At 38.4% G+C, this 144,179-nt stretch overlaps 1 non-coding gene across 1 annotated transcript; it reads left to right on the forward strand.

Annotated features, from left to right (window-relative positions):
* Window positions 1–19,395: 19,395 nt before the first annotated feature.
* On the forward strand, window positions 19,396–19,502 carry LOC145019012 (small nucleolar RNA R71). Its single transcript, XR_013667332.1, has one exon. It is a non-coding gene; the product is annotated as a small nucleolar RNA R71 (small nucleolar RNA).
* Window positions 19,503–144,179: the final 124,677 nt, after the last annotated feature.

Below are 144,179 nucleotides of genomic sequence, written 5' to 3' on the forward strand. Positions count from 1 at the left end.
CAAAGAAGAAAGAACATACTTTCCAATAACTAAATGCTTACAAACTCACCAACTTTAATGTTGACATTTTTTCAAACCACTTGTATTTTCAAGAAAATTAGTAAACAGCTACCCTCTCAGGCATTACGATGACGGAACATAGTAGCTTTACGTCTTATCTTTTATTTATAGTTTTGATGATAATCATACAATGTTTTGATTTCAATGTAAAATTGTATACTATTAATAAAATGGTTGTTGTTGCTTTGATTTTTATTATTCAATTGTTGTGATACTATACGTGACATCCTCCGCCCCAGAACGTTTCCGTCGTTCCGGTTTGGGGGATGTGACAAATTGGTATCAGAGAATTGTTTATAGTGAACTCAGTATATCAACCCATAAAAGATATACAACAATAAATACAATGGGGACAAAGTGCTCTGACTAAAAGTGTACTTTTAAAATATAAGTATTTTATGAGAAGTATACAAACAAGCATACATACTAGAAAAAGTATCACAAGAAGAACAAAACAGAAGTATTTAGATGTTGGACACTACAGTCAAGCCTAGACAGTTAGGTAATCATATATGGGATAAATATAGTCTGATTAACTATATTTATTTGAGATATGACCAACATGTGTTTGGGAGTGATAGTGGTGTCGCAACGAGTCTAAAACTTACGAACCCTATATACAAAGGATCTCTAGCACAAAACATAAAGTTAAAATACTATTGGAGTATTTTAGGGTACTATAAGACAAAAAGTCTGAAAATTTACCAAGTCCATATACCAAGAAATTTTAGAATCAATTATACAATGAAAATACTATAGGGGTATATTAGGCACAATAACCAATTTATGTGAAAACTAAAAGACCCTTACCAACAAGTCTATAATTGTGAAGTGTATGCTTCCAGGGTTATATATAATTGGGATCATGTAGACTTAGAATTTGTGATCTTCGCTCTAATACATGTTCCTTGTTTCGTTGTGGTTTTAGAGTAGGATCACTTATTCAAAAGTCTATTTAATCACGGTTATATACAACTTACATACATTGCATGACTATAGGAGGACCCGATAAGGATCACCATAAAAATTTCTTTAGAAATATTTTACTTAATCTCATAGATCCTTTAGACATTCCCACTCTCGCACGAATAACCTAGATAGATATAGCCACTCCATTACAACAGCCAATAGAGGAGTCAAGGAAAAACAAAAGATGATTCATAAGGATGATTCCAATAAGGGATCAGACAAGGAATAAAGAACTAGAGTAATCATTGAGGACCCTTACCCTATCAGAAGCATACATGCTAGGTCCATTAGGATATTTGGATTCAGACTGTCCATCATGAAGTGATGGAGATCAGTGATAAAACCCAAAGCGTGACATATCAAGGATTCCACACACCTACGAAGAACAAGAACACCATAGGAAGGTCCAAAGACAACAAATTCCCACAGCTGAAACTAAGGCAATCATAGCAAGGACAGAGAACAGAGGAAACCACTCACGAGGCATGCTAGGTGGTAGAGCACCTTATACATCGCACTAATAAATAAGTGAATATCATAACCCAGTGAGTTAGCGATTATGCTACTCATATTATCCGTTAGGCTTATCGCCACTTGTGACAACCCGAAACTATCCCGTCACCGTAACTCGTTTTCCGTTAATAGAACTCGTTCTTATTTAATTATTCCATTAACATTAGGATCAAACAAATAAAAATTTGTACTTTTACTATGACTTCATAAGGATAGGAGTAAATTAAGAATGCGGGAAACACCCTAAATATCCTTTTAAGAAGTTTTAGTTACAAAAACATTAAATTACGACAATTTAGTTGGGTACGACCATAAGCCCCGTTTAACGTCGGTATCGGGTAAAATTCGACTTGGCCACAAACTCAAACCCTATATAAGGGTTCAGTAGTCACCAAGTTAGAACTTTTGACCACTCTAGTCTCTCTCTCTCTCTCTCTCTACTTTCTCTCTTCAAGGCCCGATTCTCCCGAAATCCGCTAGTTTCCGCTCCAAACTATAAGTACACTTACCCTAGATTGTTCTACCACCCATTGCATGTCTTTATAGCTTAAAAATTGTCCAAGAAGGCCAAGAGTAAGGAGTTTACGGCCCAAGAACAATCTAGGGCCGTAAAGCCCTAAAAATGTGCCAAAATGGTCCCAAATCCCTTCCTTAGGCTTAGGGGCTAATTTAGAACATACCCTATAAGTGTTTTAGCCATTTAATCTTGTGTTTAGAGGCTTAAAAGAGGTTTTACAGCCGAAGAACAACCTTAGGCCGTAAACTCCCTTAAACCATGCAATATGAGCCTTTAACCCCCTAATTAGCCTTATACCTTCACCTAGAAACACATAGGCGTGGACAAATGACCTCAAAATCGAAGTATATGGGGTGTCCAAGAGTTCATGGCCGTAAACCATGGGGTTTACGACCGTAAACTCCCAATGAGTGGTCCTAGAATCGCAAACTCCAAGGGAGCGCTCCTTTGGAACCTTAAACACCCCTCAAGCCTTGTATATTACCTTGGAATTCCTTCTAGGACGACAAGAGAATTGAAAACACACCAATACACTCCTCCCATGAGTTTACGGCCGTAAAATCATGGGGGAGGTTGTCCCTCAGCCGTAAACTCACCTAAGGTGAGTTTGTGAGGAGTAAACTCCATGGTGAGGCCTAAAACTCCTTCCTTGCAACCCAATAGCCTTCTAGCACTTAACCATAGAACTTTTATTCACATTAGGATGTCTATATGTGTTTAATTAGTGTCTAAATCACTAATTACTTGTGAACATATGTCTTCATATGTTACTAGGATCATAAAGGGTGTGCAAGTCTTTACTTGGTACCAAACGCTCAACCGACACTTCCACCCGATTTACTCGCTTCGGGTGAGTTCATATCCCTTAATTAACCTTTTTAAATGTTTTTAAATGTTTTAGGGGGGGATACAAGTAAATTCAATAAGTTCTAGTTCCTGTCATATGTGATTTATAACTTACAGCCAAAAAGGATTTTTCTATACTTTTATCTATTTGTCAATAAAACTGTTGTAAATATTCTTCAAACGCATTTTCTAAACTAAATTGTTGTTAAACTATTTTCAAATTATATTTAAACTACTTTTCTTTTAAAATATATCTACATCAATATATTTATATAAATAAGACTTGAAGGACTTAGGACCGATAGCTCACCTTATTTCGTGTTCTTGTATGATTGTGGTCTTAGGGTATATTGTTATCCGTCCAACTATCGTTGATTTCTTACTTATATATCATATATATTGTGTTAGATATAAAAGTCTTCATATTATATAATACCTTTGTAAATCAAAGGCATGCGACTCTACACTCTAAATAACTATAATAGGTATAGTTATTCTACTGCTTGTTACCTCTATCACTATGATACCCGCTATAATTACTACTATCACGAGTTCAGACACATTTCAGAGAATACTCTCTATACTATACTAAAATTTACTATACTATAATACAAGAGAATACGCTAATCCAGAATATAACACATTAGCCCTCTATACTATTGGGTTTTAGCCATAAGAACTTTCCTATGTGCGCATGCAAAACCCTAATGCTCGGATCTAGGCTTTCTAATTAAACATGCTTTCAATCTAAGACTTCTAATGGCTAATTAGGTTAAATAACAACATTGAAATAGATCTAGAATCATACCTTTGGATTCCTTGTTGATCTTGTTGTCTTGGAGCTTATAGAGTCACAAATGTCACTCCTCTATTGGCTTACAAACAACAATAGCAAGTAAGATGATTTAGGAGAGAGGTGAGGGGAGGAATTCAGCCAGAGTATCTCTACTTTAGATGGTCTATCTAATTCCCTCACCCCTAGGGTCTATTTATACTTGTAGACTCCTTAAGGATTACAGCTTTAACCCTAATTGGATAACTTAGACTTTAAGTTGATCCATATCCTTTCCTTGATAACCCTATGGACGATTTTGGCTTATCCAAGCCCTAGAAATCGTCCATCCTATCATGGATAAGGATTTATAGTCTAAAGTGTAACTATCAAACAATTGACAGTTTATACCCTCTTATTTAATTAATCTCTTTAAGTCACCAAATTAATTCCAATTAATCTATGACTTATATTAATCAAATAACCATATATTATTCCTTATAATATTCACTCTCTCTTAACAAATCATCCATCAAATTGCTATGGGGAAGGAAACCCAAAAGGACCATGCACAACCGGATCAAATACTTGCCTAATATAGTTGCAGCCTTAGACACTATTCCAACAGTCTCCCACTTGGATAATTCTAGTAACTATACAAGTACAATTCGGTTTGCAATCGTAGCTCTCAAAGACGCTATCAAAATCTGATCTAATCAATCTTGTCCTTTAGATAAGGGATCGTACAGTCCTCTGTTAGATATCATGCTGACAATCCTATGGAATGGTTAGTCTAGCATTTGATTTCTCGATCTCCGATTTATTCGACATAGAACTTAATCAAACACATCAATTCAGTTCTGACCGGGCCCGGCACATAAGTCAAATCAAATCATCGAGTGGCCAAGATATCTCTTCTACCCTCTTAGGATAAAATTTACAGATAAACTTCGACTTATATGCATTTACTTATTCATTAGCCAACTATACACAACAATGCATTTTATAACACCAAGTTACTGATGCGTTTTCGCATTATCAATGTACAATCAATTAAAAAATAATAAACCATATATCTAGGTTTTAAGACTATATGATATTATCGTCTTGCGATCACCTTTTATATCGTATTCCATAAAGTGATTCCAGCAAGCGCGGGTTTGTTCCAATGCTCAAAACCAGTTCATAAGCACTCATGAACGTTGCAGCAACCCTTGCTATGTCTAACACCATTTAGACAATCTACACACCAATTCATGACAATCTTCATTCATATCTACTTCCAACATATGAACGATTGTGGACAATTTGAATAATTCGATTATTCCTAATAAACTCAATTATTCTGGAAGTCAAAACATGCAAAGTGAAACAATAGTTAAACAATTAACATATGATAGTAACTTTACTTATAAATAAAACTCCTTTATTTAATCATCAAATGTTAATTACATTTATCTATTATATGTTTCTAATACTATCTAATCTATACTAATATCATCCTTCAGCCCAATACTCCTAGCATGCTGCAAGTGCTTAACCCTACTCAGTCCCTTCGTAAGCGGATCTGCTGGGTTATCTTCTGATGATATCCTCTTAACTATGAGTTGTCCTTCTTCTACACGATGTCTAATGAAGTGATATTTTATGTCGATATGTCGAGATCTACCATGATCCCTCGGTTCCTTGGTCAAGGAAACCGCACCTTCATTATCACAGAAAATCTCCATGGGCTCCTTTATGGCAGGCACAACTCCAAGATCACCAATGAAGTTCTTTAGCCATATTGCCTCATTCGACGCTTCGCTCGCTGCGATGTACTCTGATTCGCACGTTGAATCAGCTACGGTTTCTTGCTTGGAACTCTTCCAAGTTACTGAAAACTGGCATCACTATACCCTCGCACCTTCAAGTCATCACTCCCTCCAAGGACTAAGACCCATTCTTTCGTCCTCCGAAGGTACTTAAGGATGTTGTTCACCGCAATCCAATGTGCTTTGCCAGGGTTCCCTTGATATCTGCTAACCATGCTCAAAGCGAAGGCTACATCAGGACGAGTACAAGTCATAGCGTACATCATTGAGCCAACTGCGGAAGCGTACGGTATTCGGCTCATTTCTGCTATTTCAGCTTCAGTACTCGGACTTTGAGTCTTACTCAACTTGGCATTTCCTTGTATCGGTAGTTCTCCCTTCTTTGAGTTTTCCATACTAAAACGTTTTAGTACCTTCTCTAAGTAAGTATTCTGACTAAGTCCAATTAGTCTCTTACTTCTTTCTCTTACTATCCTTATTCCCAAAATGTAAGAAGCCTCTCCGAGGTCCTTCATAGCGAAACACTTCCCGAGCCAGGACTTGACTTCCTGCAGAGTCGGGACGTCGTTTCCTATGAGTAATATGTCATCGACATATAAAACGAGGAAGCTTACTATACTCCCACTGGCTTTGACATATACACAAGACTCGTCTTCGCTTCGTACAAAACCAAACTCTTTGACTTTCTCACCGAAGCAAAGATTCCATCTGCGAGACGCTTGCTTAAGTCCATAAATGGACTTCTCAAGCTTACACACTCTATTTGGATGCTTCGGATTCACAAACCCCTCTGGCTGAGCCATGTAAACATCCTCAGCCAACTTTCCGTTAAGGAAGGCGGTCTTGACATCCATTTGCCAAATCTCATAATCATGAAATGCGGCAATTGCTAGCATCACTCTAATAGATTTAATCTTCACAACTGGTGAGAAGGTCTCATCATAGTCAACTCCTGGAGTTTGAGTAAAGCCCTTCGCAACCAATCGCACTTTATACGTGTGTACATTCCCATCCACGTCGGTCTTCTTCTTGAAGATCCACTTGCACCCAATGGTCTTACGTCTGGGCACATAATCAACCAAATTCCAAACTTGGTTATCGTACATGGATTGGATCTCACTATCCATTGCCTCTTTCCATTTCGCAGACTCCGGGCCTGCCATGGCTTCCTTATAGCTATTAGGTTCATCAAGATTTATTAGTGTACCATCACTAATACACGTGTCCCCTTCGGTAGTAATATGAAAACCATAAAACTGGGGATGAACTCTAACTCTATCAGAACGTCTAAGAGGTAAGGATTCGTCAATCGGTTCAACCGGAGTTTCCTCCTCGGGTTGAATGCCAGCGGTAGAGGTTCCTTCATCTATCGACTCTTGAATCTCTTCAAGTTCGATTTGCCTCCCACTGTCTCCTTGGCTTATGAGTTCTCGCTCTCGGAAAACTCCTCTCCTCGCGACAACATTGTCTTTCGGTCTATAGAAGAGATATCCAAAGGATGTCTGCGGGTAGCCGATGAAAATACATCGCTCACTTCGAGGTTCAAGCTTGTCGTGAGTATCTCGTCTTACGAAAGCCTCGCAACCCCAAACCTTGATATGTTCCAACGAGGGAGCTTTCCCCGTCCACATCTCATGAGGTGTTTTGGTAACCTTCTTAGTAGGGACTCGGTTAAGGATATGGGCGGCAGTCTCTAAGGCATACCCCCAAAAGAAGATAGGTAGTGAAGCACGACTCATCATAGAGAGAACCATATCCAATAAGGTTCGATTACGCCTTTCTGCCACACCATTCAACTGCGGTGTCCTAGGCGGCGTCAATTGCGAAACTATTCCACACTCCTTGAGATAATCGTGGAATTCAAGACTTAGGTACTCTCCTCCTCGATCGGATCGAATCATCTTGATTTTCCTGCCCAATTGATTCTCCATTTCATTCTTGAACTCTTTGAACTTTTCAAAGGTTTCTGACTTTTTCTTGATTAAATAGATATACCCATATCTACTATAATCATCGGTAAAAGTCACATAGAAGCGGTTCCCATCCTTCGTGGTTGATCTAAAGGGTCCACATACATCGGTATGTATTAGGTCCAATAGCCCCTCACCCCTTTCACAAGTATTTGTGAAGGGTGACTTAGTCATCTTTCCAAGTAAACAAGGCTCGCATGTGTCATCTTCCCTAAGGTCGAATGACTCCAACACTCCATCCTTTGGGAGTTGGGCTATGCGTTTCTTGTTGACATGTCCAAGACGGCAATGCCACAAGGATGCTTTTTCCAAACTAGTGGAAGAATCAATATTCAAAACATCATTTCCTAAGTTATCAACAATCATAACAGTTTCATATATTCCATTACATGGTATAGCTTCAAAGTAAAAGACACTATTTAGATAAGCCAAAATAGAACCATTCTCATTATTAAAAGAAAATCTAAATCCTTATCTATATAAACCATGAAATGAAATGATGTTTCTAGCCATTTCTGGCGAATAGCAACAATTGTTCAAATCTAAACATAAATTATTCCTAAGCACTAAAGAATACACTCCAATCTTGGTAACAGGCGACAATCTTCTGTTCCCCATGATTAGATTGATCCTTCCTTGCTCCACATCCCTACTTCTTCTTAGTCCCTGCACATTTGAACAAATGTGATAACCACAACCGGTGTCAAGAACCCAAGAAATAGCATGATTAGAATCGTTAGATTTAATTGTGTATATACCTGCGAAAGATGGCTTGATCTTTCCTTCTTTGATTGCTTGCAGGTATTCTGGGCAGCTTCTCTTCCAATGTCCTATCTTGTGGCAGTGGTGGCACTCTGCCTCCTTCGGGTTAGGATAGGGCTTAGAGGGATCAACTTTGGTCCCACTAGAAGAGGCACCGTCTCGGGCTTTAACCTTGCGATAGTTCTTTGATGAAGCCTTCCTCTTCTTTCCCTTTCCTTGACCAATTGCCAAGATAGGAGCAGCAGACGGATTGGGAGTAGGTGCAACAGACTAGTCTTTGAAGTTGCTATCAGCGACTCTCAAAAGACCTTGGAGTTTGCTTAGGGTGACCTCCTCTTTGTTCATGTGGTAGGTCATCCTAAATTGGTTGTACATCGGAGGCAAAGAGTGAAGCACCATGTCGATCGCCAAGTCTTCCCCAAAGTCAACATTTAACTTGCGAAGGCGATCGACATACCTTTGCATCTTTTGCAGGTGCACGGTAAGAGATTCTCCATGACCCATCTTAGCGGAGATCATGTTAGTGAAAATCTCATAACGCTCTTGTCTCGCATTTTGGTGGTATCTCTCCAACAAGTCTTGATGCATCTCGTATGGATACATGTCCTCGTAGGACTTTTGGAATTCGGAGTTCATGGTGGCAATCATGATGCAATGTACCTTCGTTGCATCTCGCTCATGAGTCTTAAAAGCGGTGATTTCAGCCGGAGTAGCGATTTCGGGGTTGATTTTCTCAAGCTTTTCATCGAGGATATACTCCTTATCCTCATAGCGAGCAATGGTGCGAATGTATCTTATCCATTCGCTAAAGTTCGTTCCATTGAAGGTGACCTTTTGGCAAAGGCTCATCAACGTGAAAGAACTCGCAGCAGCGTTGTTTGTGTTCAACATCTATAGAAAGGACAAAGATAGATTAGAATAAGAATCCCTAATTATCACCCAATAAGAAAAGTTAGGGTTAGGATCCAACAATAACATTTACATATTAGAAAAGGGATGCCGTAATCTAACATGAAAATAAATTGAAGGTAAGTGAATGACGATTCACTAATTGTCCATTACAAAACCTAGACTATTAGTCCTAAGTGTATTGAGAATTCCTAGGTTCAGATGAGATTCATTGAACTATTCAATGGCATGTTTAAATCTCGATATGCCCCTCTTGTTTGTGACTGGGATGCCAAGGATCACAAAGCGGGTGTGAATTACCATGCAAATTCACATGGTTCCTTCATTGTAACGATCACCTATTCGATGTGTCGGTAAACCACACACGCTCCATCGAACTATGATAAACAATGAATCACCCTTTGCCACTGATGTGTGTAAATTCAACTAGTTTTATCCCTACTTTTTATTAATAATTTGAGCACACAAAGGCAGTGAACCTGTCTTTAAGTGGTATAGATTGATAAGTGAGGTATCGAACTCAGGGAACGGGCAATTGAACTAATAGCTAATTTTAACTAAAACAAATAATAAAAGTAAAGGGTTTTTCTCTAGTTTTGCAAGACTAGAAACTTAGACAAACTAAATTAACTAATTAACTAAAGCAACAACTATTCACCAAATTTGATAAAGATGTTTCTATTTAGGTTCAACCAATTCACTCCTATGGTTATTTCAGTTAAGGTAGATTAATTGCTATTGGTTACCAATTATAATAGTTAGGTTCATATTCATTACTCCTAACCCTTAGACAATTAACTAATTTAAGCGTTGATCAAGTGTTTAAACTAATTAATTCCCTAGATTAATTATTTGGATTAAATAAGATTTGTAATGGTTAATTAAGTTATTAATTCAATTAACCTCTTGTTGATGGTTTCTCAAACAAGCTCACACATTAATCTTCCTATTTTCTTATTAATCTTAGTTTCATAATCATTACTTCTAAGCATACGTTTTAGCATTCACATAGACATATGAGGTTAACAATTAAGTCATGTTCATGCAACCTAATTGCCTTCCAATTAACAGAAAATAGTAGTGATTAATACATAAGGTTCTTTAACAAACTTAATTTAATAAATCACCAATAGACAATTAAGCAAAAATTAATAATTAAACCATAGGAGTTCTTTGGTATTCCCCAAACAGAAACAAAAATGAATTTAGCTCATAGTTGCAGTAGAAACAAACACAAAAACAAAGTTTATTAAAGCAAACATGTTTAATTCCTAAGTCTAAGTAGTAGAATTAACCTAATTGATTGAATTCTTCCAACTCTTGAAGCTTAGGGTTCCTTAGCGCCTTCTGAACATTTTAGACGCAGCTAATCCTTCAAAAATCGCCAGGAATCCCTTCCCATGGGATAAGGATTCATCTTTTATAGATATCCCAAAACAGGGGGTACTCGGCGAGTAGCAGAATCAACTCGCCGAGTAGGTCCATACTTATCCGTCTTGAATTAGCAGTTGTATTTATCTTCTGGCATATCGTCGTGTACTCACCGAGTAGGGTCGATCTACTCGCCGAGTAGAACTCCTTCTTTCACTCTTTAATCTTCACTTGCTTTCCTTTTCTCGTTTTTGCCTCCAAGCATATCTTTTGGACTGAAAACACAATTCACAACATTTTAAGTACCTTTTGTCCACATTATTCTCATAATTAATCAAAAATAACTAAGAATATATGTTAAATAACTAACTAATTATGCACATATCAAAATACCCCACACTTGACTTTTGCTTGCCCCCAAGCAAAACTAAATTTTAAACACATTAAAATCACATTAATAACTCCAATCCAACCCAGCCATTATGCCAAGACCGCAACGCATGCATTTGTGTCTAAAATTCCTAAAAACCCCCCATACTTCAAATACTCACAATCCTCATAAACATTCGCCCACTCACCCCGAACTATGCTCATTTTATGCAACCCTCCGAATCCATCCTCAAAAAATCTCTTTACCCTCAAGGTATTTTTAATTGAGCAACCCAAGCATACATATTCTAGAATTACAACTTTTCGATACCACTATGGAATTCTTCGAATTCTTCACTTTCTTGATAATTTGATCTTGGATATCTTTGAATTCACCAACTTGTATTGACTTTTGGTATCTTCAACTTTTTGGATTTCTTGGAATTTTGATCTTCAGATCTTCACTTCATTTGCTCCAAAATTCCTATAACTTTTCTAGCAATTCTTCTTCTTTTTTTTTTCCATGTATTTCTCAATATATTTTTTCACTCAAATCCCTACATGCTTAAGCAGGGGCGCTCAATCGCAACCTTTATTGGCTAATGATAAAAACTTTCCTGGATACATTTCAGGTTTAGGCTGCTAAACATATTGCATCCCTTAGGCTGAGCAAGGTCGTGTTTTTGTCTCATGATTTCACTGAAATAAGGAAGCCACAAATGCACTAGAACGTGTATAGGCTCAACTAAACATTTGGGTTCTCATGATATTATTAACACAATTCTAATATGGAATCCTAATTTTTACCAAAATTTTCTAATTTAAGACCTAAGCATTTTTTGATATGCAACAAATTTTTTTAAAAATTAGTCTAAATTAAGATTCTAAGTGTTCTAAGATATGACTAACCCCCTACCCCACACTTATTTTATGCAATGCCCTCATTGCATATTATAACAACTAAAAAAAATGCAAATAGAGAGAAAGTTGGAACAAACTCCCCTGGGGTAGCAGTCGCTAGGTTGACACTCTCTTCTTCAACTCCTTCTTCTAGTGACTTTAACCATGGGAACAGCTCATCCATGGCACGGGTGTCATACGTCTCGTGTGGTTGATAGCTCAAAAACTCCAAGGAAAAAAAGGGTTGTTGCACAATCCTCAGTAGTAATTCATAAAGAGTGTATGAATGGCGCAGGAAAACTAGCCAGAACAAATCAGAAACTCCTCCTGCAGCTGGCTACTCGGCGAGTAGGTGAGCAAACTTGGCGAGTAGAACTCGATTGGCAAAGTAGTTCGTGCAAAAGCAGATGTACTCGCCGAGTAGTATTAGTGCACTCGGTGAGTAGAGCTTATATTTCCAGAGTTTTATGAACTGCTATCTCTCTTTACGCTAGTGTTGACATAGAAATATAAATGTACTCTCCTGTGAACTTCCTAAGCTGCAACACTTCAATAAACTCTCGATTCGTACAGACTCAATCCTAGGAACAAGACTCCATAATCACTCATAAAGACTCTCATTCCTCTCTTGACCCTTCCTAAATAGCATGCTTCCTAGCTTCAATACCTGAAAAGAAAACTAAGAGTAACACTAATATTCCAACCACATAGCCAAATTCAACATGTCCACAATTGTATTAAAACAAACATCATAACCAAACAAAACAAAATCAAATAAAATCTTCATTCTTCCTCTTCCATCCCGGCTCCTCCAGCTACACTACCTCCTTCTCCACCCCTTCTTCGCATCCTTTCGTCCCAATCCATAATGTAAGGGTAGCCGGGTCCCGGTCGCGGGGCAATATGCATTTTTTGGAAAAGATACTCGAAGGATTGATTGGTGTAATTAACCCCTCGACCTATATCATCCAAGTAGTGTCAATACTCCACTTGGTTCCATCCCTTGTTATCCTCCACCGGAATAACCGGTGGGTCTTCTCGTACCTGCTCGCTCCTTGGCCTAACCTGCCTTCCTGGCTCCTCGGGGACCGCCGGCTCATCCTCATTCGGGATAGTAAAAGAATCACCAAAATTTTCAACTATCCGAGCCCTCCTATAAAGTGCAGTGTTGAACGGAGGAGGGTGGATAATCGTTAGCGTTTAAGCTTGCGGCAATTCCAAGATCCCAAATGATCTCGCAAGCCGAGTAATGAACATACCCCCATTGATCTTCGAGTTGATCTTCTCCTTAACCGCTCCCTCCGCAAGAAATTTAGCAATGCAGTACGGGAGGTTGCAGAAGACATCGGGAGTGATGATACTCCACAAGTAAAAGATATCAAGGGTGGGAACTTTATCCCCATCCTTCCGCATGTTGATCGTGCTTGCAACGAACCGGTGAATGAGTCGATGGATTGGAGAACGGATATGACCTTTATGTAGACCCGGTTAGCAATTGTACTCCACCATGTTGACGCCACCACCCCCTCGGGAAGTTCTTTGTAGGTATTCTCCAAGAAGGCTTCAAAGTATTCCGTCATTGACATGTCTTGATCGTAGATGCCTAACCGCCAAGAGAACTCAACCATGCTGCATTGTCGCAACTCTCCTCCCAAAGAAAACGAGATCGTGTTTGGATTGTAATACTCACTACCACCTCGGAATGAAATGGTAGCAAAGAATTCCTAGCACAACTCCACGTATACTGGCTCTTGGATTTTAAACAATTGCAACCAACCATCACAAGTGATGTTGGCATAACCCAAGTTACAATCTTTCACCAAATATGGAGTAAGTTCCTCTTCCAAGCCGACATTGCCCATCCATCCCCAATCCACTGCATTGGGCAAGTGGATTTCTTTCTGTCGCAGCGCTTCCAACCTGTTTAGGGCTCGAGTTTTGGAGGATTTGGAGGTGATTTGTTGAAAGGCTAACCATGGCATATCACCATGGCCTCCTCCACGTGATGACTGTCCTCTCCTTGCCATGCTATCTGCATAAACATACCAAAAACAGAGCAACAACCAACACCCCATAATTAAAACAGGAAATTTTTTTATCTTATTGGGACCTACTCGCCGAGTACACGAACATACTCGCCGAGTAGTATGAAATTTTTGACAGATCGAGATCGGATCTGTGTAATCTGTGTAATAGTCCAATTTGTTCATAGGGTTTTGTTGTAATTACTTATCTAACCATAGATCTTGAAGAAATTACTCCAAACAACCTCTAATTCATGAGTAAATCAAAGCCCTAAAAATTGGAAAAACTCCCCAAATCCGAAATCATAACAAATATGGGAAGATATGTGATAAAGATTGGACCTTTCTTAAAATTAAAGGGTAAAGATGTTACCTTGGTGCTTGAATGAAGAGAAAGAAGAAGAAAATTGGAGAGATCTTGAAGAACACTTTGAGATGCGGCTGAGAGGATATGCTCGGCGAGTGTGGAGATGAATTGGTGAGTAATAATAATTTTTACAGGTTTTAATTTACTGGGTTTGAACCGGCTACTCGCCGAGTAGAATGGATCTACTCGCCGAGTAGACACGCGTGTTATCGACTTTTGGCTGTAAGTGAACATTTACTCACCGAGTATAGTCGATATACTCGCCGAGTAGATGTCTCAGGTTGAAAATTTTTTAAATTTGCCAATTTTACTGTATGAATTCCTTTGTTTAGCCCTTCCACCCCACACTCACAGTATAGCTTGTCCTCAAGCACTTAGAGAAGTAGAATAAATGAAGAAGAATGAGAAAAACAATATGAAAAATAAAGAAAAGGAAAGAAAATGCAAACGTGAAACTCGGGTTGCCTCCCGAGAAGCGCTTCTTTTGATGGAGTCATTAGCTGGATTCCGCCCCGTCTATGTGTTTGCGATTCCGCACAGTAGCAGCTCCTTCAATCCTTCATTTCGAGGGACTCCTTCTTCATATTTCTTCACTCTATGACCATTGACTTTAAATGGTGTGCCGTCTCTTGAGATCAATTCTATAGCCCCGTGAGGAAACACCGTCTTGACCAAAAAGGGACCATCCCACCTTGATTTGAGTTTGCCCGAGAAAAGTTTTAATCGGGAATTGAAAAGTAGTACTTTTTGGCCTTCATGGATGTCTTTGCTTTTGATTCTTTTGTCATGCCATCTCTTGGTCTTTTCTTTATAGAGCCACGAACTAGAATAAGCCTCATTTCGGAGTTCTTCAAGGGCATTCATTTGCATTAGACGGTTGGTCTTCAATTCTTCCATGTCAAAGTTGCACCTCTTTAGCGCCCAATATGCCTTATGCTCGATTTCAACCGGTAAATGGCATTGCTTTCCATAAACTAACCTATATGGTGTAGTACCAATAGGTGTTTTGAAAGCGGTACGAAATGCCCATAGCGCGTCATCCAATTTATCCGACCATTCCTTGCGGTTGCTTCCCACCGACTTCTCTAAAATACACTTCAAGGCTCGATTGGTCACTTCAGTTTGTCCACTCGTTTGCGGGTGGTATGACGTGGAGAACTTATGGGTCACCCCATATTTCTTGAGCACCTTTTCCAATTGATCATTGGCAAAGTGTGTGCCACGGCCACTAATTAGGGCCTTCGGAACACCAAACCGGGAGAATAGTTTTTTTAAGAATCGTACCACTACTCGTCCGTCATTTGTAGGTAAAGCATGCGCCTCCGCCCATTTCGAAACATAATCTACCGCCACTAGGATGTACTTGTTTCCTTTGGATGTGGGAAATGGTCCCATGAAGTCAATGCCCCACACGTCGAACACCTCACAGACTTGAATGCTATGTTGTGGCATTTCATTTCGAGATGAAATGTTTCCCACCCTTTGACAAGCATCGCATTCTTTGACATATTGGGCTGCATCTTTGAAGATTGTAGGCCAATAGAACCCAATGTCAAAGATCTTCTTTGCGGTATAGTGTGCTCCATGATGTCCTCCCGTGGGCCCGCTATGGCAGTGTTCTAGTATTCTTCGACTTTCCTTCCCGAACACACATCTTCTTATAATTCCATCCGCACAGCTTCGAAAGAGGTATGGATCGTCCCAAAAGTAATATTTGATCTCCGCAAAGAATTTCTTCTTTTGCTGACTACTATAATCCTTCGGAACGTAATTTGTAGCTAAATAGTTAGCTATGTCTGCGAACCATGGCTCCTCTCCCACGGACACCATAATGTATTCATCCGGAAAGTCGTCTCCATCCTTATCTTCTTGCAATTTCGGGTTCTCGAGCCTAGATAAATGATCGGCCGCTACGTTCTCCATTCCTTTCTTGTCTCGTATCTCTATATTGAATTCTTGAAGAAGCAGCACCCATCGTATTAGTCTTGGCTTGGCATCCTGTTTGGAAAACAAAAATACTTGATAGCCGAGTGGTCAGTAAAAACAGTGGTTTTAGATAAAACCAAGTAAGGGCGAAACTTGTCAAAAGCGTAAACCACGGCTAACAGTTCTTTTTCAGTAGTAGTATAATTCTCTTGGGCAGGATTTAAGGTCTTGCTTGCATAATAGATGGGTTGAAAGTGCTTATCAACCCTTTGTCCAAGGACCGCTCCTAGTGCATAGTCACTAGCATCACACATGATCTCGAAGGGTAAGTTCCAATTTGGTGCTATAATGATCGGGACATTAGTTAATTTTTCCTTTAGAAAGTCAAATGCCTCTGAACACTCTTTAGTAAAATTAAAGGGTGCATCTTTTAGTAATAATTGTGTTAGAGGTTTCGTGAGTTTGGAAAAATCTTTTATAAAACACCGGTAAAAACCTGCGTGTCCCAAAAAACTTCTAATGCCCTTCACATTAGTTGGTGGGGGTAATTTAGCAATGGTGTCTATCTTTGCCCGATCCACCTCAATTCCCTTTTTAGAGACTTTACGTCCCAAAACTATACCCTCCTTGACCATGAAGTGACACTTTTCCCAATTTAGGACCAAGTCGGTTTTCTCACATCTAGCAAGCATTGAGTCAAGATTTGTGAGGCAGTCATTGAAAGAAGATCCGAATACAGAAAAGTCATCCATAAAGACCTACATGAACTTTTCCACCATATCATGGAATATGGCGGTCATGCACCTTTGAAATGTCGCAGGTGCATTGCATAGTCCAAATGGCATGCGTCTATAGGCGAAAGTCCCACTGGGGCATGTAAAGGTGGTCTTTTCTTGGTCCATTGGGTCTATGGGTATTTGAAAATACCCTGAAAACCCATCTAAAAAGCAATAGTAGCTATGGCCCGATAGTCTCTCTAACATTTGATCTATGAAAGGAAGGGGAAAATGGTCTTTGCGAGTGGCATCGTTTAGCTTTCGATAATCGATGCACACTCACCAACCAGTTACCGTTCGCGTTGGAATTAACTTGTTCTTTTCATTGGTAATGACCGTCATTCCTCCTTTCTTGGGCACCACTTGGACCGGACTCACCCATGGACTATCGGAGATGGAGTAGATGATTCCTGCATCCAAAAGCTTGACCACCTCCTTCTTGACGACTTCTTGCATGTTCGGGTTTAATCGTCTTTGATGTTGCACCACCGGCCTTGCTCCTTCTTCTAAATTGATTTTGTGAGAGCAGTAGGATGGGCTTATTCCCTTGATGTCGGAGATGCTCCATGCGATGGCTCTTTTCCTTTTCTTCAACACGCATACAAGCTCCTCCTTTTCCGTCTTGGATAGGTCCGAGGCTATGATCACCGGCTTCTGATTTCCTTCTTCCAGAAAGGCATACTCCAGATGGTCAGGTAGTGTTTTGAGCTCCAATTTGTTGTGCATAGTGACGGACTCGCCGAGTGCAGGTTTGGTACTCGGCGAGTTGGTGGCTGCATTCACGACTTTTGGCTTTTCTTCAGATGTACTCGGCGAGTAGATCGGGTCTACTCGGCGAGTAGGGATTTCAGCTTGCTTCTTTATTTCTTCATACTCCGCTTCTTCCAACAGTCTTTCAATCTCTAGTAAGTCCTTTTCTGGATCACTACTCCTTGAGTACTTCATGGCTTGGTCTACCCCGAATGTCACTGAATCGTCCCCAACTCGTAATGTGAGCTTAGAATCTCTCATGTCTACGATAGCGCTAGCGGTGTTGAGGAAGGGCCTTCCAAGGATGATTGGCACTTGCAGATCCGCCTCCATGTCGAGAATGATGAAATCAGCCGGGAAGACAAATTTGTCTACTTTCACTAGCAAATATTCACAAATGCCTCTTGGGAAAGTAACAGTCTTGTTTGCCAAATGAATTGCCATTCGAATTGGCCTTGGCTCCGAGAGGTCCAGCTTCTTAAAGAACGAGTATGGCATAAGGTTCACACTTGCTCCAGAATCAGCTAAGGCATGAATTGCAGCCAAGTTGCCAAATTGGCAAGGTAAAGTTAAGCTCCCCGGATCACCCTTCTTCTTTGGTAATTTGTTTAGCATTGCGGCGGAGCAATTCTCATTAAGCACTACCTTCTGCACTTCCTCCATCTTTCTTCTGTTAGTGAGGAGTTCCTTAAGGAACTTTGCATACTTGGGCATTTGCATGATGGCTTCAATGAAAGGAATGTTGATTTGAAGAGTTTTAATATGATCTAGAAACTTCTGATATTCCTCTTCCTGCTTCTCTTTCTTGGCTCGGGCTGGGTATGGCATTGGAGGCTGGTAAGGTTTCAAGGGCGGTTGTTCATTTGTTTTAGCAGGGGTACTCGCCGAGTCCATCGGTCCTACTCGGCGAGTAGGACTCTCAGATTGTGAGTGTTGGTTTTCGACTTGTTCTTCCGTTCCTTCCTTCTGTGAGTCCTTGGTTGCTTCAGTTCGAATGGGGGCCAGGGGAATAATGATCTTCCCACTTCTTGTGGTAACAATATTTACTTGTGCGCCTCGTGGGTTGTTCTCGGTTTTGCTAGGAAGCTCACCCGGTGACCTTTGGTTTAGTTGTTGAGCAAGTTGCCCAATCTGCGCTTCTATGTTGTGGATGGATGCTTGCTGGTTCCTGAGCATTGTTCTTGTTTCTTGGATAGCAGCATCATGGTCACTATGTCTTTTCTCGGAAGCGGCTACAAATTTAGTTAGCATATCTTCCAAGCTTGGCTTCTTCTCTTGCACCGGCTCCTCCTTTTGGTAAAAGCCTCTCCCTTTTTGTCTGTACTTCTCCTCCTTGGCCTTCTTATACTCTTCGTAAGGCAGCCACTCCTTCTTTTGTTTGCACCAATCCTCATCATACCGGTCACCACTCGAATAACATACTTGTGCCTTTTTGTTTCCGTTCTCATCCAAATCGCAATCTCTAGTGAGGTGAGGTCCATTGCAGTTTTCACAACCCACCCGTATGGCATGGATAGTTTGATCCATTTTGTCCATTCTCCTATCCATGGTTTTTAACATGGCCATGACCGCGGATAAATCTTCAGTAGCAGCGTACGCGGCTCCCCTCGTGACATCATTCCTAGGGTTGTGGTATTCTCTAGAGTGTTTAGAGAATTCTTCAATCAATTCTTTAATCACCGGGGGTGGCTTCTTTGTAAGTGGGCCTTGTGAGTCTAGCAACTGCCTGGTCGTGACATTGACTCTATCATAAAAGATGGAAACTTCTTGCTGGCTGTTTAGATCATGGTGTGGGCAATTTCGTAGCAGACTTTTGTACCTCTCCCATGCTTCATATAAAGACTCTCCAGCTTGTTGTTCAAAGTTTGCAATGGCCTTCTTGAGTTTGGCTATCTTGGATGGTGGGCAAAAGTGATCAATAAATTCTGCCTTCATTCTGGCCCAAGTAGTGACTGACCCGGGGGGAAGTGATTTGAGCCAGTCTTTAGCAGCATCCTTGAAGGTTACCGAAAGCATCCGAAGTAGTTGAGTTTCGCGGGTTACATTTGGAATGTTGAAGTAATCAGCAACATCATTTACTTCATCCAAATGTTTGTAGGCATCTTCATGATCTTTCCCATAGAAAGGTATTTCCTTGACTGAAGCTAGGATATGACCTTTTAGCTCGAAGGTAGTAGTTGCGGGAATTGCGGGTTGCACAAGTCCCGGACCATGGTCGTCGCGCATCCATTCTTCCATTCTCCCATGGGAATTTCATCAATGTTAGCCATAGTGAATGCTAACTCTTCCTCCGATTCGATTTCTTGTTCGTACGTTGCCTCCTCTTCTTCCTCGGTCTCGTATCCAATATCTTCTTGAATTGGCTCCTCAATTATCAAAGACGCGCTAGAAGCTCCTGATTTATTGCTCTTCTTTTTCCCAAAAACATTCTTCAAGTTGGACAATGGTGATTTCTTTGGTATGCTTGAACTCTCCACGTCCTTCCCTTTGTTTCTTTTCAATGTGGATTCGGGGTCTTCAAACGGGGGTACCAGTGGTGTGTTTTCTCCTCTTGTCATGAAAGTCCTGAAATTGATCAAATAAAAAAAAAACATAAAAAGAACAAAAAGATTGTAAACAAATAAAAAAAAATTGCTGACTAAACTGTTACTCGCCGAGTAGGTGCGAGTGCACTCGGCGAGTATCAGTGATATTTCAAAAAAAATTCTAAGTTTTAACCTAACTAAAACAGATACTAAAACCTAATTACCAGTTACTAAATTGCAATAAATGAACTTTATGCAAGTAAACTCACACAAAGGATCAAAAAAATTAGGAATTAGCTTAATTATTTAGAACCGTTCCCCGGCAACGGCGCCAAAAACTTGATGTGTGTAAATTCAACTAGTTTTATCCCTACTTTTTATTAATAATTTGAGCACACAAAGGCAGTGAACCTGTCTTTAAGTGGTATAGATTGATAAGTGAGGTATCGAACTCAGGGAACAGGCAATTAAACTAATAGCTAATTTTAACTAAAACAAATAATAAAAGTAAAGGGTTTTTCTCTAGTTTTGCAAGACTAGAAACTTAGACAAACTAAATTAACTAATTAACTAAAGCAACAACTATTCACCAAATTTGATAAAGATGTTTCTATTTAGGTTCAACCAATTCACTCCTATGGTTATTTAAGTTAAGGTGGATTAATTGCTATTGGTTACCAATTATAATAGTTAGGTTCATATTCATTACTCCTAACCCTTAGACAATAAACTAATTTAAGCGTTGATCAAGTGTTTAAACTAATTAATTCCCTAGATTAATTATTTGGATTAAATAAGATTTGTAATGGTTAATTAAGTTATTAATTCAATTAACCTCTTGTTGATGGTTTCTCAAACAAGCTCACCCATTAATCTTCCTATTTTCTTATTAATCTTAGTTTCATAATCATTACTTCTAAGCATACGTTTTAGCATTCACATAGACATATGAGGTTAACAATTAAGTGATGTTCATGCAACCTAATTGCCTTCCAATTAACAGAAAATAGTAGTGATTAATACATAAGGTTCTTTAACAAACTTAATTTAATAAATCACCAATAGACAATTAAGCAAAAATTAATAATTAAACCATAGGAGTTCTTTGGTATTCCCCAAACAGAAACAAAAATGAATTTAGCTCATCGTTGCAGTAGAAACAAACACAAAAACAAAGTTTATTAAAGCAAACATGTTTAATTCCTAAGTCTAAGTGGTAGAATTAACCTAATTGCTTGAATTCTTCCAACTCTTGAAGCTTAGGGTTCCTTAGCGCCTTCTGAACCTTTTAGTCGCAGCTAATCCTTCAAAAATCGCCAGGAATCCCTTCCCATGGGATAAGGATTCATCTTTTATAGATATCCCAAAACAGGGGGTACTCGGCGAGTAGCAGAATCAACTCGCCGAGTAGGTCCATACTTATCCGTCTTGAATTAGCAGTCGTATTTATCTTCTGGCATATCGTCGTGTACTCGCCGAGTAGGGTCGATCTACTCGCCAAGTAGAACTCCTTCTTTCACTCTTTAATCTTCACTTGCTTTCCTTTTCTCCTTTTTGCCTCCAAGCATATCTTTTGGACTGAAAACACAATTCACAACATTTTAAGTACCTTTTGTCCACATTATTCTCATAATTAATCAAAAATAACTAAGAATATATGTTAAATAACTAACTAATTATGCACATATCAAAATACCCCACACTTGACTTTTGCTTGCCCCCAAGCAAAACTAAATTTTAAACACATTAAAATCACATTAATAACTCCAATCCAACCCAGCCATTATGCCAAGACCGCAACGCATGCATTTGTGTCTAAAATTCCTAAAAACCCCCCCATACTTCAAATACTCACAATCCTCATAAACATTCGCCCACTCACCCCGAACTATGCTCATTTTATGCAACCCTCCGAATCCATCCTCAGAAAATCTCTTTACCCTCAAGGTATTTTTAATTGAGCAACCCAAGCATACATATTCTAGAATTACAACTTTTCGATACCACTATGGAATTCTTCGAATTCTTCACTTTCTTGATAATTTGATCTTGGATATCTTTGAATTCACCAACTTGTATTGACTTTTGGTATCTTCAACTTTTTGGATTTCTTGAAATTTGATCTTCAGATCTTCACTTCATTTGCTCCAAAATTCCTATAACTTTTCTAGCAATTCTTCTTCTTTTATTTTTCCATGTATTTCTCAATATATTTTTTCACTCAAATCCCTACATGCTTAATCAGGGGCGCTCAATCTCAACCTTTATTGGCTAATGATAAAAACTTTCCTGGATACATTTCAGGTTTAGGCTACTAAACATATTGCATCCCTCAGGCTGAGCAAGGTCGTGTTTTTGTCTCATGATTTCACTGAAATAAGGAAGCCACAAATGCACTAGAACGTGTATAGGCTCAACTAAACATTTGGGTTCTCATGATATTATTAACACAATTCTAATATGGAATCCTAATTTTTACCAAAATTTTCTAATTTAAGACCTAAGCATTTTTTGATATGCAACAAATTTTTTTAAAAATTAGCCTAAATTAAGATTCTAAGTGTTCTAAGATATGACTAACCCCCTACCCCACACTTATTTTATGCAATGCCCTCATTGCATATTATAACAACTAAAAAAATGAAAATAGAGAGAAAGTTGGAACAAACTCCCCTGGGGTAGCAGTCGCTAGGTTGACACTCTCTTCTTCAACTCCTTCTTCAAGTGACTTTAACCATGGGAACAGCTCATCCATGACACGGGCGTCATACGTCTCGTGTGGTTGATAGCTCGAAAACTCCAAGGAAAAAAAGGGTTGTTGCACAATCCTCAGTAGTAATTCATAAAGAGTGTATGAATGGCGCAGGAAAACTAGCCAGAAAAAATCAGAAACTCCTCCTGCAGCTGGCTACTCTGCGAGTAGAACTCGATTGGCAAAGTAGTTCGTGCAAAAGCAGATGTACTCGCCGAGTAGTATTAGTGCACTCGGCGAGTAGAGCTTATATTTCCAGAGTTTTATGAACTACTGTCTCTCTTTACGCTAGTGTTGACATAGAAATATAAATGTACTCTCCTGTGAACTTCCTAAGCAGCAACACTTCAATAAACTGTCGATTCGTACGGACTCAATCCTAGGAACAAGACTCCATAATCACTCATAAAGACTCTCATTCCTCTCTTGACCCTTGCTAAATAGCATGCTTCCTAGCTTCAATACCTGAAAAGAAAACTAAAAGTAACACTAATATTCCAACCACATAGCCAAATTCAACATGTCCACAATTGTCTTAAAACAAACATCATAACCAAACAAAACAAAATCAAATAAAATCTTCATTCTTCCTCTTCCATCCCGGCTCCTCCAGCTCCACTACCTCCTTCTCCACCCCTTCTTCGCATCCTTTCGTCCCAATCCATAATGTAAGGGTAGTCGGGTCCCGGTCGCGGGGCAATATGCATTTGTTGGAAAAGATACTCGAAGGATTGATTGGTGTAATTAACCCCTCGACCTATATCATCCAAGTAGTGTCGATACTCCACTTGGTTCCATCCCTTGTTATCCTCCACCGGAATAACCGGTGGGTCTTCTCGTACCTGCTCGCTCCTTGGCCTAACCTGCCTTCCTGGCTCCTCGGGGACCGCCGGCTCATCCTCATTCGGGATAGTAAAAGAATCACCAAAATTTTCAACTATCCGAGCCCTCCTATAAAGTGCAGTGTTGAACGGAGGAGGGTGGATAATCGTTAGCGTTTGAGCTTGCGGAAATTCCAAGATCCCAAATGATCTCGCAAGCCGAGTAATGAACATACCCCCATTGATCTTATCCATCTTGAATTAGCAGTCGTATTTATCTTCTGGCATATCGTCGTGTACTCGCCGAGTAGGGTCGATCTACTCGCCGAGTAGAACTCCTTCTTTCACTCTTTAATCTTCACTTGCTTTCCTTTTCTCCTTTTCGCCTCCAAGCATATCTTTTGGACTGAAAACACAATTCACAACATTTTAAGTACCTTTTGTCCACATTATTCTCATAATTAATCAAAAATAACTAAGAATATATGTTAAATAACTAACTAATTATGCACATATCAACCACCTTCGCTTAGAACCAATTAGTGTGCCGGTAAACCACACACGCTCCACTAACTTCTTAGCAAGGGTGCAAAGTGTAATTTCATGGGATTGCATCAATTCACTCTTCCTAAAGTAACTAAGATTGGGAAATTTTTTTAAGACGTGTAGTTACTTTGTATTTCTTATTATACTTTTAATGAGAGGATGAGGTTGCCCTATCCTACCCGTTCAGCTAACGACCCTCCACCAATCAAGCAAGCGGTGGGTGTGAGTGTACACCCATTAAGCGCCATTTTATAGGCCGCAACCTTATACCCACATTATAGATCGGCTTCGTGAATGAGGCCTACTAACGGTAAGACTAGCATTTAGTTATATATATATATATATATATATATATATATATATATATATATATATATATATATATATATATATTATTCTAGTAATATCATATTAGTATAAGGTTGTGTTTTAAACCTTTTAAAACGTAGGGTTTGAAATTTAAGTTGTCTAAATTAAAACCTTTTAATCACAAATATAAATTTCAAAACTTGAGGGCAAGTTTTAAACATTTAAAACATGGAGGATCAAATAACAAATAATTCCAATTAACAATTAATATCCTAATTATCCATATTTGATTTATGCAAGATTTCTTTTAAGATAATTATCAAAATAATTAATCAATTATCATATAGGGAAATTAAATATTTTATTAGGTGATAAATATCTTTAATTAGATCAAGATTATAGTCATATATATCAAAAAAATGGATTAGGGTTGATCTAGTATGATTAAGGTAAGTTTCCATAAGATAAACATGAAAAAATCCCGGTTTTCCAAATCCTGACGCCCGGACTCGCCGAGTACACAAAGGGACTCGCCGAGTCAGGCCTACTCGCCGAGTCCACTTTGGAACTCGCCGAGTCCAAGACTCAGAAACCCAAAAATCGAATTTTGCAGGTTTGTTTCAGTTAATCAAGCAACAATTTAAAGAAAACCAAGCTAGGCTCTGATACCACTGTTGGGTTTTAGCCATAAGAACTTTCCTATGTGCGCATGCAAAACCCTAATGCTCGGATCTAGGCTTTCTAATTAAAAACATGCTTTCAATCCAAGACTTCTAATGGCTAATTAGGTTAAATAACAACATTGAAATAGATCTAGAATCATACCTTTGGATTCCTTGTTGATCTTGTTGTCTTGGAGCTTATAGAGTCACAAATGTCACTCCTCTAATGGCTTACAAACACCAATAGCAAGTAAGATGATTTAGGAGAGAGGAGAGGGGAGGAATTCGGCCAGAGTATCTCTACTTTAGATGGTCTATCTAATTCCCTCACCCCTAGGGTCTATTTATACTTGTAGACTCCTTAAGGATTACAGCTTTAACCCTAATTGGATAACTTAGACTTTAAGTTGATCCATATCCTTTCCTTGATAACCCTATGGACGATTTTGGCTTATCCAAGCCCTAGAAATCGTCCATCCTATCATGGATAAGGATTTATAGTCTAAAGTGTAACTATCAAACAATTGACAGTTTATACCCTCTTATTTAATTAATCTCTTTAAGTCACCAAATTAATTCCAATTAATCTACGACTTATATTAATCAAATAACCATATATTATTCCTTATAATATTTACTCTCTCTTAACAAATCATCCATCAAATTGCTATGGTGAAGGCAACCCAAAAGGACCATGCACAACCGGATCAAATACTTGCCTAATATAGTTGCAGCCTTAGACACTATTCCAACATATACGACACTCTACTACGTAAATACCATGTAACCAAGGATTCCCGAAAGAAAAGCAACACTACATGTATAGATCTGTACAGGACGGTTGCTATTATATCCTGATTGTTAATTTCAGTCCGAGCCGACTAGGCCCAGGGATGGCACTACATCACTACACTTTGGATGACCAGGATGGTCATCGGATCCTCTATAATCACTCAATTTGTTTACATGAGAAATCATATCCATATTTAAAATAACACACTAAGAATTAAAGCCTAACCTAATTCCTGAAGTAAATAAACATATATAGAGGTTGCAACGCTACTACAGTAAATCAGCAGTACTTTTACTCATCTACGTTTCTTGCATGAAATTTATTACCTTATTGTTAACACTGAAAGCCTCAATGAAAATACTTTTACACACTCAAAGGATTTAACTTACAAATATACCATCCTGGAAAATATAGGATTTTCTAGGGATTTCTACTACTCTCCACATTTATTTCAATTTTTATATTACTCGATTGTAAACACTTTTTACAAGAAATGAAACTAAAAATCTTATGAACTCACCAGCTTTATGCTGATACTCGTTTTCAAAATCACTTGTATCATCAGGTCAAAGATAGACAGGTACTGGTGCAGCTTTTGAGAAGATGGATCATATACAAGACCCATCTTTATTTTGTTATACTTTTGGTGTCTATTAAGTGTACAGAACACATTTGTATCTAAAATCACTATATTAATGCAATGGTTGTTGTCGCTTGTTTTTACTATTATGCAATTGTTATGATACTGTACATGATGTCCTCCACCCCAGAACATATTCCTCCGTTCTCGGTTTTGGGGTGTGACACCACTTCAATAACAACTAGTAACAGTAAACTAGGTCACAAGAAATGATTTAAGAGGTGATTACTAATAAAAATTCATAAGTGTATTATGCATACACCTTTGTTATGAATTTTTCTCAAAACCCTTTAAAAGTCAAAACAAGATGCAAACAAAACAAAGATAACCTAGTTTAAGTAACACTCGACTTATAGCCACTACTAAAGGATTACCACCGTTTCACCTTTTAAACCGTATAACGGAAAGATACCTCCCCGTAGACCCATCGGGTGCGATCATACCAACATTCATGCCATGGATCCCATAAGAACTCCATGATTAAGTGTACTTGGGCAAAAGTAGTACCATGATAAGTGAACTTAACACTCGTCCAATACCTGCTTCTACTAACTATCAAAAATACATCATAGGAATGCAGGTTGAAACATTAAGGCTTGTATAACAGTGCGTGAAATTTATGTGTATATATAAATAGATAAAGTACAACTAGCAATGAACTGGCGAGACAGAACTGTAGTTACTTACAAGCTCGTTTCTTGCCGTGTAACAGAATCATTCCTACAAAAGGAAGTAACCAACCAACCGGCGAGGCACCAATCCTGCAGATAGACTCTGCTAATTTTCAACCTGTGGTCACAACCGTCGTGACAGCCGTCATGGCACACCTTAATGCAAACAACACAAACAAATATGGAAATAGTATCGTCGATCTCAACCGAAATAATAACCAAGGAAACCAATGAGTGCCTACCTACAAGGATGCCCCAACCCAAAAACCTAAGAACATGAAACGAAAGTTCAGGAAAGAGAAAGGGGATAGTTCACTCAGGGGCCAACCTAAAGGCAACAAGCAGTAACACTCCTTACCCCTACTGGCTCTACTACCTCAACACCGAAAAAACCATACTATGGAAATATTCTACACCGCAACAAGTGTTGCTACCATCACCATGGAGTCTTCAAAGAGTTGCATTGTAATAGGTGCAATAATAAGGGGCACATTGTCCGTGTCTGTAGAACTTCAACCCAATACCAATGCTTGATTGAGCCAAATATGACATTCATGTGGTGAAACTGGGCATTTCAAGAGAGATTCCCGAACAGAAAGGAATGATGGAGGAGCAGGAGGAGTTTAACATTAACACATTTCGAAACAACGAGGAACACTCCTAGGAATTTTGGTACGTCTCTAATCAATAATATTTACACCTTAAATTTCTACTAAGACTAGTATCAATTAAAAAGTAATCAAATTGCTTCCTCGTTCGAACAAAGCACATCACTTATACGAAAATTAAGTACCCTACAGGTAATTTGTGATGGCTTAGTGTAAACCTTAGGGTCATATATAATTAAGATTACAGGCTTAGAGTGTGTGATTCCGCTGTATTTCCAGTTCCTTGTCTGGTTGTCGATTTAGGGCAGAATCATCAGTCGACTATCTTTTCAGGCTTAATTATATATGACTTGTAGACACCAAGCGATCATAGACAGACTGAGTGGGGATCATAGCATGAAGTATCATCACTATCTATCAGAGCACTCTTACTGCTAGTATTTACTTAACACAATACAAAATGTTCACAGTAATAATAACAAGGATAAAACTGAAAGCACTAGGACAAACATTCTCTAGAATTTCTCTTATATTCAACCCCATAGCTGATAATAGGATACACATAGAATGCACTGTCACTCTAACAAACACTCCTTCTAAATCGACTTAACACGTCTGTCAATAATACGTTTTTACATCGTCAATCAACATGGATTGGCTCATTCCTCACCATACCAATTGCATGTGTTACCGAAGAGACCCTTCACCTTAACTGACCGAATAACAAAACTCTCATTGCTCATAACGACAAACCAGATACGGACCTCGGAATCTTCTCTCGCTTCAAACCTCCAATATACTCATATGTGGAGTACCATACCTTTTATAACCTTCCCGAAGTATCCCTAGCAGACTTTTAGGGAATATCATGCGTGCAGCGAGTAAAATTAAAGCATAGAGGCTAGCGAAAAATACAGTTAACCTATCACTATTAAGTATATACGTGAGGGCGGTATATAATTAAGATTTTATAGGCTTAGGACGTATGTTTCTGCCCTATCTCCTGTTCCTTGTCTGGTTGTTGAATTGGGGCAGAGTCACAACATCCGACCGTCTAATCAATCTTAATTACATACAAATTGTGTACACGTGGTGATGATAGACGACCATGTATGAGTCCTGCCATGAACTTCAGGACAAAAGTTGCCCAGGACTATGAGTGGACATCCTACCAGTTGGACGAACATAGATAAGTAAGACAAACCCACACACTCTCCATTGATCAGAACAACATACCCAATAGTGAAGATCTGCTGGAACGTCAAGCGAGGATTTGAATTCACTAAAGAACGAGAGGATCAGATAGAACCAAAGTACCTACCTGTTTCCTAATTCCTAGTAGCCACTTAGAATTCAAATTTCAAGACGAAATTTCCTCTAACGGGGGGGATGGGTTTGGGGAGTTAAGGAGCTTAAATAGGAATCAAACCACAAAAATAGGTTTTGGGCACTAACTGCATATGCACAACATATTCAATTTACGGCAAACATACTAGGGATGCCCCAATACGCCTAGCGTACACGAATCAACCCAAAACCGTCCTAATTTCAAACAGTCATAACTTCATTTTAACTTCGATTTTCATGATCTTTATATCCAAGGAAATTTGTTGAGAAGCTATACAACCCTATCAACTCTCACTTGCCTTAAAACATATCTAACTTAAATCCAAAATTCATAAAAGGCTCAAACTATCACTTTACGGTTATACCCTTAGCCTCCAAAGCACCGACTGAACTCTCAGGTTAGCTAATCTACATTACCCACATCCAAAGGGGTCTAAATATCTCTTTACCTCATGGACCGAAGCCTTATGATAATTGATATTCGGGTCACGAACCCAAATTACAAAACGATTCAAAGCAGGGTGTTACAGTTTTACCCCTCACTCGTATGATGAGGAAGGGCATGGATTTCCATTAGGGGCCTGAGCAGGCTCCATTCGAGATTTTAATGACGAAGTTAAGTGATGCCACTGTATTGACCTTCCCTGAGGGTGTTGGGGATATCTTAGTATTTTATGATACATCCATCACCAACCTGTGTGCACTTCTTAGGCTGTGATGGAGGGTTATTGCTTATGCTTCTCGACAGTTGAAGTCGCATGAGGTTTGTTATTTGAATCATTATTTAGAGTTGGGAGAAGGGGTGTTTTCTTTTAAGATTTGGTGGCATTATCTGTATGGGGTCCATTGTACCATCTACACGGATCACAAGAGTTTGAGATATCTCATGAATTAGTTGAATGTGGTCGCTAAATATTTGAGCTGCAAGACAAATAATTTGTTGTTGGGAGCCTTTGTATGAGGATTTTGATTGATTTTCCATTATTGGGTATGCTTAGAGATGCTTAAGTTTAGGGAATTACACAAGAGAACTGGAAGCATGAGCAAATCTTAAGTGAGATTAAAAGGTTTTCCACCGATAACCGAGGATTATTTACTTTTATGGTCGAGTAAGGGTACCAGATTTTTTGTGGGGCCAGACAGGCTATGCTAGAAGAGGCTCACAAGCATTGGTAGTGGGTTAAAGTTCTACAGGCATGGACATATCGCCATAGGCCACATGGCAAGCTTCATCCTTTGGAAGTTCCCATATGGAAATGGGAATAGGTCACCATGGATTTCATCACCAATCTTTCACGGATAACTAAGGGGTTTGATGCGATTTGGGTGATAGTGGATCGGTTGACCTAGAGTGCCCACTTCTTAGCCATCTATGAGAGCTCATCAGCCGAAAATTTTCTGATGTTTATGTGCATGTGATTGTTGCTCGGAGTAGTATTCCAGTTTGTATTGTGTCAGAACAGGATGTTCCGTTTATTTCACGATTTTGGAAAGGTTCAACCAGAAACTGGGTCCGAGGCTGCATTTTAGCACCGCTTATCATCCATAGACGAATGGTCATAGCAAGAGGACCATCCAGACACTTGAGGATACGTTGCGATCCTATGTGATTAATTTTGGTGGGAGTTAGGACTCCTACCTTCCCCTAGCTGAGTTTTCTTTCAAAAATGACAACTATCACTCCAGTATTGGTGCATCACCATTCGAGCTTCTCTATGGGAGGAATTATTGTACCTTGGTATGTTAGGGAGAGGTAGGTCATAGAGTCATGGGAAGGACTAAGGTAATTCTTGGAAAGGCTGAGGTAGTTCATCATATGACAGAGCTTATTCAGAAGATTAGACAGAGGCTACAAACAACTTAGATTCGGTAGAATAGGTATACGTACAAGCATCGATCTTAGCTGGAGTTCCAGGTCAGCGACATGGTTTTGCTGAAGGTATCACCCTAGAAGGGTGTAATACGCTTCATGAAGAGTGAAAAGTTGGAGTCCCGTTATATTGCACCATTTTGAGTGACTTCCAGGGTTAGCAAGGTAGCCTACATAATGGATTTTCCAGACAACCTCAGTCAGATCCACCACACCTTCCATGTTTCGTAGCTTCAGAAGTGTGTGGCTGATGATTTAGTAGTTGTTCCTTTAGATGAGGTCTGGTTTGATGACCGCCTGAATTACATTAAGAGACCAGTGGCGTTCTTGGATGGTATTACAAAGTCTTTACACAACAAGGTGGTGTCCTTGGTCAAGGATCAGTGGCAACATCTGAGGGATTCTGTCACAACTACAAATTTTTGTGCCTTGTAACTACAACACTTAAGTCAAATTGTGAATCAAAGACATAAGATCATGTATGATGCATACTCTATGACAACAAAATTACAAACAAACACCCCATGCAAACATTTCAAGTAGTCAACAAGCAATTGGAAACCCTAGGAGTTCTTGTTTAAGTCCATTTTGGACTAGGACTTCCTTATTGGGCCCAATGGACCAATAATCTTCCAATTTGACTATCTTGGGTTTAGAACTCTTAAATGGGCTCTAATTCGACCCACTTCCATGTATTTCAATATTTTGGGCCTTATTGGGCCTAAAATGAAATGAATTAATTACATGAACCATTTTGGGGCATAATTTACCTAATTTAGCCCTAATAGGTCATAAAAACTACACTTTGATTTATTTGAATCAAGCATCATCTAGCTTAACTATAATATGGGCTTAAGGGCAAAAAGCCCAAAAATCTCCTCTTTCCCTCCCATTCTCGGCCCAAGCCCAAGGGAAGTAAGAGTTGACTTTGTGTGTGCAACCTCACAATTATTCAAGGGACTTCCATGCAAGAGGACTCATACTTCCATGCACCATCCTTTCACACTTCTCTCTTCTCTCCTTTCTTCTTGATTCTCGATCGAACCCAAAACACACACACATACACTTCACTCAACTCTCTCAAAAGAAACTGTCTCCACTCCTCTCCAAGTGTTCGAAAATGAGGAAGCTTCAAGGAGATTTTTCCCACAAACACATCATCTAAGGTAAGTTGATGTTAGATCCATAAGCTAGTTATTTCATTCCATTCAAGAATCACCTTTTAATCCATTCAAACTTATGATTTAGCACCCTAGAAGCATCCAAGTTCGAAATCTTCCAAGGAAGGTAGCTAAGGCCGAATTTCTTCTCATTTTTCCTTCCAAACCTGAAACCACACCCAAGGTGAGCTTCATACCCCCTATTTTTCTTTTTTTATAAGTTTTTTTGGGAGAGAATACAAGCAAATGTATAGATCTATGAGTTCATGTATGCCTTGTGTGATTTTTATGCTTGTATGTATGATTTTATGTGTTATGCGATGAATATGTTAGCCAAAAATACCTAAAAACCGAGATCTACCACATGAGGAATGAAACAAACATAACTTATACCATTTTACACTAATCAAGTCAATAAAAATAATTTATTTGGTTAGGATGAACATTTTTGGACATAAAACCCATTTTTGGGCTCAAATTGTCAAAAATACAAAAGCTAAGGGCCCAAAACGACAAATGATAATTTCTGGAGGTTGGAAAGAGTCCAAACAGTTTCTAATAAAAAATTTCTGAAAATCAACACTTTTGAGGGGCTTAAAATGTAAATTTTGAACCTAGTGGGCTAAAAACGGGCTTTTCAGCCCAATAAGCCCCAAATTGCGAAAATTCTGAAATGGAGGGGCTGAAACTGCAAATTTTTGTAAAATAGGGGACTACTAGTGTAATAAAACTAATTCAAGGGTCAAAAATGTTTTCAAAGTCAAAAGGGATCAAAAATGCAAAAATTTTCCATTTTGGGCCAAAACTGTAAAGTTGCGAAAATAAGTGTTCCAACCGAGAGAAAATCATTTTTGAAGGACTTAAGCTGTTTATCAAGTAAATCTACGCTGAAAATGTCCTTTTAATAAGTTTTGATACTAAAGTGTCAAGAAAAATGGTTTAAGGACTAAAATGGAAATTCTTTTATATAAATGGTTAAAAGTGTAAATTTTATCCAAGAAGGTTCATAAAAAGGTAAACTCTTTTTTAAAAAAAAAAAACAAAACAATAAATCCCTTAAGATAAAATACAAGTACCACGACTATCGGCGAAACGTAATAACAAATACGCTTTCAACACCAATATCGTTATCAAACGAATTGATTCGGTATCGAATCAATAACGAATCAAAATTCAATAAACAATAAGTACTTCAATAAACACGCGAAATTCACGAGAAGTCAATATTCAATCTTTGGGCTTGAAAGTTTCAAATCGTGCTTGTTGGGCCTAGCTAGCCCAATAACATGATCTTTGGGCCTGAAGGGAACGCGCTTACATGTTATATGGCCTTCTATGACCTAATTCCATGTAAAAGGACTTTCAATAGCTTTATTGTGCTGTTGGGCCCCAAGGGCCCATTGATACTGCTAGCAAAGTCGAGAAGTCAAATGCGAGTCGGGCCTAGTGCCTTCTGCATTCATGATAGCCTTGAATGACTTATGGAAATAACGAGGGCTTTGTACCCTCTTTTCTCCTCAGCTGTGGGGCTATGAGAAGTCAGGGTGGTTGGATTAAGTGAGCCTTACGGACGACGCCAAAAGGATCGTTTGTAATTGGTAGTTATAAACTAGTCATTTTCATTAATGCGTGATTATAACAACTCACAACCCATAATTAATCCAATGTCACCTGGAATTATCGGAAACAATCGTCGAATCGGTATAACAATAAACAAGACACGAAATTTTATGTACAAGAAAAACATCAGGTTTTCCCGGGAAGTTCAACACTTTTATCTATGTGATGTATACAAGGTTTAACAATTATACACGTTTACAAAAATTGACAAGCATACTACGGATCTCCACACTTTTTATAAACAATACTCTTTTCAGGAACTATCGGATTTTCTGGGTTTTCAAACTACATAAAAATCATTATTTTTCAAACATGACTTATGAACTCACCAACATTTCATATGTTGACGTTTTCCAAAATACTTGTATTCTCAGGTAACAGGTAAATTGAAGAATATGTATCTAGTGATGTCACGGTGTTTTGTTTAAATTAGTATCGAACGGTTTAAGTTATGGAAATGTAATGTTTAAAACAATGTACTGAATGTAAACAATATCAGTTGTAATGTTTCAATGCTTGGTGATGAATGATGTTATGATTCATCTATAATCATTGTGATGGTATTCAATTGAGTCACAATAGCCCTCGGACGTTTCCGGCGTCTGGTTCGGGGGTGTGACAGGTTGGTATCAGAGCTCTATTTATAGTGAACTAGCATATCTAACCACACATTGATATGCAACTATAAACCAAAAGAGGGACTAACACAACTCTGAACAAAACAAGTAAAACACAACAATAAAAACACCCTTTCTTGCATTAAGAACAAGAACATAATACCGAACCAAACAAGATAATGCTAGTATCTCGGTTAAGCCAGAGCTGTTCTAGTCATATCAAGGAGTGGATGTAGCTTGATCAACTACATTCCCTCCAAGGTATAACTATCACACATCCTGAGGAGATCGTGATAGCTAGGGAACCTGAAAACATACCCCTTTATCACCAAGAAGAGAACATCCATTTAGTCTATACAATAGTTGTAGAGTCATAGGATAATGATAGTTTATTCGTACACCTTCTCCCAGCCTTCATGGAAGGAGAGTAGCAGGGCATTCAGTTTCATCAAGTCCTAGTGGCTCACGGTATGCTTGAAGATGAAACTGAAGGGAATCAAGAGGAAGCACACGATGTCGGACCTGACGAGTACACGGACACTGGCCGAATACTGTCCTCGTGGTGAAATTCAGAAAATGGAACAAGAGCTGTGGAATCTCACTGTCCGGAACGCTGACATAGATGCCTACATATCCAAGTTTAACGAACTGTCTCTGTTATGCCCTGGCATGATTACCTCAGAGGGTAAGAAGATCGAGTGATTGATCTGGGGACTAACCTCCCCGATCCAAGGAAACGTGATAGTTGCAACTCCTGAAAGTTTCGACAGTGCCAAGAGATTGGCCAAGAAGCTATATGACCACAACAACAAGAAGGGTGAGAAGCTAGTGGAGACTGAAGTTAAGAAGGAAAATGATAGCAAGAGGGGGAAGAACAACAAGATAAAGGGGCGTCAAGGATCCGAATCGTCCAAGAAGCAACAGACAGTGACAGTTAATGCTGCGACCACTCAAGTTCCATCCACACCACATGCTCCAGCCTCAGGTGCTCCAAGTGCTCCTAGACCTTATTCCGGTAATCTTCCCAAGTGTAACAAGTGCGATTTCCATCACAATGGAGAATTCAAGGAGATGCAGTGCACCACTTGCAATCGGAAGGGGCACACAGCAAGGTACTGCAGGACTTACCCTCCTCAAAATCAACAACAGGGAAACAACAACAACAACCGCAACAACAACAACACCAACACCGGCAGCAACAACGCAGGACCTAGCCACACTTGTTATGGGTGTGTAAGGAGTGGGCATTTTTGTCGAGATTGCCTTAACAACAACAATCCCGGAAATGGAGGGACAAGAAGGGTGCTGGCCATGGGTCAGGGGGAGGCAATTCAGGATCCCGCTGAGCGAAGTTTTGTGAGCAATGAGTTTAAACATTTGTTAAAACAACAACCCCAGAAGCTCAATGAAACCTTTACGGTGGAAATGGCCAATGGGAAAACCGAATCCACAGGGGAAATCTACATCGGATGTACCCTAACCCTGAACCAACACGTCTTTCAAATAGACTTAATGCTTGTTTCCATTAGGAGTTTCGATGTGATTATTGGCATGGACTGGTTAAGCCCATACCATGCTGAAGTTATGTGTCACGAGAAGGCCGTTCGCCTTCACCTTCCCAATCACGAAAACCTAGTCATTTACGGAGACAAACCTAGCATGAACCTTCGCATCATCTCGTGCGTCCAGGCACAGAAGCATATACGAAAGAAAATTTTGACATTCTTGGCGCACATAGTGGATAAAACCATGGAAGAGGTTAACATTCAAGGCATTCCAGTAGTACGTGAATTCCCAGACGTATTTCCTGTGGATCTCCCTGGAGTACCCCCAGAGAGATAAGTGGAGTTCCGAATTGACCTCGTTCCAGGAGCAACTCCACTTGCTAAATCGCCCTACCGGCTAGCTCCTGCTGAAATGCAGGAATTATCCAGCTAGCTCAGCGAACTCCTGGGTAAGGGATTCATCCGACCCAGCTACTCACCATGGGGAGCTCCGGTCCTTTTCGTCAAAAAGAAGGACGGATCTTTTAGGATGTGTATCGATTACAGGGAGCTAAACAAACTCACTGTCAAAAATCGCTATCCACTCCCACGAATCGACGATCTATTTGACCAGCTCCAAGGGGCTAGTTACTTTTCTAAAATAGATCTACAGTCTGGGTACCATCAGCTTAAGGTACAGGAAGAGGATATTCTCAAAACCGCTTTTCGAACTCGTTACGGACATTATGAATTTGTCGTAATGCCCTTCGGTCTAACAAATGCCCCTGCCGCATTTATGGATCCGATGAACCGAATCTGTCGACCATTCCTCAACAACTTTGTCATTGTCTTCATTGACGACATTCTCGTCTATTCCCGAAGCGAAGAAGAGCATGGCCAACATCTCCGACAAATCCTAGAAACCCTGCGAACGGAAAAGCTATACACAAAACTCTCTAAGTCTGAGTTCTAGCTCCGTAGCGTGAACTTCTTAGGTCATGTTGTTCGTCGGGAAGGGATTCATGTGGATCCTTCTAAGGTCAAAGTCGTCGAAGGATGGGCAGTCCCGACAACACGCACATAAATTCGCAAATTCTTAGGCCTAGCATGCTACTATAGGAGGTTCATTCAAAACTTCTCTGAGATCGCCAAGCCACTTACATCGCTTACATAAAAGGGCGTACCATTCAAATGGACGGAAAAACAAGAAGTTGCATCACGAACCCTGAAGCAAGCCCTCTGTAGTGCCCCGATACTATCTCTACCAGAGGGAACGGAAGATTTCCTGGTCTACTATGACGCGTCGAATCAGGGTTTAGGTTGCGTTCTCATGCAGCGTGGAAGAGTGATAGCTTACGCATCCCGCCAACTAAAGACACACGAAGTGAATTATATAACCCATGATCTGGAATTGGGAGCGGTGGTCTTTGCTTTGAAGATTTGGAGGCATTACCTTTATGGTACGAAGTGCACCATCTTCACGGACCACAAAAGTCTCCAGCACATCTTGAACCAGAAAGAGCTGAATATGAGGCAACGAAGATGGGTTGAATTATTAAACGATTACGAGTGTGAAATCAAGTACCATCCGGGAAAGGCCAACATGGTAGTTGATGCATTGAGCCGGAAGGACTACTCTAATCGTCGTACGAAAACTCTCTCAATAACCATCCAATCTCACCTAACCACTCAGATTGGGGTAGCCCAGTCAGAGGCCATGAAGATGGAAAACAGAGTAAGCGAAGCATTACGCAGAATGGAGAAGAATCTAGAGTAAAAAGAGAACGAAGTATACTGTTTCATGAACTGTATTTGGGTCCCTAAACTTGGAGGGTTTAGAGAGGTAGTCATGAATGAAGCTCACAAAACGTGATACTCCATCCATCCGGGTTCGGACAAGATGTACTTGGATATTAAACAAAATTATTGGTGGCCTAACATGAAGGCAGAAATTGCCACCTAGGTCAGCAAATGTCTCACTTGCGCCAAAGTAAAGGTGGAGTAACAGAAGCCCTCGGGGTTATTACAGCAACCGGTGATCCCCGGGTGGAAATGGGAAGGGATTTCCATGGACATTGTGACCAAGCTACCCAAGACGTCGGACGGATTAGATACTATATGGGTAATAGTTGACCGACTGACGAAATCCGCCAATTTCCTGCCAATAAAAGAATCCTACAAGATGGAGAGACTGACACGATTATACATTCTAGAAATCGTGAGACTTCACGGAGTAACAGTGTCTATCATCTTAGATATAGACGGTAGATTCACTTCACGTTTTTGGCAATCACTTCAGAAAGCACTTGGAACCCATCTCGACATGAGCATCGTTATCACCCACAAACGGACGGTCAAAGCGAGCGAACCATAGACATGCTTCGCGCATGTGTGATAGACTTTGGGAAGTCTTGGGATACCCACTTACCCTTAGTTGAATTCTCGTATAACAACAGTTCTCATTCGAGCATCAAAGTCGCTCCTTTCGAAGCACTATATGGACATAGGTGTAGATCACCATTGTGTTGGGCTGAGGTGGGCGACACCCAGCTAGCAAAGAAACTGGCATCGGACAAGACGTTAACGGGACCAGAGATCATTCGTGAAAACACGGAAAAGATAGTTCAAATCAGAGCTCGACTACAAGCATCCCGCGACCGACAAAAGAGCTACGCTGATAAACGGTGAAAGCCCTTAGAGTTTCAGGTTGGGGATCGAGTACTGTTAAAAGTTTCACCCTGGAAAGGGGTCATTCGTTTCGAAAAATGGGACAAACTGAACCCACGATACATTGGACCTTTCGAGATCGTTGCTCGAATAGGTCCAGTGGTGTACAAACTGCAACTACCCGCTGAGCTCAACAGTGTACACCCTGTGTTCCATGTTTCCAATCTAAAGAAGTGCTTATTAGATGAAACTCTCGTCATTCCCCTTGACGAGATTGAAATCAACGAGAATCTCCTGTTCGTTGAGGAACCAGTCGAAATCATGGACAGGGAGGTGAAGCGTCCTAAACAAAGTCGCATCCCGATCGTGAAAGTACGGTGGAATGTGAAGCGTGGACCAGAATTCACGTAGGAATGCGAAGACCAAATGAACCAAAAGTACCCTCACCTATTCTAACATTCTCAAATCTAGCTTTCAAAAGAATTTCGGGACGAAATTCCCTCTAACGGGGGGATGATGTCACAACTAGAAATTTTTGTGCCTTGTAACTACAGCACTTACGTAAAATTGTCAATCAAAGACATAAGAGCATGTATGATGCATACTCTATGACAACAAAATTACAAACAAACACCCCATGCAAACATTTCAAGTAGTTAACAAGCAATTGGAAACCCTAGGAGTTCTTGTTTAAGTCCATTTTGGACTAGGACTTCCTTATTGGGCCCAATGGACCAATAATCTTCCAATTCGACTATCTTGGGTTTAGAACTCTTAAATGGGCTCTAATTGGACCCACTTCCATGTATTTCAATATTTTGGGCCATATTGGGCCTAAAATGAAATGAATTAACTACATGAACCATTTTGGGGCATAATTTACCTAATTTAGCCCTAATAGGTCATAAAAACTACACTTTGATTTATTTGAGTCAAGCATCATCTAGCTTAACTATAATATGGGCTTAAGGGCAAAAAGCCCAAAAATCTCCTCTTTCCCTCCCATTCTCGGCCCAAGCCCAAGGGAAGTAAGAGCTGACTTTGTGTGTGCAACCTCACAATTATTCAAGGGACTTCCATGCAAGAGGACTCATACTTCCATGCACCATCCTTTCACACTTCTATCTTCTCTCCTTTCTTCTTGATTCTCGGTCGAACCCAAAACACACACACACACACACACTTCACTCAACTCTCTCAAAAGAAACTCTCCCCACTCCTCTCCAAGTGTTCGAAAATTAGGAAGCTTCAAGGAGATTTTTCCCACAAACACATCATCTAAGGTAAGTTGATGTTAGATACATAAGCTAGTTATTTCATTCCATTCAAGAATCACATTTTAATCCATTCAAACTTATGATTTAGCACCTTAGAAACATCCAAGTTCGAAATCTTCCAAGGAAGGTAGCTAAGGCTGAATTTCTTCTCATTTTTCCTTCCAAAACCGAAACCACACCCAAGGTGATCTTCATACCCCCTATTTTTCTGTTTTTATAAGTTTTTTTGGGGGATAATACAAGCAAATGTGTAGATCTGTGAGTTCATGTATGCCTTGTGTGATTTTTATGCTTGTATGTATGATTTTATGTGTTATGTGATGAATATGTTAGCCAAAAATACCTAAAAACAGAGATCTACCACATGAGGAGTGAAACAAACATAACTTATACCATTTTACACTAATCAAGTCAATAAAAATAATTTATTTGGTTAGGATGAACATTTTTGTACATAAAACCCATTTTTGGGCTCAAATTGTCAAAAATACAAAAGCTAAGGGCCCAAAACGACAAATGATAATTTCTGGAGGTTGGGAAGACTCCAAACAGTTTCTAATAAAAACTTTCTGAAAATCAACACTTTTTAGGGGCTTAAAATGTAAATTTTGAACCTAGTGGGCTAAAAACGGGCTTTTCAGACCAATAAGCCCCAAATTGCGAAAATTCTGAAATAGAGGGGCTGAAACTGCAAATTTCTATAAAACAGGGGACTACTAGTGTAATAAAACTAATTCAAGGCTCAAAAATGTTTTCAAAGTCAAAAGGGATCAAAAATGCAAAAATTTTCCATTTTGGGCCAAAACTGTAAAGTTGCGAAAATAAGGGTTCCAACCGAGAGAAAATCATTTTTGAAGGACTTAAGCTGTTTATCCAGTAAATCTAGGCTGAAAATGTCTTTTTAATAAGTTTTGATACTAAAGTGTCAACAAAAAATGGTTTAAGGACTAAAATGGAAATTCTTTTATATAAAGGGTTAAAAGTGTAAATTTTATCCAAGAAGGGTTATAAAAAGGTAAACAATTATTTAAAAAAAAAAAAAAAAACAATAAATCCCTTAAGATAAAATACAAGTACCACGACTACCGGCGAAACGTAATAACAAATACACTTTCAACACCAATATCGTTATCAAACGAATTGATTCGGTATCGAATCAATAACGACTCAAAAATCAATAAACAATAAGTACTTCAATAAACACGCGAAATTCACGAGAAGTCAATATTCAATCTTTGGGCTTGAAAGTTTCAAATCGTGCTTGTTGGGCCTAGCTAGCCCAATAACATAATCTTTAGGCCCGAAGGGAACGCACTTACATGTTATTGGGCATTCTATGACCTAATTCCATGTAAAAGGACTTTCAATAGCTTTATTGTGCTGTTGGGCCCCAAGGGCCCATTGATACTGCTAGCAAAGTCGAGAAGTCAAATGCGAGTCGGGCCTAGTGCCTTCCGCATTCACGATAGCCTTGAATGACTTATGGAAATAACGAGGGCTTCGTACCCTCTTTTCTCCTCAGTTGTGGGGCTATGAGAAGTCAGGGTGGTTGGATTAAGTGAGCCTTACGGACGACACCAAAAGGATCGTTTGTAATTGGTAGTTATAAACTAGTCATTTTCGTTAATGCGTGATTATAACAACTCACAACCCATAATTAATCCAACGTCCTCTGGAATTATCGGAAACAATCGTCGAATCGGTATAACAATAAACAAGACACGAAATTTTATGTACAAGAAAAACATCAGGTTTTCCCAGGAAGTTCAACACTTTTATCTATGTGATGTATACAAGGTTTAACAATTATACACGTTTACAAAAACTGACAAGCATACTACGGATCTCCACACTTTTTATAAACAATACTCTTTTCAGGAAATATCGGATTTTCTGGGTTTTCAAACAAGACAACAATCATTATTTTTCAAACATGACTTATGAACTCAGCAACATTTCATATGTTGATGTTTTCCAAAATACTTGTATTCTCAGGTAACAGGTAAATTGAAGAATATGTATCCAGTAATGTCACGGTGTTTTGTTTAAATTAGTATCGAACGGTTTAAGTTATGGAAATGTAATGTTTAAAACAATGTACTGAATGTAAACAATATCAGTTGTAATGTTTCAATGCTTGGTGATGAATGATGTTATGATTCATGTATAATCATTGTGATGGTATTCAATTGAGTCACAATAGCCCTCGGACGTTTCCGGCGTCTGGTTCGGGGGTGTGACAGGTTGGTATCAGAGCTCTATTTATAGTGAACTAGCATATCTAACCACACATTGATATGCAACTATAAACCAAAAGAGGGACTAACACAACTCTGAACAAAACAAGTAAAACACAACAATAAAAACACCCTTGCTTGCATTAAGAACAAGAACATAATACCGAACCAAACAAGTTAATGCTAGTATCTCGGTTAAGCCAGAGTTGTTCTAGTCATATCAAGGAGTGGATGTAGCTTGATCAACTACATTCCCTCCAAGGTATAACTATCACACATCCTGAGGAGATCGTGATAGCTAGGGAACCTGAAATCATACCCCTTTATCACCAAGAAGAGAACATCTATTTAGTCTATACAATAGTTGTAGAGTCATAGGATAATGATAGTTTATTCGTACACCTTCTCCCAGCCTTCATGGAAGGAGAGTAGCAGGGCATTCAGTTTCATCAAGTCCTAGTGGCTCACGGTATGCTTGAAGATGAACCTGAAGGGAATCAAGAGGAAGCACACGACATCAGACCTGACGAGTACACGGACACTGGCCGAATACTATCCTCGTGGTGAAATTCAGAAAATGGAACAAGGGTTGTGGAATCTCACTGTCCGGAACGCTGACATAGATGCCTACATATCCAGGTTTAATGAACTGTCTCTGTTATGCCATGGCATGATTACCTCAGAGGGTAAGAAGATCGAGCAATTGATCTGGGGACTAACCTCCCCGATCCAAGGAAACGTGATAGTTGCAACTCCTGAAAGTTTCGACAGTGCCAAGAGATTGGCCAAGAAGCTATATGACCACAACAACAAGAAGGGTGAGAAGCCAGTGGAGACTGAAGTTAAGAAGGAAAATGATAGCAAGAGGGGGAAGAACAACAAGAGAAAGGGGCGTCAAGTATCCAAATCGTCCTACAAGCAACAGACAGCGACAATTAATGCTACGACCACTCAAGTTCCATCCACACCACATGCTCCAGCCTCAGGTGCTCCAAGTGCTTCTAGACCTTATTCCGGTAATCTTCCCAAGTGCAACAAGTGCGGTTTCCATCACAATGGAGAATTCAAGGAGATGCAGTGCACCAGTTGCAATCGGAAGGGGCACACAGCAAGGTACTGCAGGACTTACCCTCCTCAAAATCAACAACAGGGAAAGAACAACAACAACCGCAACAACAACAACAACAACAACAACACCGGCAGCAACAACGCAGGACCTAGCCACACTTGTTATAGGTGTGTAAGGACTGGGCATTTTCGTCAAGATTACCCTAACAACAACAATCCCGGAAATGGAGGGACAAGAAGGGTGCTGGCCATGGGTCAGGGGGAGGCAATTCAGGATCCCGCTGAGCGAAGTTTTGTGAGCAATAAGTTTAAACATTTGTTAAAACAACAACCCCAGAAGCTCAATGAAACCTTTACGGTGGAAATGGCCAATGGGAAAACCGAATCCACAAGGGAAATCTACATCGGATGTACCCTAACCCTGAACCAACACGTCTTTCGAATAGACTTAATGCCTGTTTCCATTAGGAGTTTCGATGTGATTATTGGCATGGACTGGTTAAGCCCATACCATGCTGAAATTATGTGTCACGAGAAGGCCGTTCGCCTTCGCCTTCCCAATCACGAAACCCTAGTCATTTATGGAGACAAACCTAGCATGAACCTTCGCATCATCTCGTGCGTCCAAGCACAGAAGCATCTACGAAAGAAAATTTTGACATTCTTGGCGCACATAGTGGATAAAACCAAGGAAGAGGTTAACATTCAAGACATTCTAGTAGCACGAGAATTCCCAGACGTATTTCCTGTGGATCTCCCTGGAGTACCCCCAGAGAGATAAGTGGAGTTCTGAATTGACCTCGTTCCAGGAGCAACTCCACTTGCTAAATCGCCCTACCGGCTAGCTCCTGCTGAAATGCAGGAATTATCCAGCTAGCTCAGCGAACTCCTGGGTAAGGGATTCATCCGACCCAGCTACTCACCATGGGGAGCTCCGGTCCTCTTCGTCAAAAAGAAGGACGGATCTTTTAGGATGTGTGTCGATTACAGGGAGCTAACACAAACTCACTGTCAAAAATCGCTATCCACTCCCACGAATCGACGATCTATTTGACCAGCTCCAAGGGGCTAGTTACTTTTCTAAAATAGATCTACGGTCTGGGTACCATCAGGTTTAGGTACAGGAAGAGGATATTCTCAAAACCGCTTTCCGAACTCGTTACGGACATTATGAATTTGTCGTAATTCCCTTCGGTCTAACAAATGCCCCCGCCGCATTTATGGATCTGATGAACCGAATCTGTCGACCATTCCTCGACAACTTTGTCATTGTCTTCATTGACGACATTCTCGTCTATACCCGAAGCGAAGAAAAGCATGGCCAACATCTCCGACAAATCCTAGAAACCCTGCGAACGGAAAAGCTATACACAAAACTCTCTAAGTGTGAGTTCTCGCTCCGTAGCATGAACTTCTTAGGTCAGGTTGTTAGTCGGGTAGGGATTCATGTGGATCCTTCTAAGGTCAAAGTCGTCGAAGGATGGGCAGTCCCTACAACACGCACATAAATTCGCTAATTCTTAGTCCTAGCATGCTACTATAGGAGGTTCATTCAAAACTTCTCTGAGATCGCCAAGCCACTTACATCGCTTACATAAAAGGGCGTACCATTCAAATGGACGGAAAAACAAGAAGTTGCATCCCGAACCCTGAAGCAAGCCCTCTGTAGTGCCCCGATACTATCTCTACCAGAGGGAACGGAAGATTTCCTGGTCTACTATGACGCGTCGAATCAGGGTTTAGGTTGCGTTCTCATGCAGCGTGGAAGAGTGATAGCTTACGCATCCCGCCAACTAAAGACACACGAAGTGAATTATATAACCCATGATCTGGAATTGGGAGCGGTGGTCTTTGCTTTGAAGATTTGGAGGCATTACCTTTATGGTACGAAGTGCACCATCTTCACGGACCACAAAAGTCTCTAGCACATCTTGAATCAGAAAGAGCTGAATATGAGGCAACGAAGATGGGTTGAATTATTAAACGATTACGAGTGTGAAATCAAGTACCATCTGGGAAAGGCCAACATGGTAGTTGATGCATTGAGTCGGAAGCACTACTCTAATCGTCGTATGAAAACTCTCTCAATAACCATCCAATCTCACCTAACCACTCAGATTGGGGTAGCCCAGTCAGAGGCCATGAAGACGGAAAACAGAGTAAGCGAAGCATTACGCAGAATGGAGAAGAATCTAGAGGAAAAAGAGAACGGAGTATACTGTTTCATGAACCGTATTTGGGTCCCTAAACTCGGAGGGTTTAGCGAGGTAGTCATGAATGAAGCTCACAAAACGTGATACTCCATCCATCTAGGTTCGGACAAGATGTACTTGGATATTAAATAACATTATTGGTGGCCTAACATGAAGGCAGAAATTGCCACCTAGGTCAGCAAATGTCTCACTTGTGCAAAAGTAAAGGTGGAGTAACAGAAGCCCTCGGGGTTATTACAGCAACCGGTGATCCCCGGGTGGAAATGGGAAGGGATTTCCATGGACATTGTGACCAAGCTACCCAAGACGTCGGACAGATTAGATACTATATGGGTAATAGTTGACCGACTGACGAAATCCGCCAATTTCCTGCCAATAAAAGAATCCTACAAGATGGAGAGACTGACACGATTATACATTCGAGAAATCGTGAGACTTCACAGAGTAACAGTGTCTATCATCTCAGATAGAGACAGTAGATTCACTTCACGTTTTTGGCAATCACTTCAGAAAGCACTTGGAACCCATCTCGACATGAGCATCGTTATCACCCACAAACGGACGGTCAAAGCGAGCGAACCATAGACATGCTTCGCGCATGTGTGATAGACTTTGGGAAGTCTTGGGATACCCACTTACCCTTAGTTGAATTCTCGTATAACAACAGTTATCATTCGAGCATCAAAGTCGCTCCTTTCGAAGCACTATATGGACGTAGGTGTAGATCACCATTGTGTTGGGCAGAGGTGGGCGACACCCAGCTAGCAAAGAAACTGGCATCGGACAAGACGTTAACGGGACCAGAGATCATTCGTGAAAACACGGAAAAGATAGTTCAAATCAGAGCTCGACTACAAGCATCCCGCGACCGAAAAAAGAGCTACGCTGATAAACGGTGAAAGCCCTTAGAGTTTCAGGTTGGGGATCGAGTACTGTTAAAAGTTTCACCCTGGAAAGGGGTCATTCGTTTCGAAAAATGGGACAAACTGAACCCACGATACATTGGACCTTTCGAGATCGTTGCTCGAATAGGTCCAGTGGTGTACAAACTGCAACTACCCGCTGAGCTCAACAGTGTACACCCCGTGTTCCATGTTTCCAATCTAAAGAAGTGCTTATCAGATGAAACTCTCGTCATTCCCCTTGACGAGATTGAAATCAACGAGAATCTCCTGTTCGTTGAGGAACCAGTCGAAATCATGGACAGGGAGGTGAAGCGTACTAAACAAAGTCGCATCCCGATCGTGAAAGTACGGTGGAATGTGAAGCGTGGACCAGAATTCACGTGGGAATGCGAAGACCAAATGAACCAAAAGTACCCTCACCTATTCTAACATTCTCAAATCTAGCTTTCAAAAGAATTTCGGGACGAAATTCCCTCTAACGGGGGGATGATGTCACAACTAGAAATTTTTGTGCCTTGTAACTACAGCACTTACGTAAAATTGTCAGTCAAAGACATAAGAGCATGTATGATGCATACTCTATGACAACAAAATTACAAACAAACACCCCATGCAAACATTTCAAGTAGTTAACAAGCAATTGGAAACCCTAGGAGTTCTTGTTTAAGTCCATTTTGGACTAGGACTTCCTTATTGGGCCCAATGGACCAATAATCTTCCAATTCGACTATCTTAGGTTTAGAACTCTTAAATGGACTCTAATTGGACCCACTTCCATGTATTTCAATATTTTGGGCCATATTGGGCCTAAAATGAAATGAATTAACTACATGAACCATTTTGGGGCATAATTTACCTAATTTAGCCCTAATAGGTCATAAAAACTACACTTTGATTTATTTGAGTCAAGCATCATCTAGCTTAACTATAATATGGGCTTAAGGGCAAAAAGCCCAAAAATCTCCTCTTTCCCTCCCATTCTCGGCCCAAGCCCAAGGGAAGTAGGAGTTGACTTTGTGTGTGCCACCTCACAATTATTCAAGGGACTTCCATGCAAGAGGACTCATACTTCCATGCACCATCCTTTCACACTTCTCTCTTCTCTCCTTTCTTCTTGATTCTCGGTCGAACCCAAAACACACACACTTCACTCAACTCTCTCAAAAGAAACTCTCCCCACTCCTCTCCAAGTGTTCGAAAATAGGAAGCTTCAAGGAGATTTTTCCCACAAACACATCATCTAAGGTAAGTTGATGTTAGATCCATAAGCTAGTTATTTCATTCAATTCAAGAATCACATTTTAATCCATTCAAACTTATGATTTAGCACCTTAGAAGCATCCAAGTTCGAAATCTTCCAAGGAAGGTAGCTAAGGCTGAATTTCTTCTCATTTTTCCTTCCAAAACCGAAACCACACCCAAGGTTAGCTTCATACCCCCTATTTTTCTATTTTTATAAGTTTTTTTGGGGGATAATACAAGCAAATGTGTAGATCTGTGAGTTCATGTATGCCTTGTGTGATTTTTATGCTTGTATGTATGATTTTATGTGTTATGTGATGAATATGTTAGCCAAAAATACCTAAAAACCGAGATCTACCACATGAGGAGTGAAACAAACATAACTTATACCATTTTACACTAATCAAGTCAATAAAAATAATTTATTTGGTTAGGATGAACATTTTTGGACAAAAAACCCATTTTTGGGCTCAAATTGTCAAAAATACAGAAGCTAAGGGCCTAAAACGACAAATGATAATTTCTGGAGGTTGGAAAGAGTCCAAACAGTTTCTAATAAAAATTTTCTGAAAATCAACACTTTTGAGCGGCTTAAAATGTAAATTTTGAACCTAATGGGCTAAAAACGGGCTTTTCAGCCCAATAAGCCCCAAATTGCGAAAATTCTGAAATAGAGGGGCTGAAACTGCAAATTTTTGTAAAACAGGGGACTACTAGTGTAATAAAACTAATTCAAGGGTCAAAAATGTTTTCAAAGTCAAAAGGGATAAAAAATGCAAAAATTTTCCATTTTGGGCCAAAACTGTAATGTTGCGAAAATAAGGGTTCCAACCGAGAGAAAATCATTTTTGAAGGACTTAAGCTGTTTATCAAGTAAATCTAGGCTGAAAATGTCTTTTTAATAAGTTTTGATACTAAAGTATCAAGAAAAATGGTTTAAGGACTAAAATGGAAATTATTTTATATAAAGGGTTAAAAGTGTAAATTTTATCCAAGAAGGGTCATAAAAAGGTAAACTCTTATTAAAAAAAAAAAAACAATAAGTCCCTTATGATAAAATACAAGTACCACGAGTACCGGCGAAATGTAATAACAAATACGCTTTCAACACCAATATCGTTATCAAACGAATTGATTCGGTCTCGAATCAATAACGAATCAAAAATCAATAAACAATAAGTACTTCAACAAACATGCGAAATTCACAAGAAGTCAATATTCAATCTTTGGGCTTGAAAATTTCAAATCGTGCTTGTTGAACCTAGCTAGCCCAATAACATGATCTTTGGGCCCGAAGGGAACGCGCTTACATGTTATTGGGCCTTCTATGACCTAATTCCATGTAAAAGGACTTTCAATAGCTTTATTGTGTTGTTGGGCCCCAAGGGCCCATTGATACTACTAGCAAAGTCGAGAAGTCAAATGCGAGTCGGGCCTAGTGCCTTCCGCATTCACGATAGCCTTGAATGACTTATGGAAATAACGAGGGCTTTGTACCCTCTTTTCTCCTCAGTTGTGGGGCTATGAGAAGTCAGCGTGGTTGGATTAAGTGAGCCTTACGGATGACGCCAAAAGGATCATTTGTAATTGGTAGTTATAAACTAGTCATTTTCGTTAATGCGTGATTATAACAACTCACAACCCATAATTAATCCAATGTCACCTGAAATTATCGGAAACAATCATCGAATCGGTATAACAATAAACAAGACACGAAATTTTATGTACAAGGAAAACATCAGGTTTTCCCGGGAAGTTCAACACTTTTATCTATGTGATGTATACAAGGTTTAACAATTATACACGTTTACAAAAATTGACAAGCATACTACGGATCTCCACACTTTTTATAAACAATACTCTTTTCAGGAAATATCGGATTTTCTGGGTTTTCATACTACACAAAAATCATTATTTTTCAAACATGACTTATGAACTCAGCAACATTTCATATGTTGACGTTTTCCAAAATACTTGTATTCTCAGGTAACAGGTAAATTGAAGAATATGTATCCAGTGATGTCACGGTGTTTTGTTTAAATTAGTATCGAGCGGTTTAAGTTATGGAAATGTAATGTTTAAAACAATGTACTGAATGTAAACAATATCAGTTGTAATGTTTCAATGCTTGGTTATGAATGATGTTATGATTCATGTATAATCATTGTGATGGTATTCAATTGAGTCACAATAGCCCTCGGACGTTTCCGGCGTCTGGTTCGGGGGTGTGACAGGTTGGTATCAGAGCTCTATTTATAGTGAACCAGCATATCTAACCACACATTGATATGCAACTATAAACCAAAAGAGGGACTAACAAAACTCTGAACAAAACAAGTAAAACACAACAATAAAAACACCCTTGCTTGCATTAAGAACAAGAACATAATACCGAACCAAACAAGATAATGCTAGTATCGCGGTTAAGCCAGAGCTGTTCTAGTCATATCAAGGAGTGGATGTAGCTTGATCAACTACATTCCCTCCAAATTATAACTATCACACATCCTGGGGAGATCGTGATAGCTAGGGAACCTGAAAACATACCCCTTTATCACCAAGAAGAGAACATCCATTTAGTCTATACAATAGTTGTAGAGTCATAGGATAATGATAGTTTATTCGTACACCTTCTCCCAGCCTTCATGGAAGGAGAGTAGCAGGGAATTCAGTTTCATCAAGTCCTAGTGGCTCACGGTATCCTTGAAGATAATCCTGAAGGGAATCAAGAGGAAGCACACGACATCGGACCTGACGAGTACACGGACACTGGCCGAATACTGTCCTCGTGGTGAAATTCAGAAAATGGAACAAGAGATGTGGAATCTCACTGTCCGGAACACTGACATAGATGCCTACATATCCAGGTTTAACGAACTGTCTCTGTTATGCCCTGGCATGATTACCTCAGAGGGTAAGAAGATCAAGCGATTGATCTGGGGACTAACCTCCCCGATCCAAGGAAACGTGATAGTTGCAACTCCTGAAACTTTCGACAGTGCCAAGAGATTGGCCAAGAAGCTATATGACCACAACAACAAGAAGGGTGAGAAGCCAGTGGAGACTGAAGTTAAGAAGGAAAATGATAGCAAGAGGGGGAAGAAAAAACAAGAGAAAGGGGCATCAAGGATCCGAATCGTCCAAGAAGCAACAAACAGTGACAGTTAATGCTGCGACCACTCAAGTTCCATCCACACCACATGCTCTAGCCTCAGGTGCTCCAAGTGCTCCTAGACCTTATTCCGGTAATCTTCCCAAGTGCAACAAGTTCGGTTTCCATCACAATGGAGAATTCAAGGAGATGCAGTGCACCAGTTCCAATCGGAAGGGCACACAGCAAGGTACTGCAGGACTTACCCTCCTCAAAATCAACAACAGGGAAACAACAACAACAACCGCAACAACAACAACACCAACACCGGCAGCAACAACGCAGGACCTAGCCACACTTGTTATGGGTGTGTAAGGAGTGGGAATTTTCGTCGAGATTGCCCTAACAACAACAATCCCGGAAATGGTGGGACAAGAAGGGTGCTGGCCATGGGTCAGGGGGAGGCAATTCAGGATCCCGCTGAGCGAAGTTTTGTGAGCAATAAGTTTAAACATTTGTTAAAACAACAATCCCAGAAGCTCAATGAAACCTTTACGGTGGAAATGGCCAATGGGAAAACCGAATCCACAGGGGAAATCTACATCGGATGTACCCTAACCCTGAACCAACACGTCTTTCGAATAGACTTAATGCCTGTTTCCATTAGGAGTTTCGATGTGATTATTGGCATGGACTGGTTAAGCCCATACCATGCTGAAATTATGTGTCACGAGAAGGCCGTTCGCCTTCGCCTTCCCAATCACGAAAACCTAGTCATTTATGGAGACAAACCTAGCATGAACCTTCGCATCATCTCGTGCGTCCAGGCACAAAAGCATCTACAAAAGAAAATTTTGACATTCTTGGCGCACATAGTGGATAAAACCAAGGAAGAGGTTAACATTCAAGACATTCCAGTAGCACGTGAATTCCCAGACGTATTTCCTATGGATCTCCCTGGAGTACCCCCAGAGAGATAAGTGGAGTTCCGAATTGACCTCGTTCCAGGAGCAACTCCACTTGCTAAATCGCCCTACCGGCTAGCTCCTGCTGAAATGCAGGAATTATCCAGCTAGCTCAGCGAACTCCTAGGTAAGGGATTCATCCGACCCAGCTACTCACCATGGGGAGCTCCGATCCTCTTCGTCAAAAAGAAGGACGGATCTTTTAGGATGTGTATCGATTACAGGGAGCTAACACAAACTCACTGTCAAAAATCGCTATCCACTCCCACGAATCGACGATCTATTTGACCAGCTCCAAGGGGCTAGTTACTTTTCTAAAATAGATCTACGGTCTGGGTACCATCAGGTTTAGGTACAGGAAGAGGATATTCTCAAAACCGCTTTCCGAACTCGTTACGGACATTATGAATTTGTCGTAATTCCCTTCGGTCTAACAAATGCCCCCGCCGCATTTATGGATCTGATGAACCGAATCTGTCGACCATTCCTCGACAACTTTGTCATTGTCTTCATTGACGACATTCTCGTCTATACCCGAAGCGAAGAAAAGCATGGCCAACATCTCCGACAAATCCTAGAAACCCTGCGAACGGAAAAGCTATACACAAAACTCTCTAAGTGTGAGTTCTGGCTCCGTAGCATGAACTTCTTAGGTCAGGTTGTTAGTCGGGTAGGGATTCATGTGGATCCTTCTAAGGTCAAAGTCGTCGAAGGATGGGCAGTCCCGACAACACGCACATAAATTCGCTAATTCTTAGGCCTAGCATGCTACTATAGGAGGTTCATTCAAAACTTCTCTGAGATCGCCAAGCCACTTACATCGCTTACATAAAAGGGCGTACCATTCAAATGGACGGAAAAACAAGAAGTTGCATCCTGAACCCAGAAGCAAGCCCTCTGTAGTGCCCCAATACTATCTCTACCAGAGGGAACGGAAGATTTCCTGGTCTACTATGACGCGTCGAATCAGGGTTTAGGTTGCGTTCTCATGCAGCGTGGAAGAGTGATAGCTTACGCATCCCGCCAACTAAAGACACACGAAGTGAATTATATAACCCATGATCTAGAATTGGGAGCGGTGGTCTTTGCTTTGAAGATTTGGAGGCATTACCTTTATGGTACGAAGTGCACCATCTTCACGGACCACAAAAGTCTCCAGCACATCTTGAACCAGAAAGAGCTGAATATGAGGCAACGAAGATGGGTTGAATTATTAAACGATTACGAGTGTGAAATCAAGTACCATCCGGGAAAGGCCAACGTGGTAGTTGATGCATTGAGCCGGAAGGACTACTCTAATCGTCGTACGAAAACTCTCTCAATAACCATCCAATCTCACCTAACCACTCAGATTGGGGTAGCCCAGTCAGAGGCCATGAAGACGGAAAACAGAGTAAGCGAAGCATTACGCAGAATGGAGAAGAATCTAGAGGAAAAAGAGAACGGAGTATACTGTTTCATGAACCGTATTTGGGTCCCTAAACTCGGAGGGTTTAGAGAGGTAGTCATGAATGAAGCTCACAAAACGTGATACTCCATCCATCCAGGTTCGGACAAGATGTACTTGGATATTAAACAACATTATTGGTGGCCTAACATGAAGGCAGAAATTGCCACCTAGGTCAGCAAATGTCTCACTTGCGCAAAAGTAAAGGTGGAGTAACAGAAGCCCTCGGGGTTATTACAACAACCGGTGATCCCCGGGTGGAAATGGGAAGGGATTTCCATGGACATTGTGACCAAGCTACCCAAGACGTCGGACGGATTAGATACTATATGGGTAATAGTTGACCGACTGACGAAATCCGCCAATTTCCTGCCAATAAAAGAATCCTACAAGATGGAGAGACTGACACGATTATACATTCGAGAAATCGTGAGACTTCACGGAGTAACGGTGTCTATCATCTCAGATAGAGACAGTAGATTCACTTCACCTTTTTGGCAATCACTTCAGAAAGCACTTGGAACCCATCTCGACATGAGCATCGTTATCACCCACAAACGGACGGTCAAAGCGAGCGAACCATAGACATCCTTCGCGCATGTGTGATAGACTTTGGGATGTCTTGGGATACCCACTTACCCTTAGTTGAATTCTCGTATAACAACAGTTATCATTCGAGCATCAAAGTCGCTCCTTTCGAAGCACTATATGGACGTAGGTGTAGATCACCATTGTGTTGGGCTGAGGTGGGCGACACCCAGCTAGCAAAGAAACTGGCATCGGACAAGACGTTAACGGGACCAAAGATCATTCGTGAAAACACGGAAAAGATAGTTCAAATCAGAGCTCGACTACAAGCATCCCGCGACCGACAAAAGAGCTACGCTGATAAACGGTGAAAGCCCTTAGAGTTTCAGGTTGGGGATCAAGTACTGTTAAAAGTTTCACCCTGGAAAGGGGTCATTCGTTTCGAAAAATGGGACAAACTGAACCCACGATACAATGGACCTTTCGAGATCGTTGCTCGAATAGGTCCAGTGGTGTACAAACTGCAACTACCCGCTGAGCTCAACAGTGTACACCCCGTGTTCCATGTTTCCAATCTAAAGAAGTGCTTATCAGATGAAACTCTCGTCATTCCCCTTGACGAGATTGAAATCAACGAGAATCTCCTGTTCGTTGAGGAACCAGTCGAAATCATGGACAGGGAGGTGAAGCGTACTAAACAAAGTCGCATCCCGATCGTGAAAGTACGATGGAATGCGAAGCGTGGACCAGAATTCACGTGGGAATGCGAAGACCAAATGAAGCAAAAGTACCCTCACCTATTCTAACATTCTCAAATCTAGCTTTCAAAAGAATTTCGGGACGAAATTCCCTCTAACGGGGGGATGATGTCACAACTAGAAATTTTTGTGCCTTGTAACTACAACACTTACGTAAAATTGTCAATCAAAGACATAAGAGCATGTATGATGCATACTCTATGACAACAAAATTACAAACAAACACCCTATGCAAACATTTCAAGTAGTTAACAAGCAATTGGAAACCCTAGGAGTTCTTGTTTAAGTCCATTTTGGACTAGGACTTCCTTATTGGGCCCAATGGACCAATAATCTTCCAATTCGACTATCTTGGGTTTAGAACTCTTAAATGGGCTCTAATTGGACCCACTTCCATGTATTTCAATATTTTGGGCCATATTGGGCCTAAAATGAAATGAATTAACTACATGAACCATTTTGTGGCATAATTTACCTAATTTAGCCCTAATAGGTCATAAAAACTACACTTTGATTTATTTGAGTCAAGCAACATCTAGCTTAACTATAATATGGGCTTAAGGGCAAAAAGCCCAAAAATCTCCTCTTTCCCTCCCATTCTCGGCCCAAGCCCAAGGGAAGTAAGAGTTGACTTTGTGTGTGCCACCTCACAATTATTCAAGGGACTTCCATGCAAGAGGACTCATACTTCCATGCACCATCCTTTCACACTTCTCTCTTCTCTCCTTTCTTCTTGATTCTCGGTCGAACCCAAAACACACACACATACACTTCACTCAACTCTCTCAAAAGAAACTCTCCCCACTCCTCTCCAAGTGTTCGAAAATTAGGAAACTTCAAGGAGATTTTTCCCACAAACACATCATCTAAGGTAAGTTGATGTTAGATCCATAAGCTAGTTATTTCATTCCATTCAAGAATCACCTTTTAATCCATTCAAACTTATGATTTAGCACCTTAGAAGCATCCAAGTTCGAAATCTTCCAAGGAAGGTAGCTAAGGCTGAATTTCTTCTCATTTTTCCTTCCAAAACCGAAACCACACCCAAGGTTAGCTTCATACCCCCTATTTTTCTGTTTTTATAAGTTTTTTTGGGGGATAATACAAGTAAATGTGTAGATCTGTGAGTTCATGTATGCCTTGTGTGATTTTCATGCTTGTATGTATGATTTTATGTGTTATGTGATGAATATGTTAGACAAAAATACTTAAAAACCAAGATCTACCACATGAGGAGTGAAACAAACATAACTTATACCATTTTACACTAATCAAGTCAATCAAAATAATTTATTTGGTTAGGATGAACATTTTTGGACATAAAACCCATTTTTGGGCTCAAATTGTCAAAAATACAAAAGCTAAGGGCCCAAAATGACAAATGATAATTTCTGGAGGTTGGAAAGAGTCCAAACAGTTTCTAATAAAAATTTTCTGAAAATTAACACTTTTGAGGGGCTTAAAATGTAAATTTTGAACCTAATGGGCTAAAAACGGGCTTTTCAGCCCAATAATCCCCAAATTGCGAAAATTCTGAAATAGAGGGGCTGAAACTGCAAATTTCTGTAAAACAGGGGACTACTGGTGTAATAAAACTAATTCAAGGGTCAAAAATGTTTTCAAAGTCAAAAGGGATAAAAAATGCAAAAATTTTCCATTTTGGGCCAAACCTGTAATGATGCGAAAATAAGGGTTCCAACCGAGAGAAAATCATTTTTGAAGGACCTAAGCTGTTTATCAAGTAAATCTAGGCTGAAAATGTCTTTTTAATAAGTTTTGATACTAAAGTGTCAAGAAAAATGGTTTAAGGACTAAAATGGAAATTATTTTATATAAAGGGTTAAAAGTGTAAATTTTATCCAAGAAGGGTCATAAAAAGGTAAACTCTTATTAAAAAAAACAATAAATCCCTTAAGATAAAATACAAGTACCATGACTACCGGCGAAATGTAATAACAAATATGCTTTCAACACCAATATCGTTATCAAACGAATTGATTCGGTCTCGAATCAATAACGAATCAAAAATCAATAAACAATAAGTAATTCAATAAACATGTGAAATTCATGAGAAGTCAATATTCAATCTTTGGGCTTGAAAGTTTCAAATCGTGCTTGTTGAGCCTAGCTAGCCCAATAACATGATCTTTGGGCCCGAAGGGAACGCGCTTACATGTTATTGGGCCTTCTATGACCTAATTCCATGTAAAAGGACTTTCAATAGCTTTATTGTGATGTTGGGCCCCAAGGGCCCATTAATACTGCTAGCAAAGTCGAGAAGACAAATGCGAGTCGGGCCTAGTGCCTTCCGCATTCACGATAGCCTTGAATGACTTATGGAAATAACGAGGGCTTCGTACCCTCTTTTCTCCTCAGTTGCGGGGCTATGAGAAGTCAGGGTGGTTGGATTAAGTGAGCCTTACGGATGACGCCAAAAGGATCGTTTGTAATTGGTAGTTATAAACTGGTCATTTTCGTTAATGCGTGATTATAACAACTCACAACCCATAATTAATCCAATTTCACCTGAAATTATCGGAAACAATCATCGAATCGGTATAACAATAAACAAGACACAAAATTTTATGTACAAGGAAAACATCAGGTTTTCCCGGGAAGTTCAACACTTTTATCTATTTGATGTATACTAGGTTTAACAATTATACACGTTTACAAAAATTGACAAGCATACTACGGATCTCCACACTTTTTTATAAACAATACTCTTTTCAGGAAATATCGGATTTTCTGGGTTTTCAAACTACACAAAAATCATTATTTTTCAAACATGACTTATGAACTCACCTACATTTCATATGTTGATGTTTTCCAAAATACTTGTATTCTCAGGTAACAGGTAAATTGAAGAATATGTATCCAGTGATGTCACGGTGTTTTGTTTAAATTAGTATCGAACGGTTTAAGTTATGGAAATGTAATGTTTAAAACAATGTACTGAATGTAAACAATATCAGTTGTAATGTTTCAATGCTTGGTGATGAATGATGTTATGATTCATGTATAATCATTGTGATGGTATTCAATTGAGTCACAATAGCCCTCGGACGTTTCCAGCGTCTGGTTCGGGGGTGTGACAGGTTGGTATCAGAGCTCTATTTATAGTGAACTAGCATATCTAACCACACATTGATATGCAACTATAAACCAAAAGAGGGACTAACAAAAATCTGAACAAAACAAGTAAAACACAACAATAAAAACACCCTTGCTTGCATTAAGAACAAGAACATAATACCGAACCAAATAAGATAATGCTAGTATCTCGATTAAGCCAGAGCTGTTCTAGTCATATCAAGGAGTGGATGTAGCTTGATCAACTACATTCCCTCCAAGGTATAACTATCACACATCCTGAGGAGACCGTGATAGCTAGGGAACCTGAAAACATACCCCTTTATCACCAAGAAGAGAACATCCATTTAGTTTATACAATAGTTGTAGAGTCATAGGATAATGATAGTTTATTCGTACACCTTCTCCCAGCCTTCATGGAAGGAGAGTAGCAGGGAATTCAGTTTCATCAAGTCCTAGTGGCTCACGGTATGCTTGAAGATGAACCTAAAGGGAATCAAGAGGAAGCACACGACGTCGGACCTGACGAGTACACGAACACTGGCCGAATACTGTCCTCATGGTGAAATTCAGAAAATGGAACAAGAGCTGTGGAATCTCACTGTCCGGAACGTTGACATAGATGCCTACATATCCAGGTTTAGCGAACTGTGTCTGTTATGCCATGGCATGATTACCTCAGTGGGTAAGAAGATCGAGCGATTGATCTGGGGACTAACCTCCCCGATCAAAGGAAACGTGATAGTTGCAACTCCTGAAACTTTCGACAGTGCCAAGAGATTGGCCAAGAAGCTATATGACCACAACAACAAGAAGGGTGAGAAGCTAGTGGAGACTGGATTTAAGAAGGAAAATGATAGCAAGAAGGGGAAGAACAACAAGAGAAAGGGGCGTCAAGGATCCGAATCGTCCAAGAATCAACAAACAGTGACAGTTAATGCTGCGACCACTCAAGTTCCATCCACACCACATGCTCTAGCCTCAGGTGCTCCAAGTGCTCCTAGACCTTATTCCGGTAATCTTCCCAAGTGCAACAAGTGCGGTTTCCATCACAATGGAGAATTCAAGGAGATGCAGTGCACCAGTTGCAATCGGAAGGGCACACAGCAAGGTACTGCAGGACTTACCCTCCTCAAAATCAACAACAGGGAAACAACAACAACAACCGCAACAACAACAACACCAACACCGGCAGCAACAACACAGGACCAAGCCACACTTGTTATGGGTGTGTAAGGACTGGGCATTTTCGTCGAGATTGCCCTAACAACAACAATCCGGAAATGGAGGGACAAGAAGGGTGCTGGCCATGGGTCAGGGGGAGGCAATTCCGGATCCCGCTGAGCGAAGTTTTGTGAGCAATAAGTTTAAACATTTGTTAAAACAACAACCCCAGAAGCTCACTGAAACCTTTACGGTGGAAATGGCCAATGGGAAAACCGAATCCACAGGGGAAATCTACATCAGATGTACCCTAACCCTGAACCAACACGTCTTTCGAATAGACTTAATGCCTGTTTCCATTAGGAGTTTCGATGTGATTATTGGCATGGACTGGTTAAGCCCATACCATGCTAAAATTATGTGTCACGAGAAGGCCGTTCGCCTTCGCCTTCCCAATCACGAAACCCTAGTCATTTACGGAGACAAACCTAGCATGAACCTTCGCATCATCTCGTGCGTCCAGGCACAAAAGCATCTACAAAAGAAAATTTTGACATTCTTGGCGCACATAGTGGATAAAACCAAGGAAGAGGTTAACATTCAAGACATTCCAGTAGCACGTGAATTCCCAGACGTATTTCCTGTGGATCTCCCTGGAGTACCCCAGAGAGATAAGTGGAGTTCCGAATTGACCTCGTTCCAGGAGCAACTCCACTTGCTAAATCGCCCTACCGGCTAGCTCCTGCTGAAATGCAGGAATTATCCAACTAGCTCAGCGAACTCCTGGGCAAGGGATTCATCCGACCCAGCTACTCACCATGGGGAGCTCCGGTCCTTTTCGTCAAAAAGAAGGACGGATCTTTTACGATGTGTATCGATTACAGGGAGCTAACACAAACTCACTGTCAAATATCGTTATCCACTCCCACGAATCGACGATCTATTTGACCAGCTCCAAGGGGCTAGTTACTTTTCTAAAATAGATCTACGGTCTAGGTACCATCAGCTTAAGGTACAGGAAGAGGATATTCTCAAAACCGCTTTCCAAACTCGTTACGGACATTATGAATTTGTCGTAATTCCCTTCGTTCTAAAAAATGCCCCCGTCGCATTTATGGATCTGATGAACCGAATCTGTCGACCATTCCTCGACAACTTTGTCATTGTCTTCATTGACGACATTCTCGTCTATTCCCAAAGTGAAGAAGAGCATGGCCAACATCTCCGACAAATCCTAGAAACCCTGCGAACGGAAAAGCTATACACAAAACTCTCTAAGTGTGAGTTCTGGCTCCGTAGCATGAACTTCTTAGGTCATGTTGTTAGTCGGGAAGGGATTCATGTGGATCCTTCTAAGGTCAAAGTCGTCGAAGGATGGGCAGTCCCGACAACACGCACATAAATTCGCCAATTCTTAGGCCTAGCATGCTACTATAGGAGGTTCATTCAAAACTTCTCTGAGATCGCCAAGCCACTTACATCGCTTACATAAAAGGGCGTACCATTCAAATGGACGGAAAAACAAGAAGTTGCATCCTGAACCCAGAAGCAAGCCCTCTGTAGTGCCCCAATACTATCTCTACCAGAGGGAACGGAAGATTTCCTGGTCTACTATGACGCGTCGAATCAGGGTTTAGGTTGCGTTCTCATGCAGCGTGGAAGAGTGATAGCTTACGCATCCCGCCAACTAAAGACACACGAAGTGAATTATATAACCCATGATCTAGAATTGGGAGTGGTGGTCTTTGCTTTGAAGATTTGGAGGCATTACCTTTATGGTACGAAGTGCACCATCTTCACGGACCACAAAAGTCTCCAGCACATCTTGAACCAGAAAGAGCTGAATATGAGGCAACGAAGATGGGTTGAATTATTAAACGATTACGAGTGTGAAATCAAGTACCATCCGGGAAAGGCCAACGTGGTAGTTGATGCATTGAGCCGGAAGGACTACTCTAATCGTCGTACGAAAACTCTCTCAATAACCATCCAATCTCACCTAACCACTCAGATTGGGGTAGCCCAGTCAGAGGCCATGAAGACGGAAAACAGAGTAAGCGAAGCATTACGCAGAATGGAGAAGAATCTAGAGGAAAAAGAGAACGGAGTATACTGTTTCATGAACCGTATTTGGGTCCCTAAACTCGGAGGGTTTAGAGAGGTAGTCATGAATGAAGCTCACAAAACGTGATACTCCATCCATCCAGGTTCGGACAAGATGTACTTGGATATTAAACAACATTATTGGTGGCCTAACATGAAGGCAGAAATTGCCACCTAGGTCAGCAAATGTCTTACTTGCGCAAAAGTAAAGGTGGAGTAACAGAAGCCTTCGGGGTTATTACAACAACCGGTGATCCCCGGGTGGAAATGGGAAGGGATTTCCATGGACATTGTGACCAAGCTACCCAAGACGTCGGACGGATTAGATACTATATGGGTAATAGTTGACCGACTGACGAAATCCGCCAATTTCCTGCCAATAAAAGAATCCTACAAGATGGAGAGACTGACACGATTATACATTCGAGAAATCGTGAGACTTCACGGAGTAACGGTGTCTATCATCTCAGATAGAGACAGTAGATTCACTTCACCTTTTTGGCAATCACTTCAGAAAGCACTTGGAACCCATCTCGACATGAGCATCGTTATCACCCACAAACGGACGGTCAAAGCGAGCGAACCATAGACATCCTTCGCGCATGTGTGATAGACTTTGGGAAGTCTTGGGATACCCACTTACCCTTAGTTGAATTCTCGTATAACAACAGTTATCATTCGAGCATCAAAGTCGCTCCTTTCGAAGCACTATATGGACGTAGGTGTAGATCACCATTGTGTTGGGCTGAGGTGGGCGACACCCAGCTAGCAAAGAAACTGTCATCGGACAAGCCATTAACGGGACCAGAGATCATTCGTGAAAACACGGAAAAGATAGTTCAAATCAGAGCTCGACTACAAGCATCCCGCGACCGACAAAAGAACTACGCTGATAAACGGTGAAAGCCCTTAGAGTTTCAGGTTGGGGATCGAGTACTGTTAAAAGTTTCACCCTGGAAAGGGGTCATTCGTTTCGAAAAATGGGACAAACTGAACCCACGATACATTGGACCTTTTGAGATCGTTGCTCGAATAGGTCCAGTGGTGTACAAACTGCAACTACCCGCTGAGCTCAACAGTGTACACCCCGTGTTCCATGTTTCGAATCTAAAGAAGTGCTTATCAGATGAAACTCTCGTCATTCTCCTTGACGAGATTGAAATCAACGAGAATCTCCTGTTTGTTGAGGAACCAGTCGAAATCATGGACAGGGAGGTGAAGCGTACTAAACAAAGTCGCATCCCGATCGTGAAAGTACGCTGGAATGCGAAGCGTGGACCAGAATTCACGTGGGAATGCGAAGACCAAATGAAGCAAAAGTACCCTCACCTATTCTAACATTCTCAAATCTAGCTTTCAAAAGAATTTCGGGACGAAATTCCCTCTAACGGGGGGATGATGTCACAACTAGAAATTTTTGTGCCTTGTAACTACAACACTTACGTAAAATTGTCAATCAAAGACATAAGAGCATGTATGATGCATACTCTATGACAACAAAATTACAAACAAACACCCCATGCAAACATTTCAAGTAGTTAACAAGCAATTGGAAACCCTAGGAGTTCTTGTTTAAGTCCATTTTGGACTAGGACTTCCTTATTGGGCCCAATGGACCAATAATCTTCCAATTCGACTATCTTGGGTTTAGAACTCTTAAATGGGCTCTAATTGGACCCACTTCCATGTATTTCAATATTTTGGGCCATATTGGGCCTAAAATGAAATGAATTAACTACATGAACCATTTTGTGGCATAATTTACCTAATTTAGCCGTAATAGGTCATAAAAACTACACTTTGATTTATTTGAGTCAAGCAACATCTAGCTTAACTATAATATGGGCTTAAGGGCAAAAAGCCCAAAAATCTCCTCTTTCCCTCCCATTCTCGGCCCAAGCCCAAGGGAAGTAAGAGTTGACTTTGTGTGTGCCACCTCACAATTATTCAAGGGACTTCCATGCAAGAGGACTCATACTTCCATGCACCATCCTTTCACACTTCTCTCTTCTCTCCTTTCTTCTTGATTCTCGGTCGAACCCAAAACACACACACACACACACACACACTTCACTCAACTCTCTCAAAAGAAACTCTCCCCACTCCTCTCCAAGTGTTCGAAAATTAGGAAGCTTCAAGGAGATTTTTCCCACAAACACATCATCTAAGGTAAGTTGATGTTAGATCCATAAGCTAGTTATTTCATTCCATTCAAGAATCACATTTTAATCCATTCAAACTTATGATTTAGCACCTTAGAAGCATCCAAGTTCGAAATCTTCCAAGGAAGGTAGTTAAGGCTGAATTTCTTCTCATTTTTCCTTCCAAAACCGAAACCACACCCAAGGTGAGCTTCATACCCCCTATTTTTCTGTTTTTTATAAGTTTTTTGGGGGGAGAATACAAGCAAATTTGTAGATCTGTGAGTTCATGTATGCCTTGTGTGATTTTTATGCTTGTAAGTATAATTTTATGTGTTATGTGATGAATATGTTAGCCAAAAATACCTAAAAACCGAGATCTACCACATGAGAAGTGAAACAAACATAACTTATACCATTTTACACTAAGCAAGTCAATAAAATAATTTATTTGGTTAGGATGAACATTTTTGGACATAAAACCCATTTTTGGGCTCAAATTGTCAAAAATACAAAAGCTAAGGGCCCAAAACGACAAATGATAATTTCTGGAGGTTGGAAAGAGTCCAAACAGTTTCTAATAAAAATTTTCTGAGTATCAACACTTTTGAGGGGCTTAAAATGTAAATTTTGAACCTAATGGGCTAAAAACGGGCTTTTCAGCCCAATAAGCCCCAAATTGCGAACATTCTGAAATAGAGGGGCTGAAACTGCAAATTTCTATAAAACAGGGGACTACTAGTGTAATAAAACTAATTCAAGGGTCAAAAATGTTTTCAAAGTCAAAAGGGATAAAAAATGCAAAATTTTTCCATTTTGGGCCAAAACTGTAAAGTTGCGAAAATAAGGGTTCCAACCGAGAGAAAATCATTTTTGAAGGACTTAAGCTGTTTATCAAGTAAATCTAGGCTGAATATGTCTTTTTAATAAGTTTTGATACTAAAGTGTCAAGAAAAATGGTTTAAGGACTAAAATGGAAATTCTTTTATATAAAGGGTTAAAAGTGTAAATTTTATCCAAGAAGGGTCATAAAAAGGTAAACTCTTATTAAAAAAAAAACAATAAATCCCTTAAGATAGAATACAAGTACCACGACTACGCTTTCAACACCAATATCGTTATCAAACGAATTGATTCGGTCTCGAATCAATAACGAATCAAAAATCAATAAACAATAAGTACTTCAATAAACACGCGAAATTCACGAGAAGTCAATATTCAATCTTTGGGCTTGAAAGTTTCAAATCGTGCTTGTTGAGCCTATCTAGCCCAATAACATGATCTTTGGGCCCGAAGGGAACGCGCTTACATGTTATTGGGCCTTCTATGACCTAATTCCATGTAAAAGGACTTTCAATAGCTTTATTGTGCTGTTGGGCCCCAAGGGCCCATTGATACCGCTAGCAAAGTCGAGAAATCAAATGCGAGTCGGGCCTAGTGCCTTCCGCATTCACGATAGCCTTGAATGACTTATGGAAATAACGAGGGCTTCGTACCCTCTTTTCTCCTCAGTTGTGGGGCTTTGAGAAGTCAGGGTGGTTGGATTAAGTGAGCCTTACGGACGACGCCAAAAGGTTCGTTTGTAATTGGTAGTTAAAAAAAAACAATAAATCCCTTAAGATAAAATACAAGTACCACGACTACCGGCGAAATGTAATAACAAATACGCTTTTAACACCAATATCGTTATCAAACGAATTGATTCGGTCTCGAATCAATAACGAATCAAAAATCAATAAACAATAAGTACTTCAATAAACACGCGAAATTCACGAGAAGTCAATATTCAATCTTTGGGCTTGAAAGTTTCAAATCGTGCTTGTTGAGCCTAGCTAGCCCAATAACATGATCTTTGGGCCCGAAGGGAACGCGCTTACATGTTATTGGGCCTTCTATGACCTAATTCCATGTAAAAGGACTTTCAATAGCTTTATTGTGCTGTTGGGCCCCAAGGGCCCATTGATACCGCTAGCAAATTTGATAAATCAAATGCGAGTTGGGCCTAGTGCCTTCCGCATTCACGATAGCCTTGAATGACTTATGGAAATAACGAGGGCTTCGTACCCTCTTTTCTCCTCAGTTGTGGGGCTATGAGAAGTCAGGGTGGTTGGATTAAGTGAGCCTTACGGACGACGCCAATAGGATCGTTTGTAATTGGTAGTTATAAACTAGTCATTTTCGTTAATGCATGATTATAACAACTCACAACCCATAATTTAACCCAATGTCACCTGGAATTATCGGAAACAATCGTCAAATCGGTATAACAATAAACAAGACACGAAATTTTATGTACGAGGAAAACATCAGGTTTTTCCGGGAAGTTCAACACTTTTATCTATGTGATGTATACAAGGTTTAACAATTATACACGTTTACAAAAATTGACAAGCATACTACGGATCTCCACACTTTTTATAAACAATACTCTTTTCAGGAAATATCGGATTTTCTGGGTTTTCAAACTACACAAAAATCATTATTTTTCAAACATGACTTATGAACTCACCAACATTTCATATGTTGACGTTTTCCAAAATACTTGTATTCTCAGGTAACAGGTAAATTGAAGAATATGCATCCAGTGATGTCACGGTGTTTTGTTTAAATTAGTATCGAACGGTTTAAGTTATGGAAATGTAATGTTTAAAACAATGTACTGAATGTAAACAATATCAGTTGTAATGTTTCAATGCTTGGTGACGAATGATATTATGATTCATGTATAATCATTGTGATGGTATTCAATTGAGTCACAATAGCCCTCGGACGTTTCCGCCGTCTGGTTTCTGGCGTGTGACAGATTCAGAACGGACATGAGAAACCAATTCAGAGATGCAGGAGAATTAACATGAATTATTTACAATAGCAAAGTTCGGAGACGAAGTCTAGTTCAAGTGGGGGAGAATTGTAACATCTTGATGTTGAGGTATTCCAGTTTTAACCCTATGAATGAGAGTTAATTCCATTTTAGTTATTATGTGAGAGAATCGTTGCAAAATGGCCCCTAGTGGCATTTTTGTTATTTCTTGGTGGAGTACATGTAGGTTGGGTGTACGTGCCAAATCTTAAAACCATAATAGTTAGGGTTTGGAACCTATTTAAGCATCCTTATGTCCCAAGTCCTATTACATTCATCAGCCTCCAAGCCCAACTTCGACCATTACAAACCCTAATTTGTATTTGAGCTATATTGAGCAATTTGTGAGTGTTGTGGTACTCTTCAAGGAAGAAAAAGGAAAAGAGAGCAAACTAGAATCTTGAAACAACCTTGGATCTGGATGTTTTGCACCCTCCTAAATCTCTAGAAGGTATAAAGTTCATACCTTGGTTATATTTGGTTAGATGTAGCTTGTATGATGTTACTATGTGCTTTTGTCCCCAACCAAGGATGTTCTTGAGTATGGCATGCTCTAGACCCAAATGGATTTGTCCATCTAGACATTTTGGAGTATCTAAGGTCATAAAAATGCAATCTTGATTATTAGTTTTCTTCCATGCATGGGTTATATTGTATTAATGAGTTAAGAAGTTAGGGTTTTTTCTTTTAGGCGCTTGCTAGCCATGGAAAACCATAAAGTTGGAAACTTTATGGTTTAGGACGTTATTTGAGGGCAAGATCTGGAATTTAGGCAAAAGATCTTAAGGATTAAGCTCTTAATAAGAAGGAGAATGGGCCAAGTGCATACGTTGGGCGTACTAGATGGTACATTGCGAGTATATAGTCAAATTCGCGTTTTGGTCTATGTATAAGTACGCACCGCATACAGACTAAGTATGCCTAACGTACTCAATTGTGTTGACCAAGTTTGACTTTTTGACTTTGACCAAGTTTGGCTTAAGGGTATTTTTATGGGTTTTAAACAAAATAACATCCTATATGCTCATTCAAACCCTAAAGCTTGGATCTAGGTTTCGCAATTGTACATGCAGTTCATCCAAGACTTATGAACCCTAGATCTAGCACCAATGTCGGCCCAATGTCGGCCCACTGAATCATGTATTCTGGTTAGAGGATGTTGCTACCTTATATTGAAATGCTAGAATTGAGCCCTAATATATAGGATATTGCTATATGATAGTGAGATGTAGATCTGTCTGGTTTCCTATTAACTAGTTATATGATATCTGTTATGTATATGTCGACATGTTATGGTTTGGGGTTTAGGCTTCACTACTTTGTGTATGATTCAATAGACTGGGGGTATTCCGGTCTAATGACTGAGTGGACCCGAGGGTATTCCAGTCTAATGACTAAGCGGACTCGTGTATATAGGCATTCCAGTACGATGATTGATTGTGTCGGGGGTATTCTAGTCTGATGACTGATTGGACCCAGTATGCAGTGTTGTTGTATATTGTCACACCCCAAAACCAAGAACGGCGGAAACGTTCTGGGGCGGAGGACGTCATGTGAAGTATCACAACACAGTAAATGTAAATAAGCAAACAACATCATCCATTGCATTAAATATATATTTTTAATACAAGCGTGTTCTTTACAGTTTTAGACACCAAAAATATAATGCGAATCAAAATAATATGATGAGTCTTGAAATACACTCCATCTTCTCAAAAGCTAGCATCGGTACCTGTCTACTGATGACCTGAGAATACAAGTTATTTTGAAAGAGTTTGTCAGCATTAAGCTGGTGAGTTCATAAGTATTTTAGTGTCGATGTTCGTTATCAAAACGTTTGAACCTGTCGTAAGTATAAGTTATAAATTGTATGTAAATGTTTGTAAAAGTTTGAATCTCTCAGAAAAACCTATATTTTCTATTAAAGTAGACTTCTACCAAGGCTTAACTATTTTGTATGCTCGTTTGTTGTAAAAGTGTGTAATTTCCCAAGTGTAACTATCATTTAGCAAAATATAGTTTGTACATCAAAGTTTAAGTGAGGATATCACTAAAATGTAATGGGTAAATCATTGTAGTACTGTAGTTTTGTTTTATAGGAACTACTGATGTACTAACTACCTTAAACCGGATTTATATTAAGGTATAATGTGATAATTGCACCATACTATCGACTGATAACAACGACATAAAGAACGGTCGTAATAACGGAATGACGTTTGGCACCCGCAGACCTGCAGGTCTGGCTGTAGCTAGCAGCAAGGTGTAGGATAGTCAATCCAGTATAGATCTATACGCAAACTCAACGCTCTCCCTCCAAGATAATTCTGGCTACAACTCGGGCCATGACATTTAAGGTATGCTCCGATACAGTGGATGACAATTGTTAACGTGTTCATGTATATGTAATGTTTCTCGTTCTAGTATAGTTGTATATGTCCTGTTTCTAGTATAGTTGTATATGTTCTGCTTCTAGTATAGTTGTATATGTTCTGTGTTACCCCGATGGTAACTAGCTATTGATGTATTGATAAGTATGAATATGGAAGTTGTAACAGCCTGGAATTTCAGGTATTGTCATAATGTTGTTTTGGGGTGTTTTAGGAGGGGACTCGGCGAGTTGGAGCCAGACTCGCCGAGTAGGACCACAGACTTGGTCGCGGGTTCGCGACTGGACTCGACGAGTCCATTATGGACTCGGCGAGTCTGCGCTGTTCAGCGGAAACCCTAGCCGTTCGGTTTTGGAACGTATATAACGGACTTATAGGCCGTCATTGTCCGTTTTTAGCGACTGAGAAGAACCCTAAATCGGTTGTGGGCATCTAGAGCAAGGATTGAAGGCCATTGGTGATCTTGAAGAAGTTATTGTGCAAGGAAGAGAAGAGTTTGGCTAAAGGAACAGCAAGGGAATCAAGTTCTGAGGATTGGGGACACAGAGAGTGCATTATTCAGGTAACAATTCGGATTATAATCTGCTATGTTGATGTGTGCATGGATTTAGGGTTTATGGAACCCTTTTGTGACTAGATTGATTGTTATCCTTGTTTCCCAAACGATTATAACCCTGTATTAGGACCTTTAGAGGTCCATAATGTCCCATGCCTGTGTATTTCGGGAATTAAGAGAGGTTTTGGATTGGAATCCTTATGCCTTAGGTCAAAATGTAAATTATAGGCTTTGGGGTGTAGCATGAGCACCTAAATGAAGGCCTTACGTGTTGTACCAACTTAGGAGGACCAAACCTATGAATGGTCGGGACAATACTGATCTCAGGAAGCAGTTTGATCGACTGCATGGCATGGACTCACCGAGTCCAATGAACAGACTCGGCGAGTAGCTTGAAGATTAACTGGGACTCGTCGAGCTGTTCTTCAGACTCGGCGAGTGGAGTCGGGGTGGCCCCGCGATTCTTCCACGAGGAACTCATCGAGTCAAGAGGGATACTCGACGAGTAGAAAGGGAACATCAGGATTTGGTGAGGACGTCTAGACTCGCCGAGTCGCCTTAGCACTCGCCGAGTCCGGTCAAGTTGACCGTTGACCAGAGTTGACCTACATGTGATTTCTTAGGGTCAGTTGTCTTGAAAGATAAAATTATTAATAAGGGATATATGATATTATAGGGAGTCTGTAGCTCGGCGGATCGAGTGCGAGTGATTTCAGGAGTCGCTAGCTTTCATTACCCACGAGGTGAGTCTTCTCACTATACTGTACCCGGAAGGGTTTAACTGTGTGACCGGAAGGTCGGATATGATATGTGATATAAGTTCTATAAATGGAAAGGTAATTGCTATGCGTGCTATGTATGTTTATATAGGCCGGAAGGCAATATGTTATGTGACCGAAAGGTCGGATATGATATAAGATATATGTGCTATATGTGTTAGGATAAATGTATTATGTGCTGTGTATGTTTATGGGCCGGAAGGCAATATGTTATGGGCCGGAAGGCGATTATATTACGGGCCGGAAGGCGTTGTGTTGTAGACCGGAAGGTCAGGGCCTGGAAAGGCGTATATGTGTAAGTAGTATACTGGCGAACTCACTAAGCATTTATGCTTACAGTTGTTATGTATGTGTTTCAGGTACTAGCGAGGACCGTGGGAAGGCGCCGGCGTGATGAGTACACACTGTTGTTATTTTGAGATCTTGGGGATTTTATGATTGTATTTTGATATGAAATTTGGAATAATTATATTTAGTTGAATAAAATCACTTTATTTTAAATGAAAATTTTGTTTGAAAATTTGCGTTGTTACAGAAGTACTTTTATGTCTATACATGTATATATGATATATAACTAATATTGAAACGACCCTCGGATGGTCACCCGAAATCCCACCAGACCACATCTCAGTGCGCGAAAAGGAAATAGGGCGGATGGCCTTCCTAAGCCCTTTAAACATTACTTATATATCTATACATATATGGGCATGCAATTTATAAGTAGTAAAACAAAGTTTAAATAAAAGCATTTGATAAGTAAAAGAGTTTGTAAAACATTTTGAAGTAAAACAGTTTGAACAATGATAAAATCATTGGTTTCCTAGTTATTAATCACATGTGATTAATGCAATCACATGTGATCGAAGCAATAACTATAAGTATTTAACTTGTATTCCCCCCCCCCCCCCCCCCCCCATAAAGTATTTAAAAATTTAAAATCATTTCAAAGGTTGATTTAAGGGGGTATGAACTCACTTGGAAGTTTGAAGATAGCGAGATGGAAAACCGGGTAGAGTTTCGTCTCGGGAAACGGATTTTTCTCGGGAATCTCGGGCGTAAAATCGACCCTCGGGACTTGAGCAAAAAGACCAGAGCTTCGGGTTTGAACGGGCACGTAAATCGAGGCAAGATCGTGAGAGAAAGAGAGAAAATGAGCAAAATTTTCGGAAGCCCTCGCATCCCTTTTATAGGGGTGCCGAAAGGCCCACGTACGCGGGGCGTACTCCCATACGCGACGCGTACGGCACGTCACTGCTGACCGCATCCTCGGCTGCAGTGTGTTTCGGACGGGACGGGGGGTAGGCTCGCATAGGGGCGACGTGGACGATCTGAGGCCGTGGCCTTGAGTACGCGGGGCGTACGAAGGTATGCGGCGCGTACCTCGGATGAGGACGCTGACTCCCCTTCGGATACTACTAGTATTTTTTATTTAAATTTAATTATAATTTATTAAATAAACTTCAAAAAATCATATCTTCTTCATACGAACTTCGTTTTGATGTTCTTTATATCCACGCGAAGGTGAGACTACGATCTACAACTTTCATTTAGATTCCGTTGGCAAATTCCGAAATTATTTTTATTATTTATTTATTAAAAGGACGTGATTAAGGAATTTCTTTAAAAATTCATAACTTCTTTATCTGACGTCGGTTTTTGCCAGACTTTTTACCGCTGAAATACCATTGTCGAGACCTTCGATTCTCGTTTAGGTCATTCCGGCCAAAAGTCGCTCGATCTCCGATTTGAGTTTTTAGTTGTCTGTTGCTAAGCCGAACTTGGAAAAATCATAACTTCAATATACGAAGTCGGATTTGGGCGTTCTTTTTACGTACGATCATGGTTTGATGACATTTAAACATAGAAGAAATTTAAATAGGAACTTTTTGGACTTTTTAATATCGAAGTTAATTTTATTAACTCAAAAGTGGTTACAATACTTGACTTTTTAGGTCACTACAAAAAGTTGAAATATCGGGTTGTCACATATATGTTATGTTGTGTGGTGGTAATCTGGGGGAACTCAATAAGCTTTGGCTAACAGATTCAGTTGATTGTTTCAGGTACTTCTGATGACCATGGCAAGGCGAAGTCGTGATCGTACACATCTTTCGAAGATATATTTTGGGAGATTTTATGATGTTCTAATCTTGGGGAATAGTTGTATTTGACCCTTGACTTGATATGGTTTGGGATTGAAAACAATGGTTTCTTTTAATTTAAAAATGAAAATTTTTATCATGTTTTTAGGATGTTACACTTTTATTCACTTCCACCCTGTGGATAACGGGTTGTCCAACATCAAGTTTTTATTTTGTGTTGTGATATTCTTGAACATGAGGTTATTCCTTAATCAATATATGAGTCGCGAGTTGTATAAAGGACCATTCTTCCTTTAAATGTTTTAGTGTATGTCTAAAGTCCTTGTAAGATGGTAATAACTTTTCAATCACACATAGCAAATCAATGCATTCACCTATCTTGATCTTATGTTAAGTGAATTGACCTAGAATACGAATGATTTCATTATATTGTTCCATAAAGAGAATTCACTCTACCATTTTATAATTATTAAAATAGCTAACCAGGAACTTCTTGCTAGAAGCATCCCCATCGATATACTTAGACTCAAGGGTATTCTACAGTTCCTTCGCATTCTCCATATTTCGGTAGATATCAAAAAGAGGATCATATATACCATTAAGAATGTGGTCATTGCATACATAATCATAATTCTCCCACTTGCATCATCATCTGGTGTGTTACATAATTTTCTCTTTTGAGCTACGCGTACTCAGGACATGGATGACCATTGGATTAGTGAGAATAAAATGCCTTTTCTTCTGCCAACGATGGAAGTCGTTTCCCTCAAATATCTCTAACTCGCCGTAATTAGGAGTCATCTTTTTCACTGCTTCGCTCATGATTTCAGAAAACAGAAAGAAATGTCATATTTGATTACTAGGGTTTGGGAGGAAGATGGTCATTTCTAAAATCAAGAGGTATCCTAGATCTTCTTGAAGAATCATGCGACCACTTTCCGAATAATTTATTTCAACTTTATGCATGAGTATTACGAAATTCAAACTATAAGGATAATTTTGTAAAGAACAACATCAAATCAAGACAATGATGAGAAACCACGAATTATGAATTTATATAATTCAAATTCTTCTTATTACCAAAGATAAGATCAGTCATCATTAAATGCTAATTTTATCCCACAAATTTAGGATATCGATTTTAAAGATAATTACAAAAAATATATTTTTCGATAAAATTTCCTTAAAAAATTATTTTTTTGGATTGGAGCGTTCCCCCGCACCTCGCCAGGGAGGCTCCTCTCGACCCTCGTCAGGGAACTACTCATTGGCATCTACAAGGGTGCGTTGTCCTCTTGACCCTCGTTATGTAATCGAACTGAGATCAAACTTATTTTATATATTTAACTTGGTAAAAATAAGATTTGAACTTTATTGATAATTAGCCGGTGACAATTAAAATCAACAAGAAGCTAATTTAAACAATATATATTTCAAGAATTATTATTGTGGTTTAGTTTTAAACCATGTTTTATATTTGTTTCTAACAAAATTTGTATTGTATGTGAGGAAATTAATCGTTGTAGTGGACCCTTTTCCCAAAAAAAAAAAAAAAGTTTTAAGATAAGATAGAAATTTGTCGATTTTGGGGGACATCTTTCCCAATAATTTCTCAGTTGTATCTATATTTGACGTTTCAAAAAGTTTATTAATTAATATAAAAAGACTAAAAGTTTGTCAAACAAAATATTTACTTCATAAACCACAAGCGATAAACTGGTAATTCGAACCAGTATGTTTAACGGTTAGAATTGGTAACCTTTTTTGTGCAAAACTCATGAATACGATCTGTTTGACGTGAAATAATTTTTCTTTAAAATTTTGAGATTTTGTGAAAAGTTATTGCATTAGAAAAGACCGCAAAAGTTATATTATTATATTAATATTGTGTTTTATAATTAAATAGATATTATTATTATATAACCTAATTCTTAGGATATGATGGTTTAAAATTTGTAAGGGATCGAAATACGTTTTGAAAGACTTTGAACATATTTAATTGTGTTCAAAGCATTTTAATCGACGGGTTCGAAGAAAGTGGAATGTTAAGTTGGAATATGATAAATACCCCGATCAAGCAAACAAGTAAACAAATATCTATTCTTAATCCAATTAAAAAAGAAATGAATATCATCCGTCGCCTTAAGGAAAAACACAATTTGAAAAACATTCGTTTTAAGGGAAAAACACATTGAAATTAAATATTTTTTCACACGTAAAACAGAAAACAAAAGAATCACATTCTTAATTGTTTAAGCTAAATAAATATTCTTAATTGTGTATGAAGAATTATTAATCTTGGATAATAGAAGTAAAATAATGAGAAGTGATTCGTACACAATAGTTTTTTACTATATACAACAATCCATGCTTTATAGAGTTGCACGGTACAACATTTTGAAGCATCAATTGTTATGTATGAAGAAAATTTATTGTGTACAAATATTCTTCCTAAAATAATGCATACCTTGTATCCATTTATTAAATGAATTTATTGGTCAAAATTCACCTTTAATTATTGAGAAATTAAATATTCTCCTCTATTTTCTTCCTACTTATATTTCTATCCATATAAAATAGTGACATGTGTCATATGTGGATAGTATTATCCTTAATTTAATACACTTGTCATCATTTTAAATGGGTAGGAAGATATGTACGAAGAAAAGTAGGAGGATATTTAATTTCTCTTAATTATTGTATCTAAAAGGTTTTCTACGCTTCACTGCGGACATGAGGGTTCTTGTGGGATATTGTTTACTTGAAAGGATGAATCATGTCAACCGAAGTGTTAGACCTAAATATATGTGTTTAGCTTATACGTTTCCAACAACGATTACTTTTTTTTGGCAGGCTATTTTAGGATAAAAGTAAAAATACATTAAAAAAACAAATAATGTTGTAACATCCGTTTCCCGATCCTCCGTATGTGCTTCATTTTAAATCATTCGTTTGAGAAATTGTCAGATTCGTGGCATGACCTTGGTGCTAATCACGACACACTTGGTTTAATGAAAGTCACGACATGATATTGTGCAATGTAATGTAGTTAATGAGTGAAACAATTACTCTCGGCATTTGGATCCTATTTAAGAGCTCTAACTTCAAGGATTACCTCATTCGGCAGCCCTATCCTTGGGAAAAATACATTTTTACAAGAAACAAACATACAAAACATTTGATGCCTTGGTAGAAGGCTACTTTTAGTGGAAAATGTAGGATTTTCTAGGAGATACAAACATTTACTACAAACTTTTACAAACTTATACGTCAAACACTTACAAACATTTTCATACAAACGATGACACTAAAATGCTTATGAACTCGCCAACTTTAAAGCTGATCAAATCTTTCAAAATAACTTGTATTCTCAGGTCATCAGTAGACAGGTACCGATGCCAGGTTTTGAGAAGACGGAGCACGTTGAAGACTCATCTCTTATTTTGATTCATAATTTTGGTGTCTTATAAACTATACAGAACATAGTTGTATTAAATTAATTATTAATTCAATGGATGATGTTGTTGCTTGTTTACTATTATGCTTTGTTGTTATACTGTACATGACGTCCTCCGCCCCAGAACGTTTCCGTCGTTTAGGTTTTGGGGTCTGTCATTTGGCATGACGAATAGTTCCAAGTTGAAAGTACCAATGGTAGTCAGCATGTGCTTAGGACCTTCATTGGATAAGCCTGTTGTGGGTCGCACGTTATACAAAAGCATGATAGGTTCTTTACTCTACTTAACTGCTAGTAGACCTAATATCGTGTTCGTTGTTTGCAATTGTGTCAGGTATTAAACGAATCCTATAATGCCCCATCTAACAGTGGTGAATAACAGCTTTCGATATCTCAAAGGAACTGCGTCGTTAGGTGTATGGTACCTTTCGAAGACTGGATTTTTCATACAAGAATTTTCATATGTAGACCTTGGTGGGGGTCAACTCGACAGAAAGTGCATAACTAGTGGATGTCAACTTTTGGACGAGAATCTCGTAATATGGCAATCAAAGAAACAAACATGTGTCTCGATTTCCACACCAGAAGAAGAGTATGTTGCTGCTACAACTCGCACTTCTCAGGTCATATGGATTCAAAGCCAACTTTGTGATTACGCAATCAATATGCAGAAGATACCTTTATATTGTGATTCACAAAGTTCCATACGCATCTACCATAATCCGGTTAAATATTCAAAGACAAAGAACATAACACTTCGAAAACATTTTATCAAGGATCATGTCGGAGATAGTAATATCGAGGTTAATTTTGTCAAAATGATGGATCAACTTGCAAACATCTTCACAGTATCTTTGGATGAGAAATAATATCTAAGGATCTTAAATGGTTAAGGAATTATTAATGAAAGCTTAGTTCCTGGTTCATCATGATTGTGAATCAACAGATGTCGAAGTACTGCTAAAGTGTTCATAGGTTACTGTTGTGACAACCCGAAATTTCCATTCGGTCAAACCCTAAAAGTCAACCACTTCGTATCATAAGTTAATGTAATTATTTCTTATTTTTAAGAAATATAAAGTTCGTTTGATTATTTTAATAATTAATATTATTTTTTAAACGAACGGGCGAAAGAAAGTGTCGTCTCGGGTTTTAAATTTCAAAAACCACAAACACATCGCGTATTAGAATCACCCGATCAAACTTTTATGTTTTGGGTTGAAAATTCACCCAAAAACCGTGAACTCATACCTATGTATGAGTTTACTCCCCAAAAGCTAGTCATTTTTGTTTACTCCCCAAATGTCAAAAGAGTAAACTCCAAAAACTCTCTCAAGTATCATCCTAGATTTAATTCCAAGTCTTCAAAGTTGTAAGTGTTCTAACCATTTCAAGTTAGTAAAACACTTAATCTAGTGTTTGTACATCTATTCATCCATTCATATTTGTATTTTGACTAGATTTCCAAAACACCAAGAACACAAAGAACACACACTAAGTGTTCTTGGCCTTTTAGCTCAAATCAAGCCTTCTAATAGTAAGTGCTTCTATCCTTGAGTGATTGTAAGCTAGTATTTCATTTGAACATCAATAAAATGGGTCAAGAATACATGGTTAAAGGTGTTCACGGTCCAAGAATGTTCTTGGGCCGTAAACACCATAAATGGCACCAAAGTGTGCCTAAGTCCCTTGTTTAACCCTAGTTTGATGTCTAAGCCTTCCATGAATTGATTAAACCTTCATTTGATGTATCTAAGCCTTGAAAAACACCAAAATCCAACATTTATAGGTTTTTACGGTTTGGGGATCTCCCAAAACCGTAAACACCCTAAAGTGTGTCTAAATGGGTTATTTTCCTTCCTTAGGCTTAGAAACTAGCACATACACTTACCTAATTGTGTTAGGGACTTGAAAACATGGCTATACACTCCTCCATATGGATTTATGGTTTTAAACCTAAAGGAAAATTCCATGAGCCCATAAACTCCTCAAAGGAGGTGTTTTGTTGCCCTAGTCCATTCCAAAGGCCAAACCACTTAGTAGAATTGCTTCAAAAGGGCTTGCTAAACCACAAAACAACACTTGGACATTAAGAATAGAGTTTACAGTTGTAAACTCTAGAGTTTACTGCTGTAAACTCCCTAGGTCTTGACCATCAAAACCGTAAACTCCAAAGGAGTTTACCCTTGGACTCCAAACACACTAGTTATGCCCTACCAACACTTGGATGCAATCCTTGTGATCTATAACACTTGAAACAAAAGTGTTTTCATGTTCTAGGGTGTCCCAACCTAATTTATTAGTTATATATATGTTCATTATATGATAACTAGGCTCGTGCGTGTGTACAAGTCTTCATTTGTCACCTAGCACCGTACCCGACACTTCAATCCAATCCACTCACCACAAGTGAGTTCATACCCCTTTAACTAACCTTTGAAATAATTTTAAATGTTTTAAATGCTTTATGGGGGGAATACAAGTTGAATACTTATAGTTATTACATCAATCACATGTGATTAATAACTACGAAACCAATGATTTTACTACTATTCAAACTGTTTATCAAAGTTGTTTTACTTCAAACTGTTTTACAAACTCTTTTACTTATCAAATGCTTTTACTTAACCTTTGTTATACTTATTATAATTTGCATGTCCGTATATGTATAGTTATATAAGCAATGTTTAAAAGGCTTAGGAAGGCCGCACGCCCTATTTCCTTTTTCTCGATTTGGATGTGGTCTGGTGGGATATCGGGTAGCCGTCCAAAGGTCGTTTCAATATTAATTATATATCATGTGTACATATATAGTCATAAAAGTTCTTCCATGTTCATGCATACTAGTTACATCATTTGTAAGTTACCATCGGGTAACACAGGATCATACTTATACTATTGTTAGATCAATGAGTCAGTTCATTCATGAGTCAATACTTATTACTATGAGAACATATACAACTATACTAGAAAGAGAACATATACAACTATACTAGAAAGAGAACATATACAACTATACTAGAAAGAGAGCATATACAACGATACTAGAACGAGTAACATTACATTACATATACATGAATACATTAACCATTGTGATCCGTATCGGAGCATGACTTCAATGTCATGGCCCGTGTTGTAGCTAGATTCTCTTGAAGGGAGAGTGTGAGTTTGCGTATAGATCTATACTGGATTGACTATCCTACACCTTACTGCTAGCTACAGCCAGACCTGCTGGTCTGCGGGTGCCAAACGTTATTTCATTTTACGAGCTACATTTGTCGTTGTTTATCCAGTCGATAGTATGGTACAATTAATCACATGATACCTTAATATAAATCCGGTTTAAGGTAGTTAGTACAGCAGTAGTTCCTATAATACAACACTACAGTACTACATAAATTTACCCTTTACATATTTATTGATCTTTTCACTTGAACATTAATGTACAAACTATATTTTGAGAATGATAGTTACACTGAAGGGAAAATTACACACTTTTACAGCAAACGAACATACAAAACAGTTACGCCTTAGTAAAAGGCTAGTTTTAATAGAAAATATTGGTTTTTCTAGGAGATTCAAACATTTACAAACACTTACAAACGTTTACAAACTCACACTTATAGCTACGTTCAAACATTTTGATACAACTACCATCACTAAAATACTTATGAACTCACCAGCTTTAATGCTGATAAACTCTTTCAAAATAATTTGTATTCTCAGGTCATCAGTAGACAGGTACCGAGGCCAGATTTTGAGAAGATGGAGCGCATTCAAGACTCATCTTATTATTTTGATTTACATTTTTGGTGTCTATAACTGTACGGAACACACTTATATTAAAATTATATATTTAATGCAATGGATGATGTTGTTTGCTTGTTTACTGTTATACTGTGTTGTGATACTTTACATGACATCATCTGCCCCAGAACGTTTCCGTCGTTCTTGGTTTTGGAGTGTGACAATTGTTCACCATTCAGAGTTCGACCACCTTTGTTTTTGAAATGCTTCTGAATGGTTCAGATCAACCTTCGTTGTTTTGGAAGAAATGTTGTTCGATGTACACTGTCTCTGGAAGTTGATACTTCTTACATCGAATGTATTTGGTAACATTTTATTATTTTCTTTTTGTCTTTAATTTTCAAAACCAAAAATTACAAAAAGATTTTCTTATTTTTGTCTTCAATTTAAAAAAAAAAATTCCAAAAGGATTTTCTTAATTTTTGTCTTTAAATTTCAAAAATAAAAATTCCAAAAAGATTTTCTCATTTTTGTATTTAAATTTCAAAAACAAAAATCCAAAAAGATTTTATTTATTTTAATTGTGTGTCTCAATGTTTGAACATATTGAGGTAGCGAATGCTAATTTGAGTACATGCAACGAGGGACAGGTATGACTTTGAACTATTACACTAGTTAGGTGTCCCTAAAAGCATGTTGTTGCATATTGAACATAAGCCTCACATATTCAATGTATTCCCTTAATGGATATCTCACTATGTGTGTGTAACGTATGTGTTTCCGGGCTCATCATTAATATTGATATAGTAGTCTAGGTTAACCTTTATAACCTGTTTTGAAATAATATGAGTGTATTATTTGAGTATTATGTGTTATGTGCTTAATTGTGTATCTTAATTTAATTAAGAATAAAAATAAGCGTCAAAATGAAATGTTAGATAAAGCCGATATCTATGGATAATGTTGTAGTAGTTGAAACGAGGTTTTTGAATATATAAAGAATGCCAAAATCCGAGTTATAACGAAGAAGTTATGACCTATCGAAGTTTTGCGACAGAACCGGAATGCTGAATGATGTAAAAAGTGAAATTTACATAAGAGCAATATTTAGCCTTAGCAATCTAAACGAAAATTGTAGATTTCATTAAACCGAGAGCGTGCATGAAAAGAACGCCCAAATCTGACTTCGTATGAGGAAGTTATGATTTTTCGAAGTTTCGACTTAGCGGTATGCAGCCCGAATACTCGAAATAGAGATCGAGTGATATTTAGCCAAAAATTTCTAAATGAGAAGTTAAGATCTCATCGATAGTAGTCCAACGATAAAAGACAGACGAAAACGGAGTTCAGATTAAGGAGTTATGAATTTCGAAAAGAGTTTTCCTGTCCCGACCTACTAAAAATAATATATAAGTAATATAATTATGATATATTAAAAATCAAATCGAAATTAGCGAATGGAGTCTAAACGAGACTTGTAGAGCATAATCTCACCTTCACGTCGATATAAAGAATGTCAAAAACGGAGTTCATATGCGAAAGTTATGAATTTCTGAAGTTCGGGGCGCGAAACCCCAAAACTGTCAGATACCACGACGTGGCAAGCAGTGCCACGACGTGCCCAGTCTTCTGACACCTCCGGGAGTCCCCCAGAAGCAACATGTGATGACGCATGCAGTGACGACCAAGCCCACGACATGGAAAAGGGTGCCACGACGTGGCAAGGGACAGTTTTGCCCTATAAATATATTTGAAAGGTCAGCCGAGTTTGGTTGCTCATTCTCTCATCTCTCACCCATATTACCTCGATTTACGTGCAAAGAAGTACCCCCGAAGCCCTGGTATCAACCCCGAGACCCGAAGCAGGTCCTGAAGCCCGAAGATCCCAAGAAGAAAAGAGTTTCCGAGCCGAAGCTCTGCCCGCGAGAAACCCGGTGTGTGAAGTGATCCCGGTTTCACTGAAGAATACTACTTCTACAAGCCGTAGTGCTGTCCGATCATCTTCTGATCAAGTGAGTGTGTAGTTACTTTCTTCTAACGCATAACTGTGAAGTATTTTATACGATATATGTGTTATGTGTATATTTTGTTGTTATATGTGTGAATGTATATTCACTTTCTTCTATCTCATAGATCTGATTTATTCTCTATGAAATGTGTGTTATGTGTTTGTGTATTGTTTGTTATGTGGAATATGTATTGATTGAACATGCTATACAAGTTTTAAACTATGTATAAAAATATATATTTTTATCTACTAATATGTTGGGTAGAACATGGGTAGATAGTTGATGTGTGATAAACAGATGAGAGGCCTCGATGTTGTTATTGTTGATCTAGTTATTCAGCGGAGTATGGATAACGACCACAGACTCTTTCTAGACAGTGTTGTGGAACGCTAGCAGGTTCATAACCTGTAGGTGTTGTGAACGATGTGTTCACCGGTGTACTCTATCCCCCTCATGGTTGCCTTTAGTATATCTATTGTTGAGAAAAATCCCTTAGCAGTAATGTCCATCCCGATGAAAATCCTAGATTAGGACCCTTAAGATAGATGTTGTTTTAGGGACGTTAAGTGAGGATAACGGGAATGGGTAATCGGGTTATTGTTGGTTGGTGAAATTAAATATAATTATTTATTGTGGGTTGAAAACCCTATATGCTCACCAGGCTCCCAAGCCTGACCCACTCAGTTTATTCGTATTATAGGTAGTGGCGCGAGGGCATAAGATGGTTGAATCATCAAGTTGTTTTGTTTACAAGTCTGTATATGTATATATTTTTTTAATGACTTGTAATGTTAACGTTTATGCTTTATGGTGTGTATCGGAACATGACATCCTGAGTTTTGATTATATATTGAAAATGCATCTCTTGATGTGTGATATCCCCATTTTCACGGCCAGAAAAGACCGATTTTGTTTATGCTTTATAAAAATCAGAGTTCTTCTTTTAATAAAAATGTTGCGGAATTTGTTCCCAGAAAAACATGATAAATACGTTATTAAAACATTTTCGGAGAAACGTATTTTATTCATTTCAAAACGTTTGGGATGTCATCGTTAATACAAAAACATAAGCATAAACAAAACTTATATATATTTACACTAGTGATCTACATCTCTTTAAAACTCTCAGTGTAAAGTGACTTCGTATCAACACCTGTGATATAAATAAACTGAGTGGGTCAGGTTGGGAAACCTGGTGAGTACATAGGGTTTTCAACCCACAATAATATAATTATTATGTTTAAACAATCAAGCAATTAAACCCAATTACCCATCCCCATTATCTTCTTTACTCTTAAGGATCTACCCTAAGAATCAATTATTTCTCGTTCATTCATTCCTAAGGATTATCCTAAGGAATCGACACAAAGTCCATCATAGCCACGGTTTACACAACAGGCACTAAGTCTGCATAGTCGCCACGGTTTAGGCATCAAGTCTGCATGATCACCAAGGTTTAGGCATCAAGTCTGCATGATCACCAGGGTTTAGGTATCAAGTTTGCATGATCACCAAGGTTTAGAGTACACCGAGTGAACACATTGTTCACAACACCTACAGGTTGCGAGCCTGCTAGTGTTCCACTGACTGTCTAGGATAGTCTGTGGTTATCATCCATACTCTGCTGAATGATGGGGCCATCATTTGGGAAAAAGTCTTCTCACATTATCCACCTCTCACCCTCACCTCGTGGTCTATAACACCTCTCAACTCATCATTCAACTCATATTCCATCTATTATATCTACCCATGTTTACCCCAATATTATCGCAGATATAAAAATACATATACATTTTAAATCATTTAAAACATGTATAAAATCGTTCATCCAGCATAGACAACAGGTATTCAGATAATATGCACACATAACACGTAATTTATATAAAATACTTCATATCTATGTGTAAGATGAAAGTAACTATGCACTCACTTGATAGGTGGTGACTCAACACTCGAACAACGCTTCAATACTCTCAAAACAATTTCCTTCGATAAAACCTAGTATCAACACCACTAGGGTTTAGTCTAACGATAACCGCGACTAATTAATAGTATAACTATTATTATTATTATTATATAAGCGTTAAATAACACTCAATATAACTCATAATAATAGCCCAAACAATTATTTTAAGGTCCTAATAATGTTACTATAATTAATTAGAAGCTATATTAAAACTAGCGTAGGCGTAGCTCACTTACAGTGGGTTTTTCGCAAAACCGGGCTTCGCTGGAGCAGCGTTTCCCAAGCCGAAAGGCTCTTTTCTCGAAGCTGTCAGGCACTCCGGGGCTTCCGCCTCGTGCTAGGGAGTTACCCTAGGCTTTGGGGAGTTAGGGAGGCTTAGAGAGAGAGTTTAGAGAGAGAAAGAAGGGTTGAAAGGTGTGAGAATGAATGGAACCCGACACCTCTATTTATAGTGGAAAAACTTGATGGACTCGCCGAGTCTGAGTCATGACTCGCCGAGTTGGTGCATGTGGCAACCTTCTGGTGGTGTCACGTGTCCAATTCTGGTGGTGCCACGTCACCCCTATCGCGTATCAGACTTCAAACTTAGAAAAATCATAACTTTTGTATATGAGCTCCGTTTTTGACGTTCTTTATATCCACGCGTAGGTAAAATCAAGATCTACAACTTTCGTTTAGATTTCGTTGGCTAATTCTCGACCGATCTCAAATTTAACAGTAGGAGGCGTTTAGACTGTTAAATTACCGCGAAGAATTCATAACTCCTTCATACAGACTCCGTTTTCGTCTATCTTTTTACAGTTGAGTTCCTATTAATGAGATCTTCAACTCTCATTTAGGTCGCGTAAGCCAAAAACCGGTTGAACTAAAATTCGAGTTTCGGGCCGTGCACTGCTAAGTTGAATCTTAGAAAAATCATAACTTCCTCATACGAAGTCAGATTTGGGCGTTCTTTTTATCGATGCTCTTAGTTTAACATATTTTACGACTTTCGTTTATATTGCTAAGGATAAATCTCGCTCTATCGTAAATTCACTATTTACGCTTCCCGATGCCGTGCCGGTTTTGCCGTAAAACTTCGACGGGCCATAACTTCTTTGTTATAACTCGGATTTCGGCGTTCTTTATATGTACGGAAACCTTGTGACATATTCTAAAACTTGGTTAAGATTATTTATTCTAAATAATCTTTTGTCAAAAAGTCATTTTCGACCCATATTGCCTCTAAATTGACTAGCTCGGATCTGCGGGCGTTACATGATGAAATGCTTTGATAAATATTATTTTTATCATATTTTGTTTTGGAAACAAATTCCTCAACTCTTTTAAATCAAAAGGATTTACGCAGAAATTATTTTAAAAAATATAAATGAAATCGGTCTTTTCTGGCCGTGATTTTGGGGATGTCATAGTTGGTATCAGAGCATTAGTTTAAGCGAACTAGGAATTTGTAGGATTTCTAGACTTAAACTTAGAATGCTAAGTGGAGATTGTGAGATGTGTGTCTGATATATCATAGACACGAGTAGAAGTATATTTTAGGAAGCTGCCTAAAATGCTTTTATGTGCTAAATTTTATATGTTGCCATATATGGTATTATTTTTTTGGATCTATGGTCTGTTGCCGACCGGATCTGGAAACCTTATGTGTGTAAGAATTCTAACCTTGTATTTTGTCATATATGATATTATTTTTTCGGAGTAATAAGGATGATTTGAATATCTATCATGAATGAGGATCTAATTTCACCTTATTTGGTGTGTAGATCAAAAATGGTGAGAACAAGGAGTGGCGTTGGAAACGCGGATGAAAACAGGAATCAACCACCAGTGATTGAGCAAGCACCTATTGTAGCAGCAACACCATAACCAATAACAATGATTGGGGTGCAAGCCATGATTCGGGCTATGTTAGCCGAACAAATGGAAGAAATGCGACAGATGTTGCATGATAATAGGGACGAACCTATCATACCTATTGAGGAACCCGAACTGATTCCCGAGCAATTCGAGGAAGGTAACAATAGTTGCATTATGAGTCAAGTTGGGACTCAAGGAGAACGAAGGAATGACCCGGAAAGGAGAAACAACAAGGATGGGAGAATGTACAAGAATTTCTTGGGCGCCAAGCCGCCAAGTCTTTCTGGAAGCCCGAAGGCTGTTATGATTATGGATTGGATCTCCGAAATGGAGATGGTATTTGAAAGTTGCGACTTTAGCAACAAACAGAAGACTGTCTTTGCAGTTAGACAACTGAAGATTGGAGTCTTGAGTTGGTGGAAGTTGTTGGCAGATACTATGCCACGAGGAGAAGCCCTGAAAATGTCATGGGAGGAGTTCTTGGAACAATTAAGGGTGCACTATTGTTTAGAGATAGATCTGATTGATCTGAACAATGAGTTCCAAAACTTAAAGAAGGGGAGAATGAGCATAGACGACTATGCTACTGCAGTCACTGAGAAAATGAAGTTATTTCCGTACCTAGTGCCAACAGAACTCGCCAAGATTGAGAGGTTCGCTAATGGACTGCCTGCCGACTTTGGCCCGACAGTCAAGATGGTGACCACTCTGAAAACAACTATTCGAGCAGCTAAGAGTGTGGAGGCCCAGCAGAAGGAAAAGGGTCTGGAGAGGATAGAGGTTGGTGAAAAGAGGAAGTTCGATGGAACTTCAGGGTCCAACAAGAAAAATAAGTTCTCAAAGTCTAGTTCGAGAGGAGGAGGAGGGGAAGCGAAATGGTGCGAAAAATGTAAGAAGAAGCATCATGGAAAATGTGAGGTAGTGGCCACATGCTTCAAATGTGGAAAGGCAGGGCACTATGCCAATGAATGCACCCTCGCTAAGAAAGTTTGCTATGGTTGTGGTGAGGAGGGACACATGTCGAGGGATTTCCCGAAAAAGAAGGAGGCAACAAGACCCAACATTCCGCCAAAGCCGAAGGTAAGAGCATTCCAGATGACACTGGAAGCTGCTAAAGATGAAGCTGATGTCACTTCAGGTACCTTTCTCGTAAACAAATTGCCTGCCCAAATTTTATTTGATTCTGGAGCCAACTACTCCATTATTTCGCATGAATTTGGTAGAAAACTAGCTTTGCCTGTTGATAGACTAGATAATGCCTTATTAGTCGAAGTTGCTAGTGGGAAGTTTGTACATGTTAGCCATCGTATGAAAAACATCTTAATTGACTTGAATGGGAATAAATTCCACAATGAATTATTGCCTATTGAACTAAACGGTTTCGACATCGTACTTGAAATGGATTGGCTTAGCGCCAATGACGCCAAAATATTGTGTAAGAAGAAGATAGTCAAAGTAAACCCACCTAGGAAAGAGTTGTTTGTGGTGTATGGAGATAAACACTGAGTAAATTCAGGAATCATTTCATTGATGAAAGCCAGAAAGTGTTTGGCCAAAGGATGTACATCGTATCTAGCATTCGTGAAAGATGCTAAGAAGGAGAAAAGGGTGATGCAGAGCATTCCTGTCGTATGTGATTATCCGGAAGTATTTCCCGAAGATCTTCCTGGATTACCGCCTGATAGACAAGTGGAGTTTAGAATAGACTTGTTACCAGGGACGACGCCGATAGCTAAAGCACCTTACCGATTCGCACCGAAAGAGATGTAGGAGCTGATGATGCAACTTCAGGAGTTATTGGAAAAAGGTTTCATTAGACCTAGTTCATCACCCTGGGGAGCTCCAGTGTTATTCGTGAAGAAGAAAGATGGAAGTATGAGAATGTGCATCGATTATAGAACAAGGCAACAATAAAGAATAGATTCCATTGTCGAGGATTGATGACCTGTTCGATCAACTACAAGGTTCGAGATATTTCTAGAAGATCGATCTCAGGTCAGAATATCATCAGCTGAAAGTAAGAGAGTAGGATATAGAGAAGACTGCATTCAGAACACGATATGGGCACTACGAGTTTTTGGTTATGTCGTTTGGACTAACCAATGCTCCAGCAGCATTCATGGGTTTAATGAACAGGGTTTGTAATCCGTTCCTAGATAAATCTATGATAATGTTCATAGATGACATTCTGATTTACTCAAAAAGCCAAGGGGAGCATGGCAGACACTTGCAAGAAGTGTTGGAAGTGTTGAAGAAGGAGAAGCTATATCCAAAGTTCTCCAAATGTGATTTTTGGATTTGAGAAGTCCAATTCTTAGGTCACGTGGTTAACCAAGAAGGGATAACGGTTGATCCAGCGAAGATTGAAGCTGTGATGAAGTGGGAACAACCAAAAAGTCCCACGGAGATCCGAAGCTTTTTGGGATCAGCCGGATATTACCGAAGGTTTATCCAAGGCTTTTCTTCGATTGCTAGTCCATTAATAGCTTTGACCCACAAAGGAGCTACTTATGCTTGGAATGATAATCATAAAGAAGCATTCGAGAAGCTAAAGAAGAAACTATGCGAGGCACCGATACTTTCTCTACTCGATGGAGTTGAAGACTTCGCTGTTTATAGCGATGCGTCTGGTGTTGGATTGGGTTGTGTTTTGACCCAAAGAGATAAGGTGATCGCGTATGCATCTCGGCCGTTGAAAGAGCATGAAAAGAAGTACCCGACTCATGATTTGGAGTTGGCAGCGGTAGTTTTCGCTCTAAAGATATGGAGGCATTACATCTATGGCACGAAGTGCAAACTTTTCACGGATCATAAGAGTCTCCAATATCTCTTTAATCAGAAAGAATTGAATATGAGGCAGCGACGCTGGCTAGAGTTACTTAAGGACTACAACTGTGAGATACTTTACCACCCCGGTAAAGCAAATGTTGTTGCTGATGCTCTCAGTCGGAAAGTCAATCTTGAAGGAAAGAGGCCAAGAGCATTGAGAATAGAAGTTGTCTCGACAATTGTGGAAAGTATAAAGAAAGCTCAAGAAGAAGCTTCTGAGAAGAATGCCCGAAAGCAGGAACGTTTGGGCAAAACGTTGGTGTTCGGTATAAACAGTCATGGACTGAAGGTGTTCCAAGATCGGATTTGGATACCAAAGACAGGAGGAGTCAGAGATCTTCTGATGAAAGAAGCTCACAAGACCATATACTCGATTCATCTCGGTAGCACTAAAATGTATAGGGACCTAAAACCCTATTACTAGTGGTCGACAATGAAGCTTGATGTTGCAAAGTATGTGGCCGAGTGTGTGACTTGTGCTAGAGTTAAGACACAACATCAGAAACCGTATGGGAGTTTAGAACCTTTGCTTGTGCCTATGGGTAAGTGGGAAGACATTGGAATGGATTTTGTCACTAAACTGCCCAGAACAAAAAGTGGTCACGACATGATTTGGCTGGTCGTTGATGGATTCACTAAGAGTGCGCATTTCATAGCAGCCAATGAGAAATGGTCTATGGAAAAGCTTGCGAATTCTTACGTGAAGGAAATTGTGAGGCTTCACGGTGTTCCGTTAACGATTGTATCAGATCGTGATAGCCGTTTCACCTCGAGGTTTTGGAAAAGTCTAGAAGAGGAAATGGGTACCAAGTTGTGTTTAAGTAGAGCTTACCATCCGCAGACTGATGGTCAGAGCGAAAGAATGATACAAACACTTGAATATATGCTGAGAGCATGCACCCTGGAATTCCTAGGTAATTGGGATGAACATTTACCTTTGGTAGAATTTTCCTACAATAATAGTTTTCACTCGAGCATAAAGATGGCACCTTATCAAGCTTTGTACGGACAGAAGTGTCGTACATCGTCTTGTTGGCTTGAGGCTGGGGAAAAGTGGTTTATGGGACTCGAGATGGTTCATCAAACCGCTGAAAAGTTGAAAATAATTAGGGAAAGAATATTAGCCGCTCAGGATCGTCAAAAGAGCTATACTGACAAAAAGCAAAGACCGATGACTTTTGAAGTTGGAGATTCGGTTTTGCTTAAAGTCTCACCGTGGAATGGACTTATAAGATTTGGTAAAAGGGAAAATTAAGTCCAAGGTTTATTGGACCGTTTAAAGTTCTCAGAGGGTTGGGAACCAAGCATACAAGCTCAAACTACCAGAAGAACTAAATGGAATTCATAACACTTTCCATGTGTGTTATTTGAGGAAGTTCACGGGAGAAGTTGCCGATATGATTCCACTTTCGGAGTTGAGAATCGATGAGAACAAAAGGTTGATTGAAGAACCAGAGGCAATCGTTGAGCGAAAGACTAAGAAGTTGCGATGCAAGATGGTCGAGTTAGTGCTTGTCCGATGGAAACACACGAATGGGCCAAAACTCACCTGGTTGACGGAGAGTGACATGATGAGTCGCTACCCGCATTTGTTTGTTGATATGTGATTCCGGGGACGGAATCATTCTAAGGTGAAGAGAATTGTAACACCTGTGTTTCCGGGCTCGTCATTAATATTGATATAGTAGTCTAGGTTAACCTTTGTAACCCGTTTTGAAATAATAGGAGTGTATTATTTGAGTATTATTAGTTATGTGCTTAATTGTGTGTCTTAATTTAATTAAGAATAAAAATAAGTGTCAAAATTAAATGTTAGATAAATCTGATATCTATGGATAATGTTGTAGTAGTTGAAACGAGGTTTCCGAATATATAAAGAATGCCGAAATCCAAGTTATAACGAAGAAGTTATGACCTGTCGAAGTTTCGCAACAGAACCGGCAACACTGAATGACGTAAAAAGCGAAATTTACGTTAGAGCGATATTTAGCCTTAGCAATCTAAACGAAAGTCATAGAGTTCATTAAATCAAGAGAGTGCATGAAAAGAACGCCCAAATCTGACTTCGTATGAGGAGGTTATGATTTTTCGAAGTTTCGACTTCGCGGTATGCAGCCCGAATACTCGAAATAGAGATTGAGTGATATTTAGCCAAAAATTTCTAAATGTGAATTGAAGATCTCATCGATAGTAGTCCAAAGATAAAATACAGACGAAAACGGAGTTCATATTAAGGAGTTATGAATTTCAAACAGAGTTTTCCTATCCCGACCTACTAAAAATAATATATAAGTAATATACTTAAAATATATTAAAAATCAAGTCAAAATTAGCCAATGGAGTCTAAACGAGACTTGTAGAGCATAATCTCACCTTCACGTCAATATAAAGAACGTCGAAAACGGAGTTCGTATGCGAAAGTTATGGATTTATGAAGTTCAGGGCGCGAAACCCCAAAACTATCAGATACCACGACGTGGCAAGTAGTGCCACGACGTGCCCAGTCTTCTGACACCTCCGGGAGTCCCCCAGACGCAACATGCGATGACGCATGCAGTGACGACCAAGCCTACGACATGGAAAAGGGTGTCACGACGTGGCAATGGCCAGTTTTGCCCTATAAATAGATTTGAAGGGCCAACCGAGTTTGGTTGCTCATTCTCTCATCTCTCACCCATATTACCTCGATTTACATTCAAAGAAGTACCCCCGAAGCCTTGGTATCAACCCTGAGACCCGAAGAAAGTCCCAAAGCCTGAAGATCCTGAGAAGAAAAGAGTTTCCGAGCCGAAGCTCTGCCTGCGAGAAACCCGGTGTGTGAAGTGATCCTGGTTTCACCGAAGAATACTACTTCTACAAGTTGTAGTGTTGTCCAATCGTCTTCTGATCAAGTGAGTGTATAGTTACTTTCTTCTAACACATAACTATGAAGTATTTTATACGATATATGTGTTATGTGTATATTTTGTTGTTATATGTGTGAATGTATATTCACTTTCTTCTATCTCATAGATCTGATTTATTCTCTATGAAATGTGTGTTATGTGTGTGTACCTCGTCTGTTATGTGGAATATGTGTTGATTGAACATGCTATACAGGTTTTAAACTATGTATAAAAATATATATTTTTATCTACTAATATGTTGGGTAGAACATGGGTAGATAGTTGATGTGTGATAAACAGATGAGAGGCCTCGATGTTGTTATTGTTGATCTAGTTATTCAGCGGAGTATGGATAACGACCACAGACTCTTTCTAGACAGTCTTGTGGAACGCTAGCAGGTTCATAACCTGTAGGTGTTGTGAACGATGTGTTCACCGGTGTACTCTATCCCCTTCATGGTTGCCTTTAGGATATCTATTGTTGAGGAAGCCCCTTAGCAGTAATGTCCGTCCCGATGAAAATCCTAGATTAGGTCCCTTGAGATAGATGTTGTTTTAGGGACGTAAAGTGAGGATAACGGGAATGGGTAATCGGGTTATTTTTGGTTGGTGAAATTAAATATAATTATTTATTGTGGGTTGAAAACCCTATACACACACCAGGCTCCCAAGCCTGACCCACTCAGTTTATTCGTATTACAGGTAGTGGCGCGAGGGCATAAGATGGTTGAATCATCAAGTTGTTTTGTTTACAAGTCTGTATATGTATATTTTTTTTGAATGACTTGTAATGTTATCGTTTATGCTTTATGGTGTGTATCGGAACATGATATCCCGAGTTTTGATTATATAATGAAAATGCATCTCTTGATGAAATGCTTTGATAAATATTATTTTTATCATATTTTGTTTTGGGAACAAATTCCGTAACTCTTTTAAATCAAAAAGATTACTCTAAAATTATTTTAAAAAGCATAAATGAAATTGGTCTTTTCTGGCCGTGATTTTGGGGATGTCACAGTGTGTTCCTTCCCAGTCAGGCTATATTCAAATTAGTCGAAGAGCTACCTTTCCCTTCTCATTTTGAGTTAGGAGATTATTGTTATGTCCATATCATTCACAAAGGTACAAAGTGTTTTCTAAACCAATCTTTTTTTTTATCAAAAATTTTCTTCATGAATCACACACATAACTACATATCCTCGACATATGTGGTAGAAACTAAACGAAATGTAGATATTGCAAAAGTTTGTGTTTATGATCCTGATTTATTTTTTTGTGATGATGGTGAAACCCAACAATCCTAACTTTTATGGAACTGACGGTGAAATTTATGTTAAAGATTTTAACAAAACATATGTTTCTGTAGCACAATTTGATATTCAAAATCATATTCCTTTCGTTTTGCATGGCCTTGATAAAATGTTCTTTCACCAAGACATTTTTGCCCAACAAGCTCCAACTTTTTTTAGGAATATGATTTCAATCTGAATATTTTTTCGAACTCTTGTCAATTTGTAACATTACTCAACCTCACTTGTTCTTGACTACACTAGTCATACAAGTAATTTTGTTCATTTAACTCACACTTATGTTAACTTGTGGTTTTGAATAAAATTGAGCCAACCTTAAAAGCCCGTGCAAAAAGAAGCCCTTCGATACTCACTAAAGAGTATTCGATTGTACTTCACGGGATACCACACAAGCAGTTCGTCATCTCACTTGATGTCAAATGACGTGATCTTTGTCTGGGATCAAACTACTTTTAGTTCGAATATTATTTGATGTCATTATCTGCACATTGTCTTTTAAATTCAACTCCCGCTATTTCTTTGGCGCATATTAGCACTGGAATCCTTGAGGTTTTGGGTAGTACCAACTCAAAACTAGATTTCGCAATGTCTGACATATGATTTCGTTTTTCATCCCAAAATCGAATGACCCTTACCTCATAGCGAATGTCAAAGTGATCTGTTGATGACAAAGCTTTATGGTGTCATAACGAAGATCAAGTGACAATTCTTATCTCATTGGGGCAAAGAAAATGTTCAGCGGATGTGACGGTTCAATTTTTCACGGGTTTTTAGGAAATTGTGATCATCACTTTTCTGATGTGGCGATTTTTCTGGAAACCAACCCACTATCGAAGACAACATGTGGCAGAATTTCATTGGTGAATGATTAAAATTCAAATTTTATGTTGATTGTAAAAGGATTTTGGTGGACTAAATTCAAGACTCTATCCACTATGGTCAAATTTTCCCCAAATATTCTTTCATGATAATCATATCTCCACAAAGTTCTCAAAATCACTAATCATGGCGGAACAAGCTGGTCATGTTGATCCATCAAACACCACCATTGAAGAAACAACATCTCAGCCATTTATGAAGATTCAAAGCTTCAACTTTCGTGTTCAAACATATGTTACGAAGTATCCAGAGCAATAATAGATGTTAATTGTTGCTCTCAATCATTATGTTCTTTCAATGGTTATGTCTTCTTCATTCTCAGTACCCATGACCTGGTTAATACTGGTTGGATTAATGACAATTTTTAACAAGATGACGAAAGTGGTGGCATTCCAACTGACGAATGACAAAAAGTACAAGCTTACTAAGAAGCAGTTTTCACAAATCATGAAGCTTTCGAATACAGGTTTGTTTTATGAAGTTATGATTGAACAGGTTGTTCACATGTTCAATGATATAGGTTATTAACCACTACTCACATGAATCAGTCATTTTCTCAAGACTTATTTGCCCTATGTATGGAACTTCTTATATGGTATTTTGCTATGATGTCTAACTGGTCATAGTACATGGATTGATAAAGCAAAGTTGGAAGTATATGCAATGATTGCAGGTCTTTACTATGATCTGAACGTCAATTATGTTGGGTTTTGAGCAATCTAACACTTCCTAAGTGTGCATGCAACCCTAATAAACCTTGGATCTATGTTTGTCTAAATACATGCAAGCATGGGGAACATTTCAACATAAAAGAGTTAGAAGAGATTACATACCTTTTGGTGAGTTTGGTTCTAAGAAGTTTGAGGGCAAAGCACCAATAGTGTGAATGCCTCAAATGGAATCACAAACACCACAAACTCTTGGAAAACTTTGAGAGAGTATACACCTTGTATAAAATCGGCCACACACATGCACACACACACTAGTTCACTAGTTTTCTCTTAGGCTCCATTTCATGCTCCATAAGCATGCTTATAAAGTATGCATGGTTAGGGTGAAACCCTAATGACCCATGTCTTTTCCTTTTCCAAGGATCCATGGGTTAAAAGCTCCATGGATCATCCATGGACTTCCATATAAGCCTAGCCCATTAACAAATGAGTATTAGCCCACACTATATAAAACAAATAGCCCATAATCTAATTAGTCTTTATTTTAATCTCTAAATTAATTCATAATTAATTTAAGACTAAAACTAATTAAATAACGTAATTTTATATTAATATATTATAACCCATAATATATTAATAAACATATGTGTATAACTCTCATAAAATTATCCATAATAGTTTGGATGAGATGCAACCCAAATGGACCATGCCGGTCGGGTCAAGTATATACCAAATAAGTTATGGACTTAGACACCTTATCCAACAGACTCCCACTTGGATAAGTCTAATAACTATATTTTCCTATAACTTCAGGAACCAACCAGCAATCGTAGCTCTCGAAAACTCCCTCGAACAATGAAGACTCTGTCGAACTATGAAGCGCCATTTTAGATAAGTGATCACATAATCCTCTATTCTCATGATATCAGCCGGACAAACACATGGAACTATGTCTTGCTTATTGTCTAGCAGTTGTTTCTCGATTTTCCGATTTGTTTGACGAAGAACTTCACTGAACACATCGGTTTAGTTCTGACCAGGCCTGGTACATGGGTCAACACAAAATCATCGAGGGGCCCAGATATCGCTTCTATTTCTAGAAGGAACAGATAAACTTCGACTGATATGCTTGTTCTACTACTTATTGAATTGTACACAAAGGCACGTTTTATAACATCAAGTTACTGATGCGTTTACGTGCAATCAATGCACAACCAATTCATAGGTAACAACTCATATCTCTAGGTTTAAAGATTTATATGATGTTATCATCTCACGATCACTCGAGATAAATTCCATGAAGTGATACAAGTGAGCGTGGGTTTATACCAATACTCATAACTTATGAGTACTCATGAATGTTGCAGCAACCATTGCCATGTCTAAACACCTTTAAGGCATCTACAAACCCAATTCATGACAATCTTGATTCATACCTACTTTCGACGTATGATCGATTGTGGAGATTTGAATAAATTAATTATTCTGGAAGTCAAAACATGCAAAACTGAAACAATAGTAAATAATTGACAATGATAGTAACACTTTACTCATAAATAAATCACAAATTTTATTCATCATCAAACGTCGATTACATTTTACAAGTTTCAGGAAAACTATCTAATCTATAAAACTAATATCTTCCCTCAGCCCGATGCGTCTCGCATGCTGAAAATGCTTAACCCTCGTCAGTCCCTTCGTAAGGGGATCTGCAGGATTCTCATCTGACGATATCCTCCTTGTCACAAGGAGTCCTTCTTCAATCTTGTGTCTTATGAAGTCATATTTTCTGTCAATGTGTCGGGATCTGCCATGATCTCTGGGTTTCTTGGCTAAGATAACCGCACTATTGTTGTCACAGAAAATCTCTATAGGTTCCTTAATAGCTGGTACAACTCCAAGGTCTCCGATGAAGTTCTTTATCCATATCGCCTCCTTCGCTGCTTCACTCGCTGCTATATACTCTGATTCACAAGTCGAATCAGCCACCGTCTCCTGCTTGGAACTCTTCCAAGAAATTGCCCCTCCATTCAAGGTAAAGATCCAGCCCAACTGAGAGCGGAAATTATCCCTATCACTATACCCTAATACTTTCAAGTCATCACTGCCACCAAGGGTAAGGACCCAATCCTTAGTCTTCCGCAGGTACTTGAGAATGTTCTTTACCGCGGTCCAATGAGCCTTGCCAGGGTTCCCCTGAAACCTGCTGACCATGCTCAAAGCAAATGCCACATCAGTACGGGTACAAGTCATAGCATACATGATTGAGCCAACTGCGGAAGCATATGGTAATTGGCTCATCTCAGCTATCTCTGCCTCTGTACTCGGACTCTGAGTCTTACTCAGTTTGGTATTGCTCTGGATCGGTAAATCTCCTTTCTTGGAATTCTCCATGTTGAACCTTTTCAACACCTTATCCAAGTAGGTACTCTGACTAAGTCCAATTAGTCTTCTACTCCTTTCTCTTAATATCCTTATCCCTAGGATATAGGTAGCCTCCCCTAGGTCCTTCATAGCAAAGCACTTCCCAAGCCAGGACTTAACCTCCTGCAAGGTTGGGATGTCATTTCCTATGAGTAGTATGTCATCCACATACAGTACCAAGAAGCTAACTATACTCCCACTAGCTCTGACATACACGCAAGACTCATCTTCGCTTCTCGAGAAGCCAAACTCTTTTACCTTCCCATCAAAACAAATATTCTAGCTACGAGATGCTTGTTTTAATCCATAAATGGATTTCTCAAGCTTGCATACTCTATTAGGGTACTCAACACTGACAAAACCCTCTGGCTGATTCATGTACACATCCTCAGCCAACTTTCCATTAAGGAAAGCGGTTTTGACATCCGTTTGCCATATTTCATAATCATGAAATGCTGCAATGGCTAACATAATCCTAATAGACTTAATCTTTGCTACCGGCGAGAAGGTTTCATCATAATCAATACCTTGAGTTTGAGTAAAACCCTTCGCAACCAGTCGAGCCTTATAAGTATGCACTTTTCCTTCCATGTCTATCTTCTTCTTGAAGATCCATTTGCACCCGACTATTTTACGGCCTGGTACATTGTCAGCCAAGTTCCAAACTTGATTTTCATACATGGACTGTTTCTCGCTGTCCATAGCCTCCTTCCATTTAGCAGACTCCGGGCCTGCCATGGCTTCCTTAACACTGCTAGGTTCATCCAAATTCACCAATGTACTATCACTGATGAACGTATCACCTTCCGTAGTAATATGAAAACCATAATAAAACGAAGGTGTGTTCCTAACCCGTGTAGAAAGCCTTGGAGGTACAGACTCGTCAGCTGGATCAACAGGAGTTTCCTCCACAGGTTGATTGCTAGTGTCTGAGGTTCCTTCACCAATTGATTCTTGAATTTCTTCAAGATCAATCTGCCTCCCACTGTCTCCTTGGCTTATAAATTCTTTCTCGCGAAAGATCCCTCTTCGTGCTACAAAGACCACATTCTCACTGGGTCTGTAGAATAGGTAACCGAAGGATTTCTGTGGGTAGCCGATGAAAATACACCTTTCACTTCGGGGTTCAAGCTTATCATGAGTTTCACGCCTCACGAAAGCTTCGCAACCCCAAATTTTGATGTGGTCCAAATTGGGAATCTTCCCAGTCCACATCTCATGAGGTGTTTTGGTAACCTTCTTTGTAGGGACTAGATTAAGGATATGGGCGGCAGTCTCTAAGGCATACCCCCAAAAAGAGATTGGTAACGAAACTCGACTCATCATAGAGCGAACCATGTCCAACAAGGTTCGATTACGCCTCTCAGCTACACCATTCAGCTGTGGTGTCCTGGGAGGAGTCAATTGTGAGACAATCCCACACTCCTTAAGATAGTCAAGGAACTCGGTGCTAAGATACTCACCACCTCGATCAGATCGAAGCATCTTAATGTTCCTGCCCAATTGATTTTCTACTTCCTGTTTGAATTCCTTAAACCTTTCAAAGGTTTCGGACTTGTGTTTGATTAAGTAGACATACCCATATCTACTAAAATCATCAATAAAAGTCACATGATACCGATTAGCATCCCTTGTGGCGGTTTTGAATGGCCCACATACATCAGTATGTATTAGGTCCAACAAACCCTCACCCCTCTCACAAGTTCCAATGAAGGGTGATTTTGTCATCTTTCCAAGTAGACAAGATTCATAACTATCATCCGATTTAAGGTCAAATGATTCCAAGACTCCACTCTTTTGGAGTTGGCCTATGCGTTTCTTGTTTACATGTCTAAGACGACAATGCCACAATGATGCTTTATCTAGGCTAGTAGAAGAATCAATATACAACACATTATTTCCTAAGTTGTCTACAATCGACACAGTTTCATACACACCATCACAAGGTAATGCTTTAAAATAAAACACATTTTTAAAGAAAGCATTAATACCACCACATTCATTATCAAACGAAAAGGTAAAACCTTGTTTGTACAAAGCATGAAAAGAAATAATATTCCTCGCCATTTCAGACGAGTACACACATTTATTCAAATCTAATTTTAACCCATTATTAAGCAACAAAGTATAAACTCCAATCTTGGAAACAGGTGAAGCCTTCCTATTCCCCATGATTAAGTTTATCTTTCCGTGCTCCACATCCTCACTTCTTCTTAGGCCCTGCAAATCAGAACATATGTGAATACCACATCCTGTATCAAGCACCCAAGAGTTAGAGTATGTTGAGTAATTAGACAATATAGTGTAAATACCTGCATAGGTGGGTTTCACTTTCCCATCCTTTAGATCCTGCAAGTACTTAGGGCAGTTTCGCTTCCAGTGTGCCTTTTCATGGCAATAAAAGCATTCAGCATCCTTGGGAATGGCAGAAGGAATGACAGAACCGTTCTTGGTCTTTGATGAGGAGCCTTCAAGAGACTTTCCCTTGGTACCCTTCGAAGGGTGCTTCCTCTTCTTCCCTTTGCCTTGCCCAATAGCTAAAACAGGGGTAGATGTTGGAGTAGGAGTAGTAGAGGTAACAACCGCTTTACCCTTAAGACTGGTTTCCGCGGTCTTCAAGAGTCCTTGAAGCTTGCTGAGGGTAACTTCCTCCTTGTTCATATGATATGTCATTCGAAAATGATCATAACAAGAAGGCAAGGAGTGCAAAATGATGTCAATTGCCAACTCATCGGGGATGTTAACATTCAGCTTCAGCAAACAGTCCACATACCTTTGCATCTTTTGCATGTGGTCCGTGACGGATTCACCGTCCTTCATGCGGGTAGTTATTATGGAGGAGATTATTTCATACCGCTCCTGACGAGCACTCTGATGGTACCTTTCCATCAGGTCTTGGTGCATCTCAAAAGGGTAGAAATATTCATATGACTTTTGGAGCTCGGCTGTCATCGTGGCCATCATGATACATGCCACCTTAGTAGCATCTCTCATGAGTCCTGAATTCAGCGATCTCCTCAGGAGTAGCAGTAGACTCATCAAGTTCTTTTAACTCCTTATCGAGGACATATTCCTTGTCCTCGTAACGAGTAACCATCCTGATGTTCCTAATCCAATCCATGAAGTTGGATCCATCAAAGATGACCCTCCCACAAAGATTCATGAGAGAGAAAGAACCAGTTGGGTTAGAGCCTGAAGCATTAGTGTTGGAAGACATCTAAAAAGAGAGTAAGTTTAGATTAGATATATATAGGATCCTTAATAAGACACCCAAATGTAAAATTAAGGCTAGGATCCAATCACAATATATTACACTTAGAAGAGGGATGCCGTAATCTAAGTAATAATATATTTGAAAGGTAGGTGAATGACGATTCACCAATTTCCACCATGAAAATGAAATGATTTATTAGGTTTAATTGGATTTGAAATTCCTAGATTCTTTTGAGATTCATTGAACTTTTCAATGGCATGTTTCAATCTTGATTGTGCCCTTCAAGTTTTGTGACTGGGATGCCGAGGATCACAAAACAAGGTGTGAATAACCATGCTAATTCACTTGGTACTCTTAATATTATCACCTAATCAATGTGTCGGTTAACCACACACGCTCCATTGATCTATGACAAACATTAAGTCACCCTTCGTGATCCTTACTAGTCCTAGTTAGTGTGCCGGTTAACCACACACGCTCCACCAACGACTTGGTAAGGTACAAAGTGTGAATTCCATGGATTAGCACCATGTTCACATTTTCCTAAAATAACTAAGATTGGGAATTAAAAGAGTTTAGTTATTTTATAATATTCATTATACTTTTAATGAGGATTTAAAGTCATTGTTCTACCCGTTCGGCTAACGACCCTCCACCGATCAAGCAAGCGGTGGGTGAGAGTATACACCCATTAAGTCGCCATTTTATAGGCAACAACCTTATACCCACCTTATAGACCGGCTTCGTGAATGAGGCCTACTAACGGTAAAACGACTTATTCTTATACATATATATAATAATTAACCATTAATGTTATAAATAGTATAAGGGTTGAATTTTAACTATTAAAACTCTAAGGTTTGGAATTAAAGTTTATTAAAGTGTGTGAAACTTTACAAATTCCAAAACTTGAGGGCAATTTTTGTAACTTTGCAAAACTCTTCATTTCATAACTTATGAATTAAAGGTTCATAAAAATGAAGACTCTTCATTTTCATGTAACTTATGTGTTTTAAGTGTGTGTTAAATAAGAGTGACCTTTGGAAATCCATAACTTGAGGACAAATTATGAATCCCATTAAAACACATAAATGATCAAGAATTAATTCTAAACAATTCAGCAAATAATTCCTATCATTTTCTAAATTCATAAGAACATGAACATGATCATCAAAAATTCAAGAATTATATGAACACATAAAATCATGGAATTTTGATATATGCTATTGTAAATGGATTAGAACAACCATTACACCAACTAAAATAAGTTTTATAACACCAAAACAATTTAGGGTAATGTTTCTAGTCCATTTCCAGCAGCAAAAATCGAGAATCTGCACTCTTTCGATCCTACTCGTCGAGTGCATGAACTTACTCGCCGAGTAGGTTGAAGTTTGCCATGGACTCGTCGAGTCCCCCCAATGGACTCGGCGAGTCCACCATGATGACAGCAACGATTTCGACTTTTTTCACTATTTTGCATCAAGTATCAAACAAGCAAGCCTAGGCTTTGATACCACTGTTGGGTTTTGAGCAATCTAACACTTCCTAAGTGTGCATGCAACCCTAATAAACCTTGGATCTATGTTTGTCTAAATACATGAAAAATAATTATTTTCCAAGGTTTATAACCTATCTAACATGGCATGGGGAACATTTCAACATAAAAGAGTTAGAAGAGATTACATACCTTTTGGTGAGTTTGGTTCTAAGGAGTTTGAGGGCCAAGCACCAATAGTGTGAATGCCTCAAATGGAATCACAAAAACCACAAACTCTTGGAAAACTTTGAGAGAGTATACACCTTGTATAAAATCGGCCACACACATGCACACACACACTAGTTCACTAGTTTTCTCTTAGGCTCCATTTCATGCTCCATAAGCATGCTTATATAGTATGCATGGTTAGGGTGAAACCCTAATGACCCATGTCTTTTCCTTTTCCAAGGATCCATGGGTTAAAAGCTCCATGGATCATCCATGGACTTCCATATAAGCCTAGCCCATTAACAAATGAGTATTAGCCCACACTATATAAAACAAATAGCCCATAATCTAATTAGTCTTTCTTTTAATCTCTAAATTAATTCATAATTAATTTAAGACTAAAACTAATTAAATAACGTAATTTCATATTAATATATTATAACCCATAATATATTAATAAACATATGTGTATAACTCTCATAAAATTATCCATAATAGTTTGGATGAGATGCAACCTAAATGGACCATGCCGGTCGGGTCAAGTATATACCAAATAAGTTATGGACTTAGACACCTTATCCAACAAATTATGTAACTCATCTATGGGAAGAATTCAGTACAGGAATTTCTTATACCAATGTCACGAATGGTGTATCATGTGTGAGGTATTGGAGCTTGATTTTAAGGGAAGTATATTAGAAATAGGGTATTTTGGTACCATTCTAAGATGCAAAGGTGGAGTTCTCGACATATCAAACTCCCTAGATTGTTACTGATGATCCAAGTTTCTTTCCTTATGTGGCTAGAATTATTGATGTCATGTTATGAAAAGTGGATCCTATTAATCCGGTTCTTTTTTAATATTTCACAACTATTAACCCAGATGTTATTGTTGGGATTTGTTGCCAAATGGGGTAGAAGGCACATCGAAGGCTACAAAAGCTTTAAAGAAACCAAAGAAACCTAATCATAAAGCATCTGTTCCTGAGCGAATAGAGAAGGAGGTAACAAAATTCGTTCAAGAAAATGTTGAAAAAGAAAATCCTAAAGATGTTGTTCCATAAAAGACAGGTATTCTAAAACGAATCAAGAAGCCTTCTCATCGACCTCGCCATTCTCCTGAGCCACCAATCATTGAAGAAGCTTTGAATGAGCCTCTTTATTCACCAAAATAGGGATCTATTTGGAATGGGATTAGGAAAATTTACAAACCCTAACTTAACAGGAGGGGTGTGCGTATTCGTGATGTTCCAGTCCCAGTCTCACCAGCCTCGAAGAAATGTAAAGCTAATGAAGTGGTTAAGAAGATCAAGAAGAAGAAGAAACAACTGGCTTATATACTTGGCGAAGTTGTCGTTGAAACTGATTTTGATAGTGGAAGTGAAAGATCACCCATTCATCATGAACTTGGATTTGACTTCGAGACACCTCGAAGGGACTCTCCAGTTAAGTCGACTTTCAAAGAGACTGGAAGTCTTGGTGGCACTGTAAACATATCTAATATGGATACAACCACTAATTTAGGTGAATCTCAATCAACTACCATCCATGTGAAGACTGTTGTCATACCACCCGAGGTTTCGAGGACTGATTATGTTTCAGAGGAGGTTCGAACCTCAGACATCATTTTGAACATATATGATATAGACACAAATGTCACTATGGGTGAAGGGATGAAGTATAACAAAGCCCCCAATACATCTTCCATTGAAACCTCTTCTATTCCAAACACACTTAGGTGATGTTTGCTTTTTGAAAAAACCTCTTCAAACCTCTTATTGTTGCACGGCGCAGCACACGTGTAACACTTTTCATCTCGCAGCTATTTGTTTTTCAGAAGTCTTTGGATTAAAAAACCTATGCGCGTGTTCTTCTTGGCGCAACACTTGTTTTGCCTCTTCCTACCTCTTCCAACCTCTTCTTCTTCTTCTTTTCTTGATAAAATATTGATTATATATTGCTGAAATTTTATTTCACATTTTTGTTTTTTTTGTTTATTCTTGTTGAATTTTTTTTTTATATTGAATAATAATAATTTGTTGATGAAATATCATTATTTTATGCTAAAATATATTTTTTTTTGTTAAAATGTCATTAATTTTTTTGCTGAATAATCATAAATTTTTGCCGAAATATCATACATTATTAAATTTTCAGTATTAAAAAACTATTTTCGAATTATAATATAAGTTTATTTTAATTTTTTAATATCTGCAGCAGCGTGCAAATGTTAAAAAAACAAACACGCTTGTTATTATAGTCTGTGCAACTGTGACTTCAAGAATAATAATAAAAGACACTGTTACTGATGAAACTGTTGGGGGATCGAGTTCGAGTTCAAAGCCACCATCTTCTAAGGATGATAAGGGTGACAAAGGGAAGGGTATTGAGAAAGGGTTTTCTGAATAAGAGAAAAAGAAAAATGTGGAGATGGAAATAGAGAGAAAGACAGATAAACTGCATATTGAGACAACGACAAAGCAATACACCAGGTTTAAATAATAGTGATCCCATTAAACATTGGTTTTATGAGACAATCGAGCAAGTTGTTTCACTAGGAAAGATGCACGATTTTGGAAAGTTTGCTAAGAAAAGTAATGAGATTGAAAACTCTTATTTCAATGAAATGGATTTTCCAATTAATCACATGATGTTCGTCTCTGCTCAGTATCAACTAGTTGATAGGTTCAAAGATAAAGGTGAGTACAGGAGATTGAAGATAAGATTCCATGCTACTTTGGGAAAGAAGGAAGAAGAAGTTTGGCCTCCAGTCAAAATCATTAAAGTGTTCAACATTACAAGAGAAAGTTTTTTTGAAGGTTTAAACAACCCATAGATACATAAAATCAAAATCATTTGCATAGAAAAAAACATATCATCTTCAATTTTATTGACAAAGAGAAAAAGAGATGGATTAGGGTTTGTGGGGTAGAAATAGGAGCAATGAGTTCGTATTGGCAGTTGGTTTCCGCAGATGTAGGCAGAGGAGGAAGAGGGTGAAAGGTAAAATGAAAATGAAGGGTTTTCTTGGAGAGCCGGTGAGATATTAGGGAAATCACATACACACAAAACCTGCAAGTTGGTTTCCATCGATTCATCATTTGTTGTTGATGGTGATGCTGACTTTGTAGGAGAGAGGGTGGCAGCTGTATATGATGGTGTAAGAATTGATTGGCTGCCGGAGGGAGGTGTCAACAACTTTTTATAGAAAATAAGGTAGACGAAAGTAGTGACAATTGTCCCATCTTGATGATTCTACAATGTAGAGAGAAGATGAATCATCCCTACATAGGCCTGACAATTGTGTCGTGTTCGGGTTGGCGTGTCACGGGTTGGCAGGTTGGCAGGTCAAAATATGCCAACCCAACACATGACCATTTAAATATACATGTCGCAGGTTGACGGGTTTGGAACATAAACCCATATATGACCCACCAATCCATTTATTTATATGGGTTCACAGGTTGGCGGGTTCGTGGGTCAGATTTGGGTTCGTGGGTCAAATTCCATAATTAAAATTGGCAATTAAAAATGAATAAATTATTGATGGTTGATGCAAACATTTCCGAATTTTAGACACTTAAGTCTTAAACATCCAAATAAAAATTAAAAACATTTATAGAAACATATTCAAACTAAACATTAATATAAACATAGATAATTCAAGTGCTAAAGTAATACCTATAATTCCCATTTTTTTTCTCCCAAAAAAACAAAGTCAATTCTCTATCACCATTTTGATACCTGATTTCGATCACAGAGTAACAAAGGTGAGAGTGGGACTGCGGGAGACCAGAAGTCTGGAAGAGGTAGATATGCTCATACACGATTTGATTTTGAGATCATTTTTTAGGTCAAACAGGCAAAATGGTTACAGATTTAGCCTTACAGTTTACGACTTACGACCTTAGGCCATCCACCACGAGTCAAAGTGTCAAAATAGTTAAATGGTCTATGAATAAATGATATATATTATAAAATAGTAAAATACTTATTAAATATTAATAGTTGATACATAAATACATTTAAAAACAAAATGAATTTTTTTTATTAAAAATATAAACGGGTTGACAGGTCAACTCGTTTATTTTTTGAGAAACTCATATATGACACGTTTAATAAACGGGTTGGCGGGCTGAAAAACTCAACCCAAACCCATTTATTTCGTGTCGTGTCGCGGGTCGTATCGAGAATTGTGAGTCCTATCCCTACAAGGTTCAAAGAAGGCGTTGGAGAAGAGTTGTCTTGTGTAACCACTTGATTGGAAGACAAGGAAGATGACTATGATAAAGGAGGGACTAAACCTGCCTAGCTCCTAAATGAAATCTGGCTCCAAATGTTTCTATTCATAAACCGATACCAGAATTGTTATATATAGTTACTAGTTATAGCATCTCACAAGAGAGCGTTTTATAATTAACTAAGCGATTACTAGTTATAGCATCTCACAAGAGAGCGTTTTATAATTAACTAAGTGAATCTCCGCACGTTGCACGAGCATTTAATTATTTAATTAAAATAATAACTTTTAACAATCTTTAATTTATTATTTATAAGTGAAAAACCAATGTTAGTAGCTAAACAAAACATACAGTTACCCTGTTCGTTTTATGAACAACCATGATTTTATGTCATTAGTTATTTCTACTATAAATTGATAATTTTATAAACCGTTTTTAAGTTGTGTAAATTTTATATCAAACGTACTAAGTTGTGTAGCTTGTATAAAAATGCATGCTAATATCTAATACAACGAATAACAAATAGTATGGAAAAAAACTACAACTTTTAATTATATAAAACCTCTACAACGTTTACTATAACATTTATATCAACAAAACATATTAAACCCTTATGAATCATACAAAAATATATAGAAATCAACATACATTTAATATACATAAACATTATTATCCCCTAAAACAAATTATGTTGTAAAAACCATTAATGCGATAAAACTCATTTTTTCGACACGTCATATTTAAAATCACAAATCTCTTGATACACATAATAACCCATCTTCACCAAGTCTTACTTACCTATTTTAGTCACCAATAACTTAGATAACCCATCTTCACCAAGTCTTCCTTACCTATTTTGGTTCTTGTTTTTTTTTTTTTCTGGAAAAAAGAAAGAAATCTATCTTAAGTTATTTTCCAAACATAATGAAATAGTCTTCATTTATTGTGCTCTAATTCGTTCATCATCGGTTAATTGTCATACAATGAAGAAAATCATATTCTGCTTACTTTTTTCACATATAAGACCGTATTACCTGTAAAAGAAAAATCATATTAAAATGTTAAATAAAACAAATCAATGTTTTTGTTTGAAAGACAAACATGCTTATAAAAATATACTTTGAAAAAAATTGTTTTCTTCACATAAGATTTTGTTTGAAGCTTCCAATCTACTATACAATGACCCAAAAAATTATAAATCTAAAATAATCTACCAATGTGAACTATATATATACCAAGATTAATTAATTAGTGTCATAAGTATAATTAAGTATAAAACTTGTAAATGATAATTAAAAATCATTATTATAAAGAAATATGAAAAGACATAAGTTTTAAATCAATATAATACTTAGAAAAATGTTTTTTTTAATGATATAATATAATAGGATGATATGATTATTATTATTATTTATTAGACTACTATCACCTCTTAATATTATTGAAGGGGATAAATTATTTTTTCATTTTTCGTTGACCATTGAATATATATTTCATATTTCACCGCTTTAACATAAATTTTGTATATCTTTTCAACATGTCATTATCGAGTTAATTTTCTTTTGTTAAATCAAATATAACTTGGGACCGAACGTGCTGCCCAAGTCGTTGAAAGATGATGCAATGCACTTGATTTGAATGTCCTTTTCAGTGATATATTTGTAGTCGTTAAATGAAGTACTATTTTGAAAATTGAAGTCAATGTCGTTGGCATTTAGTATTTCAAACTATTTAGAGCCCCGCCAAGCTTTTTTTGTTTCCTTTTAGGAAATGACCATAGTAATTAATTTTAAATTTATTTTACTACAAAATAGATATACCACTGAAAAATAATCGATGAGCTTATAATTTGGGTAAGTATTACTATAGTTCAATCAACTATTGGTATTTATCCGATTTGATCATTAAAATGTTTTTTTAATAGGTTATTAAGTTTACAACTTATATGTCTATTAAGTCACTTTGGTTAGTTTTTAACGCATCTTTTGTTAACCAATTAATATAATTTACAAGAATGGTCCCTATGGTTTCAATTTCTTTAGTAGTTGGTTCATTACAAGTGACATCATCTAAGAAAAAGATATATATATATATATATATATATATATATATATATATATATATATATATATATATATATATATATATATATTAAAGATGTGAAAATTTTTAACAGTATTTCGCTGTTATTGGACCGCTTCCACCGTCTTCGTTTATCTATCTCTTATCTATCTCTGTTCCAATTTCCACCGTCTTCCTTTTATCATCTTCATCAGCTAGATAACACCTCCAGTTTCTTCCTCACTTTACCTTAGCCGCTTCGATTTCAATCATAAGCCACCGTCACCCACCAACTCCATCGCTCGCCCCTGTACAACGTACACCGCCATCTCAAACTTTTGTAGAATCTGGGTTCCGATTTTCTTCGCTCTACTTATCCCTCTCTTACAGTCTCTAGAAACATCTAAAATGAGTATTGTTTTCGAAAAATAAACTTCAGCCTCCATGAACCATAATCGACGTCCCAATCAGCCATCAAGGAGTCGACCCCCTGTTGCTCGATCAGATAAAGGATAGCGTTCTTCATAATCCACGGCCCACAATCATCCGTTAAACTTTCAAGAAGCACAAAGTCGAAGAAAACCCGGTAGAAATTAGGGCTTTTCTTTTCCCCCAATTAGCATTCTCTATAAAAGCCCTAGCGGTTCTTAATCGTCTTCCTCAACTCATCGTCTTTGAAGTTTGATCTCCATTTTTAGGCTACAAGAAATCATGGTGAAGGGTCCTGGTCTATACACTGACATTGGCAAAAGAACTAGAGGTTCGTTCCCTTTCAACTCCTTATTTTCTCACAAACATGGATGTATATATATATATATATATATATATATATATATATATATATGTATATATATATATATATATATGTGTGTGTGTGTGTGTGTGTGTAATTCAGCTTGAAAGGATTGTAAATGTTATAATTATTGGATCCACATTTACTGATTTAAATTTGTTTTGTTTTTTTTTTTGTGATTAAGATCATAAGTTCACCATCACGACCTATTCTTCTACTGGAGTTGTGAGTTATCTTTTCGTTTTTAGTGTCTTTAGATCTGTTTCATTACCTTATGATTCGTCAATCTTATTCGACATTGTTAGAAGAACCATATGTTATCTTTACAAGAGTTGCGCTACCAACTATTCGACATGTTGCTCCAAAGAATATTCATCTTTTAATCGGAGTGAAGATTAAATAGTTAGAATTGTTATCTAATTAGGAGTTTATTTATTTAACATTTTCCTTATTTAAGTCTTTGTTTTGAGTTAGGTTTATTGGGTTATAAATAAGGCCTTAAGCCACCATTAGGAATATTGAATGATCAGAGCTGTTTTCAAGCTGTTTTCAGTTTCTTTCATTTGCTTAATAATGCAGCAACTTTATATTTATTACAAGTGATGAAAACTCAAAAGAAGAAAAACCAAAACCATATGAACAACAATAACGCATTGAGACCCACAAAGGTTCGTGTTTTTTGAATCGATACAGTTCTTCAAACATCCATCCATTTTCTTTATTTTCTGTAAACTGACTTTTCAAATGGAATTAAAACAAAAAATTGTTGAATCGGGTCTTGATAAAGTGGGAGATGAAACTCCATTGACAAAGAAGAAAGTCGATGAAAGTCGTGTTCTGATGACAATATGTGATGTGATCATAAAGTGGTCTCATTGTCTGCTTTTGTTTGCTCAATTCCTGATTTAGACACACATCTTAACTTAATTCACCTCCCAGGTAATGACATCACTATTTTTTCTCCTTTTTTTCTTTCTTTATAATAATAACCTGAATGATGCTTACAATATTGGTCTCATGTATCAAGTTCCTATGATTTAAGCATAAGAATGATAAGATATGAGGTTTTTACCATTCTATTACTTAATAGCTTTATCATTTTTTTTTTCATATTTTCTCTTTAGGTTGTTATACGTAATGAGATGTGATTGCACGGTGTAGTGGACATCAGCTATAGGAAGTCTAGATTATGACAACAATGTAGATAAAAGTTTTGAGGGTGAAGTAGTGGCCAGATGATTAATAGTTCTTATTAGATAAAGAAAGAAAATTTTGATGCATCATGGTTTTAATAAAAAAAAATATTTCTATCAATGCACCTATTACAAATTGGAAAAAGATTCCTCATTATTCAAACATAAGCTCAAACACATTAAAGGAGGAAGGGGCCATACATTCCAAGAATTTCCATGGCATCCACACGTTCTATCTCATGGACCTTATCACACATGATGATCTAGGCTACTTTTGGAAGACATACAATCAATGTAAGTTTTATCTATTTTTTAGGAACCCAAAGTATTTTTAGGAACCCAGAGTATTGGTGAATGGTTCAAAAAAAACTACGCTGATGAATAATCTAATGCTCTATTTTTAGAGTTATTGATTTATGACCGCATCATCATTTTTTACTTTCAATGAATCTAACATGCAATTTAAGATATTATATAGGTTGACAAAAAAAAAAAAACCAATTTCCAGTTCTACCATGATTGATATGTGGTTATATCATCTTTTTTTTACGTGATGTTGTAAAAGAGTTAAATATTGAGATAATTGTATACTTTATATATCGAAAATTTTGAATGCACATATAGAAAGTGGTAATCCGATGTCAAATAATATCTTTTATAGCATGTCAAATTAATTTATTTGAAAAAGTTTGATAACAAAACATAAAGTTCAAGTGGTTAAACAACAAAATTGTACGACATATAACGTCTTTTTTTGTAGTATGTTTTTTTATTAAATAACAAAATTTCAATTATACCATCAGATCTTTACTTTTTTCATTATATAAAAATGAAAGATACAGGTTCCAAATTATGCTATCACCTGTGTTGGGAATGGAGGATGTTGTCAAAACTATAGTCGGTAGAGCCGAGCCACATAAGTAGGTTTGTAAAATTTTAATTTGCAAATTAGATAAAAATATTAACAACAAATTTAAATGTATTAATACTCGAATCGTTTTCAATGATTTTTCAGTAAAGTTGTTAACTTTTCTGAAAAAAAAAAATTATGACTTCCAAGAAGATGGTACCTACCAATTCTTCCTTATTTTTTTTGAAGGGTATGGTAGCTGTAGAAAGGCTGAAGAGGGTTAACGTGGTGGTAAAGGAATCTGATGCTATCTAAACGAATCCAACATCATCATTTTAAAATATATGTTTAGAATTGAATCTGTAATACTTCACTTTTATTTCTTTTCATTTTTATAGGTTTTGCCCTGGATAATACTATCAACCTCCCATTTTGATCAGTTAAAGCCACAGTCACATGCAGATTGTTGAACTCAAATTCAATGGAATTGCAGGAACTTGCTTTTACTTCATCATTATTTGTATTAGATATGTTTGAGTGTTGTTTATTCAAGTGCAAGTAATATGTTATTTCTGCATTTAATTTTAGTTAAATACAATAAATAGCAATCTACTTTCGTAACTATGTCTATTGTTTCATCCTCCTATTGTAATATAATACTTCAACATTGATTCCAATCCACATGCACCATTCCGAACCACTCAACACCATTTCCGACCAGCGAAACGCGTTGGAACGCATCTAGTTGTTATTATTATTATTATTATTATTATTATTATTATTATTATTATTATTATTATCAAAATACTCAAACTCAAGGGATTTATTATGAAGAAACATTCTCAACAGTAGCTAAGATTAAGTCTATTAGGATATAACTCGTCATACCAACCTTCTATGATTATGAAGTATGTCAAACGGATGTAAACATTGATTTCCTTAGCTAGGAGAGGATGTGTATATGGCACAACCTTTTCTTTCGTAAATTCAATTCCATTTCCATCAACAAATTGTTTAAATTCAATTGAAACTTCAAAAATCAAATTTATTTTTGGTTTAACATTTTTCACAAAATTTGAACAAGCAAATTCATCTTCAACATATATTTCATTCATATCAATTTCATCATTTTTAGATTCATTTGTAACAATGTAAGACTCACTTGAGTTTAATTTATTAACTAATAAAGTGTGTTGTTTAGATGAATTCTTTCTAATTTGTTGTTTATAATCTTCAGTTATCACTTTTGTCAACATTTATTTGTTTATTTTGTTTTCAATAATTCTTCAACATTCTCTATTCCAACCGTATAAGCACTACTTAAGGATTCACTACAAAATAACAGTCATAACAACTGTCAAGTCCATAACATTTCATAAAAATTTAAACTTTTTCAAACCAACCAAAAATCACAATTGTTTAAATTGTAGTTTTCAAAACATGTTTTAACATCAGAGTTTTCCCCAAATCACAAAACAAAAAATGAAGAGGTGTATGATCAAGACTTTGCCTTCCCACGATCATCTGAGGTACTTGAAATATAATCCAAAACTATAAGCCCAAATCTTAGTGAGTTCTCCCAAAATACCAATACACAATTAAATAGCACATATATAATAACAGCGTACAATGGGTCCACAACTGACATACTGGATTACCCCTTAGCCCACATCATAAGTATTACCCCTGAGCCCACATCATAAGTCTAGCTTGCCCCCTAGGACCACAACTTATGTTTGGCTTGCTCCTCGGCCTAATCAGTCCTCAGACTAAATACCACTAAGCCCTTAGTATGACTCTGGCATGCCCTTCCCGCCCCTCAACTCGTATCTAGAATTATGGATGAGATTTAAAACTGGAAAACCGGACCGGAACTGGATTCGGACCGGAACCGCAACCCTTAGAACCGAAATATATAGAATCAGTTTCGTTTATGGTTTTAAAAAATGGATTTATCCGGGTTCCGGGTAATCCGGTTTTGGGTACATTGGGTCCAGGCAAACCGGGTCTAAGAACCGAAACCGGTGTTAGGCACTGTAACCACTTATAGGGGCCGGAACTGGTTTTTATGAAACATTTAAAACATGCATATCTCATTCGTTTCAAGTCTTATTGACAAACGGTTTTTTCCAACATATAGTTTAGAGTTTGTACATGCTTTTAGACTATCAATTTGTCATTTTTAGTTTTATATTCATTGACTTATAGTCCCCCAAAGTTGAGATATCAAAGCTGGAAGTTTTTAGTTTTTCAGCTTTTTTGTATTCTGTGAATGTTTTTAAAACATGCATATCTAATTCGTTTGCAGTCGGATTGACATGCGGTTTTCTCCAACTTGTAATTTAGAGTTTGTACATGATTTTAGACTATAGTTTTGTCATTTTTGGCTTAATATTCAAGGACTTACAGCCCCCCAAAATCAGGATATCAAAGCTGAAACTTTTCAAATTTTCAGCTATTTATTTTTGTACTTTGAATTCTATGAAAATGTTAACACATGCATATCCCATTTGTTTAAATTCGGATTGACATTTAGTTTTTCCGAAGTGTAGTTTAGACTTTGTACATGACTTACAGTCCCCCAAAAGATGGGATGTTAATATGAAATTTTTTAAAGTTCAACCCACTAAATAGTAAGTAATTACCAAAAAAATTCGGGTTTTTCGGGTTTCCCGGTTCTAAACCCACTTTATCCGGTTCCAACCTACCCACTTTGATGTTTCCGGGTTTTTCGTTCTAGACCCACTTTACCCGGTACCGTACCCGGAACCGAACCGGAACCAGTTCCTATATATCGGTCTGGTTTACGGTTCTACAAAATCCCATTAACCGGTTCTGGGTTTTCCGGGTCCGGGTCCATCCGGTACGGGATTGGACCCACTTTCATCCCTATCTAGAATGCTCATGATTCCTCAGTATGAGTCTAACATGCCCCCAACCCTTAGCTCATACCTGGTATGCTCTAGGGTTTGTTGGCTACAACATGGAGCAGTACAACCTTAACCCAACCAACACAATATGTCGACATATAACAGATAATATCATATACCGATAAATAGACAATATCACATGTAGTCCTACAGATCTACCAGACTAGAAAATCATAAATAGAATGCATATCTATTCCATACTCAGCATATCAAAAATATCAGGTTATCAAACCAATGGGCCAGCCTTGGTGCCTTCGACCCGAAAGCATAGTAAAGAAAACTCACCTCACACAGCTGAATCACATTGAAAGCCTTCGGCTGCTAGCTCACTAAAATCCCCGCACTAACACAAAAAATAATCATCCAATTAATAGTTGGATTACAATCCTTGACTAACACTCCTTACTTATGGTCAATTGCCACTTTACCCTTTTCCTAGATGGGCTAAGACCTATGCTCAAGTCTTGATTCAAAAAGGCCAAAAATAATTAATCACTTAAGGCCCATAATTAGCCCAATTTTCCAAATTGGGCCGAACTCCTATTTAGGCCATACTCCAAGGTCCAACACTTCACTTAGCCCAAAACACCCATTATCAAATGGTCCAATAAGGGCCCAAGAATCCAAGCCCAAAAGGTGGCCCAAAGCTTGAAGCCCAAACTAGAAAACCCAACAGGCTGAGTACGCGGGGGGTACCTAGCTGTACGCTCAGCATACTCTGCATTGACCCCGAATCATGCCATTGACCACCGACATCCAGCGTACGCCTTGGTACACCCAGCGTACGTGGTGGCCATGCAAGACTTCGATTAAGAGCTTATCCCATTTAGTGCAACGTTCAACTTTCAGTTCCAGGTCCAAAGAGGTGTTCCAAACCATAAAGTTTCCAACTTTATGGTTTGCATGTCTTAATAAGGCCCAACACCAAGGTTCTAGCTTGTCTTAACCACTATAGACCGCATGCATGCACCAAAAGAGCCAATATAGCATTCTTATGACTTTTTGCACCTTATTTCTTCAGAAATGACAGATCCTTTGGTCTTAAAGTAGCACATAATCATTAACACCACGAAAAGAGACTAAGAACACTTAGTTTCCTCATGGAAATATCTACAAGATAACAAGGCAAGATTGGAGCTTGACACCTTCTGGAGCTTCTCAAGAATGTAAGAATCCTAGATCCACAACTTGCTCCCTCACCAAGGCTTCTCCAAGAATCTTCTTCTTCCTCTAACACACCAAGAACACACCAAAAAGCACACACTTGAGCTCACTCAAAGAGTTTGCAAAAACATCCCAAGGGAGTGGAGGCTGAAAGGTGGAAAGGAAATGAGCCAATATTATTGTTAAATACCCTTCAAAGCCTAAAATTTAGGGTTTCCTGCTAACGTGAGTACGCCCAGCGTACGTGAGTGTATGCCTAGCGTGCGTACACACATATACACTTAGCGTACTCCTCTAGCTCATATTACAAAAATGCCAATAGGGCTTTAAGGCATAATTCTAGGACTTAGTGATTAAATTGACCTATAATTTAAAAGCAAGTGCTGAATTTGAAAATACTTGAAAACCAGGGTGTTACAACTCTCCCCCACTTGAACTAGACTTCATCCTCGAAGTCTATTGTAGAGAAGAAATCTGGATAATACTCCCGTATCTTAGGCTCCGGCTCCCAGGTCCACTCGGAGCCCCTCCGACGCTTCCATTGTACCTTTACCAAAGGTACTTCCTTGCTACGCAAGACCTTTACTTTCCTCCCCAAAATAGCTATTGGTCTCTCAACATAGTTCAGGCACTCATCAGCTTTAATATCATCCAAATAAACCACCGCATCCTCATCTAATACGCACTTTTAGAGTTGTGAAACATGGAAAGTGCTGTGAATCTGAATGAGCTCGTAAGGAAGATCCAATCTGTAAGCGACCTTGCCAACCCTAGAAATAATCTGGAATATCCTAATATATCGGGGACCGATTTCCCCCTCTTCCTGGAGCGAATCACACCTTTCCAAGGTGAGACCTTCAGTAACACCATGTTCGCGACCTGAAACTCCAACTCAGATCGGCGCCGATCGGCATAGCTCTTCTGCTGACTCTGAGCAGTCTGCAATCTCTGTCGTATCTGCTGAATCATCTCCATAGTCTAAAGGACCACCTCGGTCCGCCTTATAGCCCAATGACCAACCTAGGCCCAGAAAATCGGGGTATGACATTTCCACCCATACAAGAGTTCAAAAGGTGGAGCACCAATGTTAGAGTGAAAACTGTTGTAGTAGGAGAACTCTGCAAGAGGTAGGTAGGAGTCCCAACTCCCACCAAAATCAATGACACAGACCCACAACATATCGTCAAGGTTTTGTATCGTCTACTCACTCTGGTCGTCGGTCTGAGGATGATAAGGTTTGCTGAAGTGCAACCTCGTACCTGGTTTCTCATGGAACTTCTGCCAAAAACAGGAAGTGAACCGAACATCACGGTCAGATCAATGAAGACTGGAACCCCATGGCTAGCAACAATCTTATGAATATACACATTGGCCAACTTCTCGGCCGAAGAACTCTACTGAATCACCAGGAAGTGGGTACTCTAGGTCAATCGATCAACGATGACCCAAATAGCTTCAAAACCCTTTGCCATCTTCAGCAACTTAATTACGAAATCCATCAAAATTAGCTCCCATTTCTACATGGGAACCTCCAGAGGCTCTAGCTTGCCATGCGGCCTCTGAGGCTCGGCCTTGACCAACCTGCAGGTCAAGCACCTCTCCACATACTAGGCTATCTCCCTCTTTATACACGACCACCAATGGCTCAATCTCATATCCCAATATATCTTGGTGGCCACTGGATTGATATAAAGTGAGACTTATGAGCCTCCTATAACACAATCTGCCTGACCCCACCAGACATAGGAACCCATACCCGACCACAACGGGTCAACAATCCATGGTTATCTGGAACAAATATGGCGATCTCACCTCTGATCCTCTCTAACTTTCAGTTCTCTTCCCAAACACCCTTAGCCTTAGCTTCCCTAATCAATCCCAAAAGCATAGAATCCACTGATATACTCATACACGATACCCAAACTGAAGACCCAACCGACTTGTAGATCAAAGCATCCGCTACCACGTTCACTTTACCCAGATGGTAAAGGATCTCGCAGTTATAATCCTTGAATATGTCCTGCCACATGTGTTGCTTCATATTAAAGTTCGACTGATCCATAATATGTATCCAACTCTTGTGGTCTGTGTAGACAGTACAACAGAACCCATAAAGATAATGCCTCCAAATCCTTGTGTTATTAAGTCATTTGAGCGTGGCTTGAGGTTGAAGCCTCAGATCTGGACTGTCAGGGTGCCTTCTGAGTCCAAAGACCCAAGCTTTATTGAGCTGGAGGCAAGCTCTTGTGTATCTAGCCCTTGGTAGACCTTGTATGTGCATTATGAGCTTAATATGCCATGCATGCATGTAAAGCTTGCAGCTTTACATGATATTTGAGCCTTAGGAAGATAGATCCAGAGCATGGGGTATCAGTTCTGCCTTAAAACGTCTAAATGAGAACTCGATTTAAGGGACTCGATGATTTGATGAGCTGACTCGACGAGTCGGTTGAAGTTTGTCCCGATGAGTCTGAACACACTGTAACTCGGTGAGCTAAGTTGGACCTTCATGAGGGTTCTGAGGAACCGAAGGGACTCAACGAGTCACATAGATGTACTCGACGAGTTGGGTTAACATGTATTGTTGATTCGAGTGTTGACTTATCTTAACTTTAAGGTTTGGTCAAACTTGAGGGATGGAGGTCATGGAGGGGTAAAATGGTCTTTTACCCATCCTAAGAGTTTAAGAGGGTCTAACATGAGTTTATTTAGAGTTTTGATCCTTATGTGTTAATTATAGATGCTTATTACATGTAGGTGGGGTTTAGACTATTCGAGGGGTATTCAGTTCCTTGCTTGGTTACAAGGTGAGTCTTCTCACTATAATTACCTAGAGTGGTAACATTTGTATGATCGGAGGGTATTATGTGCTTATATTGAGTATTGTAGTATATTGCATTATGTATCTGTGATTTATGTTGTGTATTTTTCTGAGCTTATTGAGTTAGGACTAGAGGGTTCACCCGAGTTGTGGGACCGGAGGGTTCCACTGAGACACATTAACTGGAGGGTCTTATTCGAGTATAGCCATGAGAGGCTAATGAGATGTGTGTAGTATTTTGGGGAACTCACTAAGCTTCGTGCTTACCGTATTATGTGTTAAGTGTTTCAGGTACTTCTCAGGAACATGGTAAGGCACCGACTTGATTATACACACACAAGTTGTAGATATGTTTTAGAGGATCCTGGATTGTGTTTTAAACAATTTATGAACATGTGTTTTTGATAACTCGATATTTGGGGGTTTTATGGTTGTGATTAATGGAATTGATGTGATTTTAAAATGAAAATTTTGTTTGGAAATTTACAGTGTTACAAGTTGGTATTAGAGCCTTCGTTTGAGGGATTCAGATATACCTTCAGGTGTGTCAGGACTGAAACTGAGGATTTGAGGAAAATTTTCAAAAGAAATGATTTTTCTAAAACTAAGAAAGAGTTTTAAGAGAAAAACGAGTTGGAGTAGTGTGTACAATCAGTTAGAGACCGAACAGTGACTTCCCAAAATACCCTTACTTATTTGTGTTATAAGATATTTATGAGACGCTAGGGATACATGCTAGAGGATAGGCTAGATATTTCATATTTAGGGCTAGAGTTGGCTGATTTGAGATGCCTTAGCCTAGGAATTGCTGCTATCTGTGGTTTCCTTGAGTATGTGTTGAGTAGGAGTATCTAGCAAGAACCACTTAAAAAGAGTTCTGAGTTGAGGGTTAATCTAGGAGAGATATATAGATGAGTATATGAGGAGTCTACTAAGAGAGTAGCCTAATAGCCATGAGAGATAGTGTACTTGATAATTGGAATCCTAGGAGAAGAACTTGGGGTGACTACAGGTTGGTATGGAAGGTAGTATTGGGCCCGTACTACTGAAAGCATCAGATCTATATGCAACCCAAGTAAGAATCCTTAGGGTATTAAGGAGCATGTAGGGATAGGAAATCAATTGTGAGTATGCTCGAGTGAGTCTCTGATGATTTTTGTGTTGTGTTTCAAAGACATCATGGTGGGTACACGCCACAACCCCGAGAGCAGTGGTGCTGGTGACGAGGAGATCCACAGGATCATCCATGAGGAGGTGGTCGCAGCCATTCGATAGGCGATACCAGAGATGTTTAGGTCTATTAATACCACCCTAATTGAGACATTTGATGAGTAGTATGCCGTTGTAACTACAGCTACCACAACTGTTGCCAATGTTAGACCACAGGGAGGTGACTCGTTGTTTCGGGAATTCAGCAACACAAAGCCACCAGAGTTTGATGAGACACATGATATGATTGCTGCTATGAGATGGATCTTCGACATCGAGGGATGTTTTTACAGGTGCTCATGCCCAGAGCATTTAAGAGTTCGGTTTGCGCTGAACCGGCTTCGCTTTGGAGCGAAGGACTGGTGGAAGTTTGTGACAGCCAACTTTACCCCTACAAATCATGCTGCAGTATCATGGGAGAGGTTTACGTAGTTGTTCCAAGATAAGTATGTTGCCTAGGTGGAGATGGAACGGTTAGCCTAGGAGTTTCTATCTCTCAAGCAGAAGATAAAACTGTGACTGAGATTTCGAGGATGTTCCATGAGAGGGGGATGTTTTGCCCTGAGCACGTGTCTACTAAGCAAGAATGTGTGAGTCGTTATCTGAGTATTTTGAGGATGGATATATAGTAGTTCGTGGAAAACTTGTCTTACCAGACATTGGCCGAGTTGCAGACCAATTCCCGATGGAGGGAGATTGAGCTAGAGTTACAGGTCACAGAGGACCGAGGGGGGGGGGTCCCAAGGGAGGGACTAGAGTGGTACAGTCGCAGCTAGCGACGAAGCGGGCGAAGCCCGCTGATGCGAGACCTCAGGGAAAGAAGGGCCGCACTTATGGCAAGTTCATCAAGAGTCACGAGGGATCTTGTCGGGCAGGGATTTGCTACAAATGTGATAATGAGGGGAAGATGGCAAAGGATTGCCCCAATGGGTTTGTATTTTGTTTTCATTGCAACCAGACCGACCATCAGAAGGTCGAGTTCCCTCAACTTGTTCATGGATCAACCTAGGGTTCCACTCATGCTACTTTGCGTGCTACTGATAGTCGGTTGGTGAAGGCCGAGGCTCCGAGGGCTCGTGGGAGAGCTTTTTCGCTGACAACGGAGGAGGTCCGCGCAACACCTAATGTCGTGGCTGGTACGTATTTCCTTATTTATATTATTTTGAGACTTTTTGTGCTTATTATGTGCTATTTATGGGTACTTTTTTGTGAGTTTTGTACTTGCTTTACTGTTATTTGACTTGGGTGCGAGTCGATCCTTTGTGTCTTTAGCTTTTAGTCGTCACATCAGTATCCGACGTGAGGTGTTGCGTCGAACTCCAAGGGTTTCTATAGCCGAAGAGCATGTGTTTTTGACTACTAATGTATTCTAATGATGTGTACTAGATATTTTTGGTGTCGAGTTCCTGATAGACCTGGTACCTATCACGATGGGCGATGTCTGTGTCATAGTGGGCATGGACTGGTTGACTCGGTTTGGAGCTATGATCAACTGCGCGCGTCAGATGGTGACTATATGAGACCGTAGAGGGGGAGTTCTTGCGGTGTATGGAGGGGGTACCAGATCTAGATCAGCTTTCTGCTCGGCTGCCAGAGCGAGACAGAGTCTACAACAGGGTTGTATATGCTTTTTGGCGTATGTGATGGATACGCGGGTTGCTACAAGGAGGCCGAGTTCTATCTCTGACGTTTCGATAGTGTGCGATTTTCTAGATGTTTTTCCAGAGGAGTTTTTGGGAATGCCTCCTGAGAGGCAGGTGGAGTTCCGGATTGATTTGGTTCAGGGTGCGGTGCCTATTGCCACCACACCTTATCGTCTTGCGCCACCATAAATGTAGGAGTTATCCTCACAGATCTAGGAGATGTTGCGGAAGGGGTTCATCAGATTGAGTATCTTACCATAGGGAGTTGTGATCCTTTTTGTCAAGAAACAGGATGGTTCACATCGGATGTGCAATGATTACTAGGAGTTGAACAAGATGACGGTCAAGAACCGTTATCCACATCCGAGGATCGATGATTTATCCGATCAGTTGTAGGGGCATCTTGGTTCTCCAAGATTGATTTGAGATCTGGATACCATCAGATGAGAGTTTGCGAGGAGGATATTCAGAAGACGACCTTTAGGACTCGTTATGGGCACTACACGTTTGTGGTTATGCCTTTTGGGCTTACCAATGCACCGACGATGTTCATGGACCTCATGAACCAAGTGTGCAGGCCTATGTTGGATCGATCGATGATTGTGTTCATCGACGATATTTTGGTGCATTCAGGAACTAGAGAGTAGCACAAGGAGCACCTTAGAGAGATTCTTGGAGTATTAAGGTCGGAGAAGCTTTATGTCAAATTCTCCAAGTGTGATTTCTGGTTACGAGAGGTCCATTTCCTGGGGCACCTCGTTAATCAGAAAGGGATATTGGTTGACCAGGCCAAGTTTGAGGAAGTTATAAGATGGGAGGTGTCGAGATCTCCATCTGACATCAGGAGTTTTTCTAGGTCTGGCCGGATACTATCGGAGATTTATCAGAGATTTCTACAAGATTGTTGTTCCTCTCACCAGATTGACCCGAAAGGGTGTTACTTTTGCCTGGGGGCCCGAGCAGCAAGCCTCATTTGAGACTATTCACCAGAGATCGTGAGAAGCTCCAATGTTAGCCCTTCCCAAGGGAGTGGAGGACTTCGTAGTTTACTGTGATGCATCTATATCAGGATTGGGTGTAGTGTTGATGCTATGCATCGAGGCAGTTGAAGCCTCATGAGACAAGGTATCCTACCCATGATTTGGAGTTGGGGTGGTGGTGTTCGCCATCAAGATCTGGCGCCATTATCTATATGGAGTCTGGTGTACTATATACACGGACCACAAGATTCCGAAGTACCTTATGGATCAGCCCAACCTGAATATCAGACAAAGGAGGTGGTTGGATGTAGTGAGAGACTACGACTGCGAGATCTTATATCACCCCAGCAAAGCTAATGTGGTAGCCGATGCCTTGAGCTGTAGAGCAGAGAGTGCTCCGATCTGAGACGTGTGTATGAGGATGAATGTGATTACTCCATTCCTATATACCATCGGAGAGGCTCAGGTGGAGGCGGTGAGGCTGAGAACCTCAAGCGTGAGCGAGTGATTAGATAGGTTTCCGAGTTTGAGACGGATACTCGGGGGCTTATGACTTTCCTAGGGCGGATTCAGATGCCCTATATAGGTGGAGCTCGGAGTATATTTGTGACAACCCAAAATTTCCATTCGGTCAAACCCTAAAAGTCAACCACTTCGTATCATAAACTAATATCATTATTTCTTATTTTTCAGAAATATAAATTTCGTTTGATTATTTTAATATTATTTTTAAACGAATGGGTGAAAGAAAGTGTCGTCTCAGGTTTTGATTTTTGAAAACTGCAAACACTTCGCGTATTAGAAACACCCGACCAAACTTTTATGTTTTGGGTTTAGAAGTCACCCAAAACCGTGAACTCATGCCTCTATATGAGTTTACTCGCCAAGAAGTTAGTCATTTGTGTTTACTCCCCAAAAGTCAAAAGAGTAAACTCCAAAAACTCTCTCAAGTATCATCCATGATTTAATTCCAAATCCTCAATCTTGTAAGTGTTCTAACCATTTCAAGTTAGTAAAACACTTAATCTAGTATTTGTGCATCTATTCATCCATTCATTTATGTATTTTGTTTAGATTTTCCAAAAACACCAAGAACACACACTAAGTGTTCTTGGCCTTTTACCTCAAATCAAGCCTTCTAATAGTAAGTGCTTCCATCCTTGAGTGATTTTAAGCTAGTATTACATTTAAACACCAAGAAAGTATGTCAAAAACAAAAGACCAGAGGTGTTCACGGTCCAAGGAGATGCTTGGGCCGTAAACACCATAAAGTGCACCAAAGTGTGCCTAAGTCCTTATCTAAGCCCTAGTTTGATGTATAAACCATCCTTGACATGTTTAAACCTTCCTTTATTGTGTTTAAGCCTTGAAAAAATCAACTACCCACAATTATAGGTGTTTACGGTTTGGGGATCTCCCAAAACCATAAACACCCTAAAGTATGTTTAAATGGGTCATTTTCCTTCCTTAGGCCTATAAACTAGCTTATACACTTACAGAATTGTGTTAAGGACTTGAAAACATGGCAATACCCTCCTCCATATGGGTTTATGGTTTTGAACCCAAAGGAAAATGCCATGAGGCCGTAAACTCCTCAAAGGAGGTGTTTTCTTGCCTAGTCCATTCCAAAGGCCAAACCACTTAGTAGAATTGCTTCAAAATGGCTTGCTAAACCACAAAACAAGACTTGAACATTAAGAATAGAGTGTACGATCGTAAATTCTAGAGTTTACTACCATAAACTCCGTAGGTCTTGACCATCAAAACCGTAAACTCCAAGGGAGATTACCCTTGGACTCCAAACACACTAGTTATGCCCTACCAACACTTCAATGCAATCCTTGTGATCTATAACAATTGAAACAAAGTGGTTTCATTTTCTAGGGTGTCCCAACCTAATTTATTAGTTATAATTTGGCTAATTAGTTATATATATGTTCATTATATGATAACTAGGCTCGTGCGTGTGTACAAGTCTTCATTTGTCACCTAGCACCGTACCCGACACTTCAATCCAATCCACTCGCCACAAGTGAGTTCATACCCCTTTAATTAACATGTGAAATACTTTTTAAATGTTTTAAATTCTGTAATGGGGGAAATACAAGTTGAATACCTATAGTTATTACATCAATCACATGTGATTAATAACTACAAAACCAATAATTTTACTACTATTCAAACTGTTTATCAAAGCTGTTTTACTTCAAACTGTTTTACAAACTATTTTACCTATCAAATACTTTTACTTAAACTTTGTTATACTTATTATAAGTCGCATGCACATATATTTATAGTTATATAAGCAATGTTTAAAAGGCTTAGGAAGGCCGCACACCCTATTTCCTTTTCCTCGATTTGGATGTGGTCTGGTGGGATATCGGGTAGCCGTCCGAAGGTCGTTTCAATATTTATTGTATATCATGTGTACATATATAGTCATAAAAGTTCTTCCATGTTCATGCATACTTGTTACATCATTTGTAAGTTACCATCGGGGTAACACAGGATCATAATTATACTATTGTTAGATCAACGAGTCAGTTCATTCATGAGTCAATACTTATTACTATGAGAACATATACAACTATACTAGAAAGAGAACATATACAACGATACTAGAACGAGTAACATTTCATTACATATACATGAATACGTTAACCATTGTGATCTAAATCAGAGCATGACTTCAATGTCATGGCCCGTGTCGTAGCCAGAGTCTCTTGAAGGGAGAGCGTGAGTTTGCGTATAGATCTATACTGGATTGACTATCCTACATCTTGCTGCTAGCTACAGCCGGACCTGCAGGTCTGCGGGTGCCAAACATCATTTCATTTTACGACCTACATTTGTCGTTGTTTATCCAATCGATAGTATGGTACAATTAATCACATGATACCTTAATATAAATCCGGTTTAAGGTAGTTAGTACAATAGTAGTTCCTATAATACAACAATACAGTACTACATTAATTTACCCTTTACATATATAGTGATCTTTTCACTTAAACATTAATGTACAAACTATATTTTGAGAATGATAGTTACACTTTGGAAAATTACACACTTTTACAGTAAACGAACATACAAAACAGTTACGCCTTGGTAGAAGGCTACCTTTAATAGAAAATATAGGTTTTTCTAGGAGATTCAAACATTTACAAACACTTACAAACGTTTACAAACTCATACTTATAACTACGTTCAAACATTTTGAGACAACCACCGACACTAAAATACTTATGAACTCACCAGCTTAATGCTGATAAACTCTTTCAAAATAACTTGTATTCTCAGGTCATCAGTAGACAGGTACCGAGACCAGCTTTTGAGAAGATGGAGCGCATTCAAGACTCATCTTATTATTTTGATTTACATTTTTGGTGTCTATAACTGTATGGAACACGCTTGTATTAAAATTATATATTTAATGCAATGGATGATGTTGTTTGCTTGTTTACTGTTATAATATGTTGTGATACTATACATGACGTCCTTCGCCCCAGAACGTTTTCGTTGTTCTTGGTTTTGGGGTGTGACAATATTGATGGAGGAGGCACATAGATCGAGATTCTCGATCCATCCTAGAGCCACTAAGATGTATTTGGATCTGAAGAGAGATTACTGGTGGCCTTGTATAAAGAGGGATATGGCATGGGTAGTTGAGAATTGCTTGACCTGTCGTCGGGTTAAGGTGAAGCACCAGCGTCCACATGGCCCGTTACAGCATCTAGAGATTCCGTAGTGGAAGTGGGAACAGATTTCCATGGATTTTATCACCAAATTAGCAAGAACCATGCGAGGTGTCGACGCGATATGGATGATTGCAGACCGGCTGACGAAGAGCGCTCACTTCCTTGCTATCAATGAGAGCTCTTCTACAGAGAGATTGGCCGAGATCTATGTGAGAGAGGTGGTAGAACGGCACGGGGTGCCGACTTCGATAGTGTCAGATGGGGATGTGTGTTTTACTTCTAGGTTCTGGAAGAGGTTTCATGAGGATTTGGGTACCCGATTACACTTCAGTACCCCATACCACCCACAGACAGATAGGTAGAGTCAATGAGCTGACTTGACGAGTCGGTTGAAGTTTGTCCCGATGAGTCTAAACACACTGTAACTCGACAAGTTCATGGGTCAAATCGGCGAGTTGAGTTGGACCTTCATGAGGGTTCTGAGGAACCGAAGGGACTCGACAATTCGCGTAGATGCACTCGACGAGTTGGGTCAACATGGACTGTTGACTTGAGTGTTGACTTCTGTTAACTTAGGATTTGGTCAAACTTAAGGGATGGAGGTCATGGAGGGGTAAAATGGTCTTTTACCACCCCAATAGTTAAAGAGGGACAAACATGAGTTTTTTTTTATATATTTGTGATATTTAAGTGTTAATTAGAGATTCTTATTACATGTCAGCGAGGCTTAGATTATTCCAGGGGTATTCAGTTCGTTGCCTGCTTACAAGGTGAGTCTTCTCACTATACTTACCTAGAGTTGTAACCTTTGTGTGACTGGAGGGTCTTATGTGCTTATATTGAGTAGTGTGATATCTTGCATTATGTCTTTGTGATTTATGTTGTGTATTATTCTGAGCTTACTGAGTTAGGACCGGAGGGTTCACCCGAGTTGTGGGACCGGAGGGTTCCACTGAGACACGTTAACCAGAGGGTCTTATTTGAGTATAGCCATAAGAGGCTAATGAGATGTGTGTGTTATTTTGGGGAACTCACTAAGCTTCGTACTTACCGTGTTATGTGTTATGTGTTTCAGGTACTTCTCAGGATCAGGGGAAGGCACCGACTTGAGTGTACACACACGAGTTGGAGATTTGTTTTGGAGGATCCTGAATTGTGTTTTAAACAATTTATGAACATCTGTTTTTGATAATTCGATATTTTGGGGGGGAGGGGGGGGGGTTATGGTTGTGATTAATGAAATTAATGTAATTCTAAAATGAAAGTTTTGTTTGGAAATTTACGGTGTTACAGAAACATACCAGTCACAACATCTGGAGTTGTTCTGGCCTCCTCGGCAGTAAGCTGGAAAGCACGACCTCGAGCCCTTGGGGCTCTACTCTACCTTGACTCCCATCAGTGATCCTCAAAATATCCTGCATCGGCCTAGCAGCAAGCGATGGGCAGTTGGCCTTCACATGGCCAACCTGGTCACAATGATAAGGAATCCTAAAACTAAGTGTTGGGGCCAAACGATGGTAATTCCTCGAGATATGGCCCTGCCGGCCACAATTGTGGCACCTAGATGATGATCTGCAAGCACCCTCATGCACATTGATGCACTTCCCACAAGTGCGCCCCTTACATCCCCCACATATGACATCCGTGGTCTTATAGTGCTTTGACGTAGGTTGCGACTGCGCCGCGGCCGACCTCTGCTCCCTCGTCTGCAAATCAATCTCAATTTCACGCTGCCTGACAGCCTCCTTCATCTCCAACAATGAACTATAGTGCTAAGTAGAAAACAAACTGTCTGATCTCTGTCTTAATCATGCTTAAGTAACGGGTCATCTGAGCCTGCTCAGATGTAAAAAACTTAGGAAAAAACATAGCCCTCTGTGTGAACATCTTGATGATCTCCGTCACCGTCTCAGAACCCTGCCTCAAACCCAGGTACTCCTAGGCCAATCTCTCTCGCTCCACCAATGGGCAGCGGCACATATCAGGAACATAACATCTTATAGAACTGCTCCCAAGACACATTAGCTCTCTGATCAGCAAAATATGAACTTGTAGCATGCCTCCACCAATCCTTCACTCCGGTCCTGAGAAGGTTTAGAGAGCACCTGACCATCAAGTTAGCTAGAAAAGAACAAGTGAATAAACATCCCCACCCTACCACCCCCCCATCAGATAGCTACCTCATGGCAACGATCGAGTCATGTACCCCATCAAAAGTCGGGGGCTTCGTATTGTCGAAGTCTCGATACTGAAAAACCTGACTTGATCCAACCCCTGCAGCTGCAACGGCTACAACAACACTAGTCTCAGAAAAAAAACATCATAATACTCATCAAAGTACTTAAACATGGCAGTCTTGATAGCCCCAAACATCTCTTGCAACTGAGCTCGGAAACGAGCAACAACCTCCACTTGTATGATATCCCTGATCCTGTCATCCAACGCAGTTGATTCACCTTAACGACTAGCTCCCAATCTTGAACCAGATCCTGCCTCAACTAGACGCATAGTCACCATACTGAAAATAAACTAGGATGATATCAGATAACACACATATCATAACGGGGAACCAACTCCCAACAAAGCCCTAATGGTTGTGACTTCCGTGTTATGTGTACGGGTCATGTGCTTTCAGTAGTAAAGGTCCATACTACCTTCGACACCTACTCGTATTTGTCTCAGAGGATCATCAAAACACCCTAAAAATACTTGATAGAATAATCATACACTCAATCCTCATTCCCTAGAGGAATGAATAAACATCTCAATATTGGCTAGCTGACCCCACACAAATCATCCATGAAACTTCCACCAACCATGTAGCACTCGTGTATGCTAGCCATACATTGCACTAGAACATATAAACAATAAAATATTTGATCCTAACCTAAGCCCTTCATCAAACAAGAATAGGAAATAAGGCCAAACCAAACATTTTCAGGCTATAAAATCTTAGTTATGCATGACCATGATGTATACACTAAGCAACTACAGTAATGATGACAATTCCATTATAGAAGAACCCTAGGCTATCATGCATCATATAATTAGGAAATTATATCATGCAAAATCTCTAAGATCCCTAGCCTACCGCTAGTATGTTGTTCTAAAATATCATAATATCAAATAACAATATGGTATTTTCAGGTCTACTTACTGGCTCTGGCTGATCATACACATTGCATCCTCCATGATTTTTTGAAAACCATTCGAAAAAATAACTTTTAAAATCATTTTCTCTAGTGTAATATTGGATTCACATGAGTGTTCATCCAATTCACTAAAACCAAGGCTCTGATACCAACTTGTCACATCCATAACATTTCATAAAAAGTTAAACTTTTTCAAACCAACCAAAAACGTAATTGTTTACATTGAAGTTTTAAAAACAAGTGTAACATCAGAGTTTTCCCAAAATCACAAAACATAATATGAGGAGGTGCAGGATTAAGCCTTTTCCTTCCCACGATCACCTGAGGTACCTAAAACATAATCAAAAACTGTAAGCCCAATGCTTAGTGAGTTACCCCAAAATACCAATACACAAATAAATAGCACAAATATAATAACAACATGCAATAGGTGTACAGCTAACACATTGGATTACGCCTGAGCCCACAACATAAGTGTGGCTTGCCCTTAGGCCCACATCTTATGTCTAGCTTGCTCCCCTGCCAGATCAATCCTCTGACTAAATACCACTAAGCCCTCAGTATAAGTTTGGCATGCCCTTCCCGGCCCTCAGCTCGTATCTGGAATGCTCATGAGCCCTCAGTATAAGTCGGGCATCCCCTCCCCTACCCTCAACACATATATGGTATGCTTTAGGGTTTTTGGCTATAGCACGGAGCATTACAACCTCAACCCAACCCACACAACATGTCGACATATAAGCTACATACACACACACATATATATATATAAATATATATATATATATATATATATATATATATATATATATATATATATATATATAAACAAATAGTATCATAGGTAGTCCTACAAATCTACAAAACTAGGATATCATAACTAGCAAGAATTTATTCCATACTCAAGATATCAACAATATTGGGTTATCAAACTAATGGTCCGGCCTTGGTGCCTTCGACTTGAAAGTATAGTAAGGAAAACTCACCTTACACAGTTGAATCACATCAAAGCCTCTGACTGCTAGCTCATTAAAATCCCTGCACTAACACAACAAAATAATCATCCAATTAATAGTTGGATTACAATCCTTGAATAATAATCCTTACTTAGGGTAAATGTCCAGTTTACCCTTTTCCTAGATGGGCTAAGACCCAGGCCCAAGTATTGATCCAAAAAGGCCCAAAAGAAATAATCACTCAAGGCCCATAATTGGCCCAATTTTCTAAATTTGGCACAACTCCTAATTGGCCCAATTCATAATTGGGCCTTACTCCAAGGTCCAACACTTCACTTAGCCTAAAACACCCATTATCAAATGGACCAATAGGGGCCCAATCATCTAAGCCCAAAAGGTGGCCCAAAGCTTGAAGCCCAAAATCGAAAACTCAACAGGTTGAGTACGCGGGACGTACCTAGCTATATGCTCAACATACTCTGCATTGACCCGGAACCGCGTCATTGACCACCTACATCCAGCTCCGCCTTGGTACACCCAGCGTACGCGGTGGCCATATAAGACTTCAATTAAGAGCTTATCCCATTTAGTGCAACGTCTAACTTTTAGATACAGGTCGAAAGAGCTTTTCCAAACCATAAAGTTTCAAACTTTATGGTTATGCATGTCTTAATAAGGCCCAAGTTATTGATGACTTAACTGCTCCTTGTGATTATCATGATGTTCTATATACCCAAGTAGGCGTTCAATGTAACCAGACGAGAATATAGATATGGAAGAATTAGACGTGAAATCCTCCTTAATACTTCGAAAATTTATGTGCCAGTTCTAATACCATAATTAAACATCTAGAAATCTGAACATATAAAATTTCCTAATACTAGGTGGGCAACAAACCTTAAATATAATAATAGAAACCTATATGGTAATCTAAGACATGTTATACTACAACTTTTTTGGCACATAAAAGCAAATTAGGCATCTTATCGTAAAGTAAGCTAGTGATGTTATAGAACCTAAGGTATTTAACCTATGTTATGATAGATATATTACTTTCTTATTTAGCACTTAATATTATTTAAGGCTTACACCCTAAAATATCCTATTGCTTGTGTCTATTTGGGTTTAGAATCTGAACTATCCTAGACACACACCTCACCATCATTGCTTAACTCCTAAGTTTAAGTCTAGAAATCTTACAAATTCCTAGTTCGCTTAACTAATGCTCTGATACCAACTGTGACATCCTCTAATTTTCAGAACGAATTAAAACTTTTCTTTACACTTTAAAATCATTTATTTATATTTGTGGAAAATCCCAGTACAAAAGATCATTTTGATTACAAATGTTTGTTTGTAAAATGTTAAAACCCTAAGGATGTCATAATCAATATAGACACATAAGTTACAACGTAAAGTCCTGATGGTCCTGAATACTATTGCACAATGTTTCTTAATAACTTAACATCCTAATCAAGTTCTAGTGGCTTAAGTCTTGATACATGTGATGCATATGAACTGAGTGTGTCAGGTTGAGGAAAACTGGTGAGATACATATGCATTTTAATCCGACAATATTGGTATGATAATATTCCATAATTATCATACCTTCACACCAACCATTAACATGCAATAACAATTCCTACATATCCATTCCTACTGATCCTCATAAATCCTAGACTATCCATATTTATCAATCCTCATAGATACGAAATAGTGATTATTAGAGAGAAATTATCTCGCTTGATCATCATTGACTACACAACTAGGGGCTTGCTTTGCTAGTGTAAGTTACAAAGGCTCATGGGCCGTCAGAGTATTTGATGAATATGGTTTTCCAATTCATCTACATCTATGAGTAATGAGCTCACACTTGCAACATAATTCACACGATCGTCTAGAAGGATCAATTATTGTCACCTACTATGGGGGTGACCAAACATACCGATAATAGTTTTTGATCGGGACCCACCATTTATGGTCATCCAGTACGGAGCTATCGTTCATCAACAACTGATAGTTTCGTTGAACAGAACATTACTCTTCGTTTCCTAGGTTACGCACATTCTCCTAATGAGACTACCTAATATCAAACTTAATTGAGCTAGATATCTTCTATGAGTCTAAGTTTATCCCTAGACTAGATTGTAGTGTTTGTATCCAACCTTTATACCAACTCTATTCTTGGGTGACACTAACCTAATTCTAGTGTATTTATAATCCCTACAGAGCATCAGGTACTATTATTCTTTTAACTTCTTAGCAATTATACTTTTAATACTATTATATGATGTTATTTATTAAATCCTATCATAAAATAGAACCATATATGGTTTGCACATAGCATAGTATATATCCTAACATATAATCCAGGCAATAAGCACATAATTCCCATATGACTTCCAGAAGATATTTAATATTTTAATTTAATACTTAAATTAAATCTTGTAAATGAAAAGGACTATGCACTCACTTGATAAAAAGTGTGGCTGATGATTTTGGCAGCGCTTCGCTACACCCTTCCGAAGAGACCTAAATGTAAAAGGCACTATGCCTTACTCTAGTTTCATAATGCCGGTGATTATAATGATTATAGTCTAGATTCCTTGATAATTCTAATGTCTACATCAATATCTAAATAAGGAATAACTGGGTAGGATCTTATTGGAGGTAGAGTCCGTTTGGTACGTAGTATATTGTTTGGAAATCCCACTTTAAACACCTCTCTAAATCTAACCTAGACATCACTCCCGTAAGTAGATCAATCAGTATAACTACATGATTACTGATAAATCCTATTTATAGGTTCATAATAATGAATTATGGCCATAAATATAAGTTACACTGAAAAGATAGAGTGTAGATTAACTTACAAAGCTTTTTAGCGAAAAGTTAGCAATTATGCGTGCAGAATTCTGATCCGGGAATTTCTATTCACCGACTATCTGACACCGCAAGGCTTCTACTTGAGACCAAATACTACTTCAGAGAACGCATCGCTTTGCCAAATCGTAAAACTAATGGGAATGAGCTAAAATCAAGAGGAATTCGGTAGAGAGGAGGATGGGAAGTGAGGAAGCAAATGAATAGCTGAAGCTTATTTATAGCACAATTACGCGTCGCTCCTAGTGTGCACGCCGTTCACACTTGAGACGTTGCTCCTCCCATATTTTGACACGCATCGCAAATATGGTCGTCCATTCCCCACCTTCTAGAAGGTGTGCATGATGCAACCCACGTGCACGTGGCGCTTTTTCGGAAAACTTTATAGAATCGTATCTTCTTCATACGAGCTCTGTTTTCAACATTTTTTATATCCCTGAAAGCTCTCAACGATATCTACAACTTTAGTTTAGACTCCGTTGGATAATTTTGACTCTGTTTTTAAAGTTATATTTTCAACAGGCTTAGATTACTAGAGTTCGTTAAAAATTCATAACTTTCTCATATGATATCCATTTTTATTGTCTTTATATCGCTGGAACCATATGGACAAGATCTTCAACTCTCATTTATATTTTTTTTCATAACAATCAACTGATCTCTGCTTTAGTTTCTGAGCCATATACTATTGCGCTGAAACTTCAAAAAATCATAACTTCCTCTTACGAAGTAAAATGGGGACGTTCTCCATATGCACATGCACGGTTTAATGACTACTATGACTTTCGATTAGATTATTTTCCTTAAATAACCCTTCTTTGATAATGTCTAATTATCGTTGTGACTGTGAATTATCATATTATTCCTTAAGCATCTAGCCCTATCTTGTGGGCGTTACAGAAGGTATCATTCATGCTAGAGTCCAACTCAGAAAGACCAGAGTCTAGCCATTACATCATATGGTGAAAGGTCATTAGATGCATGGCCCATTAGTCTGTTATGGTAGTCAAAGTAAAAACCTTATCTTAGGTTAAGTTTGTTCTAGAAGGAGTAGGAGTCTCCAATAAAGATCAAATTTAGAATGTAGAGGAGGTGCAAGATTGAGCACCGTCAGTTGCCAAGAAGTCTAAGAGTTAGAAATACAATAGAAAAGACATAAGAGTTATGATTCTTACTTAGGATGGAAAGGTAACATGCAGAGTCATTGTATAACCCCTATTTGTTGATGGAATTTCGAGATGTAGTCATCCCAAGGGGAGATAAATATAACACCTGCAGATTCGGTTTAGTCAATTGAGATATAATAAGCGTTAAAAATGACTTTTTGATAAAAGATTATTTAGGATAAATAATCCGAACAAAAGTTATAGTATATGTGATAAGTATTTCGTACATATAAAGAACATTGAAATCCAACTTCGTATGAAGAAGTTATTCTTCTTGGAAGTTTCACGATTAAACCAACACGACTCTGCGTATCGAAGAAAGTGAACTTTTGATAAATTAATTTTTAGCATAAGTGATCTAAATGAAATTTGTAGTAGTCTTTAAACTGAGAGCGTGCCTATAGAGAACGTCCAAATTTGACTTCGTAATAGGAAGTTATGATTTTTTGAATTTTCAACGCATTAGTACGGGCATAGAAATCGAAATTCAAATCGGTTGATTGTTAGACGGAACAATCTAAACAAGAATTAAATATCTCACAAATAGAAACTCTTCGATATAAAGAGATTCAAGAATGGAGTTTGTATGAAGGCATTAAGAATTTCACATGGACTTCAACAGTTTCAATCAGTCTAAATATGAATTTTTGTTAGAGTAAGAAGTAGATGTTGACATCTTAATGAAAGTTGCAGAGCTCATTAAGAGGATTTAGGGTATATAAAGAACGTCAAAATCGGAGCTTGTATGAAAAATTTATGGACGTCCGAAGATCTATGAGAAATCGCCTATGCTAATGACTTGGCAGCACTGGAGTGTGCCACATGGCAAGCCGGCCGCCCAATCCTCCAAGAAACAAGGGACATGGCTCCATTATATTATGACATGTGGCACCACAATATGGTGACACACGACAATCTTCTACAAGTGATAAGGGGGACAATTCCAGACGTCATGCGTCATGAAAGCTCAAAGGAGCAAAGAAGGCGTTGAGGTGCGATGCGCCTATGGGCCATGCACGAAACTCATGCTTCAATATATATATATATATATATATATATATATATATATATATATATATATATATATATATATATATATATATATATATATATATATATATATATATAGACCCTTCATTTTTCACTTCGATCAACACTAAATCCTCCCAAAGCACTCTCAATGCTCCTGTAAGGTCACACCTTATGATCTGATGACTCAAACACATGACACACTGATCTATCAGCGTCAGCTTCTACATGTCGACAGTGCCAACGTATCAAGTTTACCAGCATCAACATTTAGTATACATATTATGTGTAATCTTTGTATATTAGTAATGGATATAGATAAATATAGAATAGATCACAGATCTGGTACCTTTATGATAAGATCGGTACTTAGTATAGATTAGATACAATCCCGTCAATGATGGGATATTCATATATAGATTAGAGTATATCCAACATTAGGGCAAACCCTAATGTTGTGGTGATGGCATTTTCGTGATTGTGTCTTTATGTCATTCGTCTTTGTGACAAACTCGTCTTCTTGGTGAAGACAACTTCTTTACTTAGTGAAATGAACAATTTGGAGAACTTTTGTGTCATTTACTTTCTGTTAGTCATTTTTCTTAGATTAGTTTTACGTTTCTTATTCATACTTGAAGTGTATCCAATCATCACAAACCTTCAATTGGTATTAGAGCAGGTTTGTGATACACTCAAGTAATCATGTCGACCATTTTCCTTCCTAAGTCATCTGCCTGTAACAAGATCCCTCCATTTGACAAATACAACTTCTCTGATTGGAAATTCAAGGTCATGAATGTTATAGAGTTCATGGATCTCGATATGTTCGATGTCGTTAACAAATGTCCTATAGGTGTTATGCATCAATCATCCAATAATGGTGCATCTGGTAGTAAGCTGGGAGGGAAATATGTTCCATGTTATAACAAGGAAGAAAAAAGGATGATGAATCTCGATGTAAAGGCCCTAATTGCTATTGGAAACTCACTTACTTTTTTTGTCTATCATTTGGTCGAAAATTGCTCAACTGCTCAAGAGATGATGACCAATCTATCATCTACCTTTCTAAAGGAAAACTCTATAGAAGATGAAGCTAAGTATCCCATGGCGTAGGTTGTTGAATCTCATGTTGACACTTCACTTAACAGCGTTGGGTTCCTTAACGATGATTCCCCTCACACTGATGATGACCTCAAGTCAGAATGGGACGATGCATCAACGTATCAGGAAAAAAAAATCATGTTAATCTTTCCTCTATTGATAATATAGAAAAAGAAGACACGATCGATCTCGTACGTTTCAAGTTATTGATTTCAGAGAAACAAAATTCTTCTCTCAGTCTTGAGCTAAAGATTCTCAATGAAAAACTCCTTTCTATAGAAAAATCTTTTTCTGTTTTAAAAAAGGAAAACACTTGTATCTTGCTTACTAATAATTTTCTTCACACTAAAAAACAAAAACTTGTTGATCATGCTAATCACACTCAAATTATTTTGAAATTTTGGGCATCCTCTCAGTTTAATATCACAAGCATTATTAACTCTTAGATTCCAGATCAATGTAAGAAAATTATTGGAGGTGATATAGATGGTGTTGTTTCTTTAGCCAAATTTGAAACTAAACAAACCTTTTACATAGTTGACTGCTTAAAAGAAGACTTTAAAAGTAGATTTGTGAGTTCTTACTTTATAAATCAAACCTTAATTAATACTCACTGCTCTATTGATTCTAATGGCATTACTAAATGTGCTACCAAATTATCTGATCTTGATCCTTCTCTCCAATTTTCTCATCGTGAGTATGTTCTTCCCTCTACTAAAACATTGCTAAATTTTCCTATATGTAATGGTGAAGTTCATTCTATAAACGAAATTCTTAGCATGTTTCCTCAGTGCTCAATTAGCAATTCTGAACCTGAAGATCAATCAAATCCTTCTACTCCTGATAACTCCTAAAAGGATCATGTGTCTCATGAGAAGGTAGTATATGAGCGTAGAACTGATAACATTCTTTATTCCATAGCTAAATAAAAAACTCTTAAATCATATAATAAAATTTCTTTGGATTCAGTAGTTGAAAAGAAATCAAAATCTAATGTTAAAGGAAAGAATCTTGGAATTAAAGTTTGTTATCGATGTGGTGATGGCTCTCACAAATTTAGCTAATGCACTTTTAAAAGGAACATCTTTCACCCTGATAATATCATGACTCGAAATAATAATTGGATCAAAATGGGAAACTCATTGAATTGTCTCCTTGATGAGTGTTATAACATCTTTTCTTGGTGATACTTTGCAAGTGGGTCAGTGTATATTCAATGTATATTTAGTGTATATTTTTTTGGACTTACTATACATCTTAGTTTCAGGGTAAAGAGCATATTTGGTACTTAGATAGAGGTTGTTGAAGACATATGACATGATTTAAGTCTCTCTTGGAAGATTTCATAAAGAAGGATGGCCCATCAGTCACATACGGAGATAATGGCAAGGGAGATACAAAAGGGATATGGATCCATCAAGTGTAATTATGTTGATTTCAAGAATGTATCTTATGTGAAACGTCTTCAGTATAATCTCATTTCTATCAGTCAACTATGATACGTTGGCTATGAAGTTCTCTTTAACAAGATAAAAGGAAAAGTTGTTTATCAAAAGAACATTATTTTATACCCAAAACCGGTCTATTATTCTCAAACATCATGGGAAAACTTCCTACGAGCTACTGAAAGGAAGAAAACCAGACATTTCTTATTCTAATGTGTTTGGATGTGTTTGTTACACCTTCAATCAAATAGATTAGCGTTCAAAGTTTGAGGCTAAAGCTGACGTGGGAGTGTTTCTAGGATACTCTAGCGTATCCAAGGCTTTCAGAGTATTTTATCTTTTAATGCAAATTGTTGAAGAAACAATTCATGTCACCTTTTATGAGTTCATTCATGATTGAGTTGATCACCCTTGTCAATTCTAAATGAACTTACTTACAATCCTTCAGACCATGTTCCCAAGCCCTTGTCAAATGACATTGATCCTTTTGTTCCCAATTTTGATTAGTCAATGAGTTCTCAGCCTATCTCTAAACATTAGCCTGTTGACTACGAAGATGTTGATTCATCAAATCAGGAAGTCTTTATCCATATCGATACAAATGAAAGCTCAAATCCTATAATTCTTTGAGATCATCCTGAATCTCAAATCATTTGAGATGTAAATGATGGAATTGTCACTCGTAGCAAAGTCAACAACAATTTCTGCATGTTTTTGAATTTTATCTCAATGATCGAATCGAATAATATTAATGATGCCTTAAAAGAAGCTGACTGAAATAAGGCTATGCAGAATGAACTAAATGAATTTGAAGGTCATCGTTTGTGGACTCTTGTTCCCAACCTTCAAGGAAAGACTATCATTAGCACTCTCTGGGTTTTAAGAAATAAAATGGATAAATATGGAATCATCATAAGGAACAAATCTAGGCTTGTAGGTCAAGGGTTTTGTCATTTTTAAAGGTTGGACTATGATGATACATTTGCTCCAATTGAAAGACTTGAAGCAATTCGTTTGTTTCTAGCCTTTGACTCTTTCAAAAACTTCAAAGTTTACCAAATGGAAGTCAAGACTGCCTTTTTACATGGATATCTTCAAGAAGAAGTTTTTCTAAAATAACCTCCAGGGTTTAAAAATGAAGATTTTCTAGATCATCTGTATCCTGTTGATAAAGTTGTTTGTGGCCTAAAGTAGGATCCTAGGGCATGGTATGAAATTTTGGCAAGCTATCTTCTCTCAAGTGGATACAAATGAGGAAAGACTAATAACACTTTATTCATAAAGCAATCAATATCTCATATCATTCTCACTCAAGTGTGTGTGGATGATATCATTTTTGGGTCCACTGATGAAAAGTGAAGTAGAGAATTTGTAATGGTCATGGAAAAGAAATTCAAGATGAACTTGATGGGTGAACTATCTTTTCTTTTTAGGCTTGAAGGTCAAACAATTAACTACTAGTATTTTTGTTTGTCCAGCTAAATACATTGCATATATGATGAAGAAGTATGGTTTCTCTGATTGCAAACCAGCAAAAACTCTGATGTGTTCATCAACGTCAATTAGTGTTGATCCAAGTGGCATTGATGTGGATGAAACTCTGTTTCGAGGAATGATATACTCACTACTCTATCTTACAGCCAATTTCCCTAATATTATGTTTGCCACCATATTATGTGCTCGCTATCAAGCTAGTCCTAAGGAATCTCATCTTCACGATGTAAAAAAGGATCTTCCGGTACTTAAAACATACACCCAATCGTGGGATATGGTATCCTCATGACTCTAAGTACAAGATAGTGGGATACACTGAGTCCGATCATGGAAGGTGTGACATTGACTGTAAAAGCTCTTCAGGAGGAACTCAAATGCTTGAAATAGATTGGTGAGATGGCTCAGCAAAAAGCAAACATCATTGCCTTGTTCTACCGCTGAGGTTGAATATGTTGATGTTGGAAGATGTTGTGCTCAGATTCTATGGATAAAGAACCAGCTCTTGGACTATGGTCTAGTTTCTCTAAGATGCCCATCTGCTGTGACGACAACTGTGCATCATCATTTCATCATTTCATCAGTGCAACATTCTAAGACCAAGCACATTGACATGCATCATCATTTCATCAGGGACATAGTTCAAAAGGGAAGAGTGGAATAGTTCTATATTCCATCCACTAATCAGCTGGCTGGCATCTTCACCAAAGCATTGGATGAAAAGTGTTTGAAAAAATTAATTGCATATCTTGTCATGCTTTATATGGTTTAATCAGTAATTAGTTGTTTCTAGTATTATGAAAAACTCAAAAACAAAGAAGTGATTCTTTTACTATGAATGCAAAATATTACATTTAGTATTTACATGTATTTTCTTTCAAGCCTATCTAATATTTATCTGCATCTTATTGCTTCAAAATTTGTAAGGACTAGAGTTGTCTTGAAGCATCTCAATGCTCTTGGTATTGAGATAACAAGTGGCATCGTTTCCCATTCCTCTTGAGGGTACCCTCTTTCTCCTTCACTCACTATTATGAATGCAAAGAGCAACCATCAATGTAGTAAGTCTTGTTTTCATCTACTGACTCATAATCCGATAAAACCTCAAATGCCCTCGTATTGATCTTAAGGACACAATGATTTTATGGATTCAATTCAGTTAACTCGTTAGGTGAAAAGTCTAATCTCTACTTCTCTCTTTCTCCTGATGAAGTTTGGAACCCATCTCTGATGCTTCAATAACAAAACGCTTCATCACTTGTGATATATTGTGAAGTGTGTTATTGTGTGATATGGTTGATATTGTTTGTTCTCTTTTATAGTTGAAATTTCAAGGGTAGATATCTCGAAAAAGTGGAAGTGTATTAATGACCATTCAATTCCAAAGATTTGGTGGAATGAGTCTTTATCACCTTTCTGAAAAAGCTGCACATATTTCTCTGTTTAAACTATTTTTTATTTGCCTAATTTTTTGTTTGAATTCTTATCTTGTACCATTTTTATAAAAAGGAATTCAACGGTGGCAATTTTTAGCCTAGTATGAAACATTTGACACATCATCGTCTCTATAAGTATGCTACTATATGTGACAAAATCTCTTTAAGTTTCTCATCAGTGAGACCATCTACTGTGAACATTGAGTCACCCTCTCAAGTTGATTATTTAGCACTGCCTAACTTCTCAAAGTCAGATCGCCTGGTCCAAATAAAAAATCAATAAAAAGGCTAGGGTGTTTATTTTTCATTTAATCTTCACCTGACCCTGTCCCTGGAAGCATGCTTGATGTATGCATCAAGTCTCATGTTTTTCTGAAACATTAAGCTTAACCTAACGGTTTACTTTGATTGCATAGTCATCAACGTAAGAGATACTTGTTAGTTCCTTAAATGACAATGGGGTGTTCATGTCCGTGACTTCCTAGTTTAAGGTAGACATGGTATCATTATGAATTAACAGTGAATCTTTGATTCTAGATTGCAACTTACTCTATGATACGGAAGTTTAAATGAGTTAAACTGTTAATGATTCACGCTGATTTCACCTCAACGTAACTGAAACAATCCGTTCTCTTCATTATCTTCTATACAAAACTTGAAGATTCACTGTGTAAAACCACACAATTATAAAAGTTAGAAAATATGTGTCTACCGGTATATCATTTTCCATGATATATTATATGCACATATCCACTCTTGCCATTTTTCTTCTAATAAAAGAGATTGATGATTCAGCGCATGAAAACCACACGTTGATGAGATCTCACAATACTATGCCAGTAAATGGTAGTTTAAGCCCACACTAGCAGGAGATATCACAGTCTTACTAGACTACAAGTTGAAACTCTATTTTTTCAAAGTTAGTTGTTGATATAAAAAAGGGGGGAGAGAGAATCTTGGTAAAACTAAAAATCTTGCTGAAAAATCTCACTACTAGAACTATAGAAAATAGAGTCAAGATGATGTTAACGTTCTCAGCTCAGCTCAAGCTCATTATCTATTTGCCCGTCGTCTGCTGCAATTCATAAATGATTGATGAGTCATTCATTTTTTTCATGGGGGACATTTGTTAAAACTGCAAGAATCAAGATTACATTATTATTTTTAAGGGGGAGCACAAGTAAAAAGCACTCAACATTCTGCTTATATATCAAAAGAGGATTAGTTTTGTCATCATCGGATAAGGGGATATTGTAAGATCATATTTTATGATATGATGAATCGAACACATGACACGCTGATTCATCAACGTCAGCTTTGACACGTCAACAATGCCAATATATCATGTTTACTAGCATCAACACTTAGTGTATATATATATATATATATATATATATATATATATTACTATATATATTGTGTAATATTTGTATATTAGTAAATAATATAGATAAATATAGAATAGATCACAGATCGGGTATCTTTGTGGTAAGATCGGTTCTTAGTATAGATTAGATATAATCTTTTCAATCATGTGATATTCATGTATAGATTAGTATATATACAACATTAGGGCAAACCCTAATGTTGTGGTCGTGGTAGTTTTGTGATTGTGGCCTTGTGCCATTCATCTTTGTGACAAACCCATCTTCTTGGTGATGAAAACTTCTTTTCTTAGTGAAAGAAATAATTTGGAGAACTTGTGTGTCATTTACTTTCTGTTAACTATTTTGCTTAGATTAGTTTTACGTATCTTATTCATAATTGAAGTGTATCCGATCATCATTAACCTTCACCTTCAGATTTCTTTAGGTCCAATTTTACGGGCTTTCATTGATCAGTAGGAGGGCTCTGGTACGTCAGAGGGCCCGATAAATAGAGGCTTTCGGGTCAGGATGTTGTCCGTATAATTTACAATTTTTTGCTAAAACCTATAAAAGTTAAGCTACACTCTTTTTCTTTTAGTGTAACTTATATTTACAATCATAAGTCATTATTATGAACCTATAAATAATATTTATTAGTAGTTCCAAGTAATTATATTGATTGATCTATTACGAGATGATGTCTAGGCTGGATTTACTATGGTGTTTAAAGTGGCATTTGCAAACAGTATACTCTGTATACCAAATGGATCCTACCTTTGATTTTCTCCTACTTATTTGTTCCTTACTTGATAGATCTTGATGTAGAAATTAGGATTAGTAAGGATTCTAGACTATCATTAGTCACCTAAAATATAAGACTAAGACTTAATAATGTGAACCTAGGTCAAGTTAGAGGAAAAAATAAATTACAAAGGTGAAGTTCTGCCCAAATTCCATGGCATCCACTTTTATCAAGTGATTGCATAGTTACTTGTCTTACACATGGATATAAAGTATTTAGATACTTGAATGCTATATGTGCTTATGTGCAAAGATTTTATGTGCTAGATGAAATGTTATAAAGATAAATTTATATGGTTTATACCATATATGTATTTTATACATATAATACATTGGGTAATGAAGGGTAATGAAAGATGCCATAGTATGATGAAATATAAGATGTCATAGTATGATGAAGGATAAGATGACATAGTATAATGAAATATGCATGCAATGATAGGATGCCAAGACCTTGGAAATGGTACTATAATACCAACAATGTAGAGATAGTGCTAGTATACTAACGATGTAGGAACGATACACTATACCAATGATGTAGTCATCTAACAGAGTATAGGCGACGACCACCAGACTATTTGATGATAGTCCCATGGAACACAGACATGTTTGTAACCTGTATGTGATGGATTTTGTGCCTATTTGATGTACTCTACCCTACTGACACTTATTGTTGTGAAATCCTTGTAACAGTATTATCAGGAACGATGACTATGATGACTCTTAGGATAGATCCTTATGGAAGAATAAAGAAGAAAACATGGATGGGAAATTAGGTTAATTATTTGATAACTAAACATATTAACTATATTATTGTGGGTTGAAAACCCTATGTATTCACCAGGTTTCCCAACCTGACCACTCAGCTTCTTTGTATCACAGATAGCAGTACAAAGATACATGAATGATGAGAGATTCAAGGAGATGTAAACTGATAGTCTAACATGTTGTAAGGTCTGTATATGCTTATGTTTTGTATCAGTTATGACATCCCAAGTTTTTATAAATGAATGAAAAACATTTCTTCGGAAATACTTTTATGGGACCAATTCCGCATTTACAAATAAACTCTATTTTAAACAAGCATAAATAAAAAAAGTTTTAAAATGACCGAAAAAATGGGGATGTCACATCAACTATCATGTTAGAAAAACTTTTGCTAGGAATATTCTTGCCCCGTCTGCTTTCCATAGGTGTTCAAACAAGCAACGAGAAAAAAATCCTAAGGGTCACTACTCGATCCAAGCATACCACCGAATAAATGAAGTCTGCCATACAAGAAAGAATCGAATGACTGTTTGGGGTGAGGAACTTTTGGGAACTTCTTGTCAAGTTCTTCAAACTCAATATGTGAAGAAATTATTTGTGAGGTTACTTAGGGGAAATTGTCGATATCTGAAGCGACCCTCGGCAACTAAAGAGAGTTGATGACTTCCGAAGTTCTTTTTGGGTATATGTGATGTTAGGCGTATTTGTGATATGTGAGGATTGGATTCATAGAGACTACGTGGAGAGTTGAAGTTGCTATTTGTCTTGGAGTGATGCAAAAAGAAGTACGACTGTCATCTTTTTCTAAAGAGAGTGTTTGGTGGTTTTTATCAGAATAGATGTGGGAAACATAGCCTCCTGTTCACCATACATTTCTATTAACCAGTTAATAGCATGTATTTTGTTTAACTATAAATAGAGGGTATTGGTTTGCGTTAATCTGTGTGTTTGATCTTCATATCTTTCTCGTAAATGGTGATATTGAAATATAAAGTCTCTTTTGTCTCCATTCATACTTTTGTTGTTCTTCATTACTAACTTAGTGTTTGCATGCAAACCCATTTACGATTCAACAAAGTATCATATAACTTGCTTATATTTATTTAGTTATGTTATTGTTATGTTTCTGATATGAATTGTTCTTACATTCGACATCTATTTACTGTTGAGATAATTAAAGATCCACGAGATTAACTTAATTTCCACATCATAATCTCCATCATAGTTCTTCTCTCAACAAAAAAACTTTAGGATTAAGAACCTTAATTAAGATAATTAGAGTGTAATTACTTTGTGGTTACTCAACTATTGTTATTCTTATATGAAAATCAAACATTAAAAAAACTTTTGAATTGAAATGGATTATTACAAAAATTTTAAGTGAGTTATTATCAAGAACACATGTACCTGTTATATATTGTATTTTACATGTTCTATATATATATATATATATATATATATATATATATATATATATATATATATATATATACTATGTGGATAAGCATATGTATACTATAACTAATGTGTATGGATTCATGAAAGTGATTTTCATTAAGAGATTTTAATTTAGGGATAACTTTATATTGCTAAATTTGATCTTGAACATGTACATATGCATCCACTTAGGATGGGTTGAGACTTGGTTTGACCTTTATATGTACTCAATTTGGAACATCTACAAGTTGTGATTGTATTATAGAATGCCAAATAGAAAAATAGATTTGAAACCTTTTGTGTGGTGCTAAGGTGATGGCTCCCAAGTACCTAGTTAAATAGGTATACGATATGTGACAATTCACATGGGCCCAAGGTGCATGCGAAGTGTCTGATGTGCTATGAGATATCCTTACACGAGCCTTAATTTTTAGTCATCATTTGTAAGTTTGGACTATGATATTGACTTTGGATTAGGATATAACAACATATGTACTACATCCTTTTTATATTATGATTTGAATTTTTCGATTCTAAAATATTTTTAGCTATGCTTATTGTGAAATGGTTTTGGGGTCTACTTTGAGTTTAGAACATGATTTTTTTTTTTTTTTTTTTTTTTTGTGTTTCCTTTTTTTTTTGGAACAATAAAGAATGTGCAGTTCCTTACACTCAACAATGTTTAACCTTGATAATACTTACTAACTTTCTAGCGTATATATTTTGACATGTGTTTAGATTAGGATTTATAGAGAGATTGGGAACGCGGACATAGATGGTGCATGGTTGTTGTCAGCTCGTACTGTAAGGTGTTGGGTTAAGTCCCGTAACAAGCGTAACCCTCGTGTTTAGAGCTTGGACATTTAGAAAACTTTAGACTTTATGACTTATAAAGATAATTAATTACTTATGTTTTTTGGTAAATTGTCGTATACTTTGGAGTTTGATTGCATTTTAAACTTTCGAGAAGTATTGTCGC

The sequence above is a fragment of the Lactuca saligna genome, chromosome 9, assembly GCF_052625555.1.
Source record: "Lactuca saligna cultivar CGN05327 chromosome 9, ASM5262555v1, whole genome shotgun sequence".
NCBI classification, from domain to species: Eukaryota; Viridiplantae; Streptophyta; class Magnoliopsida; order Asterales; family Asteraceae; genus Lactuca; species Lactuca saligna.